The sequence below is a fragment of the Bacillus rossius genome, chromosome 2 (genome assembly GCF_032445375.1).
Source record: "Bacillus rossius redtenbacheri isolate Brsri chromosome 2, Brsri_v3, whole genome shotgun sequence".
NCBI classification, from domain to species: Eukaryota; Metazoa; Arthropoda; class Insecta; order Phasmatodea; family Bacillidae; genus Bacillus; species Bacillus rossius.
In genome coordinates this window covers 31,201,156-31,345,334 of record NC_086331.1, presented here as the reverse complement: position 1 = coordinate 31,345,334, position 144,179 = coordinate 31,201,156, and positions in this window count along the sequence as shown.

Genomic DNA, 144,179 nt, shown 5'->3' with positions numbered 1-144,179 from the left:
CTTGAGTTTCCATAAAATATTTTACATATAGGGCGGGTTCTAAAATATTCCGAATGTCGGGCAGAATCAGCTAATCACAATCGTGACTAGTGAAAACGGAAATGGCATTATTTTCCCTCACAAAGAATCTTAAAAATTCCAAAGAGCACATGGGTGATCAAAGCGGTTACAAAGGTAAAATAACTATAATAATGTTTATATAAATGTTTAATGAAAAATCTTTTAGTAAGTTAAAAGCAAATTATGTGTTTATTTCTTTAAAAAATCACAGATTTTTTTATGTCGTACCAAGTATTAATGTGAGTAAAATTTATAGCTGTTTTAAAAGTTAATAAATGCACAAAATTCATAACAAGTTCCAAATTTATATCGATCTCTATGCTGAGTTTTTAAATTTCAAAATAAAATAAAAATGAAAAAAGTTGAGGTATCTTAGTCTAAAAATAAACCTCAGATAGTGTGATTTCATATGAAACATATTCAAGGTTGTCTGTCCAACTTTATTTGGAGGAGAAAGTTGTAATCCGTTGTTCTTCCAATAATAATCTTCATTATCTCTTATCAACTATAGTTGGAGACGGAAGACTCGTTTTACAGTCACTGAAATAGTAAAAATTAAAATTGAACATAAAAAACCTTAATAAATAAAGAATTAAAACAAAAAAAAAAGTGTTAAGTGGTAGGACGACTAACTTTCCTACCAAAATCATCCGTGATCGATCCCCGGTGTTGTCGACGTTGACATATTCTCAAGTGGTTGTGTCCTTGAGTCGCTGTGATTACCGATTTAAGGCTGGATTATTGCGCCCAATCAAAATAAACACTAACGGTCTCCTTGGGTTCAAATTAACGCTATGAAACTATTGATCATTTTCTACTTACACCTAGATATGATGTAACTGGTTGGCCTCAAATATATTATTTACAAATTTAAGGACGTTTCAAGGATTTCAAGAACCAAAATTGTGTTTTCGAGTTTCACAAAACGAAAGAAAGCCAATGAAAATATTCCAGATCATTAACATAAACATAAACAAATAAAAAAAATACCAACCGTCACCAAATGTTTTGAAAGCGTGGATTAACCTTAAAACAGTTGTGAACACCGAGATATGCAGGCACATATATGTATTTATACTGAATTAAAGAAGCGCATATCACACACGTATCAATATCCCAATTATCGCTTATTACGGTGACGTGACTCAGACCAAAACTTAGATGAACTGTAATATTTTTCATTCTTTGAGACAAAATAACTTTATGAAACATTAAATTTCCATGACACATGCCGAAATTCAAACACATTTCCAGCTTTTCCAAGAACAGTTGAAATTCAAGGTCAACTCCCACTTTTCAAAGACTCGAGGACACGTGGCTACCATGGATGTAACCTTCCACCGGTGTACGATTATCTCATGACTTGTGCTCTGACTTTCAGCACACGGGTGCTCGTCAAAGTCAGAAACATGCATGTGCTACATTTACAACGGTTTCTTCATAATCCATCCAACAAACATGAAATACTTTTAAAACTCGCCTCACACCTGCGGGCTGGTCGTGAACACACATTCTGTGACGCGAGCCACGGAGAACACCGCCGGAAGAAGTCGCGCTACTTCGAACACAGCATTGGAATCTTGGCTGATGTGGGCGAGCAGGTTTTCTCCGGCTGCTCCCACTTCTTCCATCACCCATTCATTCCTGTAATGCTTCTATACGTCACATATATATTCATAAAATCATGATTTTTTTGACGTGACAACGTCTAATAAATCGATGAACGCCAGCTGCACGCACGAAAAAGTGTCCCGATACGCACATTGTCCCGTTACGCACATTGTCCCGTTACGCGGTGTCCCGTTATGCTCATTGTACGCTTGCGCCGCATCTATCTCTCTTCCACTTGATTGGAACAACCATCGATTTGACTTTTTCGAGGCACATTAAACACGAAACACTCCCATTCGTTTCCTACGTTTCCTATCATCGTCCTATCCTTAACAGAATAACACAGATTGGAAGAAGTTAAATAGCAAACATGTATAAAAGTTATAGTTAAAAATAATCTCTTCGTTAAAGTTATAAACATATTTGAATTAATGAGTGCAAATAAAAGTAAATTTATCAATTAAATTGTAGATTACATTTCACTCATTCTTTGTATCCATACAAAATAGTGATAATTCAATAAAAATTATTCAATTTTATTCATAAAAGTATGCAATCATTTCATTAATGTTTTGTTATGACGTTGTCACGTTAAACTATAGTCCGTAATACGACTTTACAGACAACCAATTTTATTTTTTTGCTTCTGATTTCTTCCGCTTTAAGCAGAAGTTACTGAACTAATGGTAAAATGTATCTTTTTTAAAAAAAAACTAAAATGTAGATATTTTTTTTAACAAGACAAGCGATGCGATAGAATGCTGCGTTCAGCAAGATTAAACGCTACCATACGACTTGCAACACACTATAATTATCAATGGAAATAACTTAGGTTTCATAATTTACTGTAAATAGTGAAGTGGATAACAGAATATTATACATTTAAATTTTAAATTGATATTCAAAAAATTACACTGTGTTTTTAAAACTCCAATATTATCACGTAGCCAGTTCATCACTGTCTACAGTAGAATACAAGTAGTCCTATTACAGATTACAAACACATTCTAGCCCTTAATGCAGGGCCAAATACATAATTTTGAGCAAACAAATCTAGCAACTACAAAGCTAACTTAGTATAATTCGTTAAATAAAAGACCCCACCTCTATCGCCCTTCAACTTAATAATAAATAAAACACATGGGTGCATGTTGACGCGCGCGTTAGTAGCGAAACTTCACAACATATAGAAATAAGAATGTGTGACAAGTGTGCATATTTTAATTATGCAAATATGCAAGTGGAAACATGGCATCGGACACCCCACTCTGGAGCCCCTCCCTTTCGTTAAATCTCTGATGATGTCATCAACTTGACTTACCCTAACGGCTGTAAAATAATATTCACTTAAAAAACTCATTTAAGTCTTATTTGGTCTTTAAATACTCTAATATTTGGTAATTTTATAGAGTAAGAGCTCTTCCGTGGAAAAACCAATATCAAAACATTGTATTTTTAAGTACTACTTGTCCCGAAAATCGCTTTTGAGTAGGTATTTTTAATTTAGTTTACCTTACCTTAACACATGTTCACAAATTTTTACAAAAATTAATTAATGAAGCTTACGTAACCTAACCAACCTTTCACACGATTTAACTGGGCCCATAACGTTTTAGATTTGGTTGAGCAAAATTGAGTCATTTTAAAATAAGTATTCAGCAAATTAAACATTCACACAGCCATGCATAATCATTTCTCCTGTCGTTCGTAGCTAACAGCAACCTCCCCATAGTAAATACAACTGCATGGTACACATTAAATGTAACATTACTGTCATCTGCATAGAAAAATAGTACTATTTTAAATTATTCAATAAGTAACTTTACGATAAAACTTAACAATAAAGTAAATACACAATGGAGGTTCATAATTATAACAAACATAGAGACGAAAACCCTGCAGAGTTTAACATATGTCTTACTCTCTCATTTATTCGTTCTTCCCTCCCCTCCTTTTCAACCCTTTCTCCACCCCTTAACAAGCTCGGAGTCTTGAACTATATCCGTTACCTTCAGCTGGAATCTGTATCATTTTACTCCAAACATTTTTTTATATTGTGATCCGAGCTTCATATGTTGCAAAATTTAATCAACGAAATGCTCACGTACTGTATGTACTAGATGGCGAAATTCTCCAAACGTTTGTTTCATGCTGTTCTTAGAACGGGGAACAATTGGCCTCCTTCTTAACAATGCTTACTTATTGTGGTCGTGATAAAGCAACAAGGAACAATGCCTCCTCAACACCGTTATGTGGACTGGCGAGAACAAATGTTACAGTTGTTTCCTATCGTGTCGCTCGCAGTGTTGCCACTGTCGCTCGCAGTGTTGCCACTGTGGCTCGCATTCGCTTTAGGCTTTTGGCTCGAGGGTGCGGCAGAGACTAGCGTGCACATTACACTTAGACTTCCGCCACAAACGCAAGAGTATGTTGAATTGAAAAACTGTCTTTATCCACTGTATGTAGGCTAAGTGTTGAGGAATTGGGAAAAAAAATCCATAACTTTTGTAATAAGTAATCTACGTATTCGATCATGTGTTCGTTTACATTAGTTATAATTGAAAATCCATTTTTGCAAACTATCTTACGAATAATATTAAGTGTAAACTATAAAAAGTTGCTGATAAAGAGGGTCTTGATAAAAATGAATAAAAATTTTTAATAAAGTTTTAAGCCAAAAAATCAAATAGATACATAACCTTATGTTTTAGTACTGCAGTAATTATAAACTACACTTTCATAATAAACAACTGCGAGAAATTGCATTTGTAGGGTATGGATAGTTCTCAAAACCCATTTTCTGGTTAGGATTTACAGATATGAGGGAAAAGAGAAGTTTTGCAAATTAATATTACTGTTGATATAGCCAGTTTTGTTGCTACCGTGAGCTAGGATAAAGATAGTTTTGAAGATGTTTACCAAATAATGGAAAGGAGAGATATTAACCAATACCATATCTAGTGACGTGTGAAAAAATGGCCTCCGAATCCAAATACACAAAAAACTCATTTATTTATTTCATTTTTTTTTTAATTTCTGACAAAGGAAAGTTTGGAAATTTGCTTACTTAATATTTCTTACGATAAACATTTACGTTTCACTAGATCCACTCAGCGAAAATAATCGGTGACTAAAGGAGAATCTATAACCAGATTATACCAGATTTAATGGCTTTTCTGAGCTGTGGTATATATCTTGCAGTGAAGTAATATTCTTAGAAGAAATGCGATTATCAGCGTTATTAGGATACCCGTTTTAGTGTTTACAGTAACATTTCAAACTTTTTTTTCCTTCAGTTATGTGTAGTTCTAAACACTGACGTTTGAATATAAATTATGATATTTAAAACATCCTTTAATATCGGCATGATATTCGTACAAAATTGTCCAATAAAAAAATATTCAACTAAATAAAATAATTTAGTTAACGAAATTAAATGATCAATAAATTTTCCAACAGGAAAACATGGCATTTAAAGGGAAAAGCTGTATAGTGTTGAACTTTTGCAATTTAAAAAACATTGTATTCGTTATTTCGAATTTAGTAACCCTGGGTGATTGTTATAAGCCGTTACAATAATAAACACAACAAATCCCGCACGCTAGCACGTCAACACTTCGCTACTTCAACCTTCGATTGCTTTTCATTTCTTAGTTTCATCAATACTCGGTAGGTAGCAGCACAACACACGCGACCAGCATTTGGTTCAAAATGTACCGCATAGAGCGCTCTGCACGTTGCTAATCCTAGATACAAGACGTCGCTGTTACATTTTTAGTACGTGGCGTAATAGAATAACGTTTTAATAACATATTGTTTGAAAAGTTAAACTCATTTTACAATCTAACCAAGTGCTCGTACTACTGTAAACTATTAGGTATATGTTTTAAATGTTTATAATAGTTTTTAATAGTAAACTTAAACCAGGTAATCATTATGACTTTTATGAGCAAACGATTTTGTTAAAATATTAATGAAAAACTTTTCTTTAAGAAATATTTCTCTATTTTGTATTATGTACATACGTTCGTTATTTTAAGCCCGTACAAGACCTCCGATTTTTGTGATTTTTTTATACCATCCCCTGTCATGACTTTTTATTGACATTCATTTGTTTGATTTGTCAGTTTTATGACTTCGACATATGTGTTACGAATTAAGACGATACGAAACTACGCCCACATGAATATATTTACTCGAATCAAAGGAAAATACCAATTTCAAAAATTAAAACCTTATATTAGCTTTATTCCTTTTAACGTTTATGCGATTTGTTCCAAAATTATTTTAGTTTTGGGATTTAGAGGCATAAAAGTCCTTGCTTTTTTTCACTCTGCAAAATTTGATTTATTAAAAATATATAAAAATGTTAATAACTTGAAAAATATTTTTTTTTCCAATCGGATATCAAACTGTTGTATTAAATTAAATTATTTTGATTCTTTAAATCATTAATAAAACTAATGTAATTTTGAAGTATAATTGATAACAGAACATTTTTGTATGACTTTACCAAATATCCAGACTGAGGATTTAACTTGACAATAGTCAGTTACTTGACTAGGCTCTTTTAATTTACTGAACTAAAAATTATTTCAACAAACGCAATCATTTCCCTCCAGAGATAAAAATTAAAATAATATTATTCAAAAAAGGACCATTTAACTTTGAAATGTTTATCTATAACTAAGTTTTTCAAACAAATTTTAACACATATATTATGCTGTTACTTAATAAATAACACATTAAATTTTTATTTAATACATACAGATTTTTTATATAAAAACCTCTAAAATTGTAAACGTATTAACTATTTTATTTATGTAACTATGAATCAATCATTTTGAAAATCGTTAAGTGTAAAATTAAAAAAAAAGAATACCTGATTTATAACTGCTTAGTAAAACATAATAAAGTTGAAAACAATATCGGAATTTGACTCTAATAAGAGCACATAATATGTGTAATATATATTATATACTAGCTGCCCGACCCGGCTTCGCACGGCTATACTAATGGAAAAAAATTAAGCCACATCACCCATTTACAGTAATGGTAAATAATAAAAAAACCAGTGAAAATTTATTACAATGCTGTATAATGTACCGGAGAGAAAATGAATAGCACCGATGTTTTCCCGACTCGTGCACGCAACGTACAACTGATGTACCCGTACTTCGCTACGGCAGTCTACAGGCAGATCACGCTTGCGCCGCTCATTATACTTGCCCCTCCTTGTGGGTACGCCACTGCCGCGCGATGCCCGTTGCCATGGAGACGCAGAAGGCATGAACAATGCAAAATCCTGTTGCCTTGTTTTAACCACCCATGGGATCTAATTTTCGGAAAATGTCATCCTGCGTAACATAAGGAACATTACTGTGAAGTTTCAAGTCTGTAAAATATAAATACTTGAAAAAAAAAGGGTAATTTTTGATATTTAGATACCAGCTAAATTTCAACGGTGATGAGGACTGCACTAACAATGAAATAGTCGTTGTCATAGAGACGAATGAAGCATCAACAAAGCAACAGCCGTTGCCATGGTGATTTCCTACCAAAAAATGGAAATTTTGATATATTACCCCCCCCCCCCCCCCTCCACCCTCCGAAACTCCCCTTGGGATCGGATTTCCGCAGAATCCGTTCTTAGTGAGCGTCTACATCACAAAATGAATAATTATGCTAAATTTCAAGTCAATTGGGTTTATAGTTTTAGAGATCTCGTGATGAGTGAGTCAGTGAGTGGTATTTCGCTTTTATAAATCGCAATAAATTAAAATTGCGACTATAATTTGAGATTTAAACTATCCTATCTCTCAATTTGGATCGAACTGCACATGGTGTGCGAATTTTATTATAATCGGTTAAGTGGTTTAGGAGTCCATTGAGGACAAACATTGTGACACGAGATTTATATATATTAAGATAAGATTACAAAAAAAAAGTTGAAAATCGCCCACTAAGCACACATGTCGGCACTGCTTCCTATGCTCTCCTCACTAACATTAAGACATATCTATGTACAAATAATATGTATCCTACATCATCTGAGCGTTTGTCAGGAAGTCTGTATCGGTATTCTTAGCTTAGAGGGGAGATGTCATTTCTGTTAAATAAGATTTTTAATTTAATATTCTTGATTGGCTTTAGTTTTAAAATGTTTACTATTCTTTAGGAGATAATTTAGATAAAATATTTGTATACCATGATTTAAATGTTATGAAATATTATACAAAGTTTTTCAGTTAGCAGTGGCACATTTAAGTTACATATTTGATAAATATTCTAGAAATAATAGATTTTATATAAGCATAATTTTGTTTGAATTTTTGACTAGTTATATCACTTTTATTTTAGGTAAAAACATAATTGATGGTCAACTGACAGTTGAGGAGTCAAACGTTTGCCTAAAGTATGTACTATTTTTGTAAAAATAGTTCTCTTAAGGATATGTCAGCAACTGAGGAAAGTTTGAATGCTTGAACAAATAAGTAAGAAATTTTCTTGAAGGAAGGCAATGTTTGCAAAAAAATTTGGAAGTTAAGACTGATTTGAATCATCGCGTGATCTTGTTCAAAAGTGGACCTTCTTGCTCTCTCTTCGATTTAATCATTAATTTTGGTGATGGAAATTATATATATATATATATATATATGTTGCTTGAGGTGGGGTCTTATACGCCATGTTGATTTTTTTTATTTTCTCGTCATTGCTAATAGCAAAGTTCTATTTCTGTAAATTTAATACTATATTTGTTGTGACACTACTTTTGTTCTATTATATTTTCCAAAGGTATTTCGTTAGTGTTAAATATTGGGCGTAAAAAGACGCGGAAGTGATAGCAAATACAAAAACTTGCGTGCCTTTTTGTACCCATGATATAAACTTAGGAAATATTTGGAAAAAATATTTGCAGACTAGGTAAAGTGTTAATTTATACAAACAGCCCTTAACTAGTAGGTAGTAGTAATGAAGAGAAAATGAAAAATATGTACATGGCGTGCGTGAGGTAAAATTTTGTTTGTCATACAAGCTCATTTTGCTCTGCACTCTACATCGTTTTGTAATTATTACAGATGAAATGTTGAAAAAATTGAAAAATTTATAAAATGGCAAATTTTATTCCATAGTCAATAACAGATACAAATTGAATAACATAAATTGATCAACAGACTGCCATAAACACAGCGGCAGATATAACAGTTGCGGAACCACAGCTTGAAGCAATCAATTCTTCTTATACAGGGAACGTTTGTAATAAAAAAAACCAAACGCCAGGATGTCATTCCTTACGAAATATAAGATGAGATATTAACCTTTTTATAGATAGTTGCTGGGCTTTTTTGTTTGTAAATCCGTGGTTTTTCAGGGAAGAAATCTATTTTGATAAACTTGAAAAGCAAAACTTTATCTAAATATACATTTTCATCCTAATCGTTAGAGCCGTTTCCAAGATACGAGAGATTTAGGTTTATACATTTATAAAAAAATGTATTTATTTATACGAGCAATTTAAAGTCTTATGTTTTATGCAGTGATTGTAATAGGTATATTTTACCTGTTATATTTTACCTATAACGCTACCTATTCTGATCACTGGATAGAAGATTAGATTGTAGATTACATAAATAGACAATATATACGGTGTAAACTCCATTTAACTACACTTGATTTAAAGACAAACTCCCCAAAAAGTCGAAATTACTTGATTTCGTTTGGTTTACATTGTTGTACATACAATGAAACATCACACTCACTCTAAATAACGACAACAATACGTCATTATTAAGAAATAAACAGTACTTTCTATGTTGCCCAAATTAATAATACCTTCAGCTTGTACGTTCTTATGTTTGTTATTTTGTTGATTTATTGTCTGGCACTTACCGAAGATTCTAAGAAATTCGTTCTTTTGTTTGTTGTCATTACCTTTCACGTGTTTACCTCGTCTGCTAGACTGTCGTTAGGTTGTTATGCATTGTCTATACGTTATCATATTCTTAGTCGCTCACAAACTTTCAAACTGTGAACATGGCGAGTAAGAGAAAATATTTGTGTATTGACGAAAAAGGTTTTATTAATATGTGCAATAGAGGCGGGAGAAAATATTAGTGATGTTGGAACACGGTTTGGGTTCAGTCGCTCTACCGTGTTTACAATATGGAAGAACAAAGAAAAAATTATACGAGCATAGGAGGATTAAAAACCTTCTGAAAAATCAAAGAAACCTAATTATGAAGATCTGGATCAAGCTACGCTTTTATGGTTGCACAGACAGCACCAGAATAATATGCCTGTTTCGGGGCCGTTCGTGAAAGCTAAGGCAGAGAAGTTTTCTGAAGAACTTAACTTAACCGCTTTCAAAACATCAGAAGGATGGCTCGAAAATACCATATCAACTATGATAAAATTAATGGAGAAGCACGAATTGTTGATATGAATTTTACTTACGACTGGATCAATAGAGTGTGACCAAAATTTAAAGAAAAGTACGCTCCAAGTGACATTTTTAATACTGATGAAGCCGGAATTATCTTTAAGTTGACCCCGATAAAACTTTGAAATTTAAAGGAGAAAAGTGTGTGCGAGGAAAATTCTCCAAAGAGCGTATCACAGTGCTTGTAGCTGCTAATATGAATGGCACAGAAAAAAGGTAGCTGGTGGTAATAAGCAAATTAAAAAATCCGCGCTGTTTTAAGAACATTAAACAATTGCCAGTAACCTATAAAGCTAATAAATCAGCCTGGATGACAAGTCAACTTTTTGAAGAAGAATTGCGAAGATGAGATGCAGAATTAATGGGACGGAAAATCTTGCTTCTTGTCGACAACTGCCATGCTCACCCACTTATATCTAACCTTCAGAACATAGAGTTGGCATTTTTTCCACCAAACACGATTAGCGTTTAACAACCAATGGATTAAAGCGTCACTACAGAAGGAAACTATTGACGGAGCTGGTCGAATCTGAGGGTAAAATGTCTATTCATATTCTGCATACAGTAAATTTTTCATCCAAAGCCTGGGAATAACAGCAACAACTATGCATCACTATTTTCGTCGACTTAGTACCAGTTCTGCGAGTGATGAAGTAGAAACGGGACCAGAGTTTAAAAGTGAAGTTGACCTTCCATTGAATGAGTGGGTTCAACAGTTCAAATTGCAACAAAATTTCACTGAAAATCTACAAACCTACATAGCCTTGCTACAACAGCTTCACTTACAGGATTCGGTGAGAAAAACCGAGGAACAACAAGATGAGACAGATGATTCTGAGCTTCCACCAAGCATTAGACAAGCACTCGATGCAGTGAAATTATTAGAAAAATACCTTTTGTATGACCAAGTTGATCCCACAGAATACCAAGATATGAATAAAATACATAAGAAAATACAAATAAAATACTCTAGCAGCAAAAAAGTCAGACGAAGATCACTGACTATACGCAAAAAGCATTGTTATTTGTATCAAAATTAATGTTTGTTGTTTGTAAATTTTATACATATTATAATAGTAATATAATATTGATTTTTCTTCTTTCCATTTAACGACAACTCGTAATAACGCCATAAAATGCGCAGTCACTTAAGTGTCGCTACATAGAATTTACACTATACGAATATTTTGCAATCATCACTATACTTCATACCTACCTACGTAAGAAATGCAGTCGGTTAAAAATAAAAAAATCACTAATGCTCATAGTTCAAAACTTTATTTTAAATAACCAGCTATATTATGGTTTTAATTCATTTTCACTTCATAGTTATCATTAATTATAAGTTTTTGAACTTAACCTTATACTTCCTTCCATACCATGTTGCGGGTAAGTCAAGTATTTTCATTTGGGAGGAGTACTTTTAATGTACTTTGGGTGCTATACTCGGGAAAATGCCACATATAACATGCAATGCATAAAAACTGATGAAGTTAAGTCCACTCCAACAAATTTAAAAATTTGATGTTTATATTTGTTTACTGTCATGGCAAATGCAGATCTTACTGGAAATTGGTGTCAATGCATGATAGCCTACATTTCAGTTGACCCTTTGATGAGTCAAGAGTGATCCTAGGTATATTAACTTCTTTGCCGGATTGATCACTAGTATCGAGTTTTTCCTTTATTGTGTTATTTCTCAGACTTGTCACAAGGAGTACTACACAGTTACATAGACCCTCTGATACATCCAAATGACGCAACAGCATTATTAGTGAATTATTATTTCAATTTCAATTCGTGTGGTGGAAAGTCTTAAATGTTGACATTATTAAGGAATTATGTTGTAAATGTGCCTCCAGGTTGGTCTTTCATCGAGTCGTTACTATAATAGATTTTGTACTCACCGGCAAGTTTGGCAACTATGTCTACTTTAGTTGTGTCAACATCTTTATTGAAGGGAGTGAGTATTACTCTGTTTTTCAGACCCTCTTAATTTTCAATGGTAAAGCAGTTACCAAACACTTAATCAGTTAAATTGTTCTTTTAAATCATATTTTGTGGCAATTCGATTTCGTCCAGTGTATTTAATGGCTGTTCGCCGTTGTCTAACTGTAGTAATCAGCAAATTGAAGTTTCTATATATCAACACGAAAGTTTTCTTCTAGTGTGAATGTCTTAAAAAGGGACCATAAGCAACCTGGCTTTATATAAATATATAATAACTCGGTTTTACTAGCTCGCGGCTGTACAGGCAGACATTGGCGAAAATATCCTTCAAGTACTAAACTTTTCAACTAAAAGGGAGATCAGCATTTTCAATGTATCGCATAAATTCATCAATGTTCTGCAATCCATATTTGGGAAGCACCGAAGCTTTATCCGTGAGAAAAATATATATTTATTCTAATTTTCTGGCTTTCGAAGAGACATATTTGATACTTGAGACTGAGTCTAGTGTTAATGGTACTTTCAGTCCGAAGGTTTTATGAAAAGTATGACCATTAGATAGCAATATGGAAGCAATACCTGTGAAAGCCATACATTTCAATTTACACTATCTTTCAGTGAGCATGTAGTATAAAGTTTTATAGATGAAGGTATTTCCAGTACCCCTAGACCATTAATGAAAATGCATTTTGTTTCACCATTTGTATCATTTACAGCTTGAAGATTAACATTAACGATTTCCACCGGTTTTCTTCTTAGTAGTTGACACATTTGCTCTCCTAAGACTGCTGATATTTCCGTGTTCAAAGTATTTTTTTTAACTTCAACATCGTAATCCTCAATGTCCTCAAAGCCAAAAGTTTGTACCCAGTATTGGAACATTCTGCCTTCTGTTGCTTCAATGTTTAATTTAGGGGAAATAATTCTGTAGGCGCGATTTATTTCATTTTCTAAAGACTGCCCATTCCGCCGGGCTGCGTGTATAAAATATTCAGTCAAATTTTCTTTCAATGTTTCCCATAATCGCTTTGGGTTTTCAACATTTTAGATATTGCAGATTCTCGTAACCCTTCTATCCATTGTTGAACGTCCTAGGTTAAACCACACGCTAAGCAGGCTTGCTTATATGTCTGATAACGGGTGACATTCACAATTCGAAGGTCTTCGAAACTTGTTACATCTTTTACAACAATCGCAAGTGGTATAGTTGCGGTTTGGCGATGTAATTGACATTGTGAATTCTATCAATGACTCGCAATTGATTTAGTCTTTGTTCTCATTGACTCTATTTCCCGACCCTCCGAAACGTTCAGGCATCTACCATTAATAATGATAATCTATATTATCAAATTGATCATTTAACTGATTAAGTGGTTTAATATGTTATTATGTCTAAAATGTGCCTCTAAAGTGGCCTCTTTGGCCAATATCAACCAAATCTTCCTGAATTTGATCTAAGATTGCGATCCGATAATGATTTGGTGAGTGAATATCCAATAGTTGAACACTGACGTTTATCAATTTCAAAAGAAAATAATCGCCAACATGCTTCTTGCGGCGTGACACAAAGAGTCCAACTGTGGGTTGTAGCGTCGTCGGTAATTTGGTTTTCCATAATCCATACTTCCTGGAAGTATTTAGGAAAGTCGGATCTACACTTTGCTCTTCCATTTTTTGATCCTTTCGAGTTAAGTTAGGATTTAACTCTCCACACGGATTGTGAATCACCCATTTGAGTACGAGTTCTCTTAGCTCTAAGTCATGACTTCCAGGTATTTCAGATAAAATCAAGTTGTTGCGGTGGCTTTTCCACACGCAACGGAAAGCTGTGTGTGTTGAAGTTCTCGGAAGGTTAACCTCTATTGTGCATGACATCCGCCGTACAGCAAGGCAGCGCGGGCTGCGTAACCTCCCGGCAAATTTCCTCAAGAGAAACTCGAAGCGCACGAGCAAAGTTGGGCAGTGGTGGGTGACATCGCGTGAAAGCTCAGCTGACCTACCCCCTCCCCTACCACCCCCTCACCACGCCACAATCTCCACCAGGGGGGGGGGAGTAGAAACAGAGTAACTCAACTATTCTAGAAGGTTATGGAGGGGCAGGCAACTGGTATAAATAGGCCTGCCCTGAGCACTATCAAGCATAACATAGAATATAGGCGTCCGACTATCCAGTCGTATTTTGGCCCAGCGCAGCTCTAAAATAATAGATTTTAGATTTAAGAATAGTCTGGCTGGCAGCCTGGTGGGAAACGACGAAAGTCACCCCCGAAACAACCAGTGCCATCCAAATCAATGCGGACAGCAATGTCCAAACCCCCAAACCCCGCATGGTAGACTCTTTTATACTCTGTCCAACTCTTCTTCCAGAACCATCCTTCTGTTTCCCGTTACCAACCTGCTTGCTATTAATGCATGCAATTTTGAATCCCGCATGTAAGTGCCCAGGGTTTTCCCTGTGTCTATGCAGGTTTTACCTGGGCCCAACTTATCTAGTTTTAGTCTAGAATAGTCAGTGAGGGGAGTTAGTCATGGCGCCAATCGCTGCCATGGCTGGCTAATCCCCCTCCTGTATGGCTTAACCCCTGCATGTTTAGAGCGTATGGGCTTCCGCCTGAGACGCACTTAGTCTTTCTCCCTAAACAGGAACACTCCCAAACACACTTAGTTTTTAGTTAGGTTAGTAAAAAAAAGTAAACTATCAAGCAAAGTCTTCGGAGGGATCAGGGGAAGCTGTCACCCACCGGACATCGATACCTGCCGTCACGCTGCCATATCTCGTCCAAACACCGTCACTCTGCCCGACTGCGCGTCGATTTGGACTTATCCTGAAACTTTGGTAAGCTGAACTCTAAACTTTTCAGCAATCAGTTCGGACTTAGTGCAATCGCTGTCAAGGAGCTCAACGGACTAAGCCCCACGAAGAAGGTAACAGGTATCGGTCAGCATACTCGCTGGTGCAACTCGTGGAGCGAGTTGCTACTCGCTGGGCGTGTCCTGCTTGGTAAAACTCGCTGAGAAGAATTGGACCCCATGGGTGTTGGCAAACATCGACTGATGGTGGAAAACTCTCCCCGACGATTGTAACATTTTTACTCGTCGGGCGAGTAAATGAGTTAGCGAGTTCAAGAAACGTACGAAAAACAAAGGATTATGTCACACTGTTGACAAGAGGGTATTGTGATTTGAGACTGAGCAGCGAGTAACAGGAAGGGCAGAGTTTAGGAACTGGACTTAGAAAAATTACCACAACATCGACTTAGCCTCGGAGTGAGACTGACTGTGCGACTCCGTCAACAGGTGTCGCCTATGATACGAGGAATTATGCAGTGTCTGGTGTAGACCAACTGCTAATACAAGCGTACGAGCGTGACGAGTACAACTGGGTTGTGGCCCTTCATCGCTGAGCTGTGCAGGCCTCCTGCGGGACTTCGTGTTCCTATCAGTGCATCGCCGTCGAAGACACGCGTGGACCGCCGATGACGAGTAGCGCGTGACACGGCTGGCGACGAGACTACTCGCCACAGCAACGCCCTGGAGTGGACACCTGGACTGCGGATTCGTGAGGCGAGTGCTCAACTTTGTATTACCTCAGCACCCGAGGGGTCTTTTATTCTAAACCTAAGTGAACAATACGCACTCACGAGTGTCAGTGCGCACAAAGGACTTACGAACTGTAGCTTCGAGTGTTGACATTTTATGGGGTTACTAGTAAGTTATAATTTTAATTGTGAGTATAAAATCATTTCGTGATTTATTTTTTTAGAAACTATACAAAAATTGTTACGTAAATATTGGAAGATTGATGAATGATGAGTTTTGGTTGTTTTAACCATTTAAAGTTAAACTATGCAGCCATTGTTTTCCTTTCAGTCTGCAGCCTAATTCTTTATTTGTGGTATATTTTTGAAGTGTAATAATTAATATTTCTATGAGCTGCAGTAGCATCTATTTTGTGATATGCTACAAAGTTTTTAATATTGGAAAAACGAGTAACCTGTATTTGTCTCTGTTAAAAGTTTTTCGTCGCGGTTCACTCGCTGTGGAGATTGCAAGAATCATAGAGTCTCAAGAACGCACGAGTGCACGTTTATTTGAATTCTTACAAAGTTTTATAAACATTGTTATCTTTTCTCCTACAACATTGTTTAATTGTTTCGTCCTAGCCTTTCCCAGCACATACTACCACTACAAAGTCTTCGAGCTCTTCTGGTTTATAAAACTTTTCATCAGATGTCATAATGACAAGCAAATGCATATGTGGCAATCCTCTTTTCTGAAATTCTATAGTATATACAAAAGCCGAAAACTTTCCAAAAAAAAAACTGTTTTCTATCCAAATATTCTTTCTATTTCTTCAGATTTACACTTAGAAAGTTGAGGCACGATATCAGGACGATTGTGTGGAAGCTGCTCCAAGTTTGTTCCGTTCTCCATTTTTTATTTTCAATGCCTGTTTTATTTCTGCCCAGTTATGATTCGATGTCATGGTGATAAAGAAATCAGGAGATCCAAGCCGTCAAACAATAGCTATTGCATTCTCAAAATTCTCCTTGTAATATCTTGTCGAACCAGGAAATGAGGAATAAAAAAATAATTTTTTCACCAACTGTCGCAATTTTTTTCGGCCATTGCTTTAATGAAACGAGTTACTCGCGTGTAGGTATTGTTCTGCGAGAATCTTGTTTTGATTAAGTTTTATTAATTGAATATGGCCACACGCTACACGAATGTACGTGTCCACTAAATATTGTTAAAATAACCTGCCACCGAAATGAAGTGCATTAAGTGAAATTCGTAGTACATCGTGTCCTTCTGTTGATGGTGCATCCACATTAAATTTAATGAACTCGGGTCGAAATGAAAGTCTGTATGGTGCCACTCCAAGCCGATATAATGACTGCGGCTAGCATATGGCGTTTGCAGCTGCAAATCTGTACTATAATCATCCGTGCCAGCTGGGTAAAATAACGGATAAGTAAATGGCTTGACTCGCTTATCGATATTCTTTACATGGACAATGTTTTTGTTGCGTTGATGAACAATCATTTCGTTATCTGGAAAGCTTTGATCAGCATCAAGTGTAAACACTGCATAAACCTCATTACATGCGGGTATATTAAACCTTCTGCGATCAGCCTGCTCTGGCAATCTAAATAAAAGATTTACGTATGGTGTAAGTATTCCTTGGGCAGAAGTCAGCAGATTAATTTCCCCCTCTACTTCTCACATCATTAGGTATCCCTGTACACAACCATTATGCGCTCGAATAACGTACTCCAACAACTCCATTACTGAGGTACTTATTTCGGAATTAAGCTGATGATTAACTCTTTCCGTCACAGTATCTTCAGGATCTTCAAAGACATATGCGTCGTTATGTGTCGGATGAGCTGTCATATTCATATTATTATATACCTGTCCGCAAACAATAAAACTATAAATTACATGGCTATATAAAGTTTTGTCATCTTTAAAAATGTTGGTGGCTCCATTTAAATTCGTCCATGCAAACAACAGTCACCAAAATAATTTATATAATATAATTAGAAACACGTTCCTCAGGAAAATTCAATGCACCACAATGGGTACACAAAACTTCAAATATTCCTAAAGTGTCATATGGTACATCTGCACTAATGGCGTATTCATATATTGATAAATAATTCATTTCTAAAGCTCTGAGCCGTTTTGTGTCTCTACGTCTTTGTTATTCTTACCGGTCATCATGTTGTTCGTTACTTTCAGTGGCAATATGTTGTGACGCTCGCCGTCGTAGATCTTCTAGATGTTATTTATATTTCTCGGGACTTTCACTGGCCACATGTTGTGACGCACGTTGTCGTGGGTCTTCTAGACGTTGCTCACGATGTTCAACACTTTCACTGGCCACACGTTGAGACAAGCGCAATCGATTACGATCTCGTAGAACATTTAAATCAGAGAATCTTTCTTCTCTTATAATGTTAGAAAAGTTTTGTAGGCATATTACTTTTGTAGCATGCATGGGTTGAGCTAATGGCAGCGTTTTTTTGAATATAAACCTGATTAGGTTGATTTCCATCAAGGAGTAATTACTACCTATATGAATCTGTCTTCTGGCCCGGCTTCCGCAGGAGGTGCCGGAGGTGCCAACTGCCATCTTGGATTGTGATGTCAGCGCGGCCATCTTGGACTCAAAATTCCTCTTAAATAACTCGATGACTCAACACTTCTAAAAAATTCCCTATTTCAAGAGAAAAATTCTCAATTTTAAGAAAAATTTCCCGTTCAATTCCTCAAAAATTAAAAAAAAAAAAAATTCAATTCGAAAATACTTTGGTCTTAGAAAGACGCCTTAAAGTAAGCCGCTATAAGCCGCAGATATCAGGGCCTTGACCTTGGCCAAAAAAATAAAATTCTTTAATTTTCGATCAAAAAATTATGAAAAAATGGCGAAAAAATTACAAAAAAATTGCTTACTTAAATTTTTTAGTTACCTACTTAATCAATTTTGGTCTTCGTTTCAATTGCCGGCGAGATTAAACATATAATTTATTAATAAAAACTGAAAAAAATTCTTAGTAAAAATTTAAAAAAAATGTTGTCACACCCGCCATCTTCAGTTATGTTTAACCGCTGCAATTATTGTTACAACCACAATCTTTGAAATTCTTAACTTTTATGCTAGAAAATTGGAGAAATTTTTAATTTTTTTTTAAACTAATTAATTAATAAAATTTAAATAAAAAAATCCACCATCTTGGATTGTTTCGTCAATACAGCCAATTTGAAAAACCGTAATTGATATAAGATCTTAATGGGAAAATATTTAAAATTTATAAAATCAATTAAACAAAAACTTTAATAGGTTATTAATTTTAAAAACGCACTAACGTCATGGAGTCTTCAATCGAAACCGGTGAGTGCAAAATAAAAAAAGATGACAGATCCTTCCTCCACGGCCGCCACCAACAGACTGACCAGGGGGGGGAAACTTCATAGGGCAAGGCAATCGCATTTTTCTAGTTGCTATACAGTTTTATCCAACATCTGAGCACGAAAATTATAATCAAAATACCAGGTTGATTAAATAAATATTACATTTGTTTTAACATTTTATCAAATTTATGGCATAAATTGGTATTGTTGAAATGAAAATAATATATTTACTTAACAGAAAATAAACAAATTTTCGTTGGCATGTTGAACCACTTGTTTATCCAACAACACCATAATTAATGGCGTCGGCGTTGAATTAAGCAATATTAGGTTTATTAAAAAACTTTCTAAGGAAATTTTGTTTCAATCATGTTGAAATAGTAATCTCGTAAAATAATATCAATGATTTCATGAACTACGTTATAAATCACTGTTGACTGTTATGAAACATGCCTGATTCGGCTACGTGTTGTGTTAACTACTGGTACAACAAGAGAAGAGATAATAATAATTAACTTTACTTTAAGTTTCCGCTTGACGAAACTAGGTATGTGTAAATTATTAAAACGAAACAAAATAAAAGTTTTGTGTAATTGAAATAGTGATGAGCATTTTGTTTTCATGCCCTTCAGAATTTCCTCTTTTTAGGCTGTGTGTAGTCGCACGTTGAGGACAAGCACACAATACATTAATACCTAGGTACTGTTCTAAATGTCAATGAGTCTCAAATTCTGCTCAAACGTGCTACTTATGTACTTTAATTAGTCTAAATGTTTTGTATGAATTTTATTTTTAGGTCGAGAGGGAGGTGTGGGTAAAAATTTTGTATTGCGTATCCAAGTCTATCCCTTGATACTAATGGCATTATCCTGTGGTAATGATTCTTGCTGTTTTAACATTAATTAAAACAGCAAGCATCATGTGCCACCGGATAAATCATACATGATCATGCCAACAGGATCAAGGGATAAACTTGGATACGTGATACGGAACAATTACCGAGGTGAGGGTTGCGATAAAATGAAGTGTCTTTTAAATTTTTATGTTGAAATTAAGGTTTTTTTTCCCTTAACAATTGCTATACACCTGTCTTCAAGAAGTGAAGATACGATAATTTGTACTTTCGCCTAATCCATAAAGAATTGATGCCATTGGTAACAGCTTCATTTCAGTTTTTGTGGGAAAATTGTACAACTTAAGCAATTAAATTTGCCAGAAATACACATTGCCTGTGTTAATGATTAAATACTTCTGCACGTTTTTTATGCATTAGTTTTGTTTGCGATTTGTAATGCAATTTGGTAGGTACCTACGAAAATCCTAACCTTAACTTCAATCAACGTGATTCTACTAGAACAGAAATTGTTTCTTGGACATAAAATAATGCAACAATTTAATATAATACAAAAATATGTTACATGTTATGCATTTTAACAAATGTTATGATACGTAAACAAAACATTTTTAACCGAAATGAGGTTAAAGCAAACACTGTCCCGAAGGTAAGCATTACTTATTGTTTTAAAAATATTGCTCTCCTAAATCATTTTATGTTACGTTTACCGACATTTAGTTAAATGATTTGCTTATAAGGGAAAAAAAAATCAATATTTTTATAAATATTAATGCATGCACGAAAAAAGTCACAAGCTCGCCAACATTCAGTTGAAGCTGCAAATTTCCCTACTATTCAAATTAGTGTTTTAAGCATATTAACTGCAAATTGTACTTTCTACGATCAATGTTGTATTTAAATTAAAATTTACTTATAATTTGAAACGTAAGTCTTACTCTAGAAGGTACTTTATCTCGGTTTTAAGCCATTGCAACTTCGTTTTAATGTTTGTCAAGTTTGCGTTTTTGTATAGCAACTAGAGCATTTCTGAATAAAAAAAACGTAGAACTGCAATAGCATTGAGTGTCCACTCTGTACTAGTACTTTATTTACTCTATGAGACTGACCTCCCACCATTACTGTCAAGATATATATCGCCAGCTAGTATGACGTCACGTCCGCCATCTTGTTTTCGTCTGCTGGAGGCCCTATCATGTTTTCGTCTGCTTGAGTGTGCTACCGACATGTTAGTTTAAATTTTACCTGCTAGAGTACAGATATATTTAATTATTACTGTGATGCCCGCCATCTTGACATTTGGACACCATCTTGGAAATCCGTAATTATTTAGATATAAATTCAGGAAAAATTCCATAATTCATAAAAAATATGTAATTGAAATACTGATTAATTCGATCGATGTCCGTCCTTGGTTCGATACTTGATCATTGCAAAAAAGTATTTTAAACAAAAAATAGTTATTTAATAAATCATGTTAAAAATTCTAAAATCAGCATTAAATCAAGTCGACTTGTAGGAAATGTTTCTCAGCCATCTCAAGGCATAGTAATCTACTAAGTAATAAATCTCTTTAGTTTGAATTTCGCATGATAAAAAATATTGTAAGTACTGATACCTATAACAGGAATTCACGAATTAAATGAAACTCTGTATTGAATCGCATGTCCAATTGTGTGTCTTTTTTGTGGAATGTTTGTCCATTGTGTGCCCTTTTTGTCAAATGTGTGTCCATTGTGGTTCCTTTTAGTTGACTTGTATCGTCAAGTCTGTAGTGAGCACACGATTTGCCTCGTCGTTCGGAGACGTCTCGTCTATACGCCTGGCATTGTACATGTTCTGGTTGAAAGTTAAGTCTAGTATCGACGAGAAATACCTCTTGGTTCGGAGACGCTTGGCCTATACGCCTGACACTGTACATGACCTATTTAAAATTTATCTTATCCAATGATCTGTACCTTAAAATTCAAACATCGTCTCTGCAATTTTAACTACTTTTTCTTTATAAAGTAATTTATGCCACATATAAACCATTGGCCTTTTTGTTAAAGTTAATCACACAAGTCTGCTTAATCACCTGATTTGTTAAGAAGCAAAATATTTATTTGGATGTCATCAAGGTTTGAAAAATGGGCTTGCACATCACAAGTGAGTTAACATTCAGGATTTATGATGGTTCCTTTCATGAAGAATCACCTCATTATGGATATTAAACTGAAATATGGAAATCCTCAGTAGTAATATATAATAATAAGTCCGGCTATAGGAGTAGGAGTGTGAATGGTGGATGAGGTCATTAACCTACCGCCATCTGACGTCACGGCAGTCATCTTGAATAACCTTGACCTTCAAAAATTCCAGAAATTTGTCAAAAGCTCTCCCAATTTTTCCAAAATTTTTATAATTTTGGAGAAAAACTGCACCAAAATATCTCATAAAATCATAAATTGAGGAAAAAATACAATTTTAGAGGGCAAATTCCCCGTTTTATTTCTCAAAAAATTTCAAAGGCTTGAAAATTCCTCAAAGTATCTTCAATTCCCCTTTTACAAGCCTCCAATAAATATCGAATTCTAACTTTATGTGCCAGAACACCAACTGGTCGGTTTAGCCAGACCAAGCGATTGAATGTGTCTGTCCAAACGACTGTTCGGGCCTGGTCATCCGACTGGACTTACCTGGCCCCAGACTGGACACGCCTGCCCAAAAATTGTACATGCCTGGCCAACATTTGGACATGCCCAGCCACAAAATGAATATGCCAGGCCACCGAATATGTGACCGGCCACTTGATAGATACGCCTGGTAGCCAAATGGACATGCGTGTCCAAAAACTTGGCTGTGCGTGGCCACTGATTGAATGCGCCTGGTTAATTGACTGGCATGTAGAACTGCCCTGAAAACATATATATAGGCCTGCAAAGAACTCTCTTCACCTTCTAAGAAGACTGCAGAAATCTAGAAACGCTAGTAATTTAGTTGTTTGTTCTTGTAGAATGTACGTAATCTATTTTTGACGTGACAACGTCTAATAAATCGATGAACGCCAGCTGCACGCACGAAAAAGCGTCCCGTTACGCTCATTGTACGCTTGCGCCGCATCTATCTCTCTTTCACTCGATTGGAACAACTATCGATTTGACTTTTTCGAGGCACATTAAACTTGAAACACTCCCATTCGTTTCCTACTTTTCCTATCATCGTCCTATCCTTAACAGAATAACACAGATTGGAAGAAGTTAGATAGCAAACATGTATAAAAGTTCTAGTTAAAATAATCTCTTCGTTAAAGTAATAAACATATTTGAATTAATGAGTGCAAATAAAAGTAAATTTATCAATTAAATTGTAGATTACATTTCACTCATTCTTTGTATCCATACAAAATAGTGATAATTCAATAAAAATTATTCAATTTTATTCATAAAAGTATGCAATCATTTCATCAATGTTTTGTTATGACGTTATCACGTTAGACTATCGTCCGTAAACCGACTTTACAGACAACCAAATTTTTATTTATAACTTTGTTTTTTTATTTCTCGAACATGTCACAATTTTTTGTAAATGAGTGTATTTTGTATAATTAAATTCATATTTTTTACATAAAATTATATTTTTGCATTTACAATGGATCGAGCCCAGGACAAGAATGGACTAAGTGAGTCAGTGTATTAATTGCTGATTTTTTTAATTAATTTTTTTAATTTTTCCCGAATTTCTAGCTCAATATTTACGGATTTTCAAGATGGCCAGAAATATGCTGGATACCACTACGGTAGACTATCATTTAATAAATACTTCTAATGCATCCAGCAGACGAAAACAATATGGTGGACCCAAGATGGTGGACATTATATAATACTGGCTAACATAATATATTCTTTAAAAATAGTGGTAGGGGTCAGTATACCACCTGCCATTACCGGGGAAGGATCCGTCGACCTTCTTTACTTTGATCCCGCCGGGTTCGAACCAAGGACCCCATGCTATAAATGATTTTTTTATTAAATTCGTATTTAATTAATATTTTTATGAATTATAACAATTTTCCCGATATTATAGCTTCATAATGCCGGATTTTCAAGTTTGCGGACATGACATCACTACTGTAAATGGTGGAATTAAAAATGGTGGCCGAGGTCAAGGTCAAAGGTCTCCAGAGGCTTATTGGAGGATTTTAAATGGGGATTTTAAGCCTCTTTGAGGAATTTTCAAGCCTTGGTAATTTTTGAAAAATAAAACGGGGAAATCTTCCTCGAAAAGGGAATTTTTTCCTCAACTTAAGGAATATTTTATGGTATGACCTCTTATTTTGGTGCCGTTTTTATCCAAAAATTAGTAATTATGGAATAATTTGGAGAGTTTTTAACAAATTTATGCAATTTTGGCAATTTTTTCAAATATCGGCAATTTTTTAAGGTCAAGGTTTTTCAAGATAACTGCCGTGACGTCAGATGGCAGTCGGTTAATGACCTCATCCACCATTCACACTCCTACTCCTGTAGCCTGACTTATTATTATATACCTATTACTATTGAGGATTTCCATATTTCAATTTAAGATTCATAATGAGGTGATTCTTCATGAAAGGGAACCATCATGAATCCTGTAGTGGATACATTGACTTCGGCCCTGAATATTTACTCACTTGTGATTAGCAAACCCATTTGACAAACCTAAATGACATCCAAATAAATATTTTACTTCTTAACAAATCAGTTGATGAAGTAGACTTGTGTGATTGACTTTAACCTAAAGGCCAATGATTATATGTGGCATACCTAATTTACTTTATGAAGGAAAAAGTGGTCAAAATTTGCAGAGGCGATGTTTTAATTTTAAATTACAATTGATTGGCTTAGATAAATCTATTTGGAATGCAATGATGTCCAAAAATAACCTATATGTCTGCAACAAAGTATTTAAATTATCAGACAATGCTATGAAAAAAAAAATGGAACAGGTTTTAATCTTGCAGTAAAATATATATATTTTTTAATTGAAAGTAAAATTAAAAATATTGATGCCATATATTTAGATTGTGGTAAATGGTTCATCGACAGTTGTGTAACGCATCATATAACCAAACGAAAAAACTAGTATGGCTCATTCATTCCTTTTAAAAAGCCAATAATGTTGACATGATGCGCATTAATGTAAATATGTTTAATTGTAGGAATTAGATAGATAAACATTTTAAGATGTTTGATATTGTCCTGATGAATTGTGTGATTCATTTATTGTATAGAAAGGCTGGGCAGAGTGAAAATACCAGTCAATACAAAATGATGAAGGTTCTTGAATCTTCTACAGAAAAGGAACTTTATCACCATAGCAACATCAAATAGGAACATTTTTAATGCTAAGCAATGAAATAGGCTCTTCCTTATAGGTATTACATAAACGTCTTAGACATAAAAGCAAATAGTTTTTAAAGCATTTTTAAAGTGTTTTTGTAATGAATAAAGTTAGTGAAATTAGTGAGAATTTTTCCCTTGCAAAAATACATCAAATAACATTCGGAGAGAGAGTTGAAAATATACTAGCTCAGGAGAAACCACTTTAGCGAGAAATATGCTGTTCTACACAAGTGGTGATCTTAAAATAGTGTTTTTCTTAGTGAAAAATAATCTAAAGTTATTTTAGCACTGGGTCACGAAGATATTTCTATCAACAGGGACCTAAATGATACAAGAATAGTTCAACACCGAGATGTAGATGAATATGATGCTGAAACTAATATCTATGTATGTGAAAAAAAAACTGCCAACCAAAATGTGTAAAATACTAACTTGTTTGGATTTTTTAATTCCAGAATTACTTTGTTTTTAATTCAGCATAAATTCATACCAACATACATACAAAGCTTGTTTGATCAAAAATATATATCAATGTTTCTTAAAACTTTACAAAACATATTGTAAGACATATATTAAGCTGATTAAAGAAATTATTATTTTATATCTTTCTTTTACTGCGCTAGCATAATTTTAAGTGGGATGAAAGCTACAAATGGTTGACAAAACAAAAACATTAATTTCCATGATGATATTGTTTATTACAACTGTACATTTTCTTGCTTTTGTTTAAGAATATTTTTATGACTTATATAATATACATACTCTTAAAACAATAATGTGCTTAAATCCAGTGGCAGGTAGTTATTTTGGTAACGTAATCTGTAAGACATGTGTATTTATACAATACATAACATAATTTTGGTTAAGGATTAAGTTGCAAATATCATTCTTCTATTAGGCATATAAGATTATAACTCAGCGGAATGTCACAATTAGCTGTCACAATATGATCGTGCTTAAAACCACATATTGAATTTATAAATATGAAAATATTACTTTTATGAGTCATATTATTACTCTTTGCACAGGGACGACTGTTAAATCAATTATTCTGCTCCAACTAAATGCTAAATATTAAAAATATCATAAACCTTTTTTTTTCTTTTTCGCAACATACAGTGTAAATATGATGCACAGTAGAGTAATTAACATGTTTTGCAAAAAAAAATCTTAACTAGTTGCCAAATAAATTTTTTGACCATAGAAAATATGTAGTATAAAATCTATAAACATTTGCTAAAGAATCCAAAAAAATTATGATTGTGAGTGATGTAACAATCTATGCAGTATCTTTGTTTATTGCATATACAGGAATAACATATTATTTAATAATTTTTAATTTTAAAAGTTGGTTTACTTTGAGAGCTACGTATAATTGGTTTGCAAAACCGTTTCTGAATCATTCTTTTTCAAATTATTTATTTCTTGTGCTGGTGGAACGTCACCAGGTATTATTCCTCGAGGAATTTAGGACCGTTTTCAACTCGAAGCCTTGTCTTTCAGTTAGTTTGCGGCAGGAAATTTCGCAGCGAAGGTAAAACTTGTCTTGTAGGATCTAGCGAGCCGGTAAAGGGAAAGGGTTGGGTTGGAGGGTTGTGTGAGAGGGAGGGTGGGGGGTAGTAGGGTGGCGTGTGGGTGGAGACGTTGGCAAAAGGGATATTTTCTGGAAGGAGAGAAAATGGCGTCTCCCCCGGTACACAAGTCTCTCCTCACGCCCGCTTTTCCTTGCTAACCCCCATTGCCAAGGCAGCCGCCTCCGAGGGCTGCTATGTAATTTAAGAGCTTCTCCAGTATTGGAGAGAGACGGTAGATAAGGTTACACTCCATATACATCAATTATTTGTACTGGGAGCGGGTTGTAGCGAAGCTGCGCCGTCTCCTGTGTGCGTGCGTGCGCGGCCTCCAAGGAGATGGGCCGGGTGGAGGGAGGGAGGGAGGCGAAGAAGGAGCTGGAGGACAGAGAAAAGTGAGGGGGGGGGGGAGGGAGACAGAAGAGACGGGCAAGGTGGAGAACCGCGCTAAAATAAACCCGAGGTATTTTGCCGGCCGGAATCCCAAAGTAGACGTGCCTTGGAAAATGGCGAAATTGAGGGGGTGTTCCCGCCGACCCCAAGGAAAGCGGGGGTGAAGTGGGCAATATTCTTCGCGAGATGGCCGGACCCGATTCCGCACGCACGCATTGTTCGGCGATGATTCAAGTGCATTCCAACTGGGTTGACGGTTAAAATTTCTGTTCGTGACTTCATTCCCCTCGGATCACACTTATTTTAAAATCCAACCATCCAAGTATGCGCAAAATTATATAAAAATATTAATTTTATGATTTGAAAATAAGTATTAAATAACTTTTTATTTTATTTTAGCATCCAAAATGGATGATTTTGATTGTATACGATTCTTACTTTCAAAAAAGTACATGGCATAGAATTGACGTAGATATAATTTTATTTTACTTTTTGGAAATTCCATTTTCACGTAACGGCACGTTTAGAGTCACAATTCGTAAGCCAAGTGACAATGGAAATATTAAGGAAAATAGCTAGCCGTGAGGTTTTAAGTGACATTTGCAAGGTTTTGAAAGTTAACATTTATTTAGAATTTTTATTCTTGCATGAATAAAGCAAGGAATAGTTAGAAAAAAAAATTTAAAAAAATTAAACATTTATTAATTTTTTTTATCTTTCGTGGTGTTACGTGTCAAACATGTGCATAGACATACATTCAGGCTCTATGGAAAAGTTGAATTGTGTAGCTAGTCCTGTGCTATGGCAAAACAAAGCTTCTATGTACATACCTCAGAAGCAACTTTTGCAAACAGACACCACGCATGTATATTACATTATTTGGCTTTTGATATTTCCTGTTTTTGCACATGATTTTAAATAAATTCATAATATAACCAGTGGAATTGTTTAACAAAGTTTTTTGTACTAAACAAGAATTTATTTAATGGATTTAATGTACTTAAAGGTCAATCCCAGAATGAACTGAAAAATGGGATTACGTGGTATACAGTTTTGTATTAACCATTTGTATGTGGCCATCTTCTTGAAACTTATTTTAAGTACCTATATAATTCATAAATAAATAAAAATGAGGTCTTCTCGAAACCACACATTTCGTTTTTTAGGGTTTTGAGAATGAGTGATTTACAAATGGTGTATTAAAAATGAAGAGTTTTAAGACGAAGGTTAATACAAATGTTTAATACAAAAATGTATACCACGTAATTTAATTTTTTCAGGACAGGCTAGGATGGTCATCAAAATTTTCCTTTAAGTTCACCAAAATCATTACTTAGAACTTGTTTTATAAAAAAAACATCTGAGCCAGTCTTTCAGTAGCCTACTCACCAGATTTGCAAAATTTAATTTCGCTAACGAGCAAATTCGTGTGTTTTCATTTTGCAAATTCATTCATTACACGAAGCTCGGACACGAACTTTAACGTTGAATTCTTTAAAATAATGACTATCGTGATAAATGAATACGCAAATTGTGTTTTTTTACTAATTTTCTTTGCGCGAATCACAGGTAGTTTATGCACACGCCGCTATAACTCGTTGATGGAGCAGCTACTTCGAATAACAAATCATTCGATCTGCAGAGAAAACATTTTAACTATGTACCTACTTATATAAATAAAAGGATCCGATAAAATCGAAAAGACTTGAAAAATCTCAGGCTTTAAACCTTATTTATGCCGAAGAATAATACTAAAATACTGCCATCTCTTTAAAATTCATTAGAGATTCGCTTTGTCTTTGTGATCTTTGGTTCGCGCCATCCGCCACGGATGGCAGCTCCGTGGTTACACATTTCCGTTTCATGCGACTTCCGTTCCATTCAAAAAATTACGCCTACCAAATTACCTTATACCGAGAGATAAGATGTTATACATTAAAAATATTTCATAAACAATCAATTACGTTTATTTTATGCATTTATTTAAAATCATGCGCGAAAACGAAACACAGGGTTCCCATTGAAGAATGTCATCGTTTAATTGGTATATTATAACAGTTAAATTTAGACTATTTGAAAAAATTCATACCTCAAGTTTAATGTAAACTAACATAGTTTTTCATAGAAATGTTCAATATATGCAACTTTAGTTATACGGCACACATCTAACCTAAAGTCCAATTCTTTCCACACTTTGGTTGACAAGTCCGGAGAAATGGAAGCAATAGCCTCTTCAATTCTGTGTCTCAACTCTGGAAAATCATTAGGTAGCGGCGGAACGTAGACACGATATTTTATAAAGCCCCGAAGGAAATAATTGCATCATCTGTCTTTAATGCATGTAGCAATTGTAACCGGTATGGACCATGTGTGTAAACATGTTGTTAAAACTTTCAACGCGCTCGTCTTTGGCAACTGAAGTGCTAGTTTTGCTGCCCGAACAGATTCCTTATGACTACGCAGGTCAGATACCTGGCACGGCCAACATCCTGTACAGACACTTTTGATAGTCCCTGCTTTTCCCTTTAAAAACACATCCGGTCGTTTCGAACTGCCTATACCATCGGCGGATGTTTTTTTTCCCCACATGGGCGGTGACAATAATTATACTTTAACCGAAACTAAAGATGAACTAAAATTAGATTCACTTCTTTAAAAACGCTTTGTGCTCAGGAGTCCATTTTGGGGAGGTGGCGCTGCAAGCGAGAAAACCTCATAGCAGTTCCCGCGAATACGCTTGTATAAAACTGTTCGAGTTACTGCTTGATTGTTACCTGGAACCAACATGGTGTCTCGGCATCCAGGGCACCACGCAGCCGCACCTGTCTGGCTGCATGCTCCGGTCTGCCGAGGAAAACAAGCAGACAGGTGAGCAACTGGAGCAGCACCGCAATAGCTTCACAAAGAGGCAGTCGTCGGGCTTCGGTTGTGGCGACCGAGTGACCTGCATAGCTGTGCAACAGCTATACGGCATCCGCAACACACCACACCGCTCTCCCTACGTTAGCAGTAGTGGGCAGTAACAAACTTTGGTACCTCGAGCGGTAGGTACCTTTCACCCACTCAGTGCAGAACAAACGCCATGCGCATGCGGAAGTCTTCTCTTATTGCGTTAGACTGCGGCACACAACTACGTTTCAAACATGTAATACGGTGTAAATTTACCCCTGTAGAGTACAACTAAATATGAAATTTTAAACCTTAATTACCTGTAAACGTATAATAATGGTTCAAACTTTCAAATGAGTTCAGGCAAATTTAAAATACAATAATAACAAATTGAAAAAATGTGTGATAGTTAACAAGCATTCATTAAAAATTATAAAGGAATTAAATATAAAATTTAATGACGAATGAAAATAACACAAAGCGTCTTGGCGCTACTTTATACATCAGGCTCGTGGCTTTAAAAGATACATTTTCAAATGAAGTTTGAATGTATTGATGTTTTTCCATGATGGGGAGACACTTTTGCATTTGTGAATGGGTTTAGCGGAATGTAATTTTTTGCATGAGCGTTGGGGGTGGTCATGATTCGTTTTAAGATTTTTAAGTCGATCTGTAAGGTGATTATGATTCGCGGATGTAAATCTTTTCTTTTGCATAAATATACTTTTCATCACGAGATTAGATTTTTTTAAGACAAGACGTAATAAATGGTTTTCGCATTTCATTGTGACTGGTGGGCATGGCACATAACTATACAAACATGTACGGGATATTCCGATGACCTTAGTTCCATAAAAACGAGACCTTCGAATGTCTTTATTTCACGATTACTAGATAAATTTTTTCTTCCGCATCACTGAAATATCTTAAAAATAAGATTATATTTCTGAAATCTATGCTTATGTGGATAAAAAAAATTAGCAGATGAGATTTTGATACCAAGGCTCAGTAAACATAATGTACTGTGACTTCTACATGGACAAAAGACAGTGTTATTTTGGTAAATTCACACTTATTTTGCGCATTTTTTTTAAGGTCATGCTAGACTTACGCGTGCTATACACATGATAAAGTCACTTTAGTGTGCTCATTGGCCGTTTCCATGGCGAGAGACTTTTTCATTCCATGAAATGGGTTGCATAAGATTGTAACAATGGTTCTTCACCTTGCTTATTTTGCTGGGCTACATGGTCGCCCAGGAAGTGTGTCGAGAAACAGTGAAGCAGATGTGCATATGTGTTGCAAGTCTACTTCGCTGCTGAAGGTATCCCGGAGTACTCGTGACAGTCTGCTGGCACTGAGGGTGTTCCGTGGGCATAGCGGCTGAAACGCAACGCTCTTATAACGAGGGCCAGCTAGTCAACACTATGGTTGTATAACTATCGCAACATTTCAGTGCACGTGGTCAGCTGTGCGCTATAATGCTAAATTATTTTTTTCTAATCGGCTATTTAGTTGTTTTTAACGTGATTTTGAACAATTTCATAATATAACCATATTCAGTTATTTATAAAAGTTATTTTACAAAACATGTCATTATTTATGACATTTATAAACTTAAAGGCAAATTATCATGTCGGGCCCAGCGTGTACCGAAAGCGTTAAATCATGTGGTAGTTCGTATGTAGTGTTTTCCTTGAAAAAAAATAATTTAATATTGCATGAATTTAATTTTAAAAAGTAAGTTTTTACAAAGCCTAGAAAAATCAGGTGTCTATGGTTTTGGAAAAACACATAATATTTATTTTATTAATGAATGGTATACTAAAAATGTCTGCCCGCTTGGTCCAGTGGCTAGCGTGAGTGGCTGGTGGGCCTGACAGACCTTCTGCCTGGGCTCAGGACTGGGTGTTTGCGATGTCCTATGGACCACCATCCCGCGGAAGGCAGTGGCAGACCATTGCGGAATCATCCTGCCCTGGCAAACACAGGGACGTCACGCCTGTGCTCACGTCACAAAGTGACAGGTAAATCGACCCATCTTCATCATCATACAAAAATAAGAGTGTTAAGACGAAGGCTACATACGCAACGGTTAATCAAAAATTGTATGCAATTTAATTTCATGCTTTAAAATTGACATAACAACTTGCTTTAAGTTAATAACGTCCATTATTTAAGGAAATTTTTGCATAAAAAATTTATATTAATTTAAGTGTTGTTACATTATGAATTCATTAAAAATACTAAGCTAATAAGTGTACTATTAGAAAAAATTATTTTGGATACGAGATACCAAAGCCTGTGTGCATATTCAAGCGAAGTGAAACTGAATGCTCGACATTTTTTCACCGACATTGCCACCATATATATGGGAACCGGGGGTAAAGCCAAACAGCAAGAAATGCCGATCACCCTTTTTTTTAGGCACGTCTGTATCTGTCGGTTTATAACAAGTGCTGTTCTCTGCCATCTCGCATTCCAACCCAGTCAGTACCTTGGAGTGACAGTACGCCCACAGCTGCTTGTCAATAGTTGTACTCCGTAAACATGTTTCGTGTTGTTTCCTTGCAGTTTTGGTTTCAGGCACACATCAGTGTAAGTTTTCACTTCAGTGAAATCTATTGTCAAAGTGTTAAGATCTACATGGTGGAACCGTATACCATTACATTTTTTTTTTCATCTTGCGCATAGCCTTTTTAGTGGCGGATGCGTTTCTGGGTTAATGCCCATCACAGTTAACATTAATCCCAACTACTGATCGGCATTACCCACATAACTGTTGGTATTTTAAAAAAAGTACTCTTTATCGTTTGCTTATCTTATTTATGTAGAATGATTACTGTAAAATTACTAGTGGATGGTAATATTTATGTAAAAAAAATTTTGAGCTTCTATTTAACACATTTGTCATGGTACTCGCTAGGTTACATGTAGGCATATGTAGCTTAACTTGTAACAAATTATGTCTGTACGTATTTTTTGTGACCATACAATCACACAGGCTAATGGGTAGGGTATGCTGATATGCTGAGTTTTATATGAACACTTCGACAAAATGTGTTTAAGAATGCAGAGTTAGCGGCAGTTTCCTTATTTTAGTTACTCGTCAAGTCACATCACAATAATTAAAATATAACTTCTTCGAAATTGAATAATGTTAATTGCATTAATAGACTTTAACTTAACTTGCTTTATTTTCTTTAATTTTTAGTATTACTACTGTAAACAATCCTAAGGGGTTTCCATGTAGTATTGAAACACAATATCACTCTTTTAATTTTAAACAATATTCTGTCGCTTGATAATTTCTTTATGCCTTTTTTTAACACTAATTGTTGATGTTCGATATAGTCCGAAACTATAAACGTGTTACAAAAAAGGGACTTGAACACAGGCAATATTATCTGAGTGTGTTACGAATGGACACTCAAATAAGGAGCGTATCCATTGAGTTTGTAATACCTTTTGCAAAGCTTCATGATCGCGTCAAACATGGGCAGGAAGAAAGACCAACAATTGGCAGAAAAACTGTGATTACAGCTGATCAGGAATCTAAAATTGCAATCTATGTGGGGATGTCAGCAAACACGTTTTATGGATTAAGTTCTATTGATTTGCCGCTTGCTGAATTTGAATAACAAAAATAATTGAAGCCATAGCTTTAATGAGTCTTCCCGAATGGCTGGAAGGGAGTGGAAAATTAAAAAAAAGAAAAAGAAACCCGTGAAAAACCAGAAGCAAATGCGTATATAGGATTAGAATCTTCTACAAATTGGAAGTATCACTTTTCTTCACTAATCTGCAAGTCGTAATGTAAAAACACAAAATTTCCTCTACGGAAATGTTTAATGTTGACGATACTGTGACAGTAACTGTGGAGGAACCAGGCAACATTCTTGACCTTAAAGGTCAGAAGAGAGTAGGCTCTGTGACAAGTTGGAAACGAGGTAAAAGCATCACTATAATCTGTGCCACGAGTGCTGCAGGAGGCATTGTTCCACCTGTGATCACATTTCCTCACCAAATAATGAGCCCTGTTCTTCAGAATGGTGGTCCATTTGCTAAAAAAAAAAGTGTGGTCAAATTAAGAGTTATTTTTGGACTGGCTGAAATACTTAAATGAACACAGAATACCACATCCAAAGAAACCAGCACTTCTAATACCTGATAACTATTACAGTCACAACACATTCTGCAAGAAGAATGGTCTTATGATAGTATCTATTCCATACCATAAATCAAATCGTCTGCAACCACTGGATGGTACCTTTTTTTGGACTCTAAAGAAGGTTTACAACAGAGAGTGTGATGTATTTGTGAAAGCAACTCACTTGAAAATAATCCGACCTGATGACTTTGCTACCCTGTTTTGGAAATAAAATTGTGTATGACTACAGTTCAAAGATAAATTTTGCTTTTAAATCAACAGGAATATTTTCTTTCGTTGCTGGAGTATTTACAGATGAAGAATTCCTTAACCAGGAGATAATGTAGAGTGATTTCATTTCAAAATTGCCCACTAAACAAACACAAAATTATCCAGTTTCTTATGATGTTCCTGTTTTGCATACAGCAGGTCCATTTAGTAGACTTATCGATGAGATTCCTTTAGAAACAGTTTCACCAGTGCCTCATCCAAGGTGGTTTTCTTACAATAATTGGTGTGTAAATACAAGAGAACAACATTCTACAATTTCGACTCACTCCTTTAAATGCTGTTTTGATTGAAAAACTGAAACAATGGGATATAAAGTGGAAAACAATCAAAGGTGTTTTTAATGGTCACTGCAAATAACAAGAAAGCTCGTATGATAATTTTGGAAGAAAAATAAGTAGAAGACAAAAATTATTCTGATAAAATATATGTGACGAAAATAATAGTGATAACATTGTCGATGATGGAAAAATATATTTTATGTGTATAAAGTTACGTACTTATTTCTTCCGGATTACAGCTATGTTTTAAAATCTTACGTCTCAAAAAGGATAGCCAGACATATTTTCATAATGAAAGGTAATGATTTCGCAAATCATGTTTTTACAGGTGTGATATCATTCTTAGTTGACACTAATTTCTGACATTAATATATTTTTAATCTAAAATTTGAAAGGCGCATACTCCCTTTTAAAGAAAACTGGTAAACCGGTATTGGAACTTTTTCTAATATAAGGTACCTATAACCTGCGGGGCGTTGTTAGTGTTACTGGACTTCATGTATATATTCATATATTTATAACTCCGAGATGTAAATATTTAAGCACAAAAGACCTAAAACAAGATGCAAAATATATATTTTGACAATGGTCACGAAGATTTCGATATTATTATTGTTTGCTGTTGCTGATGACGAACTTCCTAATGAGTTGCAAACGAATATTTTCCATTAAAAGTGTTCCATAACGATTAGAAGCATAAAAAAATATGTTCAAACAATTTTCAGGAAACGAAAATTATAAGCATGGTTATCTGCCTTACATACATATGCCAATGTATGTTGAACTCAAAAATGCACACAAGTTATTAATCGTATAATATGAAAAACCGTTGTTAAAGAATGCTTGAAATATTTTCAACTTCATCCTACAGCTCATGTCTGCCGCATACTCCTGTTGCTGTAATGAGTTTTAGAGCCAATAAAGTTAAGTTACCTCAATAAACTTGTTCTCGCATTACATGATGAACACGTCCAAGCTACAAACTGGCCATATTACTTCCAGCAACGCAGATGATCAGTTACTGGCCAGAATTTGCTAGCTTTTCTCCCCCTAGTTCAAGTTTCTTCGGAAGTCGCTGCTACTCTGCGAGTAAATCAAGCACTAAAATTGGTTAATATTGTCACGGTTAAATTCTACTCGACTGCCACGCATGGATTTCAACCGCCGTTATGATTCACTTCGCCCCTCCCAGGTTTGTTTTACACTCCCTTTCCCCTTTGGCGCGCCATTTTATTTATGGCCGGGTGGGAAACGTGACCCTCCTTGCAGTCCGGGAGAACATGGAATCTGCAAATAAGCCAAGCAATGCTATAAATGGTTTCCTCGTTAGTTCTGAAAACGTATGATTTTTTTATATGTGTGAAGTAACTGATCTTAACCGTTTTGCTCTATTGAAAAAATGTTTCACTAAAAAGCTTTGTAATTTACATATTATAACTAATCTATCCTTAGATCCTTGTGCAGCGTGATTATTTTGAATCATTACTTTGAATATTATTTGTTATGCTCATAATCTTTAACATTTGGTTTATTGTGTGATGACAGGCTAGAAAACAAAGGATTGTACACCTAAATGACCTTTTCATTGGATCACAAGTTTTTTGAGACGCCCTGAAGCACTATGAGCCAGTGAAAATTTCCTAAAAAAAATATGACCAAATAATAAGCGATGAGGAGACAAGGTAAAATGTGGTTGCAGCCAATGATTACATGAAATTTGACTTGATTCTTCACATGTTTGTGTATTTTAAACTGAGGCCAGGACATAGCGCGAATTTTTCTGGTCTCTAGGTATAATAAAACTTAAAAGGAATATATAAACGATGTTCTGTTGGAAACAGGATTTGGAGCGTGTTGTGTAGTGTCGCGGAATTCTGCCATCTGGTTGATGTCACGGCCACCATGATAGATGACGTTAATACCGCCATGTTGGATGACCATGCACTCTGATGACCTTGACCTTGACTTTTACTGTCATCTTGGATGATCCTATCCTTTTCCGATATCTTAGAGTTCAGAAAATTCTTATATTTATATTTTGAGGAAACTGCGTCAACTTGATCACCATCTAGTCATTGTTTGCTGGAGGCTGTCATCTGTTTTCATCTGCTGCAAGTCACTATCTGGTTTCTGTCTGCTACTAATTGACACATTATTTTCTGGTGTTTGTTTCTAGAGTGCGCCAGTGACACTGTCTAAGGCACGCAAGTCGATGTTCCATAACCTACTAGTGTTTCAAACTCATAGGTTCATTGCATTTAGTATTATTTTTTTACAATATATAAGTATTAGAAGCGTGGTGATTGGAACTATAAAAGGTTGGACGTCTGGAATGGTAAAATTAAATCTTTAACCACTCGGTTATCGAGACACATACGTGTTAAATAGGATAGATATCAGATATCGGTCCATGATGGAATCTGCCATATCTTTATTTCAATGTCTATACTAGGAATTATATTGTGTTGCATATTGAATATGTCATCTGCTAGGGCATACCTGTTACCATTTTTGTTTTTAATGCTTGCTGATTAGAACTCTAATCGTCTGCTAGAGTTTGCTAGTGTTGATAATTATATTTCTTCGCTAGAACGCACTCATATCTATCATTAGATCTTAGTATTTAAAAGCTACTCTAGTCTAGCTCTATTCATTTCACTTGTATTCTAATTTATACACGGTATTTGTACAACATACACAAAACTGTTTTAAATTAGTCTACTATTAGAGAAAAGTGTTTTTTACAAAGTTTTTATTTAAGTATTAACAAAATTTTTAAACTTTTCAAAAAAAATAATAATAGGGGGCTTCTTTTCATAATTACATTTTTTTGTAATCTTTTATTGATATTTTTTTAGATAAATGACCTAATTTCCAAAATCACCCTATTGTTTGAACTGACAATCACACATCGCTCCCGCATGGATATTTTTGAGTGGCAACGGTTCGAGGCATGCGAGCAGAGGCGAGCTCAGTGAGTGAGTGTTCAAGGAGGGGATAAGCACACCGCCATGCTGTCGCTAGGAACAAACAGACAACACAGCACATGCGTTGTTCTTGTATCTCTCGTTCACTTGTTGCACACGAGGAGTCACGCGGTTGCTGGTACACTTGGCAAATACAGCCCGCTGCTCGCTCCTAAACACACGCGCGAAGTCAGCCAACACCAACTGCCGCGGTGAGCTCCGCTTGCAGCTGACGTGAGCAGTCGCCGGATACCGGTAGTTCAACACGTGAGCGCACCAAGTTACCTCTCTTCCCTGGCGTTGTATGATTGCCGCGGGGTCGCAAAACAACTGCCTAATATATACCTACATTGAAGATACAGAGGCATTTTTGTACATTAGATAGAAAAAACTCAAAATTTCGTGTCATTACATATTTAGAGAAATTCGATTATTGGACTTGAAAATTTCCGCAAGTTGTTACACCCCGACAAATTTAATTTAAGAATTTGGATCGTGCTGTATATTCTAGGAAAAAATAAGAATAAAATAATGGTTTATCAGAATGAGCAAGTGTTAACTAATATGTAAGTTTCACGGCAGTGTTAAAAAATATTGCACAATTTTTTTTGTTGTTTTAAGGTTACAAAAAATATTTTACCAACAAATGTCTACATAAATACTAGCTAATGCCCGGCATGCGTTGCAATGCCTAAATTTTTTTGTAAGTAATTTTAAGTAGGTAGGTACCTACACATATAAAAAGCATCATTTTCAAAATTCTATATCTCTCTATCTCTATATATATCCTGTATATCTCTCTAAAACTTTCATCTATATACATAATATACAGAATGAATCAAAATTCATGTTACAACGCTTGAGGGTAGAAAGCTCTTATTATTTGCAACAATTTTTGCCAGTAAACATGCTGCCGGAAACGCGTAGTTAAGCCCCTGTGGACCCAGAAAGAGTCAGCGTAGGCAACCCGTTGGGCTTTGTGCGAGACAGACGATACTGTGGTGAATTACGTGTTTACGACGCCGGGCAGCGCTCGAAAGGACTGTACGATATCGAATGCTGACCCCCGCCCCTTTTTACTTCCGTTGGTGGCGCCCTCACCTCTTTTCTTCCGTTCGTGCCGTGCCATAGCACTGCGCAGCGTGACATCGCAGTGTCGCAGTGTGTTTTGATATCACTGGTGGTCTGTTGTTGACTGTTCTGTCGTACAAGCAAACTCGTGGTGTCATTTCTTTCGCTGTGGTTCTGAAAAGGGCGACGTTTTAGTGGAGCTCAATGGAGTACACGTTTAGTGAGTACACGGACATGCTGCTTGTTTACGGGGAAGCTAGACAAAATGGACGAGCCACCCGTCGTCTGTACGAAGAACGATATCCGGGTCGTAGGATTCCAGCTCACACCATGTTTGCAAGACTTACTCAGCGAATGCGTGATACTGGTACATGTGCCGTCACAAGACCAAATTCTGGTGCTCCACGCAGGGTTCGTACTCCCAGTTTTGAAGAAGATGTACTTCAGAGATTTGAGGAGAGTCCGGATACAAGCACAAGGGCATAGAAGGTTCCGATATGGACGCTGACAAAATGGCTTTTTGGCGAGTTCTTCATGAGCAACTCTTGTACCCGTACCACCTTCAAAAAGTGCAACACATGGGTCCGGCGGACTATCCTCTTCGCATGACCTTTTCTCGTTGGTACATTCGAAGAGTATTGAGGGACCCCGAGTTAGCGGTTTTATTCAGCGATGAAGCCAAGTTCACTCAAGACGCTATTCTCAATTCGCACAACAGTCATGTTTGGAATGATGTCAATCCGCATGCAACGTGTGTTACAGCTCGCCAGGAACGTTTTTCAGTTAATGTGTGGGCCGGTATTGTTGACGGCGTACTCATCGGGCCTTTTTTTTTCTTCCGCCACGACTTACCGGCGCCGGATAACTCCACTTCCTTCAGAACGAACTACCAGGTCTTCTTGAAGAGGTTCCATTGCATGTCCGACGTGTGATGTGGTACCATCATGACGGGGCACCACCTCATTTTTCCCTGCAAGTGCGAGAGTATTTAAACCAAACATTTCCAAACCGATGGATTGGACGAGCGGGCCCTGTCGCATGGCCGCCAAGGTCACCGGACCTAACCCCGTTAGATTTCTTTCTGTGGGGTTACGTAAAAGGGCTTATCTACGCTACGCCAGTAGAAACGGTAGAAGAGCTTACACAGCGAATCATTGAAGTGTTCGAAATCATAAGGTCGACTCCACACATGCTCCAGCGTATCCGTGAAAACATGATTCGCCGTTGCCACCTCTGTGTCGCTCAAGGTGGGCCTGTTTTTGAGCCGTTTCTTTAGGCTGTCACGTTGTTAAAGCGTATGCAACAATTTCAATGTTGTGAATCAAAGCCGAAGCTGTGATTGATTTCAGAGTGAAATTAAAATCTGTGCCACGATTAAAAAGGTTATTTCTCTACTCGAACGCCCGCACATCCACAACATAACACTCTACAACGGGTTGCCTACGCTGACCCTTTCTGGGGCTACAGGGGCTTAACTACGCGTTTCCGGTAACATGTTTATCGGCAAAAATGGTTGCAAATAATAAGAGCTTTCTACCCTCAAGCGTTTTAACATGAATTTTGATACACTCTGTATATATAAATATATATCTCTCTACCTACAAATCTCTCTCATCTCTATAACTACATATGTATACTTATGTCACTCTATAGCAATGAAATATTAATCATATTTTTTACCCGTCTATATTTTTATATATTTATTTACCTGTCACGGGTGTGACATAGTTATATAAAAAAACACGCGCGTATTCGAATGCAACTTTTTTTCTTTTTTTTTCAAAAATTTCAGGTGAAGAACTTTCAGAGATTTAAGATTTCGGATTAACATTCACATTTTTATTTTTATGGATGCAAGATATGCATTTGTAAAAATCACAGTGATTCGTCACAGTGTGTGGAACATTCTTTCACCCCCATGTTACGGGGACGGTTAGTTTTGAAAAGTGCGCGCTCGGAGGCACACAGCGCGCCCTGCAGGCCGCGCGCTCGGGGAAAGACGGACGGCGTCGTTTGAACGCGCTGGCCCCTCGCTGTCCCTGGAGGTGCTTCCCTGGGTCGCCTTGACCACCCCCTTAGCGCCGTGGCGCAACAACCGCGCAACCACCGGCCTCAACGGCTCCGAGCACCAAGGGGGGGAAAAGTGAGTGTGCGCTTATGTACACGCGCTATACGTAGTGACCTGATTCATTTCGCGATGGGATAGAGTCCAAATACTTTTGACATTATTTTGTTTCAGTGATTGGGCCACAGTTTATCTGAAGGACTCTGGGCCAATGAAAAATCTTTAACAGAAGAATTAGCGAATCACGATCATTCCAGTCAACAGGTGTTACGAGTCGGTAACCAATCAGCAGATGTAATTTGCACGAGTGCATAGAGAATCATGGAGTCTATCCTTTAGGGATTTGAAATCGCAAATTTTACAGGTCTCTAGCTATACGTTATAATTCTAGGGAATTACTTATAAAAAATAAACCCCTGCGTTAATGTTTTTTAATTAGCTTTTTGCCTAAACGACTTAAATGCGTCCTACAAACAAACCTTAACCTTATTGAGATTTGAGCTGATTCGACATTTAAGATTTAACAGTAAAACTTTCATCACGTAAATCTCTCGTTCAATATGGCGTCGAATCAATGAAACAATTATTTTCTTAAGTCTGTACGGCGAAATTGAGTGCTGAGTTATCTCTTGCTTTAGATGTTAATGCAGCATTCAATCGTATTATTTATGTTACAGTTTTTTCTTGTTATGGCTATAAATTATAACAAAAAGTATTACATGTTAGTTTAACTATTATGAGGTTTTATTTATTAATACCTACAGGCTGTGTATGTTTTTAATGTTCACGAAATCAATATATACAGATGAATAGCGCCGATCCACCATATTTTCGAGATTTCTGCCCCTAAAGAAGTATAACTTCATATTTTTTTATGCTTATATAAATATATTTCTTTGGAAACCAGTTACCAAGGAATAGTTTGTAATACTAAAATAAATGTATTGTGAATTTGTACAACACATTGCTATTGTTATTTTTTCACGTGTGAAACACGTTTTTCACAACAATACGTACTGGATACTCCTCGTGGCGCTTACGAAAATTGGCGCATGATTTTTTAATTTTGATTGATGTTTTATACAACAAATAGTTTTTTATAAATCATCGAAAAATAGTTGGTTTTTAAAACATTCGGCTTTATTTTGTTTTACTGTGCTTAATTTGGACCATTAAAAGTGCCGGAAATATATTCAGGGAAGGGTTTACAAATAATTTTGACTAATGAAGGTACTGGAAAAACACAAAGCATAGATTTACGAGCAAGAATCTGAACCCAGTATTACTGAGAACATATTTTTTTTAGCGATACAGTTACTCTAATGTATTTTTAAAAATTTCAAATAGCTGTAACTTTTACATGATTAACTTATTTCAGTTATAGGTATATGTACAAATTTTAAAAGAGTTTTTAAATTTTTATCTAAAAATTTAAGAATAAGCTGGTTATCAATTATCCAGAGATCTTATTAAATTTACCGTTATTTATACGAGTGGGAAAAACAGGCCTGGAAAGGATAGCCCATTTAATTAACTAGAGTTTTTATTAATTAACTAATACCTATAAATACGCTCATCACTTACGCACTGACTCACTCACTGACTCTGTAACGCTGTATGAACTCTGTTTTCATGCTCTTTCAATGTAACACTTTCATTGCTCGTTGCTAACCTGCCCCTCCTGGCATTGCTGCCGAGTCAGTGGCGCAAAGACAACATGCATGGAGGCATAGCGTCGTATTCTGACGAGGCCGACAGTTCCAGCATTTTTGTGATAAAGTAGAGAGCCGCGGCTTAGTTTGCCACGTTTTCGCCACGCACATATTCTTAATATATTTCAAGATGTTGGCCTCCACTTGCATTTTATAATCTGCCAACCACTCTTGTGTCAAGTTCGCAGCGCTAATGATAGCATTTAATTGATCGCGAATATATTTTAAGGTACATTTGAATTGTAGCATGCTAATGTTGATGCGAACTCTATTCAATTGAGCACCTACATAATCACACTGCCAATATGGTTGCTTTCCTGGTGTATATTGAATCGCATCCACATCAGGGAAGGTTATTGAATGCCCACAGACAATTAACGTGGAATTTAGTTTTTCAAGAAGTTCTTTATTAAAAACCATTTTTGTGAAGTATTTTTTTAATCATATATAAGAAATAATTTTACTTGGCAAAATATTTAAAAAAATCATTTTAATACAAATTTCGTGTATATAAAATCAAATTGTTTGTTATATTCATAATTATTTCCTTACAATTATTTAAATAAATACAGAATCCGGCGTCGTCTAAAATACGTGCGAAGCTCCTCTATCATCCTCGTTACATTATCTTCGTAAATTTGCGATACAAAGTACATTCTTTAAACATGACCCCACTATAATAATCTTGGTATACAACAAAAACTTTAAAAACTGATTAATACTCATGCAGTAACAATCTTATTCCTTATTCGTGTGCGTTTACCCTCTTTATACAAAAAAAAAATCGGAAGTTGAAAAACGGCGTAGTTCCTACAAACATCCAGCTATCTGAAATTACTAAGAGCTCTGCATTCATTTGAGGTGCATACATTATTCGTAGTAAAGTACGTAAATTAACTGTAATTTCTAAGTGTTTTTGGACAGAATACCGGTTCCTTCAACTTGCAAGGGTGATATGGATCGCACACTTTCGCGTCAATAGTCCGTCTTTGCTTGGCCTGCGGGTGCTAAACACGTTTAAGCGTTCTGCGTTCTGCATTTCGACCGCGATTTGTAAATACGTCATCTTCGTAATAGCAATCTCCCTACTCAGCTTCTCTGAAGATGGCGACTGCAATTCATGACTGAAACCTCGGTATAAGTTTTCGCTTTCAACGCAGCTAAAACGCACAAGCGAAGCAACCTGCTAAGAGAGTAATTTCCGAAATTATTATCTTATAGTTGTGTATTTATGCGGGTTATTTAAATTTAATTAATTATATTACTAAACTGGTCAATGAATGTTCTATAAAACCAAAATGTGTAGTTTTAATTGTATTTAGAAAATTAAACGCAATTTTATTTAAATCCTAATATGAATTTAAAGCGCTGAAACTTTTGATATACACTTTTTAACTAAACATTTGGTTTATTCTTAGTCAAAAAACTCTTTATATCTTAGGATGTCTTTCATAAATACATAGTAATTTAGAATCATTATTTACCTTAAAACTTTTGCAGGCTATTTGTAGTAATTTGGGGAAACATGTTTTTATTTAACATTAAATAACATATTTAAAATAGAAATCTTATAACGAATCTGCGTAAGAAAAGTTTATCAAAACTATATGCCACGCCACTGCATACTTTTATTTTAATTTTGAATTGAAATATAATTTAGCCTTTGTGTTTCTTGACAGTTAAATAATAATTTATGAAAGTTCTAGAACTATTTACACATAAATAGAAATGTTATATAATAATTCATTTAAATTCATCAATATAAACACTAAATTTAAAAAAAGGTAACTTACCCTTTAAGGAGGGTCACCTTTCTGACTCACGAGGACTAATCGTGTGGGTGTGTTAAGGGTGACTTTAAACGCGCCGTGACATAGATGAAGCGCAATGATTAATGGGAACTCCAAGGCTGCAGTAGCCTCCAGGGCAGAAAGCACAAACAATATATATGCTCGTGAGATAAAATCACCCTGATAACAGACTAAGCTTGGACCAGGACTGCCACGACTAGCCTGCCGCACGATTGACAACACAGGCCTGAATCAAGCTTGAAGCTTCGACTAAAGACCCAGCTTGAATCTAGGTCAAATGTGGTTGAGTGGTCAGGTCACTCAGCCTCGCACTAAGGTTGTCCGGGTTCGATTCTATGCCGAAATTTCCTCAAGTGGAAAACGTGGTGGGTGTTTCCGTGATATGTTAGGTTTTATCAGGGTACTCCCGTTTCCCTCGCATATTCATTCCACCAATTCTCCATTCTCACATAATCACCCCTCATCGTCTCTAGCGACCTCCATGTTGGCAGAGGTCAAGCCCATTCATTTGTTCAATCAATTATTAAAGTCGCCGTGACAACATAAAATTGAAAATTTTATTCAAGCTTGTCGTAACAATCAATTTTAAGCGTTAGAAACACAATAAATCGTATTGATGCGCAGCAGTAGTTTGGTTAACTGTAATTAAATGCAGCAAACTTTGAGTCCCGGACCAAACACCCTGATATCAGATGTTTTCGGTTTACCGAAATAACTCCAAGTGAATTCTGGGAAGGTTTTTTACTGCAACGAGAAGTTGGGAAAAATGAAATCTAATTTGGACCAGACTGAGTCAAGTGTGTGATTAAAATTTAGTCCAAGTCACTGTGGAAGATTGGCACAAGATGGAATGACGTACGGGAAGGCATGCCACGGATCCAAACCGCACCATCGAGGCCTCGCCTCGCTTCATTAGCGGGGCGCCCCAGCAGCCATGGCGACGGAGGTGTTCGCTCAAACAAGAGGAACCTGCCGGTGGGAGCCACGTGGCAAGGCCTGACCACCCTCCCCCCGCCCCAAGAGTCAAGAAAGCGACGTAAGCCTTTCTTCCCCGCGACGCCCGGCAAATCCCGAAATGTTCTTGGGCTCGTATGAGCGCGAGGCGTCTTTTCCAGCGCCCCTTTCAACCCAACCAACGACTCCCTCCCTACCTTTACCGCCCTTCCTTCCTCTTGGTCTTCCTTCTTCCGCCCCTCGGTGGCGCGGGCCTACCCCTTTTGACTGCGTCGCTCGAGTCCGCTCGTCTGCGATTGGCCGCGCGCCACGGGACGCCAAGGAGGGGGGGAATAGCGACGAAGCCGCGAAGAAAGGGAGCGAGGAAGAGGCGCAAGGGAGAAGAAGAAGAGGGCGAAAGAAGAAGAGAAGGATGGAGGAAAGGAATGGCTCCGGACCAGGGAGCAGAGAGGCCGCGTCTCAGCGATCCGTCTCGTAGACACCAGTCGATTCCACGAACTCATTTGCCGGCGAGTCGGGCCGTGGCAGACACCGCGACTCGCGTTGGTCGCTCCTTTGGAACACCCGACTGAACAGAACCGGAGAACGCTGGTTACATAGAAACCTTTCCGAACACTTGCAACAAGACACCTGAAAAACACGCGGTAATTCCTGGTACGGGGATCAAATCCACACCCATGCACACACATGAGTCTGAGTCCGTTGTCCACTGGCTGCTTTTCACAGTTAACCTTCCAGCCATTAATGCATCATTGCAACTTTTAGAAGTTTTAATGTATTTTATAACAAACATATATTACAATAAGAACGCCGTTCACGTGTATAATGATGTGCATTCCAGCCTCTCTCCAAATAACAGCACGATTTTCGAAGGTCTGTACTTGAAGAGAAAAAAAAGTTTTATGTTTCGAATTAAAAAAAATTCCCTGTTTCAGTGACCTCTACAGTCATAGGACACGTGGTGATGCACTGGGAAGAGACTGGACTTTCATTGTAGATGACCTGGCTTTGAATTTTGGATTGGGCAACCTGATTTCGACTACCAATGCTTTTCCGAAAATCGTCCAGGAAAATGCTGGGTTCATTTTTTTACCACAGGACTTGGCCTACTTCAGTCCCATCACTATAAACTGGGGAAATTCGCGCTAGCTAGCTTCCATAAACCTCTGCTTATTCGGAAAAATGCCATCTTTTCATTCGCTGCTGACATGCGAGCTGTCTCGACTGGCTATCCTGTGATTCGATGCATTTTTTGTTGATGGCCTCTCACTGGCCCAGAATCGTACAGGTAATTTGTGAGCCAATAGTAGTGTCAGCGCAAAAGTACAAGTTTTTGAATTTTAGTGTATTGTGAAATGAATCCGCGAATTTTTCCGGTCTCTACCAATCACCCTTGGTAGATGGGGTTGTGTGTTAACGTCTCTAATAACCTCACTTTAAATACCACCAAAAGAAGAAGAAGAAGACACATCTTCAACGTTAGGCTGACATGGAGAATGTCTCTACTGTGTTGCCCTCTATTAGGCATTTACATATAATGTTGCGATTTGGTTATCGACGAAAAGTGCTTCACTTAATCTTTCGAATATTTGCTCAAGTAGCACGAAGGGACGCCTATCTGAGATTTGTCATGTTTTAAAATAAACATGAACGTTATTCACGTCTCTTATCATGTATTTAATGATGAATTTTGGCAGATTGATCCTAAAATCCATGAAACGTTTGATAAAACTTACACTTATTTGTCATGTTTTAAAATAAACATGGACGTTATTCACGTCTCTTATCATGTCTTTAATGATGAATTTTGGCAGATTGATCCTAAAATCCATGAAACGTTTGATAAAACTTACACTTCCATAATTACACAAACAAAATGTTAATCAATGGAAATTATATAAAAAAATTAATTGATCCATACACAATCAAAATGGAGCAGCTTTAACAGGTTTTTTTACAGTGAAATTCCACTGATTCGCAGTCTCCTTTTTTGCATTAATAATCAAAGTATATAGATAGAGAAATAATAATTTTCAAGATTACACTATATGACACGGAAAGCTTAAAAAAAATATAAAAAAAAGTTTGGGGTTGTAATCACTTTATGACTGTTGGCCATTCCTTTTGAAATGCTGAGTATAACTCTAGACCAATTACCAGTTCAAAGAAACAGAAGGTACGAATCGTGGCAAGCTCAATCGATCTTTTCGAAGAGGAAAAAGCCCATTGTCCTCAAGTGGCTCAAACTTTATTATCACCGAGTCAAGGTAAACACCGAGCAAGCGGCGAAGTTGAGTGCGCTCTAGCGGACCATCTGTGAGTCATTAGTAGGAATGTGCAAAATTAACATAATTTCCTGGGACCAGGATGAACTTCAGACACTCGTACATAAATAATTATGTGTTTATTGTCCATTTGCTACCATAACATTTTACCTTTTGGCCGATTTGCATATTATTTTGGTAATGTTGTTTCCATGTTTCCATGTCGTTCGGGTCCAGTGAAGAACTTAATTCAAGTGTATAGTGGTATGAGTAGTTATAAATAGTATATTTGGCGCCAGGCAGTGGAGCGTGGATCTATTATGAAGTTGAAAATTTCCCTTTTCACCTGTTGAAACACCTCAAAAGTCCTCATTATGCCTCAAAATTTCCTTATTTTAAAAGAATAATTAAATTATCGACGAAAAAGTCCTATTTTATTCCCCAAGTATGGCGAAAGACTAAATAATTCCTTGAAGTGGCTTTATATGCCTCCCGCCAGCCACCAACAGCATCGCCGCCATATTGGAGGCTTGAAGGCAGGTGATGCCAGTGCCTCCAAAGAATTCAATTTGGTACAAAAGCGTGGTCACCCATCCAAGGTCCAACCACACTCAATATAGAATAACATTTACAAAAATCCACTTTCAAAACATACACCTTTAACCGCCAGGCTAGCAGACCAGTTAGGTAATAAATAAATAAATAAGGTAAATATATAACTGGGATGGGTTACCTACTGGATTTTACCGATGTTTTGCTCAACCTCAAAGTAACAATCTTCAGGGTAGCGGTTACCTACTGGTTTTCAAAGACATTTTGCTCAACCTCAATGTAAATATCTTCAGGGTAGCGGTTACCAACTCTTTTTCAAAGATGTTTCGCTTAACCTCACAATAACCATCTTCAAGTTAGCAGTTACCTATTGGTTTCGCCGACCTTTCCATCAACTTCTTAGTAACACTATTTAGGGTAGCAGTTACTTCCCGAATTTCACTGTTCCTGTCAAAATCAGGGTAGCTTTTACCTACTGGTTTATAAAATGTTTCCTTCAACCATCTTCAGGTCAGAAGTTACCTACAAGAGTTTACCATTGTTTCGCTCAACCTCACAGTAACAATATTCAAAGTAGCATTTACCTACTGGATTTAATCAATTTTTCGTTTAATCTCAGTTTATCCATCTTCTGTGTAGCAGTTATGCACTTGATTTTGATTGCACCGACTTTTGGGTTATACCTCACAGTAGCCATTTTCAGGGTAGCAGTTACCTACTGGATTTCACCGATTTTTCACTTAACATTTTACCGCAGTATGGTCAGACATGTGAATAGTCGTTCAGTTTGCAGGGATTTCACAAAATTTAGTGCATAAACAGAGTAGGGAAACTCCTACTCTAGGATGCAGCTAGATGGTGGATTAGCTATAAGTGAATATATGACGCTTGAGAAGATTTCACAATGGATTTCATGAACCACATTGGTATCTAAGGTTGGCAGACTTAACAGCCCAGTTATTTGGCACCAGATATAAGGGATTTGGGAGATGTGCACAGTTTTCTACTCCAGAAAAGTAAACCCTTTGAAAGACTACAGCCAGAAAGAAATGGCATCATGTTTCTGCCCATTTTATTGGAACTAAAACTGACTAACCTAGAGCCATTTTTTAAGATACTATCCTTCAACGGGAATCATCAGAGTAGTATGTAAATGGGGCTCCGAGATCAGGGTTCAGGGTGTGGATTGAAGATTGTCGGTCAGCCATCTTGAATTGTGACGTCACGGCGGCCATCTTGGATTGTGACGTCACGGCGGCCATCTTGGATAAGCGTAACGGGACACATCGTAACGGGACATAATGTAACGGGACATAATGTAACGGGACAAGTAAATCACGGCGGCCATTTTGGATCCGCCATATTGGATCCGCCATTTTGGATGACGTAATTGTGTGTTCTCGAAAATTCCGGTGATGTGTTTTCCGCCATTTTGAATGATGACGTCACCGTTGCAATTTTCGTTACGGCCGCCATCTTTAACTTTTTTATTTATTATCCGATTTTAACGAATTTTTTTTAAAATTTATAAAAAAATTCACTTAATAAAAATTTAATAAATTATTATTAAAAACATACATTTACGACACGGAGCTCGGAGTCCTCGGTTCGAACCCGACGAGGGCAAAAAAAATAAAAATGGCGACTGATCCTTCTCCCTAGGTGGGTGCTAGCAGACTGCCCCCCACCACCAATAACAAGGTCAACTAGTATGATGTCATGTCCGCCATCTTGAAATTTGGACGCCATCTTTAACTTTTTTATTTATTATCCGATTTTAATGAAAAAAATTCCAAAATTCATCAAAAAATTAACGTATTTGAATTCTGTTTGATTATATCGATGTATGTCCTCGGTTCGATTCCCGGCGAGAGTAAACGGTCGATCCTTCCTCCATGAAAGCTACCTAGACTGATCTACCACCAATACCAAGGTATATATCGTCAACTGGTATGACATCATGTCCGCCATCTTGTCTTCATCCACTGGAGACCACCATCTTATTTTCGTCTGCTAGAGTGTGCCGATACCATGTAGTATAATTATCTGGTCACCATACCTTTGTCCTCAACTGTTGACCTTGAAATTTGACCTTGGCATTTGACCTTGACCTTAAACTTTGACCTTGACCTTGAACTTTGACCTTGACCTTGAACTTTGACCTTGACCTTGAAATTTGACCTTGACCTTGAAATTTGACCTTGACCTTGAAATTTGACCTTGACCTTGAAAGTTGACCTTGACCTTGAAATTTGACCTTGACCTTGAAATTTGACCTTGACATTGAAATTTGACCTTGACCTTGAAATTTGACCTTGACCTTGAAATTTGACCTTGACTTTGAAATTTGACTTTGTCCTTGTCGACCATCATGGATACGACATTTTATGTTCAGTACATGCTACCAGGAGCGACCACATGCTGGAGTACACCATCTTGTGCGTGTACTTGTATTATAGAGTACATTTCCATCTGGTTCATTTTATTCTAACCCGCTACAGTGCAGTAATCATTTATTATGGAGGTGCCCCTCGCCATCTTGAAATTCGGCCGCCATCTTGAAATCATGTAATAATGTAGCTAGAAAAGCGGGAAAAAATCCAAAATTCATCAAAAAAATCACTCATTAACTTACATATTGATTCAATCCGCTCCAGTCCTTGGTTCGATACTCGAACGATGCAATAATGTTTAATTTTATGGAAAAAAATAATAACTTCAATAAACCATGTTCAACATTCTTAAAGAGACTTTAAATCCTCTACTACCATCATCCTATCAGCCATCACGACCACCATATTGGAAATTCATAAAATTAATGCTAGAGATCCGGAAAAAGTTAAAAATTCATTAAATAAATTTGCAAACAATATACTGATTAATTAGGTCGTCTAAGGTCCTTGGCACGATCCTGGAAGAAGCTAAAATAAATTTAATTTAAATACCAGAAAAGCGTAAGGTTCGAGAAATAAAACACCACAAAGTCTTTTACAAACATAATATTTATTACACAATTTCTATCCTACTACAGGATCACTTGCGAAAGCCAGCAATCGTATAAACATTTAGCCCTGCATAGACGTGCAACGACTACTTCCTAGCTCCAAATGGCTCCAAATGCTCCAAATGGCTCCAACAGCTCCAAATGCTCCAACTACCTTTTCTTTCAACAGCTCCAATGATATTGGGCCACAATGCTACGAGTCTAAGAGACTACGAGGCTACAAGGCTACAAGTCTAAAAGGATCTAGCTGGTTCCGAGTTATACATGGCTGAGAGACTGCATGACTAAAAGACCGCATGGCTACGAAACTACATGTCTATGAAGCTACATGGATACAAGTCTACTCGGCTCCAACACGCAACGTACACACAGTACACACAGGAAAACGTAATGTACACACAGGAAAACGGAATTTACACACAGGAAACGGAACGTACACACAGGAAAACGAAATGTACAAACAGGAAAATCGAAATGTACACACAGGAAAACGAAATGTACAAACAGGAAAACGAAATGTACAAACAGGAAAACGAAATGTACAAACAGGAAAACGAAATGTACAAACAGGAAAACGAAATGTACAAACAGGAAAACGAAATGTACACACAGGAAAACGGAACGTACACACAGGAAATCGGAACGTACACACAGTACACACAGGAAACGGAATGATCACACATACAGTAGCGGAAACACAGGCTTATTTGGAAATCAGGATACAAGAAATAAATCATACTTTTTTAAAATATAAATAATTCATTTTATTTTTCATTCGTACACACATGACAGTTAATCAAATGATTATTGTATGTAGCCAGCGTTCCGAAGTTCTTACAGTATGGTCGATACTTCCACGATATGCGAGTAGTTCCCTCTACGAACAGATGCCACCATCAGTCTTAGCCGGTCAACCAATATTTTTGGATATTTCCATGATGTGGAATCAATCTCTTCTGCCACCATCTTCATTGCTTGTTTATTATAAATATTATGATCTCTGGTGTCTTCCGTTTTAACACCATCCTCAGGGTTACTTTCATCATCTAGCCAGCGATCATCACAAGCTTGATCAGATTTATTTATTATATCACGACGTTTCCATCGCTTCGGTCTCAGGACACCACCACATTCTTCGGTCTTGTCAGCTTTAGGTTCTGCATCACAGTCTTCGATCACGTCGCGTCGCCAGCTTCAGAGTCACTGTAGCAATCACCGTAGAAGGCATCGTCTTCAGCCAGATTACCGTATAAGAACTCGTAATCGTCGATGTCGAAGTGTCTGCATCACCTTCATGCTTCCTTTTTAGGAGTCCATTATTTTTACAAAGTATGGAGGATCTGCTAAATATAGGCTTGAGTGTATTTTCACTTTTCAAGGTGTTGATACTCCCATTAGTTTCAGTCTTCCCGAAACCATCAGCATCCTTCAATATTTGTTTCTCGTCACGATCGGCGTCCTACGGCTTCCATCTTTTCTATATTAATAATATTATTTGTCTTAAAATCTCCACGTCCGTGTCACTATCACAGACGTAAAGTCATCAACACCGTAGCTACCAGTTATAATACCAGGAGCTGCATCAATATCACTCATTTTATGATATCGTCTCCACATTTCAGTTGTCAGTGATTTACCACAATCTATGATCTTGTGAGCTTTACAATAGTCTCTATTGTTTTCTAGACATGGTTAGCTCCATTCTCATTTTCTGTAAAAGCCTATGAGTCCAGTTTTATTATTTAATCCTTCAACCCATCATCACAAACTCAATTAAATAATTGTAGTATATAGAAAAAAAAATCATCAAAGTTCCTTTCATTTAATCTTAGGAACCGCATCATCCTTTCCACCTATAGTTTAGTTTCTTGAACCCAAGAGTCTTTCATTATATACCATGCAGTGTTCTTCAAGAGATGTGGTATACTGCCAGTTCTACATACAAATCCATCATATCATTAATTTGTTTACACATTAGAAAAAACCACGTTTTTTTTACGTGTTTTATTAAATTACCACTTCGACTAAAATAATTACCACACCTTGTAATTTCTACAAAGGACTCTTTACCCAAGACATTTTAACCATAATCTGTCTGAAAACAACCATGTCCCATCTATATCACAAAGTAAACGAGGGTTAGTGGAGATAGGTCAAACAAGTGCTAATCACCCATAGGACAATAGCCATGTGTTCGATACCTATCTCAGTCAATGTAGCAGCTATGTATTTTTTCCTACCTCATGTAGAAAAATATCTTCCAATGCATACGAGTTTAAACTTATTCACGTGCGACTAGTCAAAAGTACATAAATTCAAGCACGTCAATCGCAAAAAAAAAATTCTCAAGGATAGAGGCAGAGACTTCTCGATCGAGACACGCCTACCATCACCTGCAAATGAACATTGACCCCTCGCGCGGGAATTGCAAGCTTGCAGAATGCTGCGACACTCATATGTTTTGTTCAAGACATGCATACATCACATCACTAGCCTTCCATCACATTACACGTAAAACTCCTGTGAAATCGTAATCAAGCTCATGTAAAGTACTTGCTGGAACCACTTCAAAGTATACATCACTGAACCAGAGCAGAAAATCAGCCTACGAATGTATATCTTGCTACCTGCAAAAATAAATGTGTAGCACATATACGAGAGGAGTCGATTCCTACATACCATACTCAATACTCTGATAATCATAAGCAGCAAAATATTTTAAATCAAGACCTTAGCCAGTATACATTCATTTTCCCATGTTAGTAATCAGCAACGAAGGAGTGAGTAACTTGGACGAAGAACCGCTTACCAAGTATCCGGAATCTTACTGATACAGCCCATCCAGTGCACCAGCATACCCCGAAGTGTGGTCAATTGATAAACATTCTTTAATTTTTTAATATCACCTCCGTAGTGTACACCAATATATGACAGGTTACGATTTAAGACCAGAAATTTCCCACAAGTCTGTTAGTTTTATTTCGGGAAGTAATAAATTATTTCTCAGAAATAATAAATCAAGTTCCTAGTCAGATTTGCTCTAATGTTACGGTATTACCTGTACCAGCACTTTACCAAAACATCTCCCATAAAAAATCTTAAGAATGCAGATGACATACACAGTCAAAAATAATTTTAGCAAAAAAAAACTGTCTTCATCATTATTGGTAAAACAAAATAATACACACAAACAAGACAAAACGGACATTACAAACCCGACCTAAATTACGTGTCACATGTAATTTATTACATTAAGATAAACGATGTAGGTAAGGGAAAAATAAATAAAAAATTCTTTAATTCTATAATTTATTTAAAATTGTACATTTATACACAATAAAATCTGACACTGTATATATTTTTTACATTTCTCAGTCCATACGACATTCAATATTATTAAAATAAATTATTATAGTTCGTATTAAGAGTGACAAAATACAAATAATTCATACAGATCACGATACATCAGTTCAGGAGTGTAACACCTTAGAGGGCCAGAAATTATGCTGGAGACCTTCCTTTACAAAATTTATAATGTATTTTCAAGTAAAATTTTCGTGTAACCTGTATACCGCACTTCTCACACAGAAATTTTACACGGTCAAGATTTCTTCTGCAGCCATGCTTTTCATGGATGCGTGTACTTCGTAGTCGTTCAAATCGTTTACCACAGTAGCAGCACTGATACAGATACTCATCGCAAATACCATCGTTTTCCCGATGTACAACCTGCAAATTAACTTTGCTTTTACAATGCCTAATCAAATTACTTTTGTTTGTGAAATGTACACCACACGGGTCACACGGAAATGTCACACGATTAGCGTTTCTTCTACAGATATGATTTTCATGTCTTCTTGCATGTTGACGGTATTTAAAACTTTTGTCACAGTACGTACACAGATGTCTCGTCGTTAGACCTTGAGTCACCGACGGCTCGGAAAGTATTTTACTTTCAATGTGCACTGCTGTTGTAGGCGACGAAGTCCCGTATGTTGCATGAGCTGGAGATTTCCCAGTCGACAATGACAGATCATCTGTACTGGATGCCAAAGAATCTGATGTATACACGACTGATGCAGAAGCTGGGAATTGCTCACAAAATGTTTTATTTACCAAATGCGATGTAGTTGCAGGTATTGTAGTCTCCTCTGCGTTCGATAATGCACACATTGAAGTCTCTTGGAGTGAAGAGACAGTAGATACAGCCATCATCGGGATCTCTGGAGATGGTAGCCTCGTTACCATCGGAATCTCTGGAGCTGCCCTCATCGTTGTCATAGGGAACTGCTTCGTCATCATCACCTCCGTCGTCAGGGACCCCGGTGAAGACGCGAGACCCTCCGTCAAGATCTATGAAGTCGTTGACCCCGTCACCATTGGGATTTGTACCGATGTCGACGTTGCTACCATTGAGTTCGGATACACATCAATATTCATGTATCGGACTTATATGCAGACGAGCAAATTCATCAGATCTGCACTGTACCACTACAAGAGGTGGACTGAGGGACCTGCTGTCTAAGACTCGCTTAAATAACAGTGTCCGCTTGTATAATACGCAAGTCAATACATCATCCATTGTTATTACTTAAAAAAATTAGGAATTTCAAGGAATGAGAATTTAAATTATATATACAATCAACTAATCACACATCCTACATACACGGTTAATTTAGACTTAATAGAGGAGCAAGAGTCTGTAATCAATGGAACTTTCACAACCCAAACAAAATTTAAAGTAGGTACCCAAATTTAAATATTATTATGTAGAGCTACACATAACATCCAACTGACTCCAAATGACTACAACACATGACTAAAATAATTTATACGATACCAGGCTAGGTCCAAAGTCAATTTTTTTTGTACCTCTCATCTACAGTTCAGAGTACCTTCAGTGTTGATATAGCTACAGCCAAGACATGTCCAGTACCATACATTCTCAAAGCCTTCAAAGTCGATCCTTGTTAAGCCTTATGACAAAAGTCTCCGAAACAAGAGACCTACTCTACAAGATGACTAGACATTTTAAGATTGTCATAGCACACATCGAGAAAAATCTTCGTAAATAACCCTAAATATTATCAGACCACTAGCATTCGATTTATGCACATACAGTAGGTCACCAACATATTCGTCAACACATGACCATTCTACATTAAGCTCCTCACTTACTTATATCAGCCTACCCGACTACACCCAGCACACATAAACTAAAAGAAGTCAAATAACATCCTATTATTTATTTACATTCGAATATTTAACAGCATGCCGACTGCTAATTAAATAAGCCTGACAGTGAACATGTTAGCAAAGTTTACTTTTATATAGGACCAGGAATCCATTGAACCTTCAGAACCTAGCTACACATACACAGTGCTGGATGCAAGGAATTCTACACTCATTTGTCATCACTGACACTCACATTCCATAATCTAATCTCAATTCGGCACTCATTTTCCATCATTAATATGCACACAAATGCAAATTAAACACCATCGACACTCAATTCAACACTCACTTTCCATAATCTAAACTCAATTCGGCACTCATTTTCCATAGTCGACACTCAATTCAACACTCATTTTCCATCATCGACACTCAATTCCTCACTCATTTTCCATCATCGACACTCAATTCGACACTCAATTTCCATCGATGACACTCAATTCAACACTCATTTTCCATCATCTACATACAGTAAAATGGAAACTTTCCATCATCCACACACACACACACAGATACATATATAAATATATTCATACACAACTCAATTCTTTAAAGTAGCAAACACATGAACTTTATTAGGGCATGAATAACGACACATTTTAATAACAATTTTAAAATTATATTTATATCAAAAATACAAAAGTATAAAATTTCATCAGTCAATACACATTACTAACTTATTATATATACCCTGAAATTCTAAGTTCATCAAATATAGCCCACGTTTCTTTGATAACTGATAAAATTTCGTCATCTTGCGAAACAAGTAAAAGTCGCAACCTGTTCACCAACACGTTCGGGTCTTTCCACGATATATAATCAATTTCACTTGATGACACCATCTTCTTCGATTGTTTGCTGAACATATTCTGAAAATCGTTGTAATAATGATTATGATAATTTTTATCATCATCATCGCTGCTGTCCACATCTTTATTAAACACACTGACATCTTCATCTTGCATATCCCAGTATTTTGAATTTTTTGACATTGGAGTACCGTCATTGGCATCAAGCTTACTTGCTAATTTTCCAAAAAAATATTCCAAAGTCCGTAGAAGTCTACTATAAGACGTCTTGTCACTTTTTCTGGAGATGTTACTTTCATTATCTTCTACCTTACTTATATCTCCAACACCATTTAAGCTATATCCTTTCTCAAGACTTGGAGAGATTTTAACACAATCGCTTTTAAGACTAGGTCGATCAATTTCATTGTAAGACATACTGTCCCCGAGCATATCGTCTCCATCTATGTACTTTATCTCCTGAACGAGCTTGGCTTTACAAGTTTTATAGTATCTTTTTAAATTCTCTCTTCGTGTCATCCGCCTACCACACTTGCCAAAACTTAGTATTTGACGGAATGGACTTTTAACACAATCGTTCTTTTCATGTCTACGAGCATTATAGCTTTTATCAAAGTATTTGCTACAGTATGTACAATGTCCTTCAGATCGAGATCGATATTTGAGTATCGTACCTTCACTAGACTGTACGTACTCCATAATGGTTGAATAGCCACTAAAAGTATTATTTAGGTACTTCGTATTTTTATGTATGAACATTCATCAATTATTTACGAAAAAAGATTTTTTTCTCATTTTGACTAAAAAACTCATGTTCCACGTAGTTTTACTACCCACCTTCATATTTCCTCATATGTTATGTTGTAAAAGCATCCAAAAATGGTTGTAGGTTACGGAATGCTCACTCACGATCTGTTGAAAAAGGTGTGCTTCCCTAGATCTCAAGAGGAAGAACATTGACCTTATTTAAAAATTTGCGAATAATATCATGGCCTAGCAAGAATCACAAGATAATCTATTCTCATATTGGCAACCATCATGTATCAGTTGTCTGTATATGCAGTGTCTGTTGTCTGTATAAGTAGTCAATGTTTTGTGTGGGATGCGGGATGCTCCCTAACGATCGCAACAGAAGGAGGGCTTCGCTAGAACTCAAGGGGAAGGGAAATCTTCGTGTGTGATAGCGTTTCTCAGTTGTTTCATGACGTAGTAATCGTCTGATTAATGAACTTTTGTTTTTGCCTGATTTCCACCTGTTAAAATTCTTTTTTAAGTGTTGATTTGATAATATGACTTCGGAAATTTATACGAAACTCTGAATAAAATTACCTGTCTTAGACACCAAGGACAGTACAGTTTGTCTTTCATGTTAATGCTTTTTAGCTGTCTCAAAGCATATTATTTGTCTGAGTAAGGTTATTATTTTTTAAATCCACCTGATAACAATATTGTAAGTGCTGATTTATTGACAGAATTTCACTAATTAAATGTAACTCTGAATAGAAATGACACGACTCAGTAAGTAAATATCCTTCATGCAGAGATAGATCTCTCACAAATAATCAGGAGCACTCGGAGAAAACCATCAGATGTCTAGCCAGAAATAATCAGAAACACTTGGAGAAAGCCATCAATATAATAACAAGAATAATCAGAAGCACCCGGAGAAAACCTTCATAATATTGTCAAGAATAAACAGGAACACACGGAGAAAACCACCATAATATTGACAAGAATAATCAGGAGCACACGGAGAAAACCACCATAATATTAACAATAATAATCGGAAGCACACGGAGAAAACCACCATAATATTGACAAGAATAATCGGAAGCACACAGAGAAAACCACCACAAGTTTTCTTTGATATCATAAAAATACAGAAAAAAAATATTTAAAAATAAAAAAAAATTAATAAAAATTAAAAAAATACAAAAAATACAAAAATTTCCGGCTTGTACTAGAACTATATTTTTTTTCTCAACAATGAGAAGTTCACAAGCTAGCAGAATCTGTTTATGTATTTTTTGTATTTTTTTAATTTTTATTAATTTTTTTTATTTTTAAATATTTTTTTTCTGTATTTTTATGATATCAAAGAAAACTTGTGGTGGTTTTCTCTGTGTGCTTCCGATTATTCTTGTCAATATTATGGTGGTTTTCTCCGTGTGCTTCCGATTATTATTGTTAATATTATGGTGGTTTTCTCCGTGTGCTCCTGATTATTCTTGTCAATATTATGGTGGTTTTCTCCGTGTGTTCCTGTTTATTCTTGACAATATTATGAAGGTTTTCTCCGGGTGCTTCTGATTATTCTTGTTATTATATTGATGGCTTTCTCCAAGTGTTTCTGATTATTTCTGGCTAGACATCTGATGGTTTTCTCCGAGTGCTCCTGATTATTTGTGAGAGATCTATCTCTGCATGAAGGATATTTACTTACTGAGTCGTGTCATTTCTATTCAGAGTTACATTTAATTAGTGAAATTCTGTCAATAAATCAGCACTTACAATATTGTTATCAGGTGGATTTAAAAAATAATAACCTTACTCAGACAAATAATATGCTTTGAGACAGCTAAAAAGCATTAACATGAAAGACAAACTGTACTGTCCTTGGTGTCTAAGACAGGTAATTTTATTCAGAGTTTCGTATAAATTTCCGAAGTCATATTATCAAATCAACACTTAAAAAAGAATTTTAACAGGTGGAAATCAGGCAAAAACAAAAGTTCATTAATCAGACGATTACTACGTCATGAAACAACTGAGAAACGCTATCACACACGAAGATTTCCCTTCCCCTTGAGTTCTAGCGAAGCCCTCCTTCTGTTGCGATCGTTAGGGAGCATCCCGCATCCCACACAAAACATTGACTACTTATACAGACAACAGACACTGCATATACAGACAACTGATACATGATGGTTGCCAATATGAGAATAGATTATCTTGTGATTCTTGCTAGGCCATGATATTATTCGCAAATTTTTAAATAAGGTCAATGTTCTTCCTCTTGAGATCTAGGGAAGCACACCTTTTTCAACAGATCGTGAGTGAGCATTCCGTAACCTACAACCATTTTTGGATGCTTTTACAACATAACATATGAGGAAATATGAAGGTGGGTAGTAAAACTACGTGGAACATGAGTTTTTTAGTCAAAATGAGAAAAAAATCTTTTTTCGTAAATAATTGATGAATGTTCATACATAAAAATACGAAGTACCTAAATAATACTTTTAGTGGCTATTCAACCATTATGGAGTACGTACAGTCTAGTGAAAGTACGATACTCAAATATCGATCTCGATCTGAAGGACATTGTACATACTGTAGCAAATACTTTGATAAAAGCTATAATGCTCGTAGACATGAAAAGAACGATTGTGTTAAAAGTCCATTCCGTCAAATACTAAGTTTTGGCAAGTGTGGTAGGCGGATGACACGAAGAGAGAATTTAAAAAGATACTATAAAACTTGTAAAGCCAAGCTCGTTCAGGAGATAAAGTACATAGATGGAGACGATATGCTCGGGGACAGTATGTCTTACAATGAAATTGATCGACCTAGTCTTAAAAGTGATTGTGTTAAAATCTCTCCAGGTCTTGAGAAAGGATATAGCTTAAATGGTGTTGGAGATATAAGTAAGGTAGAAGATAATGAAAGTAACATCTCCAGAAAAAGTGACAAGATATCATATGCAAGATGAAGATGTCAGTGTGTTTGATAAAGATGTGGACAGCAGCGATGATGATGATAAAAATTATCATAATCATTATTACAACGATTTTCAGAATATGTTCAGCAAACAATCGAAGAAGATGGTGTCATCAAGTGAAATTGATTATATATCGTGGAAAGACCCGAACGTGTTGGTGAACAGGTTGCGACTTTTACTTGTTTCGCAAGATGACGAAATTTTATCAGTTATCAAAGAAACGTGGGCTATATTTGATGAACTTAGAATTTCAGGGTATATATAATAAGTTAGTAATGTGTATTGACTGATGAAATTTTATACTTTTGTATTTTTGATATAAATATAATTTTAAAATTGTTATTAAAATGTGTCGTTATTCATGCCCTAATAAAGTTCATGTGTTTGCTACTTTAAAGAATTGAGTTGTGTATGAATATATTTATATATGTATCTGTGTGTGTGTGTGTGGATGATGGAAAGTTTCCATTTTACTGTATGTAGATGATGGAAAATGAGTGTTGAATTGAGTGTCATCGATGGAAATTGAGTGTCGAATTGAGTGTCGATGATGGAAAATGAGTGAGGAATTGAGTGTCGATGATGGAAAATGAGTGTTGAATTGAGTGTCGACTATGGAAAATGAGTGCCGAATTGAGTTTAGATTATGGAAAGTGAGTGTTGAATTGAGTGTCGATGGTGTTTAATTTGCATTTGTGTGAATATTAATGATGGAAAATGAGTGCCGAATTGAGATTAGATTATGGAATGTGAGTGTCAGTGATGACAAATGAGTGTAGAATTCCTTGCATCCAGCACTGTGTATGTGTAGCTAGGTTCTGAAGGTTCAATGGATTCCTGGTCCTATATAAAAGTAAACTTTGCTAACATGTTCACTGTCAGGCTTATTTAATTAGCAGTCGGCATGCTGTTAAATATTCGAATGTAAATAAATAATAGGATGTTATTTGACTTCTTTTAGTTTATGTGTGCTGGGTGTAGTCGGGTAGGCTGATATAAGTAAGTGAGGAGCTTAATGTAGAATGGTCATGTGTTGACGAATATGTTGGTGACCTACTGTATGTGCATAAATCGAATGCTAGTGGTCTGATAATATTTAGGGTTATTTACGAAGATTTTTCTCGATGTGTGCTATGACAATCTTAAAATGTCTAGTCATCTTGTAGAGTAGGTCTCTTGTTTCGGAGACTTTTGTCATAAGGCTTAACAAGGATCGACTTTGAAGGCTTTGAAAATGTATGGTACTGGACATGTCTTGGCTGTAGCTATATCAACACTGAAGGTACTCTGAACTGTATATGAGAGGTACAAAAAAAATTGATTTTGGACCTAGCCTGGTATCGTATAAATTATTTTAGTCATGTGTTGTAGTCATTTGGAGTCAGTTGGATGTTATGTGTAGCTCTACATAATAATATTTAAATTTGGGTACCTACTTTAAATTTTGTTTGGGTTGTGAAAGTTCCATTGATTACAGACTCTTGCTCCTCTATTAAGTCTAAATTAACCGTGTATGTAGGATGTGTGATTAGTTGATTGTATATATAATTTAAATTCTCATTCCTTGAAATTCCTAATTTTTTAAAGTAATAACAATGGATGATGTATTGACTTGCGTATTATACAAGCGGACACTGTTATTTAAGAGAGTCTTAGACAGCAGGTCCCTCAGTCCACCTCTTGTAGTGGTACAGTGCAGATCTGATGAATGTGCTCGTCTGCATATAAGTCCGATACATGAATATTGATGTGTATCCGAACTCAATGGTAGCAACGTCGACATCGGTACAAATCCCAATGGTGACGGGGTCAACGACTGCATAGATCTTGACGGAGGGTCTCGCGTCTTCACCGGGGTCCCTGACGACGGAGGTGATGATGACGAAGCAGTTCCCTATGACAACGATGAGGGCAGCTCCAGAGATTCCGATGGTAACGAGGCTACCATCTCCAGAGATCCCGATGATGGCTGTATCTACTGTCTCTTCACTCCAAAAGACTTCAATGTGTGCATTATCGAACGCAGAGGAGACTACAATACCTGCAACTACATCGCATTTGGTAAATAAAACATTTTGTGAGCAATTCCCAGCTTCTGCATCAGTCGTGTATACATCAGATTCTTTGGCATCCAGTACAGATGATCTGTCATTGTCGACTGGGAAATCTCCAGCTCATGCAACATACGGGACTTCGTCGCCTACAACAGCAGTGCACATTGAAAGTAAAATACTTTCCGAGCCGTCCGTGACTCAAGGTCTAACGACGAGACATCTGTGTACGTACTGTGACAAAAGTTTTAAATACCGTCAACATGCAAGAAGACATGAAAATCATGTCTGTAGAAGAAACGCTAATCGTGTGACATTTCCGTGTGACCCGTGTGGTGTACATTTCACAAACAAAAGTAATTTGATTAGGCATTGTAAAAGCAAAGTTAAATTGCAGGTTGTACATCGGGGAAGCGATGGTATTTGCGATGAGTATCTGTATCAGTGCTGCTACTGTGGTAAACGATTTGAACGACTACGAAGTACACGCATCCATGAAAAGCATGGCTGCAGAAGAAATCTTGACCGTGTAAAATTTCTGTGTGAGAAGTGCGGTATACAGGTTACACGAAAATTTTACTTGAAAAGACATTATAAATTTTGTAAAGGAAGGTCTCCAGCATAATTTCTGGCCCTCTAAGGTGTTACACTCCTGAACTGATGTATCGTGATCTGTATGAATTATTTGTATTTTGTCACTCTTAATACGAACTATAATAATTTATTTTAATAATATTGAATGTCGTATGGACTGAGAAATGTAAAAAATATATACAGTGTCAGATTTTATTGTGTATAAATGTACAATTTTAAATAAATTATAGAATTAAAGAATTTTTTATTTATTTTTCCCTAACCTACATCGTTTATCTTAATGTAATAAACTACATGTGACACGTAATTTAGGTCGGGTTTGTAATGTCCGTTTTGTCTTGTTTGTGTGTATTATTTTGTTTTACCAATAATGATGAAGACAGTTTTTTTTTTGCTAAAATTATTTTTGACTGTGTATGTCATCTGCATTCTTAAGATTTTTTATGGGAGATGTTTTGGTAAAGTGCTGGTACAGGTAATACCGTAACATTAGAGCAAATCTGACTAGGAACTTGATTTATTATTTCTGAGAAATAATTTATTACTTCCCGAAATAAAACTAACAGACTTGTGGGAAATTTCTGGTCTTAAATCGTAACCTGTCATATATTGGTGTACACTACGGAGGTGATATTAAAAAATTAAAGAATGTTTATCAATTGACCACACTTCGGGGTATGCTGGTGCACTGGATGGGCTGTATCAGTAAGATTCCGGATACTTGGTAAGCGGTTCTTCGTCCAAGTTACTCACTCCTTCGTTGCTGATTACTAACATGGGAAAATGAATGTATACTGGCTAAGGTCTTGATTTAAAATATTTTGCTGCTTATGATTATCAGAGTATTGAGTATGGTATGTAGGAATCGACTCCTCTCGTATATGTGCTACACATTTATTTTTGCAGGTAGCAAGATATACATTCGTAGGCTGATTTTCTGCTCTGGTTCAGTGATGTATACTTTGAAGTGGTTCCAGCAAGTACTTTACATGAGCTTGATTACGATTTCACTGGAGTTATACGTGTAATGTGATGGAAGGCTAGTGATGTGATGTATGCATGTCTTGAACAAAACATATGAGTGTCGCAGCATTCTGCAAGCTTGCAATTCCCGCGCGAGGGGTCAATGTTCATTTGCAGGTGATGGTAGGCGTGTCTCGATCGAGAAGTCTCTGCCTCTATCATTGAGAATTTTTTTTTTGCGATTGACGTGCTTGAATTTATGTACTTTTGACTAGTCGCACGTGAATAAGTTTAAACTCGTATGCATTGGAAGATATTTTTCTACATGAGGTAGGAAAAAATACATAGCTGCTACATTGACTGAGATAGGTATCGAACACATGGCTATTGTCCTATGGGTGATTAGCACTTGTTTGACCTATCTCCACTAACCCTCGTTTACTTTGTGATATAGATGGGACATGGTTGTTTTCAGACAGATTATGGTTAAAATGTCTTGGGTAAAGAGTCCTTTGTAGAAATTACAAGGTGTGGTAATTATTTTAGTCGAAGTGGTAATTTAATAAAAACGTAAAAAAACGTGGTTTTTTCTAATGTGTAAACAAATTAATGATAGGATGGATTTGTATGTAGAACTGGCAGTATACCACATCTCTTGAAGAACACTGCATGGTATATAATGAAAGACTCTTGGGTTCAAGAAACTAAACTATAGGTGGAAAGGATGATGCGGTTCCTAAGATTAAATGAAAGAAACTTTGATGATTTTTTTTTCTATATACTACAATTATTTAATTGAGTTTGTGATGATGAGTTGAAGGATTAAATAATAAAACTGGACTCATAGGCTTTTACAGAAAATGAGAATGGAGCTAACCATGTCTAGAAAACAATAGAGACTATTGTAAAGCTCACAAGATCATAGATTGTGGTAAATCACTGACAACTGAAATGTGGAGACGATATCATAAAATGAGTGATATTGATGCAGCTCCTGGTATTATAACTGGTAGCTACGGTGTTGATGACTTTACGTCTGTGATAGTGACACGGACGTGGAGATTTTAAGACAAATAATATTATTAATATAGAAAAGATGGAAGCCGTAGGACGCCGATCGTGACGAGAAACAAATATTGAAGGATGCTGATGGTTTCGGGAAGACTGAAACTAATGGGAGTATCAACACCTTGAAAAGTGAAAATACACTCAAGCATATATTTAGCAGATCCTCCATACTTTGTAAAAATAATGGACTCCTAAAAAGGAAGCATGAAGGTGATGCAGACACTTCGACATCGACGATTACGAGTTCTTATACGGTAATCTGGGTGAAGACGATGCCTTCTACGGTGATTGCTACAGTGACTCTGAAGCTGGCGACGTGATCGAAGACTGTGATGCAGAACCTAAAGCTGACAAGACCGAAGAATGTGGTGGTGTCCTGAGACCGAAGCGATGGAAACGTCGTGATATAATAAATAAATCTGATCAAGCTTGTGATGATCGCTGGCTAGATGATGAAAGTAACCCTGAGGATGGTGTTAAAACGGAAGACACCAGAGATCATAATATTTATAATAAACAAGCAATGAAGATGGTGGCAGAAGAGATTGATTCCACATCATGGAAAGATCCAAAAATATTGGTTGACCGGCTAAGACTGATGGTGGCATCTGTTCGTAGAGGGAACTACTCGCATATCGTGGAAGTATCGACCATACTGTAAGAACTTCGGAACGCTGGCTACATACAATAATCATTTGATTAACTGTCATGTGTGTACGAATGAAAAATAAAATGAATTATTTATATTTTAAAAAAGTATGATTTATTTCTTGTATCCTGATTTCCAAATAAGCCTGTGTTTCCGCTACTGTATGTGTGATCATTCCGTTTCCTGTGTGTACTGTGTGTACGTTCCGATTTCCTGTGTGTACATTCCGTTTTCCTGTGTGTACATTTCGTTTTCCTGTTTGTACATTTCGTTTTCCTGTTTGTACATTTCGTTTTCCTGTTTGTACATTTCGTTTTCCTGTTTGTACATTTCGTTTTCCTGTGTGTACATTTCGTTTTCCTGTTTGTACATTTCGTTTTCCTGTGTGTACGTTCCGTTTCCTGTGTGTAAATTCCGTTTTCCTGTGTGTACATTACGTTTTCCTGTGTGTACTGTGTGTACGTTGCGTGTTGGAGCCGAGTAGACTTGTATCCATGTAGCTTCATAGACATGTAGTTTCGTAGCCATGCGGTCTTTTAGTCATGCAGTCTCTCAGCCATGTATAACTCGGAACCAGCTAGATCCTTTTAGACTTGTAGCCTTGTAGCCTCGTAGTCTCTTAGACTCGTAGCATTGTGGCCCAATATCATTGGAGCTGTTGAAAGAAAAGGTAGTTGGAGCATTTGGAGCTGTTGGAGCCATTTGGAGCATTTGGAGCCATTTGGAGCTAGGAAGTAGTCGTTGCACGTCCATGCAGGGCTAAATGTTTATACGATTGCTGGCTTTCGCAAGTGATCCTGTAGTAGGATAGAAATTGTGTAATAAATATTATGTTTGTAAAAGACTTTGTGGTGTTTTATTTCTCGAACCTTACGCTTTTCTGGTATTTAAATTAAATTTATTTTAGCTTCTTCCAGGATCGTGCCAAGGACCTTAGACGACCTAATTAATCAGTATATTGTATGCAAATTTATTTAATGAATTTTTAACTTTTTCCGAATCTCTAGCATTAATTTTATGAATTTCCAATATGGTGGTCGTGATGGCTGATAGGATGATGGTAGTAGAGGATTTAAAGTCTCTTTAAGAATGTTGAACATGGTTTATTGAAGTTATTATTTTTTTCCATAAAATTAAACATTATTGCATCGTTCGAGTATCGAACCAAGGACTGGAGCGGATCGAATCAATATGTAAGTTAATGAGTGATTTTTTTGATGAATTTTGGATTTTTTCCCGCTTTTCTAGCTACATTATTACATGATTTCAAGATGGCGGCCGAATTTCAAGATGGCGGGGGGCACCTCCATAATAAATGATTACTGCACTGTAGCGGGTTAGAATAAAATGAACCAGATGGAAATGTACTCTATAATACAAGTACACGCACAAGATGGTGTACTCCAGCATGTGGTCGCTCCTGGTAGCATGTACTGAACATAAAATGTCGTATCCATGATGGTCGACAAGGACAAAGTCAAATTTCAAAGTCAAGGTCAAATTTCAAGGTCAAGGTCAAATTTCAAGGTCAAGGTCAAATTTCAATGTCAAGGTCAAATTTCAAGGTCAAGGTCAAATTTCAAGGTCAAGGTCAACTTTAAAGGTCAAGGTCAACTTTAAAGGTCAAGGTCAAATTTCAAGGTCAAGGTCAAATTTCAAGGTCAAGGTCAAAGTTCAAGGTCAAGGTCAAATTTCAAGGTCAAGGTCAAATTTCAAGGTCAAGGTCAAATTTCAAGGTCAAGGTCAAAGTTTAAGGTCAAGGTCAAAGGCCAAGGTCAAATTTCAAGGTAAACAGTTGAGGACAAAGGTATGGTGACCAGATAATTATACTACATGGTATCGGCACACTCTAGCAGACGAAAACAAGATGGTGGTCTCCAGTGGATGAAGACAAGATGGCGGACATGATGTCATACCAGTTGACGATATATACCTTGGTATTGGTGGTAGATCAGTCTAGGTAGCTTTCATGGAGGAAGGATCGACCGTTTACTCTCGCCGGGAATCGAACCGAGGACATACATCGATATAATCAAACAGAATTCAAATACGTTAATTTTTTGATGAATTTTGTAATTTTTTTCATTAAAATCGGATAATAAATAAAAAAGTTAAAGATGGCGGCCGTAACGAAAATTGCAACGGTGACGTCATCATTCAAAATGGCGGAAAACACATCACCGGAATTTTCGAGAACACACAATTACGTCATCCAAAATGGCGGATCCAATATGGCGGATCCAAAATGGCCGCCGTGATTTACTTGTCCCGTTACATTATGTCCCGTTACGATGTGTCCTGTTACGCTTATCCAAGATGGCCGCCGTGACATCACAATCCAAGATGGCCGCCGTGACGGCACAATTCAAGATGGCTGACCGACAATCTTAAATCCACACCCTGAACCCTGATCTCGGAGCCCCATTTACATACTACTCATCAGAACTCCTTAGCCGAGCCATCACTATGCAGCGAGATTGCCTTGAAACTTGGGGCTCCACGACAATTAAAATGGGCTTATGCAGGCAAACTTAATGAGAACGCAGTCCTAAACAGAAGTTTACCAAATTGTTGGCACTGTCCAAATTAACACTTCCACCCAAAACAGTCTGGTGCTCCAAATAAAACATTCTGCAATAAACCCTTATCAGGAAGGATCTGAGAGAGAAATCAGTGGCATCAATGCTACCACTGAATTCAAGGGAAATTATTCCTATACCCAGGCTTCGCCATATGAACCCGCAGTTCATTGATGCCCGTAAAACTTCGCAGTCACCACCTGTTTTGTGAGCAAGTATGTAATTTTTGCAATGGGGACACCTTTGAAATCCCAATACTAAACTGTGCAACTGGCTCAAATAGTAACCACGCTGGCAGTACAAGAACAAGCTATGATAAATGCCGCATCCCCGACAAAGAGAAGTAGATCCCCTGTATAGTTGCAGAGGACCTCCAAAAACAAATTGCATTGGACCATGATTAGCTCACGAAGCATCAGACGAATCAAGACTTCTAAGGGAAAACAGTTCACTTTTTACAAACCTGTCCTCGAGCTCTTAAATCTAACACTAAAGAAGAAGTCCATCAAAAGATATCGGCGATGAGGATTCAATCTGGAAAACCCAGAAGGACCAGCAAAAGGATTGAACTTTGTTCGCATGTGATCCAGGAGGCCAAAAACCCAAGGAAATTTCTCCACGATGTACAGTCACAACCACACTGACTCAAAGAAAATCAAGCAGTGAGTTACAGTGGCACAATAAAGTGAGAACACCCAAGGTAAATTCACCTATGCAGCTGTGGTGACAGATTCTGAGCGGGACATCCCATTACCCAATGTTCAACTGGAGCCAAGAGCCCTACCAGTCCCAATGAACATGGTCTACTAAAATTAATACCTCTCCTTCAACCCCGAAGTCAGGAATGGGTTCATCCAAATAGCTCCAACCATAAGAGCACCTCAAGCGACCTGCGAGAAGACAGTAGTGTGCAGTGGCCTGTACAGGGGTCAACTCTGGTACTGAAGCCCTGCATGCTGACCTCTGGCACATGTGACGATCTAATTGCTCTGGCTAATGTCACAGTCGGAGGGGACGAATTGATACATCTACTATTTTGGTCTAGGCCATAACCACAGCTTACACCATGTGCTCGGCTCACCAAAGACGCCCACCAAGCGATATTGTTTAAGGATTTGAGAGATTTTTGTAATAAGCTGATAGATCGCACTTATGGTTAGGTGCACTCAAGACATTGAAAGCTAAGATTTTGTTTTTGTCACTTGCATGACACACATAACCTCATTCACAAGTAGTGACCTTCATGGACACACTCCTGCCTCCTCCCTTACCACACACTCCTGATGGACATATTCGTACATATCAGTTTTTAAAAAAGGATTTTCTCTTGTAATTTATTCTTCTTGCCGGTTCTTAGTTACTCAATCTTAAACTCGACTTTCCATTGACAAAATAATAATTTTAAAATCGTGTGACCATTTGGTACAGTTGTGTTGGCTTTATTTAAAATATGGTAAAATATTTCTGAATGACTGGTCTGTGTAGGTTATGTTATCTTTATAAAAAAAATACTATAAATTTAAGTGAATTTTTGGTTAGGTTAGATAAGTTCAGTTAAAAAAATTATAACTGGAAAACTATTTAATGAAATAGCATAATATAATGTCACATTAAAACTAGCTCACTCACAAAATCTCGCTGGTTGAAAATGTGTTATTGAAAAAAACTTTTTTTTGTTGTCACCTGCCTCTTCATAACTTTTTTTCTTGTATTAGATACATTATTTTATATCAATGGAAATTTACAGGCTTATGTATTAAAAAATATAATTAATATATAACATGTGCCACAATTGTGCATAATTAACCGAATACTTATATATTACAAAATAACCATAATTATAATCGAATAACCAAACCAGTTATGTTCTATAGAGATAACAGCAAACACATTGGTATATACTTATTACTCTGCTGCCGACCATTAGTGCTCGTCTGTCACACCCTCTGTCGCACATGCCCTTATGCCACATTGATGCCTGCCCTGTAGCATGTGAGTGCCAAAAACAGGTAGTAGGGCAGTCTGGTGCAACAAAGTGAAGTAAGGAGAACGGCCCAGTGGTCGATGTGTCGATGGCCACCCACACATCTATCAAGTGTCCATGTGTTCTTTCACTGTGCCAGATGGATAATGAATCTGCTAAATGTAGTTATCAAAATTTGTTATGTTTTCTTTAAGTGTTAATTATTGAATAAAATCTCATTATCACTTGTCTTTCTTCATTAATTGAGTTTTATTCACTGTACTATCAGGCCACAAAACTCGGCCCTAATAATTCCAGCACTCTGCAGGATGCACTCCAATCGTCGTTTGCCCAGCTTAGAGGCTAGATGCGTCCGCGCGCGAACCTTTGAATCATTACCACAATAGTGTAAGAAAATGCTATTTCTCTTTCATCAGCCCTGTGGCCGGCATCACCTCGGTGCTGCTTTAGAGAGCTGACCGCTTAACATATACTTATACTTTTTCTTTCGTAATCGCACATTCGAGAATTTTAGCTTCACTACTCTTAAAGTCGAAGGTCTGTGTGCAAGCTGCTGTGTAATCATATGAGGAACATGAAATTAGGAGCCTTGACCATGCATAACTATCGATACGCTTAGTGTCATATGCAGCGTCATCGATGTGTTAATTTATATGTAAACGAACTGAAAACTATTCCCTACGAGATGTAGCAGACTTCTGTTGTCCATGCACCTTCTTTGTGACTCTGTCCATATGCTCTTTTAGCATTTTGTTATGTAACATAATCTGTGTTTTGTCATCATTAAGTGCTCTGCAGTGTAAAAGTATTCATCGTGTACTATGTCACGAACTTCACGTGTAATTTAATATGTAACCATGTGCTGTCTCTCGCAAACCTCTACTCCGCGACATCTTAAAACTGCTAATTTCGAGTACTAATTCCTAACCTTTATGCTCATGTTCTATAAGTAAGCAGAGCCATGCTCCAGAACCAAAACACAGTGGGCTTATTGCTACGATAGCACAATGTAAATTAACTTTTCTGCATTAAAACCACTTTGTTCTGTATATTTTTTCTTCATTTTGTAATTGCTGTTTCTTGCAACATTGCCAGGAACCTTTCTTGAGAACTTATCGGGTATAAACTTTACTAACTTCACCCACAGGACAGCCCGGTATATGACAAATGGCACCCAACTAGTCTGGCTAAAAACCTCGTAATAACAATCTTTCAAAATTCTTAAAAAAATTTAAGTCCTAAAAACCTCGCAAGGACAGGTGCTGTTAAGAGCAGAAGTTGGCGCACTAGGACAGCATGGGATCACTTTGCCACGCGAGATAAGATCGCATCTAGTTATGAGTAATTGCGCACAAATCAGCTTTCATCTCCGCACTGTGGGAACAGCATTTTTTCCACCCTTTGCAACTATAACAGCCCAGCTTGAATTTAGACAGCATCGGCCGAGCAGAGCCGAACACAGCCGAACTAGCCGAACAATGCCAGTCCACAACACCATGCGTATGTGTGAACTTCTGCAGGGCAAGAGGCTAGGAGATAAGCGCCCTTCAACTGGAAACGAGGGGAGGCCGTTCTCCCTACCTGTCTGTGCCTTGCCATCGATGTCCCGACCAGCTGCTCGGGCAGTATGCTTGAGGAATGTGCGGGAGATGCTGCAGCTGTCAGCCAGGCAATGGAGCCCCGCCATGGAATGACAGCATGAGGTGCGAGGTGGCTGTCATGTGTTAGGTGTTGAACTGCTGCGACCAGCTAGGGTATGTAGCCATGTGTCATGAGTGCACAATTATCAAACACCGCACATGCACCGAGGCATGAGAATTCCTTCACTTTTATGACAATGTTTATGTGCAACTAATGTGAACTAACAGCTGACACAACCCGATCATGAGCCATCGTGGCAAGTTCATCACACGGTGGGTGGGCTGGTCTCACTACTGAAAAGTGCACGACAAACCCATGAGTGCCCGTGAACATTCACCTGAATGTGCTGTGACCACTTAGTGCAGAACTATGTGCTGGGAGATAAATTCACCGAACGAGTAAGTGGACAGCTGCGCGGTGCCGCGCGGACCTGGTGGGCCAGCTGGGATGAGTTTGCGATGCGACAGGAGGCGCATTTTGAAAGACCACGTGTACGTACGGCCAATCAAGAAGAACTGTTTTGTCAGGCGCAAGCTGAGGGAGGGAACATAGTCATTCATATACGGAATTGTCAGGCTGCATTGGAACCTGGCGATGGGCTGGGAGGTGTGCGACATCCTCTCAGTCATCGTGGAACTATTCGTGCCTGAGATATGGTTATTCCTCCGAGGCGCAGTCGGCGGGACCCTGCAGGAGTTCGTTGCTGTTGCAAGGAATATAGAACAGGACTTCTGCGAAGCCAGGTCATCCCAAACACTGTATTCGCCATGGTACACTACTTTGACCCATGCACCACCGAGTCTGGAAGACACCCTCGCAGTTGTACCTTATGTGGGTCCGCCGACCCAACAGACGGCGACCATGTCAGAAAACTGCGGGAAGGGCATGTCACAGACTGGTGCGAACAGCCTGGATGGCCTGTAAACAATGACGAGTGCCGGAAGGGCCAGCATGAAGTTGGAGAGAAGTGGCCACCATGATACTACTACTGCCTGACAGTGTAGTACCACTGGCATATGGTGATCCCGACCAGGGTAGGGCTGTGACGATGCTGAAGAAGGGGCCAACTCCGCCAGGAAACTTCCAGTAAGGTACGGCAGACCTGCTGGTCACCACCCCTGCACCATTCACCCATCCAAAACATGCAGTCCACCACCTGTCAGTAGGGGCAGGCATGCCATGCACCTACATTTGACGAAACTGGTAGCACCTGTGAGGCTGACCAGAAGAACGTTCTGGCTGGTATGAGTGAGTGATGATGCAGGAGCATTAATACGAGTGCCAGTCCAGTTGAATGAACATGCTGCCAGTCTATGCCCTGATGTACACCACGGCGAACCACCTACATTGCATCCCACCTGGTGCCAGAAGCAAACCTGGAGCTCGGGGAGGAAGGCATCCAGCTGACCACCAAGGGAAGGTGCGTTCTTACAACTGGGTGCACCATCACCATTCGTGACCAGTTTAGTTAAACCCAGCCTTAGTGATATGGGACCTGTGGTACGACCTCATCTTGGGTCTACCCTGTCTCATACAGGAGGATGAGACCATAGATGTTTGAAAGGGTAAGCTGCATGAGGGCCATAAGAGCAGGGAGATTCTGTACAGTGGGCTGAGAGCCCATTCTACCACCCACACACACCATCATGCTGGCTGAACTCAGAAACGAGGTTCCTCAAGAGCACACAACACATTTCAACAATGTTTTGGCCTAGCAGCCACAGGTGTTCGCAGCAACGAACCTGTTGTCTCGCACCACATTAACTGAACACAATATCCCTACCCGACCACATCAGCTCCAATTTGTGAAGCCATTAGGTTTTGTACCTAGGGAATGAGATGCCATCCAAACCAATATTTCAGAGATGCTGAGGGGTGTAGTAGTGTAGATGAGCTAGTCCCCGTACAACTGTCTGGTTATAGTGGTCAAAAATAAGGATGGGTAGCTCCAATTTGGTATAAATTTAAGCCTGTCAACTCAGTCACCATCCTAACAACCCTACCAATCATCAGCATCACCTACACCCTGGCAGGGTTGGACGATACATGAATCTTGTCATCCCTCGACCTAAAATCTGGCTACTCGCAAGTGCCCATCCATCCAGAGGACAGACCAAAGGCCACATTCACCAACCCTGAAAGCTGCAGATTCCTGTTCTGTACCATGCTGTTCCAGCTGATTGACGCCCTCGCCAACTTCTGGGACATGATGGTCCACATCCTAGACAGGTTTATGGGCAAGTTTGTCACAGCTTATCTGGACGACATGATCATCTGGTCACTTATGTGGGAATACCATGTGCAACACCTTGTCATGGTCCTCGAGCAGCTGGCTAGACAGGTTTATATGCATGCACCACAAATGTCAATTTGGGGTGGTGGAGCAGAAGTTCCTGGGCCATGTGGTCAGCATGGTTGGCTGGACGTGATTAATTCCAAACCTGCTCCTCACACTTGCAAGCAGCTTCAGTGGCTGCTGGGACTACTAAATTGGCTCCTGAACTTTATTACAAATTTCGCCAGAGTGACAGCACCAATGATGCACCTGTTATCCCCGAAATCTAAGTTAAAATAGACAAGCGAGGCAGACCACACACTCAGTTATGTTAAATTCCTGTTCCGAGAGTGCCACACCATAGCTCAGTTGAAACCCTAAGCATTCCATCTACCTCCAGACCAATACCAACAAGGCAGGCATGGCAGTGGTCCTGTACCAGCTTTGGGAAGGGGGCGAGCGATATGTCGTCGAGTACTCCAGTGCAAAGCTTGGGCCTGCTGATCAGAGGTACCATGTGAATAAGCAGGTGTATTTGCAGAGGTACCGTCACCACCTCGAAGGTAAGGCCTTCGCTTTGAGGATGGACAACCAGTTCCTGAACTGATGGACTCCATGCAAGGGAACAAGTTGAAGTTCATGGGGTGGGCCCTAATGCTCCAGAACTTCGACTTTCATGTGGAACATGTACCTGGGTGGGAGAATGTTTTGGCAGATGAGTTATAGCATCACCCTGACCTCGAAATGTCCTACCAGGATGATGGTAGCTGGGAAAACTTGCTGCCACCACCTGGAAATCCCCCGACCCTACTGGGGCAGAACACTACAGCAACCCTATACACCACCACCCAGTCAGCCATAATACCTGACCCTGGCTGTCCCAACAACCTGGTCGACCTCCTCCAGGTCATTATCCAGGCCCAGCAGAAAGATGCTACCATACAAACCAGAGTGGCTGCATGCTGGGAACTACTACAGGCATATCAGAGGTGCCTGGAAGGGGTACTACAGACTGAGGCCCCAGGGGACATGAATGCCTGGCGGACATAAGTGCTTGAGCCCTCATGTTCGGACATGTTACAGTTATTCCACAACCATGAACTTGCAGGCCACCCAGGGGCAGAGCATACATGGGAAGAACTCCACCAGAATTTTCACTGGCCCAGCATCACCTGAGACATGAAGGAATATGTAAGGGGCTGCCAGAAGTGCCAAAAGAGGAAAGTGTGCGTGTCAGATGGTGTGGAGCAGCAGCGACTCTGGTGGCTGCACGGGTTTTCCATACAGTGGCTCTGAACATAATGGGTCCATATCAGTGCACACCAAGAGGAAAGCACTTTCTACTTGTTATCACAGACATCTTCACCCGATGGGAGGAGGCATTCCATGTGTCAAATGTTCAGGCTTGTACAATTTGGGCTCTACAAGAAGGTAAAATCTTTTCCTATTATGGCTTTACCTGCATTTCAAAAATAGACAATAAGTTCCAGTTCGGGGGAAGGCACCAACATGCCGAATGCTACCGATGGAGCATAATCAACCACACCCTGCCCACTTATAACCCACAAGCCAACCCCACAGAATGGAGAAATTAGGACATTAAAATGCAGCTCCATCTCCACCTGGGAGAGAACCACTCTAAATAGGACATCCATATACCAAAACTGCTGTACTGTTTGCGAAGATGCACGAATGGTATCACCGGCCACACCCTGACAGAGTAATTACCGGGAGAGTGCCGGGTAGCATCGGCTGCCACCGAAGATGCATGGGGGGAGGTAGTACAACCTGAACTCGAGGCAATACTAGAGAAAGCCAGAGAACAGCAGGAGCAGTTTCTCAAATATAATACTCCCGAGACTACCCATCCACCCGACCCTTTAGAGCCTGGCCAATGGGTATATGTGAGACAGCGCCACCTTTCAACAGGTACCTGCATTTTTTCCACTGGGCTACCTCTTAAGTGGTCGAAGCCCCCTACAAGTCCTATGGAAAACTGGCCCCTCTTTGTACACAGTTCGCACTGACAGTGGACGACACGCAAAGGTACATGAGGACGACTTGCACATAGTGACTGCCAGAGGATAACAGCTGGCCAACATGTACAAAACCCTACACTTAAAATTCGGAGCCCTGGGAGAACACCACCAGGGAAGCCCCAAAAACCGACCATACCAGTCTAACCGACCAGACCTGGCTGTCTTGCCCCCACTGTGAATGCAAAAATGTGTGCCGGAAATTAGGCATTTCGTCACCTTTTTAATTTTTTTCTATAATTTTAAAATGTTTTGGGGTTTCATATTTTTTTTAATTTATCTGGTTGTTAATGGGGGTGATTACTTTTTGTTAGGCCGGTGTACGCCACGGATTTAAACTTTGTGCCAGTGGACCGAAGCCCCTTCCCAGGGGGCCAATCTGATATTTTGCTGTCTAATGTGGACATGGTCAGCCCGGTTGAAATTTCTCTCGCCTGCAGTCACGTCCCGAGTTTGTAATTTTAATTCCCTGCATGACCAAAACTGCATAGAGCAGCTCCTGGGCTGCAAGCTGCTACCTTGTAGAGACCTGCTGAGAATAGCATGTCTCGGCACGAAGGGGGATCCAGTGGAGCTGTGTAACAAGCGGAGTGGCGTTTTCTGTACCCCCCCCCCCTTCTCTCTCTCCACATCACTTTAGTTCAGAGAAATCAAGCTAGGAGCAGTGACCGGATGGGACGATGGCCTAATTCAAATACCTTCTCCCTGGTCCGACAGAAACATCCCCGACATCTAGCAGAGGAAAAAGTAACCGCGGGCCTGGTCGCCAGCGTGCAGAGCTCACCCTCATGACACCTGGTGGCAAGTCAGCTCACCGCCTCAAGTAGTTCCCTCTTACGCCGCTAGAAAGCAGCATCGCGGTGCCATAAGGCACTATGCTTTCTTCTCGCGGCCTGTAGAAGTCGATTGTTCGTTGCCTTCGTTTCTGTCCGGTAGAGAGCGCGCATGTCGTGTTCTTGTCAGGCCCGCCTCGGACTCCTTCGGAAATTTTCGGCTTAGAACCGAACCTTCCCCCCTCCTTCCTAGGGCTTTAGCGCCTGTTTTAATTAGAAGCCTTGTCCGCCATCGTGGCACTAAGTTCTCTGAGCTCGGCTGCTGACCACGTGTTCTCGGCGTGATCTGCACTAAGAGGCTTTTCGCGGGAACGGCGATTTTCGGTTGCACAAAAGATGTAGTCAGTTGCTTAAGGGATGTGATCCCATTTGTACAGTAGCCAGGCAGAGGTAGTTTTTAGAAAAGTCATGCGTAGTTAAATTTTTTTATTTATATTTTATTCTAAAAATTCTGGTTTCCTTCGCGCATCCACGAATACTTGGTGCGCGTCATCGTGATGTCGGCGCGAGACACCTCGCGAGCCCTGTTTCCACAACCTGTTTGGTGAGTGATCTGTTTTTTTTTTCTCCTCCCCAAATTCTTGTTGTTTGCTTTCGCGCCAACTGTGTATGACTGTCTGGACGCAGGTCTAATTCGTTTTGAATTTGGGCTGTGTTTCAGACAGGGTCGAAGTTACGGAGGAGAGAAATTGCTCCCCGCATGATCTTCTGGACCTCCAGCTGATCCCCCCTTTTAGAAGAGTTTTCCTCGTAGTCCGATGTCATCCTGGAAAGACCCGGGTGATATGAGATATATATTTTTTCCACTTGCATAGAAGGAACTAAATTTATAAAACCAAGATACCAGCGAGCAGTGCTTTAAGGACGTCATCCTCAAGAATCTGTAAAATCGAGGAAACTCATATATATATGTAATCGTTGGGAGCTATATTTGAAATTTTGTTAATGTAATCATTTGTTTGTTAAGGTGTAATATGTATTGTTTTAAATAATGCCGGGGTGCCCCCCTTTAACTTTGTTGATTACTAAGATTTTTATTGTCAGGTTTAAATAATGCGAACACAAAATTCCTTAATAATAAACTAGGAAAACCTATAGACCAAGCTACCGATGTTGTGTATTTATTTATCAAATACCTTCTTCATTGTAACGATCCACGAACTCCCAAGTTACTAGTGTGCAGGGAGTGTAAATTTTGTCTTTTTCACCGTCTCGTGCCCCCTCTGGTAATTAACTTTAAATTTTATTAATATTTTGCCCAGCAGTTTCCAAGGACTTTTTGATTAATTTAAAATAATATAAAAATTGGGCACGAGGGGCGTTTCAATTGGTAGCAGAGCATGGTTTGGTCTATAGGCATACATAAATTAAGTAGGCATACCTAAAATAAAGCATAAAAAAAATTAAAAAAAATTAATTAAATTTTTGTGAAACCAATTTTGTACTTTTAACATTGTAAACTGATCGCTGGTATACCCTGTAGTTATAGTGCATTTCTAATTTAAAATTATGATTGAGTTTTAAAGTCCAGTGCGGACTTAGTCTGCGCTCAGCGCGAGAGTTCTCTGCGCCCAGATGTGCGGCAGGCCGGCTGGTCTTCACGTGCCTTATCTCTTCCCCCCCCCCCCCTACACCGCTCTGGTCAGCGACACTACCCGTAATCTGAGGGCGAAGACACGTCCCTGTTCCTCCCGCACACCCTTCTCCCTCTGTCCGTCGTGGCAGACGACTTTGCGAGCGGCAGGTCAATCCCATTGTGGACGTATACAGGTTGGGAAGTCAAGCTGACGGTGGAAGTTCGCGCAGTTGTTTGAGTAGCACGGCGGAATTATACGCAAATAAGTTTGGGCACATACCCCCCCCCCCCCCACAATCTTGAAGGTGTTTTTTTATTCCCCGCGCATTGGGGCTAGTTGGTATTTTATATTAATATAGGAAGCCTTATGAGGTATTTAGAATTAAGATAGTTGTTAAGAGAGGAGTATTTATGGTGTACGTTTGATTCTTACATATGTGTTAAATTTGTGTGTTAATTAGCAGTAAATTACGTCCGAGCAGTATGTTTAAGCCGGAGTTATTGCTGTCAGATGAGCTGACCTATGAGTTACAGTTACGCAATTTGCCCTCCAGTGGCAATGTCCAAGTCCTCAGGAAGAGGCTCAGGGCCGCCCTTCATGATGGCGTGCCCACTAGTGTATCGAATTTGGATTTAGATGTAACTGAAGAATTCAACCTTGCTTGCGCCAAGTTTTATGATATATCGGCTTTCATAAGCTATCTAGATGTGGAGGAAAATTTACCCAATGTCGAGCGACATATAGTCAGGCTAAAACATGTTACCCGACGTTTGCAAAACCTGAAACAGCTTTCGGCAGACCTTCTCCATGAAATTCATATAAAAGAGATAGAACGATGTTTGCAACAGACGGCAGGTTTCCACATAAAATTGGCGGCGAGAGCAGCCTTTTTGGAAGACACACGACGCAGTCAGCATTATGTGGCTGAGGCACAGGCTTTAGGCATCGATTGTCCCACCTTCCCGGAAGGGGACTCTACTAACTTGTCCCTGGGGGTAGAGCAACACGACACGCGACCATCAGGAGTACGGGCGACGGTAAACAGACAGGAGAGGGAAACAAGCCGATCGCCAGATGCAGCCCCTGACTCACAGCCACTAACGTCGCTTCCAAACCAACCGATACCCGTATCTACCACTCATTCTGAGCCGCTTGTGCAGTTGACGACAGCGGCGACAAACATTACAACGGGTCACGTGACAACCCACCCCGTCACTAGCGTGACATTTTCACAGGGATTACCAACCTTGGCACACCACATGACGCAACCATACCCACCAAACATGTTTTTCCCGTATCTGACCGCTCAGGGCTATTTTAACCCTTATGCTCAATTTCAGCCACAGTTTCCTTCGTGGCAAACCACCCCACTTCCGAGTGCTAGTATTCTGCAGCCGCCACTCACAACGCCCCAGCTCACTCCACCACGAATCAGCCCCTCGGGTGCGACTCGGGAACAGACTCAGTCGCACCCGGTGTCACACCAGCCTTCACCTCAGCGGGCAGGAGCCGCGGCTCAGCCCCACGTCTCAGTATTAAGGAGCACGACAGCCCCAGAAACTGGCTACAGTTTCTACGGAAAAATCACCCATCCTCTTGAAAGGCTACTCAAGAATTTGCCAGAGGCGTCGGGTCTGGACGCACACAAACTGATTGATTTCCTTCGAGTCTTGTTAAAGCTACGGCAAAAGAAAGGGATTCCCGACAAACAAATTTTTGAAATTGTTTACCCATACACCCAAGCTCTCTTAAGTGAGCGGATCATGGCAGCCATTGAGAATGACCTCACTTTCGACGAGTTTCATGAAGACGTGTTAAATTTTTGTATACCGAGTAAGCTACTCACAAACATCCGGTTGGAGTGGTTTAACCGCTTGCAGCAGCGTAATGAAGCCTTGCCGAATTATGTTGCTGACATACGGGAAGCCAACCAGGTACTCAGGCTAAAGGTTTCAGAGAGAGAGGTCGTGAGTACGATCCTAGACGGTTTGAACCCAGCGGAGCGCTCGCGCTCAGTGTTCCAGGCACGCCCCCAAAATTATGCTGAGCTAGATAAACTTTGCGTACACGCCACAAACATAGGATATGCTGATTTTCAGCCAAATAAACAAGCCCCATTCGCTAGTCAACAAGGTAGCAGCGCGGGAACGGAGCGCAGTAATTCGCAACATAAGAATGCAGCACAGAAACATCAGGGCAATACATTTTTCTCTTCAAGGCCAGAAGGGAGATATCAACAAAATGCACATTGTAATTTCTGTAAAAGAGACGGACATTCCCTGTCCCAGTGTTACCACAAAAACAACAAACAAAATGGCGACACTCCAAAAAACGCATAACGCGGTGGCCCGAACAACCTTATTTAGGGTCACCAAAAAATTCTAGTGTTAAAAATCTTTCTTATAATTGGGAAGTTCAACTTGCGCCAAGTAATGGCAGTACACAAGAAACACCATTACACAAAAACAATAATCCTAACAACAAGGAGTCCAGGAATAAAAGTAACAAGCGAGGTCACAAACATAAACAAAGAAAGCACAATAGCAGGAGAAATAACAAAAATAAGGGAAATGGTAATTCAACGCACACGTACTCATGTAAAATGTGTGTTGATCCTACAAATAAGGGCAAGAGAAAGTGCCACCAAATTTTTGGCAATATTCCTACAGTAATTCCGTATGCAGTAACAACGATTGGCGAACACATTGTACCGGGACTAATTGATACGGGATCAGCGGACAGCCTAATTTCTGGGCAGTTGTTTGACAAGTTAAAACAGAGCAAATTAATTCTAAGGACTGAGACCAGTAAGTTACAATGTTTTACAGCTTCAGAGCAGCCATTAAATATTACGTTAGCAGTTGTGATCAAGGTGAAGATTGATTTATATTCATGGAATTTCCCATTTTTGGTGTCTGATCAACTTGCCACAGACCTAATCTACGGGTCTGATTTCATTGCCAAGACAGGTCTAATCATTAATCTTCAGGCAAAGAATTTCGTTTTCAAATTCAACATGGGTAATCCTATTCCTTGTGGGACCCCTGAACAAATAGTTTCAGTTCCAGCCGAGCCAACGGCAGCCATCTTGGATCAGGGTAACACCACTTCACACGAGCACCTTAATACACAGCAGCGGGCCGCCATTGATAAATTATGCAGTAGTTTTCCAGATGTCTTGACTAGTAAACTAGGTCGCACAAATTTAGTCGAGTACCAAATTGAGTTAGCAGATAAAATACCAGTGAGATCTCACCCTTATCAATTTTTAGGCCCTAAGATGCAGACGATGCGCAATCATGTTCAGGAGCTTTTGGAAAAAGGGGTAATCGAACCCTCGACCTCCGCCTACAGTTCCCCAGCTTTTCTGGTGCCTAAGGGCAAGGATCAACAACGATGTGTAATTGATTACAGAAAAGTTAATGAGAAAATAGTCATACAAAACATACCTTTGCCAGACCTAAACACTGCTTTTCATTGGTTCAGTAAGGCCAAATATGTTAGTGTGTTTGATCTAAATTCTGCTTACCACCAAATTCCCCTTACTGCGGATTCAAAACCCATCACAGCCTTCTGTGTCCCTTGGAACTTGTACCAATACACAGTAGTACCTTTCGGACTTGCCACGGGAGCCCAAGTACTAACTTGACTCCTGGATCAGATACTAGGAGATCTAAAATTCAAAACAGTGTACAACTATCTAGACGATGTCGTCGTATATTCAGAAACATTTGAAGAACACATCAAACATTTAGAGGAAGTCCTAAGTATATTTCGTAAGGCGGGGTTAACTGTCAACACAAAAAAGGTTAAGTTTGCAGTCCAAGAACTGTCTTTTCTAGGACACCTGGTTTCTAGCAAGGGAGTCACCATTGATCCTTCACGTACACAAGCTATTCGTGATTTTCCGCCTCCCACAAACCCTAAGGGTATTTCACGTTTTATTGGTATGGCAAATTTTTACTCAAAATATATTCCCAATTTCGCTGAGCACGCAGCACCACTAAATACTTTGCGCAAGAAAAACACACCTTTCACATGGGGTTCGGAACAAGAAAAAGCTTTTAATTTCCTGAAACAGGCGATTTCTTCCCCGCCTGTACTCCGCATGGCAGACTTCACCAAACCTTTCATTTTACAGACTGATGCGTCCAGTGTTGCTATTGGCGCAGTACTGTCACAGGAAGTCGAAGGCTGCAGACAGCCTATTGCGTTTGCATCGCGGACACTTACACACGCCGAGAGGAAAGCCTCCTCGATCTACGAATTAGAATGCCTCGCCGTGGTATTTGGCATTGACAAATTCCGCAAATTTATAGAACACAGGGAATTCCTGTTAGAGACAGATAATCAGGCATTAGCCTGGCTTTTGGCACACCCGAAACAATTAGGGAAACTCGGGCGATGGATTGCAAAAATTTCCTCTTTGAAGTTCAAAATCCAACACATTCGTGGCACACAGAATATAGTAGCGGACACACTGTCTCGCATGTTCGAAAACCCAACTCAGACTCCGCCCGAAGGAACACCACTCTTATGTCAAGCCCTATTGACAGATTTTCCGTTGGCATTTCAGGATTTACAGAGCCAGCAGGAAGCTGATCCCCACATTTCCAGTATTATTAACCTTTTTAGTTCATGAACTGCGCCAAAATACTTTAGGATGTCTAAGGGGCTGTTACAAAAATGCACCCCCCAATGAAAGACATACATAATTGTGCTCCCACAAAATCTGCGTAATATGATTTTCCATTATTATCACACCTCGCCGGTGGGCGCACACCTCGGTATATATAAGACCATTCAGGCTATCCGACGTCATTTCGTGTAGGACGGCATGCACAAGGACATCACCGAGCAGGTGAAACTATGCAAAATCTGTGCGCTGAGTAAGCCAGCGCAGAACACTCGTTTCGGTTATTTAACTTCAGATGGGGCCGAGCGCCCCATGCAAAAGATGTTTATCGACTTTGTCGGGCCTTTCCCGCGCTCAAAGACAGGAAACGCTATGCTGCTGGTGTGTATCGACGCCTTCACAAAAATTGTCTGGCTGATACCCATGCGAAAAGCCACCGCAGAAAACACTGTATCTGCGCTACGTAATCAGATCTTCAAGACGTCGGGAGTCTTTTCTATAGTAGTTTCAAACAATGCAACCCAGTTCACGGCTAGGATTTTTAAGAACATGTGCTTCTCACATGGCATTCTGCACGTAACAACCTCGCCTTATTATCCACAGCCCTCGCATGCTGAGAAATTCAACCGCAATCCCCGGTCGGCTCTAATGGCTTACCATGCGCAGGAGCAGGATAAATGGGATTTGAATTTGGTGTGGCTGCAAATGGCCTTTAATTATGCACATCATGAAGGACACAAAAGTACTCCTTTCGAACTCATGTTCACTTACCGACCTGATACCCCTCTTTAAAATCTTTGGTCTTTGAATGACCTATTGCCCGATGATCCGAGAGACATCAGGGAGAAATCTCAATCTGGCTCATGAGAGCAGAAAAAAGAAATACAACGAATACCGATCTCCTAACCCTTACAGGGTAGGCGATTTTGTGCTTTGTAAGGCACATCCACTCAGCGCGTCATCGTGATGTCGGCGCGAGACACCTAGCGAGCCCTGTTTCCACACCCTGTTTGGTGAGTAACCCGTTTTTTTTCTCCTCCCCAAATTCCTGTTGTTGGCTTTCGCGCCAACTGTGTATGACTGTCTGGACGCAGGTCTAATTCGTTTTGAATTTGGGCTGTGTTTCAGACAGGTTCGAAGTTACGGAGGAGGGAAATTGCTCCCCGCATGATCTTCGGGACCTCCAGCTGATCCCTACTTTTAGAAGAGTTTTCCTCGCAGTCCGATGTCATCTTGGAAAGACCCGGGTGATATGAGATATATATTTTTTCCACTTGCATAGAAGGAACTAAATTCATAAAACCAAGATACCAGCGAGCAGTGCTTTAAGGACGTCATCCTCAAGAATCTGTAAAATCGAGGAAACTCATATATATATGTAATCGTTGGGAGCTATATTTGAAATTTTGTTAATGTAATCATTTGTTTGTTAAGGTGTAATATGTATTGTTTTAAATAATGCCGGGGCGCCCCCCTTTAACTTTGTTGATTACTAAGATTTTTATTGTCAGGTTTAAATAATGCGAACACAAAATTCCTTAATAATAAACTAGGAAAACCTATAGACCAAGCTACCGATGTTGTGTATTTATTTATCAAATACCTTCTTCATTGTAACGATCCACGAACTCCCATGTTACTAGTGTGCAGGGAGTGTAAATTTTGTCTTGTTCACGGTCTCGTGCCCCCTCTGGTAATAACTTTAAATTTTCTTAATATTTTGCCCAGCAGTTTCCAAGGACTTTTTGATTAATTTAAAATAATATAAAAATTGGGCACGAGGGGCGTTTCAGATGGAAGAGTGTGCCGCCGAACTTCCAGAGTCTGCTCTGTCAAGTCCAAGGAACACCATTCTCTCTCCACCTGCCCCAGCAGAGCTGGATAAGAGTGGACATAGCACCCCCGAATCACCACCACCGAATCCACTTATCATCCCTACCAGCCTATTCTAGGAGATGCCAGAAAGGAAACCACTTATTTGGTAGCCAGGGGAAGAGGACCTAGTACCCGAGCCATAAGAACCAGAGGAACCATGGTGGCCACTGGACATTAGTTTAAGCAATACCACATTTTCTGTGTCAGTAGAGGAGTTGGACTCGGCAGGAGAGTAACAAGAGACTGAGGGGAGGTACTCCGACCACAATAGTACGGTCCCGACCCGGATGAGTTGCCAGAGCCACCAGTAATCAGGGACGGGGAAGAGATGTGAGTCATTATAAGACGACTGGCCTGGGGAACTTATAGTGAATTGGACCTGAAATGCTGCTGGTACACCTATACCACCACACAATGACACAGCCCTAGAGAGCACAGCCACTTCCACAACAGCCCATTCGAATCAGATGTGCAGAGCCCCAACAACCTGCATGATTATCAGTGGGACAACCCCATGTTGTCACCTGACGACCTGCCGGCCGTGGTTGCCATACACAAGCCCGGAGCACACGATCCTAATTAGCGACCCTGGGTCACCACCTAGTGCTCCGCTCCATTGCGTGTGAGGTAGGCGTCGATGCACATAACAGCATTGTTGGAGGGGGCATTTAATGCCACCCGTCAGTGCTTCTCTGTCGCACACCTCATTACTATCAAGTGTCCATGTGTTGCTCCGCCATACCAGGTGGATATTAATCCACTAAATGTAGTTACCAAACTTTATATGTTTTTTAAGTGATAATTTTTCATTAAAATATCATCATCACTTGTCTTTATTAATTAATTAAAGCCTATTCCTAGTGCGCTCAGACCAAAAAAACTCAGCCTTAATCATTCCGGCGCTCTGCGTACTTCACGTGGAAAATGTGGCCTCCTGCGACGACAGCTGCAGGAGGCGCGTCAGTCGTCACTTGCCTGGCTCAAAGGCTGGATACGTTCCCGCACGCACCACTGGGTACTCACTGCTTTTTTCGTCTGACTTAGTTGCAATAGTGTAAGTAAAACCTAATCGTCTTTCATCGGTCCTTTGGCCAGCTTCACCTCGGTGCATCTTTAGAGAGATGACCGCTTAACATATATTTTTTCTTTCGTAACCGCGCATTCGCGAATTTCAGCTTCACTATTATTGTAGTCGAAGGTCTGCTTGCAAGCCTATCCTCGGGCAGAAAGCTGCATTTGTAAACTGTTGACTTTCGCCCGCACTGGGCCATCCAAGGTCGAAAAGTGTAGATGGTTACCTAACATAATGTAATTCATATTAATTATTTTGTTGGACTATTTGCTTCAGGCCGCATAACCACGTGAGGAACATGAACATAGGAGCCTTAGCCCTATGCAACTTCGTCGTTGTGTTAAATTCATATGTAAACAAACTGAACACTATTCCCCATGAGATGCAGCAGACAATCGTTGTCCATGCACCCACCTTGTAAATCGATCCATATACTCTTCTAGCATTTTGTAATGTTACTAAGTGTGTTTTTTGTCATCCTAAAGTACTCTGCAGTGTAAAAGTATTCATCATGTAGCATACTAAATCACGAACTTTGCGTGTCAATTAATATGTAACCACGTACTGTCTCTCGCATACATCCACTCCGCAACATTTCAAACTGGTAATTTCCAGTACCGATTCTTAACCATAATGCTTATGTTCTATAAGTACGCAGGGCCGTGCTCTGGCACCAAAATACAATGGGCTGAGTGCTGCGGTAGCACCATATAAATTCTTTTTGCATTAAAATAACATCATTCTGTATTTTTTGTTCTTCATTTCGTAATTGCTCTTAAGAACTGACCAGGCATAAACTTTCCTAACTTCACCCACGGGACAGCCAGCAGATGAAAAATCTTACTTTCTTATTTTTATGTATCATGAGATCCACAGAGATTTACACTTTTGACAAGATGGCTATTACGCATCATAAAATCCGTTCACGTGCACATCCATTTGCGCATACGTGCCAGCAGCAGAAAGCTAAAATGGCACTACCAAGATCGGTTCTAATGCATAGAAGATGAATTAACCATAAGCATAAAAAACACATATAGGTTATTCGTTTAACTGTTTCAACATATCTTCAATAATGCACTGTATAAATGCAAGGACTGAAATTTTTGAAAACTTTTGGGGTCACCTGTCTTGTGCATACGAGATGTGATAAAAAAATAATGTCAATATTTTCATTACGATAAACGTAAGTAGTAAGCTAACGTGAAATATGAATTAAACTCCTTCAACATACTCTCCTTGGCTGGCGATGCACACTCATTCAAATTTAGATTTTATGATTGGAAGCATTCCTGGAAGTTTTATCTGAAGGGTCTTCATTTTCTCCGTCGTGGCTCTCTCAATGTCGGGAATGTTGTCAAAATGTTTTCCTTTCAGCAGGACCCATTTTTCTGGTATAAGTTTCACAAACAATAATTTAATGTTGTTTGGAATCCATAATTAGTAATACGTAGGGGCATGCATATTTCGCGAAAAGATTTCGAGACTAGATGAAAGTTAAAACACTTTAGCACCGTCTGTGTTTCGTGATTGGGTGAGTTTCTCCCAGGTACATATCGATTGTAACAACACCAATCACAGTGATTCAGTGTGGAAGTAAACGCGTCCTGAGTGGCTCGGTCAAATAAGGCAACGACTTCTCTCGCAGACGGCTGCCAATCACAAGGAAGAAACCAAAGGTGCGGGTATACCTTGTTGCAGTCTAATAAGTGTTCAGATCTTTTCGGAAAAATGCTTGTCCCTAGTGATACGGAATTTCGAGCATTCATTTAGTAGCAAATTAGAATGCAAACTTTCACACTCTCACACTGTGTTCATGATTGGACCGCAGTTACTTAGCCACGCCCCTCTACGACTGCGACCCAAAAATGCCCTTCTAGGAGAGAAGTAAGCGAATCAGGTAGTGCCAATTAACAAGGACAAAAATGTTTCCGCTAAGAAATCAACCAATGGGAAAGCAATCATGGGTTAAGCACCTATGACTTTGCATTTTACCTTAAGGCGAGACGAACCCGCGAAATTCCCGGGTCTCTGTCCAAGATGTGCGACAGACACAGTAAACACGACCTCACTTTTCTCGCTCTGTAAGCCGACTGGCAGTTCACAACTTGTTCAAACTTGACACTGGCTATCTCAAAGGTTCAGGCTATCGGCCTTATTACTTCAAATAGATGTAGCTTCAGCAGTTCCTGCTATAATTATTCATTCGCCGTATTTTTTGATCACATCTCGTATAAAACCAGGTGTTTAACTGGCCGTGTAAAGCGTTACGTTCGGCGGCAAATACCTCAGCGCAACTCAGGCGATGACTTCTACATCCACAACCAGGTGTCGCTACTGTTCAACGCTCTAACGACTATATTTTAAACCATTTTATGATCGACTTCGTTCAATTAGTGTCATGAAGACAGATTGCAAAAGAAATAAAATGAGAGCGCCGGATGTGCTGTGCAATGCAAAAAGTATAAAATAGCTTCTCAGCCTAATCTTGTCACACAATCGCACAGTAATATAAAATAGGATGTGCAAGTAAAATAATTGTATTTATAGCACTATTTCTCGAAAAATTTATACATTTTTGTTCGTAGTTTGATAACAGTTTGGCGGAAGATATATGGAAAAATGATTTTAAATAAAAATCATTTAATCTTTAACTCAGTAGAGAATTATTTTTGATGGTGGTCGTAACATAACTAGCATTCATCCCTACATTTTGTATAAATAAATATCATTTTTACTCTCCAAAATATATTTAATCATTTACATACATAGTATAATTATAAAAAAATGAAAATCGGTTTCACATTTATCTCTGTTTTCCATTAATATTTAAAACGTATATTTTACCTGAAATTTTAAACAGTAAATAGTTGGTAGACAAGTGGTAAAAAAATTCACATTTTCATTGTTATTGTAAATTTACTCAACTGTGCATTATAATAAACTGGTTGTTTTGGTAAATATATACATCCTTGCATACTTATATTTACACATAAAAAAGTAAAAATAAACAAGAGCTACGACATATTTACCTAACCATAGAAATTGTACTTTAACCCTTTTGATTTTTTTTTTACTTGAGCACAAAAGTAAAAAAATTACATATAAGCGTATTATTACACTACCATCGACAGAGAATCCTCTGCATCATACATTTGGTGTGAAATTAAATACTTTTCCACAGTGGCAGTCTTGAACTCCGGAAGGGAGGGAATGGAAACCGGCAGCCTTGACACTCAGCTCACAAGCCGAAAGTTCTGGCCACTCAGCCAATAGGCACGAAGTTTGAAAGGCGGCGCATTTGACGCTGACGCAGAGACCAGTAGTTTGGTCTGGTGAGGAAGACATCAGCCCAGCGGCCAGTGCTGCGGGAGTCAACCAGGTCAACCAGCTGGGATGGTTTCTGCGACAGAGAATTGCAAGAAAAACATTAGTAACCACATATCATTACTAGAGACTGGAAAAATTCGCGCTTGCGATAACCTCTAGGATAGACTCCACAACCCCCTACATACTCAGGCAAATGCCACTTGTTCATTGGCTATTGACTCGTGACACCCGTCAACTGGGGACGCTTGCGATTCGATACTTTTTTGGTTGAAGGTTTTCCATTGGCTCAAAGTCCTTCAGATAAACTGTAAGCCAATCACAGAAGCAATATAAAGGTACAGTTGTTTGGATTCTAGCATATCGTGGAATTAATCCGCGAATTTTTCCGGTCTCTAATCATTACTATAAATAATCCGTAGGGGCATGCAGCTTTCGCGAAAGATTTAGAGATTGGATGAAAGTTAATACACTATAGCATCGTCTGTGTTTCGTGATTGTGTAAGTTTCTCTCAGGTACATATCGATTGTAACAACACCAATCACTAGAGACCTGCAAAATTCGCGGTTTCGATGGCCTTCAGGATAGACTGCACATACCCCTGTACACTCGGGAAAATAACTTAAGTTCATTGGATGCCGACTTGTAAGTCGTCTCAGCTGGTTTGTCTGTGATTCGATCCTTCTTTGGTTGAGGGTTTATAACTGGTTGAGATTCGTCCAGATGAACAGTAAGCCAATAGCAAAATTATCTAAGAGGTATATGTGTTTGAATTCTAGCCTATCACCGAATGAATCCACGAATTTTGCAGGTTTCTACCAATCACACTGATTCAGTGTGGAAGTAAACGCATCCTGAGTAGCTCGGTCAAAAAAGGCAACGATTTCTCTCGCAGACGGCCGCCAACTACAGGGAAGAAACCGCAGGCGCGGGTATAACTTGTTGCAGTCTAGTAGACGTTCAGGTTTTTTTTTTTCGCGAGAATTGCTTGTCACTTCATATAAGTGTGAATTTTCTTCCCAATATAAACTGAGTTATTCGAAAAATTAAACAATTATGAATACAATAAATACCCATTCAAAGGTTAATACAGAAAAGTTTAAGTTTGAGCATCAAAAATGCGTGTAACAAGTTTACGAGAGATGTCCGAAAAAGATTCCACGCCCTTGGCCACGCTCTTCTTATACACATGAGTTTCTCTAAACGGCTTTTACGTCTTTAGCGGCATGTAATTCATCAAGTGCTTGTGCAGCCCTTTGGTGAACAATGTCCTTCATCCTTGCCCCGTATGCAACAGGCTGTTCATTGTGAGACATTCCAATTGTTGTACCACTCAGTTAATACAGTATGTTCTTAAAAAGAATGTCATAGGTATAATAGTTAATAGTAACAACTATAGGCATTGTCGAGTGTTGGTTCAAGGTCACGATTAAAGAGTAACTTAAACCGTTTTAGATAAGCTCATGCACGAATACTGCTTTGTTGTTTTCTCGCTTAAAACGCGAAATAATGTCTATTTCCCTAATTAGTAGAGGTTGAAACTGTAATCTTTATTTGGCAACAGGATGGAGCCCCTCCCCATTGGAATCTCTTTGTACGAGAGTAGTTGAACGTCAAAGTCCCTGACCGTTGGATTGGTCGTAATGGTCGAGACGACAGAGCTCTTTTTCGCTCGCCTCCACGTTCACCTAACATAACGCCATGCGATTTTTTTTCCTTTGGGGCTTTACAAAAGGTCGTGTCTACGTTACGCCGCTACATGATGATTTGTCAGAGTTGAGACACAGAATTGAAGAGGCTTGTTAGCCAAAGTGTGGTAGAAATGTACTTTAGATTGGATGTGTGTGTGTCGTCTAACTAGATGTGCACATAATGAACATTTGTAAAAAAAAATAGGTTAGGTTACCTTCAATGTTATGTATTTTTTATTTATAACTAATTAAAAAATTAAACTGTTATAATATACCACTGAATCTGGTACATTCTGTTATAGACAACCTGTATTTCAAATAAAGCAAAAAATTAAAAGTCATATTTTTCTCCAGATAAAAGGAGTAATCGCCGTAAATACCTAAATGCCATTAAATTTGACTTGGTTCTCAGCGTTTAGAAAGTCGTTTATTTCTACTGAAACAAAAACTGACAAGTGCTAAGCGAATCAAAATTCTGGGCATGTAGGACCGTTAGTTGGGCAGGAACTGGCGTGTACTGTCGTCCAAAAGTTTTCGTGGACGACCAATGGATGTGCAAAGAATGTAAAAAAAAAAAACCTTTTTGATAATCACGTCTTTACAGATGTGATTTACGAATTCGTGATGCATGGTGAGTCCTGATCGTCCAACTCCTACTCAGCTACCGCATTGGACGATGTGACGCATCATGAGATTATCGTAGCCAGGGGATTCTATGAGGGTTTCAAAATGCCTTCCGCGGGCAATTTTTCATAACTTATATTTTTACATATTTGGTTGGCTTCATTAAATTTTTTAGTGATATAATTCTTTAAGCGCATTGAGGGTGAAATTTTTGTTGGCAACGAAAATATGATGTACGCGTGCAACTTGGATGGAAGTTTAAGATGAACGTGTAAATCGCATGCGCATTTTCGCTTATACCCACGAGCCGAAATATTCGAGACAACTGACCGCATGTGGTGCAACATACCTGTGTCTGTCGGTGAAAGCGAAACTATTTTCATTTCATAAAAATAAATATCATCAAATTTAAACATTAATTATAATACTGAAATGTAACTTTGATAAATCACTGTTTTCTATCTATTTTCATCGTCTCTCTTTAGCTCAGTTCTTAAAAGCGTGATGTCGAAACACAAATTTCTGAATTAAAGTCCCATATTTTTGTATACTATTTATTTTCATACACTATATATACTTATTTATGTATACAACTTGTTATACTACTATACTACTGATTATTACATTATAAACACTTACATTTAAGGAAATTTTATAAATACTTGTAAGTTCTTTTTCGAATTGGTATAATAACTTTCAATACATAGCTTATTACGTTGGTTCGATTATTTTACACATGTTAAAGTTATTAACTCTTTTTTTGCCTCTTCCCCTTTTCCCAACTTTTAAACTGGAACATTGGTACTTCTGAATTAAATGTGTAGCTAATTGTTTTCATTCAAAATAAACATTATACAAGTAGTTTAAATTTCTGAAATAAAATCTTACATATTTGTAATCGTGTTACTCTGAAATAAAAAAAATAGATACCTCTATACTTTGTGTTAAGCGAGGTAAATTCCGGGTAATTTATCATATATATACATATAATGAATTATGTATGCATATATACCTGCTATATAGTTAATTATGTACCCATTGTGCTACAAAATATTTTTCATGTAATTTTTCCGTGACTATTAATCTCAGAAAATGTATTAGTATAACTACTAAGCCGCGTTAATAAGTACAGGCGCCTATTCCTAGGTCCCGAGAAACATGTAGATGGGCCTTAACTAACGAGTTACTCCACGTGCTTGCGTAAGATGGACTTGTAAGAGTTCACCATCTCCTGCCATAGTTTATTTCTTTTGGGTTTAGCGCGTCGACGATAGTGAGGTCATCGGGCACGAGACCACGTACAACACAGAGATAAAACTCTGTGGGAGCAGTCGGCTATGGCACTATCGTAAGTAACCGTTCCAGAATTTGCCAGGCACGATTTCGGGAAAAAGGTGACAAACAGTGCCTAAGAAAAGTTTAAGACCACAGGCTAATTTAAAATAACATTACCCTAGCTTTTTTATTTTTCTAGTTATCATTTCATGAATATTATGTGAATAGTACAGATCATGAGACATCTAGCTATCGAAAAAAATTTTAATACGACATTCAGTTTTTAAGATAACTTTTTTAAATTTTTGATAAATTTCATAAAAATATGCATTTTTAAGTATCAACAATGTTGTACAAAGTAAACCATTTGGTTGATATCAGTATAAATTTTTTCCAAGTATTTGAAGATGTGTAAAATTATTTTGCAACAATAAAAACGTTCAAAAAATTAGTTCACGTAAGAATTTTTTTTAAAGTTGGAAAAATATTGGTAAAAAACTTGAAGGTCCAATGTTCAGCAATATTCACAAAATATTCATGAAAGGATGACTAAAAAAATAAAAGACTAAGGTAATTATATTTTGAATAAGACTGTTGTGTTAAACTTTTTTAGACACTGTACTTGAACCTAGGATGGTCATACCGGGAATATAGGTTAACTCGCGTAGTCTCGAACGAAATTCCAAAATTTTACAATTTCACCACCTCAATTGGTGGCCATACATTTACTCTTGGAAAGTGTTTAAGGAAAATGATTTTTTTAAAATTGTTCTTTTAATCCAGTTTAAGTGGCGTCTTCCCAAGTCACTCCAAGCAATTGTGGTTTTTTTGCAGTAAACATTTGGCACGTTAAGGAAAAATGTGTTACTGTGTCATTCCAAAAATAAAAATGAGATAAGATTATTTACATGATTATAAACCCATTAAAACTTTTAACAAAAGTATTTTAAAAAAGCAAAAGTAATAATTATTAAACCTCTAGTTATGTGTGAAATACATCAAGCACCATGTTTTGTGAACGGCTATTTCTGACAAAATGATCTTGCAGCAGTTTCAAGCTGTGCTTCGTATAATTACAAGCTGGAGCACATGTTTGTAATAAATATAGACGCTGTGAAGATTTCCATCCGCAGGTTGTAAGTTAGCGATGTGCAACCTGGAGGATCAGGAGAAGAGAATATATATGCATATATTTAGGGTTTCATAACGGGGAATTGTGCGAGGGAGAACAGAACGTAAAATATAAAACTTCCGAGTCAGCTGTTTTCTGTTTCGTGGTGATTTAAGTGTACCTAGGCTGAAATGTGGGTGGGGCTGGTGAATCGGTAGGTAGATGATCTACGCAGAAACGTAGGCTTAAGGTCAAAGCGGAATCCCTTCAGCCAGATAATTTACACGCCAAACACGGGAGGCAAAACTGTATCATTTGCATGAGTCGAAGGCCGAAATTTTGCCATTCACGAAGATTTTATGTCTATCAATAGGATGTATAGACATTGTGAGAACAAACCTTTATTTTTTTTGGTACCTGGCCTCTATGCGTCACGTACATTTATAGGTATAGCCAAATATAAACAGTACCTTCCATCTATAATAGTTCACTTTAAAACTCGGGTATTGGAGGGAAATATATAAACATATGTCCAGGAGTGTTTAGGGCACAGGATAGACTTAGTAAGTTTAAATGTGCATAAAAATGTTCTTATTCATATAAGAACTATAATACCATGTTTTCTTTATTATTATATATCATTGTTACTAAAATTTTTACTGATTTTTTTATTCTTTAAAACATAAACTCATTTCAAAAATTTCCTTACTTCGATAAGAAAAGCTAAGCTAAATATTTCATGAATTAATATAAATTTTAAAGAAATTATTATTGTGATAACTTTTTAAAAGCAAAAAAAAATCAATCATGAGAACTAACTTTTAAAATAAAATTTAAAATGTAGAATAAAAATCAAACAAATCGCGCCTATTCTCGTGATTAAATGTGACGCTAAAATAAGTTTACAGGAATCTACAAAACCTTTTTGTATTTTCTTTATAATATTTTCCTTTTTTTCTCTTACTAACAAACTATTTTGTTGACTGATACAAAAAATATTGTTTTTTAACACAAAAGACCATAATTATTTTTACAATTTTTCATGATACGCTTGTTAAATTTCGAACAGTGTAGCCAAATTCTGGCGGTGTGGGAAAAAAATAGTTTGTAGCAGTTCACTTAAAAGTAAAAATGAATCAAACAAAACGTATCATGAGAAGGCTAATTATGTCAAACGAATGTACTGTTTAAAGGAAGAATTTTGGGAGTGGCAATTTCGAGGGATCGAATGAGCTCTGGTATTCGTTTGGTACGATCGCAGATCTTCGGTCCCCGTTTTTCAAAGTTTTAGTTTAGATAGCGGGATTTTTTTTTTCGTTGTGTTGGCAACGTTTTCCGTCGGCACCGTTCAAACAGCCCCGGAGCGACGGTGGTTCTGAGTCGCGCCGACCCCCGCCTCGCACCAGAAATGAGAGATGGCTCAGTTGATCAATAGTGTGTTCGCGGCAGCTCTTGCGCGGCTGTGCGCTGTAGCGTTATTGTGAAGATGGCGTGCAGCGGTGAGGGGGGCGAAGGGGTTGCAGGAGCCGGTGATGAAAATAGCAGAACCTGTGGGAGTCGAGATGACATTCTCCTTATTGCCTGGAGAGAGGAACCTTCCTCGCAGCCTCGCTCCAGCCTCCCCCCCCCCCCCTGCCAACCCGCCCAGGAAACTCCACGACGCCGCAGCAGCAGCGCCTCACCTCCTTGCGAGGGCTTCTAATTTATTCCCGGGGCCCAGGGGCTGCCGGAGCAGACGAGAGACGAGCCTTGGAGAAGGACGCTCCACCCCCAACCTTCCCCCCACCCACCCCCGCAAACCTCACCCAACCACTCTTTACCAACCCTCGCTGGTAATTCCGGCAAATGAACACGGCCCCGAGATAAAGCAACATGTCTGCCGATCCATCTTGCCTGGGCTTTTCTTCTCCTCCCAGCGGCAGACTTCCTTCGGCAGGTTCCGGCCGCCGCTCCGGGTCAGACCGGGCCAAAGCGCGCTCTGACGCCACTCGTCAAAAGAAAACTCCCGGTTGGCGGTAGCTCCAGCCCCAGGAACAAGTCCTGAAAACTGCTCCGGTATTCATGAATTGACTTGTTGGTGAAAACTACATTTTCCTGGTGACCCCGTAACGGTGTAATATTTCTACTCTATTCACAACAAATTTGTCTCGACTTAAGAATTTTTTTTCCAAGCGTCTGAAGAGTTACATGTAAACATTCAGTGAGCATAAACTATTTAAAAACAATTTTGGTTTTTTTTTATATACTTTACGATGTGTTACATACGTTTCACAAACGTTATGAGACTATAATTAGATATTTTAAAAATATATATTTAAAAAATTCCCAGCAATAAAAATTCTAAAAATAATCCTAAAGTTATATTTGGATTATTTTGCTTTATAACGCTTATAGTTGAAGTTTCTGTAAATAAGTTTAGATAATTACTAAGAAAAATAACATCATGATAACAAATACTTGTTTATCTGTTTAGAGTTTTAATTCTACAAGCATGTGTAAACACAGTTCGTTTAGTTTAGCCGTTTGCTTATATTTATTCTCACTACTATTTTTTTATGTAAGCAGGTATGTTTTCCTGATTAAAACATTATTTTGCCAAAAAAAAAAAAAGCTGCCTGTTCAGTGAATCACAACGTAGATCAATTTTAAATAAAACTAAGCACAAGACAGCGATTAGTAAGAGAACGCTTTTGTTTAGAGCGTATTTCGTACTCAATTAATGTAAGTAAAACATATATCAACAAATAAAATTTTAATGATATATTTATCTAGAATTTAATAATATATATTCTGTAAGCCTGAAAAAAAGGAGTAAAATAAAGCAATACGTAGTTCGGACTGGCACGGGAAACGTGCCAACGCGACAGTAGATAGCTGAACTGGAGTTAAGGGGACCCGGGTTCTCGTGGCCGTGTCACTTACGCCCAACTCGCAGTCAGCCTGAGATCTCATATCAGGATTCCGTCGGCTCATACGACATTTCGAGCACCTACCGCGTCTTTAATCAATGCCTTCAAACCCCACAGAAGCTCTGTTTCGTGTGCCGCGCCTTCTACTTCAAACATGGCGTTATTAGCTTCCACGAATACTCTGCCGGGAAATGTTATGTAACACGTATAGGTATATTTGATAACCTGCCGCTTTCTTCATCGTGTTTCTCTTACTTCTGATACGTCTACCCTAAATATATCGTCGTTTATAAAAGAATAACATATTTTAATTGTACGCAATATATCAGTTCTTCTTAGTGGCCAAACTCTTTGGAAGCAATTGTACAGTTCAAAGGTATCAAAATAACTTTGAAAAATGTTTTCGAAATTTCCTTCGTTCAGGAAATATTTCACAGTTTATGTTTTCCAAATTTTCACTAACATGCCGTATTTGAACGGCTAATAATTACAGATTTATTGATGCAACAACAAATTTTTATGTATTGAACCATTTCAAAGAACATTCGGTTTTCAGTTTTGTTTTCGTTTTTCAGATTCAGTCAAAAAATTCCCCCAATATCAGTTAAATAGTGAGAAATTAAAAAAAAATTAAAACTTTTGTACATTTAAGTTTTAAAAATATACCTAAGCACTGGAAAATTTCGCGGATTAAATGACATTCAGAATATATACTCAACCATTCTCTGCATACTTGGGCAAACGTCATTCATTGACTGCTGTCTTGTGAGGTGTCTCAACTGCGTAACTAGAGATTCGATACTTCTTTGATTGAGGGTATCTAATTCGCTCAGAGTCCTCCTGATCATTAGTAAACCAATAGCAGAAGCAGCACAAACGTATAATCGTTAAAATTTTAGCATATCACGAAATGCATCACACGAAATTTTCCTTTTTCTAAACATATCTTGTTTTATTGAATAACTAGTTGTAGTTCATTCCCTTCCTTTCATAAACAAATTTATTTGATTCTTGTTTTCTAACATTCAATTTACATTATCTAATACTACTATTACTTTACTTTCATATCCTATGGGCATATTTATGCAAATTCTATTCAATAAATAATTTGTTTTAATTTCAAAAGTTGTAGGTTTTTTAATCCAGAAAATGTACAAATATTTTCAAAACTTCAATATTTTAAATTTTAAATGTTTGAACTGATACTAAACAGTTTATAAATTTTTTTTAATTTATTCCAAAGATGGAAGACAAGGTTTTTTTTTGTCAGGTTAGGTATCTACAGCTCAATAAAATGGTGCAAATGTATTTTTGTGTAATTAGTATATCACTATTAGATTTTTTATTCATTTAAAAAGATTTTTGTTGCTATTAAATTACATAATTATTTTACAGATTTTAGCTATTAATAAGTATATGAAATAAATTATTTTTACATATTAAGAAAATTTACAAATAAGAATTCTCGATTTGAAAAAACTCAGGCCCATCGTGAAGTAAGTAGATATTACACGTTAAAATATCTTTTTTTTGTAGAACCATTTTTTTAATTAACATAAAAATTATTGTCTGAACTTCAAACATGTTTATAGATCTTCTACTACTCCAAATAACAAGCTATTTCTTGATCTGTTATATTTTAGAAGGCAATAAACAATGGGAAGAATTTGATTTCTTAATTCTGTATTTACAAACGGAACAATGAAAGAAAAATATATGAAATTAAGTACATTAAAATATGTAGAAAAACGATTCTTAAGTATATATAAGACTTTCAATATAGAGTATTTGTAAAACTATGTAACGAAAGAAAAATAAATCGCCGTAAGACATATGAGTAGAGCGTTGTTTTTTTATTTCCTTAAAGTAAATTCGAATTCCAGTTATTAGTATTAATACTGTGTTAATGTAATCCATATTCATTAGCTAATTATAATTTTTCCATATATTCCGAATGGTATTAGAAATAAAGCTGTGATATCTTAAATTTATCCAGAAAAAATCTTTGCCACTTGCCATGTAAAAGAATTAAGATGATTTGTTTGCAATACAAACTGCACCATAAACATGTATATTTTTAATAAAAGGATTTAAATATTTATCACTTGTCTAATTTTATTTATTATGTACTGCAGCTGTTTTTATAAAGGTTTATTTTGATTTCAAATATACCTACTCTAATAAATTTAAGTAAATTTACCTACTTTTAGGCGATGAATGAACCTAAAATAAAACAAGGAAGTTTGAAGTTCCAAATACCTCTATCTTAGCAGATATTTCACCGGATTCAACTTTGAAGTTATGTATTCTGTTGCCAATAAGGTAAACATGCAAATGGGAGGGAAAAAAATAGTGTTTTTTACGGTGGACATAACCAGTTTTTAAAGTACCCTTTAACTTATCATTAGAGTCCCGGAAATTTCGCGGATTCCTCTGGCTTCAGGATAGAATTCAAAGTTATAGGTGTGCTCGACCCATGTTTACTTTCCCATTGGTTGATTTCTTAGCGAGAACATTTTTATCCTTGTTATTTAGCACTGCCTGATTCGCTTACTTCTCTCCTAGCTGGACATCGTTGGCTCACGGTCGTAGAGGGGCGTGTCCAAGTAACTGCGGACCAATCATGAACACAGTCCGAGAGTGTGAAGGTTTGCATTCTAGCTTGCGACTAAATGAATCCGCGAAAAATCCGTGGCTCTACTTATCATCTAATCTCGTGAGTTCATTTTAAAGTAAGGGCAATCGGTAGCAAATTCCAACAAATTGTAACTTTTCTGCCAGCCAGTTGAGTAGTTGTGATTTTAATACATTGAAGGCTTCAAAATCTCGCGAGTAACTAAACATCTAGGTTTCAATATTAAGTTTGCAACTATATGATTAAGTGCGGAGCCATTTAATAGATGTTAACCTATAAATTATTTAATCGCTACAAGAAAATTGAATACTCCATTAAAGTTATTCTTTATCTAAGTAATAATCTTCTTGTTTTTCTATTTGTTATTTATAACAGATTGAGCTTTATTAGTAATTTTATACATAGCTGAGAATTTTCGCTCGTATGACTGTCACTTTACATAGCAAGTATTAAAGCACAAATCATGCCTATTCGTCCGTCTCTTTTTTCGAATAAATTTCACAGTAAAGTTTGACAAAAATATTTTCTTAGATAAGTCTTTCAAACTATGTTTCATCAATTAATTTTAACACAAAAACTGAAAAACAAGTTTCAAAGACTGTAAAATTGACTTATTCTTTTAGTTAACTGAACAATAACAAACTTTAAAATTAAAATTTTGAGCAAAGATTTATCCCACCAGAAAACAATTAAACATTAAACATAAATTATAATATGTTGTTGACATATAAATACTTAAATAAATATAAAAAATACCAAAATCTCGCTAAGCAAAAAATTTATATTCAGAGATCATTCTAATTTATTCTGATATCTGACCGTAGACAACTTTTCATACGATATTTTAGTTAAAGTAAAGAATTGGTTATGTTTTAGAGCTATATATTTTTATTTTTTTATTTTATTTAAATTGCCACCCTTCTGAGGACTCACAGATCAGTTTACCTGGTAGCAATACCATAATTCAAAAAAAATATTTTTTGTATGCACGGGAAGTGTATTTTACTTACATTTTTTTACCTAATTGACTGACTATAACTGTCCGAATTATAATGTACACAAATTGAACAGTGTTTGGCAAAAGTGATGGAAAAAATTAGAGGAAAAATTAAACGTAATTTGGCAAGGATTAAAAAATAAAGGATTTTGTAAATAGGGAAATAGAATTCACAAGTATTTAAAATATTAACATTTAGCTGCATAGTTAAACTAAAAGATTTATAGCCTATAATTAAATTCGTAAGATTGAAAGGAGAGTTTTCAGAATAAAGTTAGGAAGTTTTTACAGATGCTGAAGGCTGTATCGACGTGGTACAGGTAAGTTTTCAGAGGCTACACGTATACATAAGGAGTATGAAAAATCAAGAGACCGCTGTGTTAATATGGATTTATTGTTCGTCTTACAGAAAAAAATTAACAGAATAGGTGTTTATTTTAGTTAGGGCATACAGTACTTACATATTAGTAGGGACACCTGTATTTCGCGAATACTTTTCGTGTCAAGGTATTTCACAAAATACCATAGCTATTCTCCTGTTGTTATTGGCTGAGGTCGGGGAGAGGTGTCGTCCCGCTCTTGACGGGGCCAATGAGAATGTGGTCACCGTACTGCTGCACCCTCACAATTTGCCATGACTCTTAGAAAAAGCTACAGTGTTTTGTGAAATACCTTGACATGAAATGAAATCGCGAAATACAGGTGTCTCTACATATTAGATAATGTAGTAAAATAAAAAAAATGCTGATGAACCTTATAAGATGGTTTAAATGGTACATTTGTTTCTTTAAAAAAAATCATATTTCTTGCATAGATTTAGGGATTTATAAAATAAATTGCTTCGGGTGAAAAATTTTTTTATTGATTGACTCTTGATTAGCAGAAATGAGAAGACAGTGTCTGGTTAAGGCCGTGCAGGCCAGGTTGAACTCTCACTTAAAAAAGCATTTCAAATAGTTAATTTTAAAGTCAAAATTCCTTGCAGGGAGAAACATTTGCAACTCTCCAGTAACAAAAAGCTGGGATCTTCTCCGGAAGTAATCTTTTCTTAAAGCGCGCTAGGTAAACAAATGACAATGGAGCTGGAGGAATGAAATTAGTTCGTAACGGCTGCTACTTTTCCGTGGACGGTGGGTGGCCGTCGGCTGGCATTTAAATGACCTGACCCTCGCATTCTGCCACCAGTTTGCATACCGTCGCTCTCCGAGCAACAGTGGACCACGTACACTTCCCAGGTGTACAATGTTCGCAAGTTGAACCAAAACTTTCACCATCATAAACACGTGTAACATTTATGGACAATTAAACATGATACATTTATTAATCTTATATTTACTTTAAATTGCTGGCCGTCTTGTCTTACACTTTACCACAGAAAAGAAATTAATTGATTTTACAAATGAAATCCAAAAAAATAACTATAAAAATAACATCTACTTATTTATTTCAAATTTACAAAATTAAGAGATGCTCACATTATTGTTACTATTTTTTAAGCTCATAAATAAAATTCTGTGCTGTTACTCATAATATTTGTCATTTTCAACAGAATCTGATCTCATAGTTGCAATATAAGTACTTCACCAAAACCGCCTTGATTAAATAAAATATTTTTTAAAAAATTTATTTCTAATGCAGTTTTGGTCCAAACAAAATTAATAAATTGTTATTTACTGGAAAAATATTTGGGTAGTATGATGGTATTCATGACATCAATTCTTGCCGTTCTATGCAACCAATAAAATTTTATTTTTCTTGTACCTCAGCTTTTAATATTGACCAGGGGAAAAAATTGTACCAGGCAAAAGTGATCAGACAACGTTGGCTGCGGTAGTAATTACTAACTTCATAGTTTATAAGTGAACCATTTTCTTAGACACTGGTACCGCTAACGTTTCTCCTCTAAGAAGGTTTATATTTATACTCCTCATAGGCCTATGACTACATCTGAAAGTTAGTTTATAAAAATTTGGTAAGAATTACACTTATAATTATTATACGTAAACTAATTCACACGAATATGTTGGACTCCATAGAGTACATCATACAATGAAGTAGTCAATTGAATAAAAGGCGTTAGAGCCATTAATTCCAACCGATGACCCCAAATGCTTCACGCGGGCTTTACTTGCCCGCTTTATTACTTTCTATTGTTTCCACACATACCATCCGATCACTGTAGTCATAGGCTGGTCGATGTAGCAATGCGACACAGACGCAGGAACCAAGAGCAATACTGACGTCTTGTCAAAGGATGAGACAGTCATGTTTAGAGACCCGGAAATTTCGCGGATTCCTCTGGCCTCAGGATAGAATTCAAAGTTATAGGTGTGCTCGACCCATGTTTACTTTCCCATTGGTTGATTTCTTAGCAAGCACATTTTTATCCTTGTTATTTGGCACTACCTGATTCGCTTACTTCTCTCCTAGCTGGACATCGTTGGCTCACGGTCGTAGAGGGGCGTGTCCAGATAACTGCGGTCCAATCATGAAAACAGTGCGACAGTGTGGAGGTTTGCATTCTAGCTTGCGACTAAATGAATGCGCGAAAATTCCGTGGCTCTACTTATAAGTGTTAAGATCTATTCGCGAAAAATGCCTGCCCCTATTAATACATAACACTGCAACACAGACGCAGATCATACGCAGCAAACTCAATGGAACTGAAACGTTTACTGGGGAGGATAAAACAGGAAGTGCACATGTGTACAGTGTCGCAATAAGACACGCAACACGAGATGTGAAATGTAGCGGGACCTACAGACAAGCCCGTCAAAAACCACTGACCTGGCTATCCTTTGTCTTACTTCAAAAATTAATTTCAAAACCAGCTGTTCTTCCACTATACAATTGTTGTGTTGCTATCAAAATTGGGTAAACGCGTTAGACAAATTCTGCAGAAATTTTTTGTTAGCTGTTACAACAGGTTAATTAACTAACTGGCAAGTGATGGGGCTTTTGAATTGGAACAAGAACACAGTAAAATAATTTGTAAATTTAACTGAAGCATATTTTATAACATTATTAATATTTGTTAAGCTACACAAATATTTATTTTAACCCGTGCCTTCCTTACAATAATTACCAGAATAGTGAGAGTATTTATTATTATAAAAAAATTGCATTTATAATAATAATAACTTCTATTAACGCTCATATAATGTGTGAATTATTTCTTGACGTTGACTTCACTGCCGATAGATGACACTACACGATTTAGACAATTGTATTGTAATTTATTTTTTGCTTGTCGCCAGCCAAAACTTGCGTTGTAACAATACTTCAGTTCTGTGGACTTACTTAGTACGTGAAGTTACCAAGTGATGTTTTATTCGCTGGGTTATGTAATTACAGCTTACCCTTTTTTAAGTGTTTTATTACATCAAAGAATATGGCAATAGAATAAATCTTTTATTAAACATCATGGATACAAATGATTGAAATCGGAAGAGGGTCTCACCCACAATTACTCCTGGAAGCGAACCTCTTGTTGAAATTTCAAATCATATATCGTTTTATTACAATACATCGACTGCAGATCTCACAAACTAGCTGTGGGCTGAACAGAAATTTCGAATAACACGTCTCACTGTTCCATTTCTTGAATGATAACAGGTAGCCTACAGAACTTATTGGTACTTCTACAAAATACACATATTAGCAACTCGTTTGAAAAAAAAATGTAACGTTGGAAATATGTTTTTACTGTGAAGTTGTCCATCCATGATGATGACATGTAATGAGTAGAGACCTGCAAAATTCGCGGAGTCATTCGGTGATAAGCTAGAATTCAAACACATATACCTCTTAGATAATTTTGCTATTGGCTTACTGTTCATCTGGACGAATCTCAACCAGTTATAAACCCTCAACCAAAAAAGGATCGAATCACAGACAAACCAGCTGTGACGACTTACAAGTCGGCAGCCAATGAACTTGCGTTATTTGCCAGAGTGTACAGGGGTATGTGCAGTCTATCCTGAAGGCCATCGAAACCGCGAATTTTACAGGTCTCTAGTAGAGCCACGGAATTTTCACGGATTCATTTAGTCGCAAGCTAGAATGCAAACCTTCACACTCTCGCACTGTGTTCATGATTGGACCGCAGTTATCTGGACACGCCCATCCACGACCGTGAGCCAATGATGACCAGCTAGGAGAGAAGTAAGCGAATCAGTTAGTGCCAAATAACAAGGATAAAAATGTTCTTGCTAAGAAATCAACCAATGGGAAAGTAAACATGGGTCGAGCACACCTATAACTTTGAATTCTATCCTGAGGCCAGAGGAATCCGCGAAATTTCCGGGTCTCTAAACATGACTGTCTCATCCTTTGACAAGGCGTCAGTATTGCTCTTGGTTCCTGCTGCTGTGTTGCATTGCTACATCGACCAGCCTATGACTACAGTAATCGGATGGTATGTGTGGAAACAATAGAAAGTAATAAAGCGGGCAAGTAAAGCCCGCGTGAAGCATTTGGGGTCATCGGTTGGAATTAATGGCTCTAACGCCTTTTATTCAATTGACTACCAATGATGTCTAGCTAGGAGAGAAGTAAGCGAATCAGTTAGTGCCAAATAACAAGGATAAAAATTTTCTCGCTAAGAAATCAACCAATGGGAAAGTAAACATGGGTCGAGCACACCTATAACTTTGAATTCTATCCGGAGGCCAGAGGAATCCGCGAAATTTCCGGGTCTCTAGTCTCTAGTAATGAGGCGAGACAAACCCAAGTTGCATTAGTGACTTAAAATGTGTGTGGTTGAAACCCGCCTGTTTGTATCATCAAATGTCAACTATTACTACGTTATCTAAATTGCAAGAAAACCTCGGTTCGACACTACAATGATCGAAACCAACGTTCGTCTTAGTGGAAAGAAAATTTTTCTAAAGACTACGCTAGTTTAGTACTTCATGTACTGGGTAAATTAAAAGTTTACAGAATCATTTGTTTATTTGATAAAAACGAATTGAATAATTGTGCCTAAATTTTCCAAAAAAAAAAATAGAAGGTTTTGTTGTTGGGAACAACGCAACTACTTGGCTAAATTGACAACCGTTGTTTTGCCTTGTGCTATAATGTCACTTAAAAGGAGACTGATCTCACAAAACGGAGTATTTACAATGGCACGCATGCGGATATACGGCCCATACGCATTTGCACGGCAATTTTCAGTTTTCTGTATTCGTAAATCAGTGTGACCAATAAATATGGACTGGAAATATTCGCACATTCGAATAGCTCTGGGATGGACTCCACTACTACTCGGGCAAATGCAACGTGCTCATTGGCTACTGAATCGTGAGACCTCTCAAATGGGATGCTTCCAATTCGATAGCTATTTGGTTGGCTGTTTTTAACAGGCCAAAGTCCTTCTGATAAACTGTGAGCCAATCACAGAAGCAATATAAAGGTACATGTGTATACAATCTTGCATAACGCGAAATTAATACGCGAATTTTGCTGTCTATACCAAAATAAGTCGAGTATTTAGTCGTGGTGTTGCCCCAATTTTATTTTTACGTTTTAAATACGTTAACATATTATTCAAGTACGAGAATATAAGGTGTTCTAAGTAGTATGTAAATGTCTAACCGGGGATTGGCTTCTGGCTGATAAGCCTGAGCGAAATAACCGACATTTTGGATTGTTACGTCACGGCAAACATATTGGATAACCTTGACCTGTGAACTTGAACTTCAAAATTTGCCAAAAATTACTCAAAAATGCCAACATGTACACAAATTTCGCCAGAATCCACCAAAATTTCCAGTTTTTTGGTAAACAAAATCCACCAAATAATCTCTAAACAATTAATAAATTTTAAAACTTCCCTATTACGAAAGAAAAATTCACATTTTGAGGGAAGATTTCCTTTTTTATTTTTTTTTTGTCCTCGAACATTCATAAATTCGAGTTTCGAAAAAAAATAATCAAAAGGCTGCCTTAGAAGAAACCAAAATTGCGCAAAGAGTCTTCAAGCCTGCATATACAAGCTTTCATCTGGCGGCTCTAATGGATGACCTTGACCTTGACCATAAATTTTAAATTCTTTAGTTTTCAAACAAAATATTCCGAAAAAAAATTACCATAAATATACTTCTTCAATTTTTTTGTTACTTAATCGATTTCAGTACTGGGTTTGATTCCCGGCGAGAGTAAACATGTATTTTATTAATAAAAAATTAAAAACCATAATTACAATTATTAAAATTTTAATAAAAATCAGTTACTTTATAACCGTCATCCTATATTCTTGAAAAGTTGTACTATACGTGACGCCCACCATCTTGAAAATATTTATTTATTATGCTAAAAAAATCGTGAATAACTTATACGAAATTATTGTCCAAATAGGTCGAAAAATTTTAAAATTAATAATTAATCAATTTTGATTAAAACTTTGAATTAAAAACACACTAACGTCATGGAGTGTTCAGTTCGAACCTGGTGAGGACAAAATAAAAATGGGGACATCTTTCCTCAATGGAAGCCACCGGCAGACTGACCTCCCCCCACTAATGCAAGTGTATATATATCGCCAGCTAGTTGACACCACGTTAAACATCTTAATATCGTCTGCTGGAGGCCGCCGTCTTGTTTTCGTCAGCTGGGGGACGCTACCGCCATGTTATTTTAATTTTTACTCGATAAATTAAAGTAATAATTTATTTTCAGCTTGTCCACTTTTGTTGGCCGTCTTGGGCGCCATATTGGAAATCTGTAATTATTAAGCTATAATTTCGGGAAAAATCTGAAATTCATCATAAAAGGAAGCAATTAAATAATTGATTGATTCGATTGATTACAGTGATGGCTTAGTCATCGCTGGATTCAAAGAGGTAATTTTGAGTAAAAAAATATTTATTAAATAAAATATGACTCTATTATTTTGGCTCCAACAGAATTTAGCTCCAGCTGTCTGTAGCTCCAACAGTAATTGATTCCAAAAGACATTGCCTCTTACAGTGCTTGGGTCCTTCTTTTGCTACAACAGCTCCAAGTGCTCTAAAGCGGCAAATTCTCTAATTGCTCGAATACTCCAATGCTACAATTGTTCCATCAACTCCAAGTACTCCAGTGCACCAAATGCTCTAATTGACCAACAGCCCCAAGTGCTCCAAAGCTTAAATTGCTCCAAGATCTCTAATGCTGGAATATATCCAATTGCGCCAAAGGTTCGAACATCTCCAACAGCTGCAAGTTCTTCAAACGTGCCAAAGGCTCTAAATTCTCCAAAGCCACATTTGCTCCAATTTTTCCTACATATCCAAGTGCTTCAACTGATCAAATGCTTCCATCAGTCTTTGGCTCCTACGACTTTGGTTCCAACTGCCCAAGAACTTCAATTGCTCCAACAGCTAAAAGTGCTCTAAATGCTCCAATGCTTCTGAAGCTCCAGTTGCTCCAAGTGCTTTAATTCTTTAATAGCATCAATTGCTCCAATTGCTCCATTCAGCAGCGAGACTTATTTTACTTCATACAAAATATTGTCACATGTAGTTCTCCTTTTGAACGACAGATGACACCACGTGTTGCGTAGTGGTAAATATTATTGTTTATTAAGGTGGGTTGCGGGATGCTCTTTCTTGATCGCAAAGAAGGAGGGCTACGCTAGATATCAGGGAGAAGGAAGTTCGTCTTACATGATAGTGTTTCTCAGATTTTTAAAAACATTATATTCTACTGATTAATTAATTTTTTGATTGTTTGAATTCCAGCATATTAAAATTTTGACAGTGCTGTTTAGTGACAGCACTTGAACAATTTTAAGAAACTCTGAATAAAATTGCAAGCCTCATTGAGTAAAAATAAATCTATGCAGAGATTAATTTCTCATAAATAACAAGAAGCACTCGGAGAACATCAGCAGAAGTCTCACCAGGAATAACCAGGAGCACACGGAGAAAATCCAACACATGTATTATTATGAATGACTAGAAGAACTTGGAGAAACAATTAAAATATCGACAGGAATAATCAGGAGCACATTGAGAAAACCAACCAAATAATGATATCAATAATAAAGAAAACACGGAGGAAACTAACCCCAGATTTACTTAATCATGGTGACAAAAATAATAAAAATAATAATAAAATGATAAGAATAATATGAGGGCTTCTCGTTATTTCTGAGAAATCAATCTCTACAATAAATTTTGTTTACTTAATGTGAATGCAATTTTATAACTAGTTTCATATAAATTTCTGAATTCCTGTTATTAATCAGCACTGTCAAAATTTAAAAGACCTGAAATTTAAACAAAAATATATTATTACTCAGTAGAAAACTATGCCTTTAAAAAGCTGAGAAAAACTATCATGCAAGACTAACTTCCTTATACTTGATGTTTAGCATAGCTTTCCTTCTCTTACGATCGAGAGAGAGCATCCTCCATCCCACATAAAAAAGAATAATATTTACAAATACGCAAAACGTGGTGCCACCTGATATTAAAAAGCAGAACTAATTGCCACAAGTTTTTTATATGAGCTAAAATAACTCTCGTCTCTGAATGGATATATTGGAGCAATTGATAAAATTAAAGCATTTAAGCACTTGGAGCATTTGGAGCTTTGGAGGCATAGGAACACTTAGAGCACTTGGAGTACTTTGAGGTGTTGGAGCAATTGGAGCTCTTGGGCATTTGAAGCCAAAGACTGATGAAGGAATTCGATCGATTTGAGCACTTGGGGCTGTAGAAAAAATTGGAGCAATTGTGACTTTGAAGTATTTGAAGCTTCGGAACTTTGGAGCTTAGGAACTTTTGGAGCACTTGGAGCTGTTGGATCTTTTGGAACCTTTGAAGCTATTGGAGCTATTGGCTTATTGGAGCTCTTGGAGTAATTTGAGCTTTGGAGCACTTGGAACTGTTGGCCAATTGAACCATTGGAGCATCGGAGCCCTTGGAGCAATTAGAGCTTTCGGAGCTGTTAGAGCGATTGAAGCATTTGGAGCTTTGGAGCACTTGGAGCTCTTGGACCATTGAAGCAATTGGAGCGTTGGAGCACTTGGAGCTGTTGGATCAATTGTAGCATTGGAACATTGAAGTGATTAGAGAAGTTCAGTCTTTGAAGCACTTTAAGCTTTTGGAACAGTTGAAGCCTTTTAAGCAATTGAAGCATTGGAGCACCTGGAGCTGTTGAAGAAATTGTAGCATTGGAGCATTGAAACTTTTAGAGCAGTTGGGTCTTTGAAGCACTTGGAGCTGTTAGAGCTCTTAGAGCCTTTGGATCAATTGGAGCGATTGGAGCATTGGAGGTCTTGGAGCAATTGGAGATTTGGAGCACTTGGAGCTTTGGAGCACTTGGAGCTGTTGGCCAATTAGAGAAATTGGAGCATTGGAGTACTTGGAGTTGATGGAACAATTGTAGCATTGGAGTATTCCAGCAATTAGAGAATTTGCCGCTTTGGAGCACTTGGAGCTGTTGTAGCAAAAGAAGGACCCAAGCACTATAAGAGGAAATGTCTTTTGGAATCAATTACTGTTAGAGCTACAGACAGCTGGAGCTAAAGACTGTTGGAGCAAAAAAAACTGGAGCTATATTTTAATAAATAAATATTTTTTTACTCAAAATTAACTCTTTGTATCCAGCGATGACTAAGCCATCACTGTAATCGATCGAATCAGTCAATTATTTAATTGCTTCCTTTTATGATGAATTTCAGATTTTCCCCAAAATTATAGCTTAATAATTACAGATTTCCAATATGGCGCCCAAGACGGCCAACAAAAGCGGACAAGCTGAAAAAAATTATTACTTTAATTTATCGAGTAAATATTAAAATAAAATGGCGGTAGCGTCCTCCAGTAGATGAAAACAAGACGGCGGCCTCCAGCAGACGAAAAAAAGATGTCGAACGTGACGTCAACTAGCTGGTGATATAGGATATTTACACTTGCATTATTGGGGGGAGGTCAGTCTGCCGGTGGCTTCCATTGAGGAAAGATCTGTAGTCTACCCATTTTTATTTTGTCCTCACCAGGTTCGAACTGAACACTCCATGACGTTAGTGTGTTTTTAATTAAAAGTTTTAATCAAAAATGATTAATTATTATTTTATTAATTTTAAAATTTGCCTACCTATTTGGAAAATAATTACGGATAAGTTTTTCACGATTTTTTAGCATAATAAATACAAATTTTCAAGATGGTGGGCGACACGTATAATACTTACAACGTTTCAAGAATATAGGATAGCGGTTGTAACGTAACCGATTTTTATTAATAATTGTAATTATGGTTTTTAATTTTTTTATTAATAAAATACATGTTTACTCTCGCCGGGAACTAAACCCAGTACTGAAATCGATTAAGTAACAAAAAAATTGAAGAAGGATATTTATGGTAATTTTTTGACGTGACACCGTCTAATAAATCTATGAACGCCGGCTGCACGCACGAAAAAGTGTCCTGTAACGCACATTGTCCCACTACGGATGTCCCACTACGGATGTGTCCTTTTATGCTCATTGTACGCATGCGTGGCATCTCTCTTCCACTCGATTGAAACAACCATCGATTTGACTATTCAATCATATTTTTGTCGTTTGAATTATTAATATTATGTATTTTAACGATCGTCCGCCGATTTTCAGCACAATCGGTACGGTTATTTAAAAGTAATGTTGAATATTAAAATACGTTTTTTAACGAACAATGGTGTTTTACAGTTACACATAATTAGGTACCGGAAAAATTCGCGGGTTCAATGACCTGTAGGATGAACTCCATAGTTCTACGTACACTCGGTCAAATGCCACCTACTCATTGGCTGCTGTCTTGTGAGACGTTCCAGCGTAGCAGCCTGTGATTCGATAAAGCTTTGGTTGGGTGTTTCTCATTGGCCCAGAGTCATCCAGGTGAGTTGTGAACCAATAGCAGAGGCAGCACTGAGGTATAACGATTTGTATTTTAGCCTATCGCGAAATGAATTCGCGAATTTTTCCGGTCTCTACACATAATTCAAATTACATCCGGGATCTTTTGCACAATGTTTTAAAAAATATTGTAACACATTATAAATAAGTTTGGTGTATTTGGGATGCGTATTTGTTATAAAATCGTGTTATAAAAACGGGTGGACTACATACGTTTTTAAAACTTTCACAACACAAAACAACATTTTTATAAATATATAATATATAACATCTGAAACAATTGTTTTCAATATGGCCTCGTGGCCGTACGGGTACATCGCTGACTGCGCGCGACACTACAAAAGTAATAAATATATTTGAATTAATGAATGCAAATAAAAGTAAATTTATCAATTAAATTGTAGTTTTCATTTCACTCCTTTGTATCCATACAAAGTAGTGATAATTCAATATAAATTCTTCAATTTTATTCATAAAAGTATGCAGAGGTAGATTTTATCATACAAAAGATAAAAAAAATTAAAAAAAAAATTCTTCCTCAAAGAATATAATATTTTAAATGCCTAAATTGTTTGGTTGCAAAAACCTATTTCGGCTCAGTCTCAGGCCGAATGATATTTCATTTTCTTCTGGATCAATCATTTCATCAATGTTTTGTTATGACTTTGTCACTTAAAACTATCGTCCGTAAACCGACTTTACAGACAACCAATTTTTTTCGGAATATTTTGTTTGGAAACTAAAGAATTTAAATTTTATGGTCAAGGTCAAGACCATCAATTATAGCTGCCCGAGACTTATTGGAAGCTTGTATATGCAGGCTTGAAGACTCTTTGCGTAATTTTGGTTTCTTCTAAGGCAAAAGCCTTTCCATTTATTTTTCAAAATTCGAATTTATGTATTTTGAGGACAAAAAAGGGAAATATTCCCTCAAAACGTTAATTTTTCCTTCAAGATAGGGAAGTTTTTAATTTATAAAATTTTAGAGATTTTTCCAAAAAAAAATTTGATGGATTTTGGTGAATTTTGTGTACTTTTTGGCATTTTAGAGTTATTCTTGGCAAATTTTGAAGTTCAAACTTAAAGGTCAAGGTCATCGAATATGTTTGCCGTGACGTCACAATCCAAAATGGCGTTTATTTAGTTCAGCTTCCTCAGCCAGAAGACAGTCCCTGGACCGACATTTACATACTACTGTTGTATTATTTTTTTGAATTTTAGTTATAATTTCTATGTATATTTTAACCGTGATATGTTCTCGTAACAATATTTTTATTTCTTCAGTTTAGATCACTCTACGTAAATGTGATATTCCAGTTCATTGTTTGCAACGGCTTAAGGAATACACGGCGCCGAAAAAACGAATAAAAATTGCATCCTAAGTATGAGGAATGATAAAAAATTCGTTAAATGAATTTTATAGTAGCAATTACTGAATCTACAACAACTTGAATCAATAGGTAAGGCTAATAGCATGATCCTCTGAGAGCGTCAGTGTCAAGTTTGAACAAGCTGAGACTGGTCAGTCCGCTTCCAGAGCCGAAAGAATAAGGTCCTGTTTACCGTGTATGTCGCGCATCATGGATAGAGACCCGGAAATTTCGCTGATTAGTCTGGACTCAGGGTAGAATTAATAGTCATAAGTGTGCTCAACCCATGTTTTCTTTCCCTTTGGTTGATTTCTTAGCGAGATCATTTTTATTTTGGCACTTCCTGTTTCGCTTAATTCTCGCCAAACAACTTGCGGTCCAACCATGAACACAGTGCGAGATGTGAAGGTTTGTATTCTTACTTGCGAATTAATAAGGGCGCGAAATTTTCGTGTTTCTAATCCCAACTGTCGAACAAAGTGACAATTTGTGAAATAGAGACCAGAAATATTGGTCCTTGGCTTCCTTCTTTATCACGACAACGCGCCGTTCCCCACTTCGCATCTGAGCACCGAGTTTTTGGCCGAACGAAAGGTTCCTGTCTGTCCACATTCAGAAATGCTTACAATTATGGAATCAACTTTGGGATAAGTGTGCATCACTAGCCAAGGAAAGTATTTGAAGGACATTATTTCAAATTTGATATAAGCTTATTACTCTGTTCGCAACAAAATTATTCACCGTATATTTGATCACACCTCGTATAAGTATTCCAATCTTCGTGGCAATTCATAGTTGCCTGAATGTATGCTATTTTAACTAATCCGTAATCCTCAGTTCAAAAAAATTTGCTCCCCCTAAAATCACACAAACGTTATACATAGGTAGGTACCTTATACAGGAAAATATCGCGGATACATTTAACGATAGGTTAAAATTAAAATACATTTACTATTGAGCCGGGTCTGCTATTGGCTCACAGTTTATGTGGAGCACTGTGGGCCAGTGAGAAACCCTTGACCAGAGAAGTGTCGAATCAGAGACTAACCTGTAAAGAAGTCTCACAAAACACCAGCCAATGAACGGGTTGAAATTTCCCTGGTAATCAGAGGACTGTGGAGTCAATCCTGGAGGTCAATGAACCACCGAAATGATCTAGTCCCTAGTAATTGATAGGGGCAGGCTTTATTCGCGAAAAGATCTGAACACTTATTAGACTGAAACAATGCATACCCGCGCCTGTGGTTTCTTCCTTGTTATTGGTGGCCGTCTGCGAGAGAAGTCGTCGCCTTATTTGATCGAGCCACTCAGGACGCGTTTACTTCCGCACTGAATCACTGTGATTGGTGTTGTTACAATCGATATGTACCTGGGAGAAACTCGCCCAATCACGAAACGCAAGTGGTGCTAAAGTGTTTTAACTTTCATCTAGTCTCAAAATTTTTTCGCGAAATCTGCATGCCCCTAGTAATTAATTGACAATAAAGAGTAATTTCCCCAAATTAAACCTCAAATCATTTTATGTTATATTTAGGGGCATCCATATTTCGCGAAAATATTCCGAGACTAGCTGAAAGTTAAGACACTGTTGCACCATCTGTGTTTCGTGATTGGTTGAATTTCTCCCAGGTACATATCGATTGTAACAACACCAATCACAGTGATTCAGTGCGGAAGTAAACGCGTCCTGAGTGGCTCGGTCAAATAAGGCGACGAATTCTCTCACAGACGGCCACCAATCACAAGGAAGACACCGCTGGTGCGGGTATGCATTGTTGCAGTCTAATAAGTGTTCAGATCATTTCGCGAAAAATGCCTGCCTCTAGTTATATTTCATCTCATACTGTGCTAAAGGTTCTGATTTCGATTTAAGATTTTTACATAGGGACACCTGTATTTCGCGAATATATTTCGTGTCTAGGTACATTGCAAAACACCGTAGTTTTTTTCTTGTAGCTATTGGCTGTGGTCGGCGAGAGGTGTTTTCCCGCACTTGACGGGGCCAATGGGATTGTGGATACCGTACTGCTGCACGCACACGATTCGCCATTACTCTAAGAAAAAGCTACAGTGTTTTGTGACATACCTTGACACAAAATGTATTCGCGAAATACAGGTGTCCCTATTTTTATTGCATTTTTTTTCCGGGCACGTGATGTGTTGCTGTGCTCTGTCCCTTAACCCCATGCCGCGGAAGGCAATGAATTCCCCATTGCTGTATCATCTCGTCGGTTCTGCTGTGGTCACTTCCGCGCAGCAAATGCTGGAGTGCATTTAAGCATGCATGGCAAACCAACCAACAATAATCGCGATCGTCTACTAAGAGTTTTAACCGGGGTGCTGTCATATCTTAGAAAAACCCAAGATAACATTTTCTACGTTATGCCTGTTCTATGTTGTATGTTTCTAGCTTGTGATAGTTCTAAGTTATTTGGTTTGACGTTGTGTGTTTATGAGAGTTGATGGATCTTAGGTGTGTGTTTCTAAGTCGTAATCGTTCTAACTTATGACAGTTCCTAGTGCTATGAAATGTTTTTCGAGAATTATAATTAGAGACCCGGAAAATTCGCGTATTCAATGACCTCCAGGATAGACTCCAATATCCTCTACACACTCGGGCAAATGCCAACTGTTCATTGGCTGCTGACTTGTGAGTCGTCTCGACTGGGTGGCCTGTGATTCGACAATTCTATGAGTGAGGGTCTCTAATTGGCTCTCAGTCCTCCAGATTAACAGTGAACCAATGACAGCAGCAGCACTAAGGTATAATTATTTGAATTTTAGCATAACACGAAATAAACCCGCGAATTTTTCGGGTCTCTAATTATAAGAAGAGACCCGTGAATTTCGCGATTCATTTCGTGTTATGCTAAAATTCAAATAATTATACCTTAGTGCTGCTTCTGCCATTGGTTCACTGTTAATCTGGAGGGCTGAGGGCCACTAGAGACCCTCACTCATAGGAGTGTCGAATCACAGGCCACCCAGTCGAGACGACTCACAAGTCAACAGCCAATGAACAGTTGGCATTTGCCCGAGTGTGTAGAGGATATTGGAGTCTATCCTGGAGGTCATTGAATCCGCGAAATTCACGGGTTTCTAATTATAAGCTATGAATAGGGGCAGGCATTTTTCGCGAAAAAATATATGAACGCCGTTAGACTGCAACAAGTTATACCCGCACAGAGGTTACTTCCTTGTGACTGGCGGCCGTACCAGACGTTGCCTTATTTGACCGAGCCACTCAGGACTAGTTTGCTGCCCCATTGAGTTACTGTGATTGGTGTTGTAACATTAAGTTGAAAGACTCATTCAATCACAAAACACAGACGATGCTACAGTGATTTAACTGTAAGCTATTCTCGGAATCCTTTCGCGAACTATGCATGCCTCTCTAGTTATGACTAGAGACCTGCAAAATTCGCGAATCCATCCGGTGATAGATAAGCTAGAATTCAAACACATGTACCTCTTAGATAATTTTGCTATTGGCTTACTGTTCATCTGGACGAATCTCAACCAGTTATAAACCCTCAACCAAAGAAGGATCGAATCACAGACAAACCAGCTGTGACGACTTACAACTTGGCAGCCAATGAACTTGCGTTATTTTCCCGAGTGTACAGGGGTATGTGCAGTCTATCCTGAAAGCCATTGAAACCGCGAATTTTGCAAGTCTCTAGTTATGACTAGAGACTAAAAATTCGCGGTTTCATATAACTCTAGGATAGACTTCATGATCCTTTATGTATTCGGTAAAATTACACCTGCTAATTGGTCAAATGACTCGTGACGCCTGTTAACTTGAATCGTTGTGATTCGACTCTTATTGCGGTGAGGGTTATTCATTGGCTCGGAGTCCTTCAGATCAACTGTGGTCCAATAACTAGGGCCATGAACATTTCGCGAAAAAATCCCGAGAGTAGCTGGAAGTTAAAACACTGTAGCATCGTATGTGTTTCGTGATTGGGTGAGTTACTTTGAGATGCATGTCGATTGTTACAACAACCAATCACACTAATTCATTGTGGAAGCAAACTCTTCCTTAGTGGCTCGTGCAAACAAGGCAACAACTTCTCTCGCAGACGGCCGCCAATCACAAAGAAGAAACCGCTGGTGTGGGTATACCTTGTTGCAGTCTAGTAGGCGTTCAGAATTTTTTTGCGAAAATTTCCTGCCCCTACCAATAACTGAAGCAGAAAAAGCTATACGCATTTGGATTCTAGCGTATCGCGAAATGAAACCGCAAATGTTAACGGTCTCTAGTTGTGACTGCTCAAAGTTGTGAGTGGATCTCGGTTGAAGCTGACGCCGGGCAGCGGGTTGTGGAACACGCTGTATAAACTCGTATCGTGCGCCGCTGAGAAGCGCTACTAACCCAGATAGGGGGCGATGCCATGCCGTCAGTGGGAAGCAGGGGGAGTATTTGTCAGGGGGAGGGGGTTGCCGGACGTGGTCGTCATTGGGCTGAGCGGACCTAGGGTGGGGGAGAAGCACAATTTTTTTTCTTTGCCTCTACAAGGGGGGTGGTGCGACCAGAGGCGAGCGACTGAATGGCGCGCATTTTGGATTGTAGAGGAAGGGGGTAGTGTGTAATGGAGGGGAGGGAGATGGCGCCAGGGGAGGGGGAAACCTCACATGTTCACTCGTTCACGCGCTGGGAAGCTGATGGACCTCCGGCAATGTGAGTCAGTAGCTCAAATCAATGGACTGAACGTGGCTAAGAAGAAAACACCACTGATATGAAGAAAAAAAATATATTTTTTTAAATTCAAAATATAAGAATATAACGCCGCACAGTTCTGCAAAACAAAACTGTAGGTAAATGATCTGCAAAGGTTACGATAGTCTCCGAAACACACGTGCTGTGTAACTTGATTTTCATCTAATACTTTTTTTAAAAACTAGAACGTTTTAGTGAGAGACTGAAACACACAACGTTAAAAAAATCAGGAACACTAGGAAATGAATAATTGGTAGCTACTGGGAAACTTCGCGGTTTCACTGACCTCTAGGATAGACTCCACAATCTCCTACAAATTCGGGCAAATGCCACATGCTTATTGGTAGCGACCCGAAAAATTCGCGGGTTCATTTCGTGTTATGCTAAAATTCAAATAATTATACCTTAGTGCTGCTTCTGTCATTGGTTCACTGTTAATCTGGAGGACTGCGGGCCAATTAGAGACCCTCACTCATATAAGTGTCAAATCACAGGCCACCCAGTCGAGACGACTCACAAGTCAGCAGCCAATGAACAGTTGGCATTTGCCCGCGTGTGTACAGGATATTGGAGTTTATCCTGGAGGTCATTGAACCCGCGAATTTGTCGGGTCTCTACTCATTGGCAACTGAATACCTGTCGACTGAGGTGCTTCCGATTCGATACGTCTGTGGTGAAAGGTTTTTCATTGACTCAAAGTCCTTCAGATAAACTTTGAGCCAATCAGAGAAGCAACATAAAAGTACATATGTTTGGATTCTATCAAAACGCGAAATGATCTCGCGAATTTTTTCGGTCTCTAATAATTGGCCATGGCCTATAGTTATGAAAAAAAAAAATGTTTGCCTAGTGTGATTTCAAGATCTACTATCGATATCATGTGTACACGGAAACTCCAAAATTCAGGGCTGGTGTCTTATCAGTTTTAGTCAGGTGCGCGACACTTAGCCTACTGCTATAAAAAATGCAGTTACCAAGTAAGCGCGCTTGGAGTAACTTATATAATTATTTGGCACGATAAATAATGCATATAGGCATAACTTTCTCATGTTAAAACGAAGAGATAGCTCAGCGTTCGTCGTATTGAAAGTAACAACAAAAGGATAAAAGAATCAACGCGAAGTTTGTCTTATCAGTTTATCACAAATTTTTGGAGCAAATAGTTAATGAGTAAACCTTAAATGGAACCAACTTTCAGAAACTCTGTACGCTGGTTTCAACACTATAAGAAAACGCTAGTAGTAGTTTTCAACTATTAGTTTAATATCATAAATGTTTGCTAGTGTTTGCTACGCATTTTGATTGTTACATTCGTGAAATATATTTCATTTTCTAAAAAACCAAAGTTGTAAAATAAATGGAAAAAGCTTGAATGCGCACTGTACCTAATCCATCCTATTAAACTTCCGTGGCATTGTGCGCGTGCATTTCGTTAGATGCTATAATATCCACCCTGAATGCCCCTAATAAAATATAACTTCAAAAATTGTAAAACGTCCACAGATAAAGAACCACATTTTCTAGAAGGGAGTCCAAACAACTTTCATGGACCATGTTAATTTACACCCGTGCAAAAAGTGACAAGCAGTCTAAACACGATTCATCTACTTGATCCATCCACATGTTGGGAAGTATAGTTTCAACGACAGAATTTCAATGTGACATTATAATTGGCCTGTTATTTCTAGATACCTACTAGTTTGTTTTTTAAGTAAAGAAATAACATACCCCTGTTTGTAACTTTGAACTGAAATAATATATTTTATTGGCCAGGTTTGCATATTAATATTAATATTTTTGGGCTCCTTAGGCATAATTAATTACAAACAACTTCACTGTGATTGGCGTGAATACGTATTGTGCTATTTTTAAATATTGCATTGAAAAAAGTAAAATAATTGTTTAGATTGCTGTGTAACCTTGCAAACTATTTTAAGCTCATAGCTGTGTAATAGCCTACTATTTTATTTGGCTTAAAGTTTAAAGTGAAATAAGTAAAATAACGGAGAATTGGTTAATAAGTCCATATGAATAAATATGATTACATGTTCTACATAGCAATTAAATTTATTTTTTCACTAATAGACGATGGCATTTGCTGTAAATTTCACAGAAATTTTTTTAGCTATTTGTTTTCCATTTATATTTGCATGTATATAATTTCGTAGTAAGATCTTACGTTCCTAAAATAATGACCTATTTTAAAATCATCTCATTTGAACTAGTTTATATCATTGCATAGCCAGTCATCGTTATAAATGTCCGCGAATATAAGAAATATCTCATGCAAATCCTCGGAAACCTGATCCACAATGTCGTAAAATGTATTTGACTCCTAATTTGTTTTAACAAGTTCACTTTCAGTCTTGCTTTGAGCTTCGGTTGTTGAGTACGACTATTGTAGATTCTTCCTTAAGCGGATTTCACCGGCGATCACTAAATGCCTCATTTCTTTGGAAATTTTGAGTGTACTGACGCTCGAACATTTAGTTTGAATCATTGATATGTGACGCAAATCCCCACAAGACAGGAAACTGCCAGCTGTCACATTTAAACGTACATGTAATTCAGATGCAACGATTTGTGATTTACTTGTAGAATTTTACTTAGAGCTAAAATGTAAAACATAAAAAAAAATGCTTTACTCATTAAGGTTTATTCACGATAGTGACAAAAATAAAACTTGTATACATTGATATTTTTTAAAAATTGAATTTTTTTATTGCATCGAACATTGCAAGGCCAATTACTTTAAATAGCCTATAACATTGTGTTGTTAGGGTGATTGGAAAAGTAGGAGGTACTTTGACAGAAAATCAAGTTCTGACAAATTCGCGATCAACTGTCATAGTTTTAGCGGTTTCGTGTTATGCATTCAAATTAATCCTTAGAAAAACATTCTGATTTTAATAAATTCGAATTTGTATAAAGCTTATAAAATTTTATACGTGGCCATTTGAACTCAAGGCGTAACATGATGCTAACTGAAAGGCTCAAACTTTTCGTTATCTCACTCAGCTTTCACGGTAGTTTTTACGGTTTACCCACTTCTAAAATAAAGGTTTTGCTATGTTTCATTACGTTGCAATATTGATGTGTACGATCTACAGATTTCTGGCTTGGTTTTGGATCAATTTGTACATTTAGGTGTGTGTTTATGTGACAAATAATGGGTACTTATTTCCTTATTATCAGTGCAATGTTGTTGATATGCATACGCAGAAGTCCAGGAGACGTCAACTATTTTTCAGGGTAAAACACTATATCTCTACATGGGCAAATAAAAAAATTTCAATATTTTTAAATTATGACAAAGAAAAATAATAAATATATAGAAAGTACGTGCTATAATTGAAAATATTCGCTGTGATAATATTTATAGAACGCATTCACAATAAGTAGAGTATTAGTAAAACCAAAACAAAAAAAGGCATCATGCAGTAGTAACATAAAAGTGATGATTCTATTAAAATCTACCTCTTCGCAGCGTATACAATTTTAATATTTTTTTTGTCATAAGAAAATTTATAAAGGTAAAAGCTCAAATTTTTTTTTAGCAAATACTGCACTTTTATTAATTTTCTTCTTGTGACTTAAATAAAATGCATTATGTGTTTTGTAGCCGTAAGACTATTTGCCATTGAAAATGTGGCATATTATCAGTGTTGCATTTTAAAGTATTTTTTTTAATAACTTGTCAGAAGCAGGTTAGTTTGTTTTCTAATTATAATCAGGATTTATCAGGGGCTACTTTAATAATGAAATAGTTTAAAACCACGAAAACCTGTTTTGAATTCTTTATAAATTATCATTAAACTTATGGTACATATATACCAAAAATTTTCCTTCAATGACTCAGCCTGGGGAAGAGGGGAATTGTGAATACACAAATTTGTACAAAAAAAATTTGAAGGTTTTCGTCGTACGATTATACTCAATTTACTTTCTAAATATAGGTCTATATATGTGTGTGCGTTTGTATGTATATATGTTGCTTATGAAAACTCCACTGTTAATCCTGTAGGTTGTTTAATAGGTAGTTTTTGGCAAAAACCTTTTTTAATTCAACATACATGAACGCCACACATGTCTGTACCTTGCCCAGGATCCATACGTACAAGCCGTTAGACCATAGTGCTCCATCCAAACGCAGTTTACAAGTCGGCCACAGTGTTGACAATGTATTATCATTACAGCTGTACAATAAATCGACATTCAGACAGTTTGTATTGTAAGCTTATTGTATAAGAGAGGTTGACACTATAATTAGTGCATGAAACTTAAAAAGAGAAAAAAATTCTAATAAGTAATATAAAATACAGTCAAAAAAATTTAATCACTCGAACTTAGTAAAATTGTATGTGAACCTTTTTTATTATTTAGAAACTGAAGAGTTATTACCAGATGAAAAAACTGTAGAGTTGTAATATTGTTTGAAAATTGCAGTGTTGTTACAAAACATGATGAACAACAAAATCGATTTTATTGTTACCACCTAGATCAATTTTCAATCGAAAAACTACTTTCGTACGCATGCAATATTGCCAGCGTTGAAACAATTTATGTAGTTCTTTTAAACCATTTTTTTTTTGGCACTGTGAAAACAAGTATTCGTTCCGCCAATCAGTCCTTTCCCACGGTGTGAAGAAAGTTATTCTGAAAGTCTTACGATGACCAGTTTTATCGGTAACACGATGGTCAACTTCACGAATAGAATGTTCCCACATAAACGAGATACATCCCCCTCCTTTCTTCACAACAGGTACTGGCGCGTGAAACCAGAATAACGTTTCGAATCAAGTACACGAGCGGCAGGTAATACCTGTCGCCGACTTGTCGCCGACTTGTCGCTACTTGCCGCGCGACGCATCGGGATTGCCCCTCGCTGCGACAGTCTCACCGCGCCACTGAGACAGGTTTCCCTTGGACGGGTTGGCCCTGACTTTCCTCCAGAATGCTTGCTGCTGGCGACAGCACACTGTGAAACAACGCTCGCAAAGTTACGTCTGCAAATGTTGTGTTTTTTTTTACAGAGATTATTATTTATCTCGAAAACATTTTGCGATGAGATGGACTCCAATACACTGTGACTGTAGCAAATTTCTACCCCGAAAGGTAGAGCCAGGAAAAATTCGCAGATTCAACGACTTCTAGGATAGACTCCACGGCCCCCTACGCACTCGAGCAAATGCCACATGCCCATTGGCTACTGGCTTGTGAGACCTGTCATCTGGGACGCTTCCGATTGGATACTTCTTTCGTTGAAGGTTTTCAATTGGCTCAAAGTCCTTGAGATAAGCTGTGAGCCAATCACAGAAGAAATATGGAGGTACATGTGTTTGGATTCTAGCATAACATGAAACGAATCCGCGGATTTTTCCGATCTCTGCTTACAGGTGTAAGAAATATTTATATTTTACATAGCATAGTTATATTAAGGGATATTCACAGACAATCTGTAGTATAAAATATGTTTCTGAGCCAATAGAATGATTTCGTCAACTCAACTGTATATTTTGTCGGCTGTACAAAATAAATGTTATACATGTTAAATTTGGTCAGGCGAACAAAATATTTATTTTCGCCATTTACAAACTTTTTCTCTGTGCGTGTTAAAATGCCATTTTTTAAATATTATTTTTGATTTGTCATATTTTTGGTGAAATTTTCACTCTGCGTTACGTAAATTTTCTCATTCGATGCGTATGCTTATGTAATGCATTTCAAATCCACACACGCTCTTAAAAGTGTAACATTAATTATGTTCGTTTTTTAAATTTTTACTTAAGTACTTTTATGCAATACGTGTAAACAAACATTTTAATTTATATTTACGCTCTGCATTGTAGTTGGGACGTATGTGTTTCTTCATTGGCTGATATTAGGAGCGGAACGATCTTCATGGACGATCTAAGCCAACAAGAAATAACTCTTGAATACATGGACAAAGTGTTTCGAAACCCATGAAAAGCCACATTTTTCCGCCATAAATCACCATACCTGGCAATTTTTTCCATTACAGTAAATAATTAGTCTAATGACTCTGGAGCCATACTCTTTGGATGTATGTGTGAACATAGACATACTATAATCAACAAAACTTCCAACGTATTATATTTATCATTACACTGAGTTTTTTACACACATAAATGTCTGGAAAAAATACATGCACAGTAACAAAACATTATTAAATATATATAGGCCTATTCTTAGAGAGCAATAAATTTAGCGGATTCGTTTCACAATAGGCTGAAACTCAAATAGTTATAGCTTACTGATTCTGGAGGAATCTGGGTCTACGAGGAACATTCTACCAAAGCTGTATCGAATCACAGGCTACTACTTTGGGAACTTCTCACAAGACAGCAGCCAATGAATGGGTGACATTTGGCCGAGTACACGCGGAACTGTCGAGTCTACCCTGGAGGTCAATAAACCCTCGAATTTTTCCGTCCCTGACTATGCTTTCTGTTGTAACGTCACTAGTTGAACACATCATTGCACTAGGGCCGTTTCTTTCAATTTATTAGCCATCTGTGTGCGGGATGGTCGAGAGTTGATACCATTAACTGTCAATCACAAGGTCGTGGGTTCGATGCTCTGCAAGTTCAGTTACTTTAAAATAAGTGTTTGTTTGATCAATAAATAGGGACACCTGTAATTCTCGAATAGATTTCGTGCGAAGGTATTTCACAAAATACTGTAGCTTTTCTCCTGTGGTTAGTTGGCTGAGGTCGGGGAGAGGTGTCGTCCCGCTCTTGACGGGGCCAATGAGTATGTGGTCACCGTACTGCTGCACCCTCACAATTTACCATGACTCTTAGAAAAAGCTACAGTGTTTTGTGAAATACCTTGACATGAAATGAAATCGCGAAATACAGGTGTCCCTATCAATAAATATAAAATAATTAAAAACTGCGCAAATTACACGTCATATAAGAACAAACTTAAAATTCAAAATTTTGAAATTTTTTAAAAAGTGTAATTTTACTCGTTCATAGCTTGTATTAATTTAAAAAGCAAAGCATATGCATCGCATGTGTAAATATACATACCACGAAGTGAAAATACGCCAAAAACTATGGTAAACCAACCAAATAACAGATATTATTTTTTATTATTTTTTTAACACCCGCATAGAGAAAGGTTTGATTGTACAAACAAATAATCTTTTGTATACGGCAACACAATATATTTATTTCCTGTAACAAAATATTTTGTTGGCCTATCTAAATTTTACATGTAACACAATTGATTTTGTAGACCCGACAAAATGTATACTTAGTTGAACAGACGAAATCATTTTGCACGATCAAAAAAATCTTTTCTACAACAAAATATTCATTTAAATCAATTGCTTGTGTTTGTTTCGCTAATATACAAACTAAAACAATTTTTCAGGCAAACAAACTGTTCTCTTGGTGAATCTGGAAGAATTCTTACTTTAAAAAAATTTAAAAAGAAACACAAAACACTGTAGGTGTAAAAATGGTTTACGTTGGTAGCAACACTGCTGCCGCATACATTAGGTAAACAATTGCACAATCATTTTTTTATAGTTTGAATTAGTTATTTGGGCAGGTTATAAAATCAATAGTCTTCCATATTCTGAAAATTTTTATGACTTTAGTTTAAATCAATTAGAGGCCTGAAGATTTAATCTTCTATTTTGGATTTTACAGACTGCAAGGTATGTTGGGAAAATATTTAATCCGTTTACTAACAGGGTAACCTCTTTAAGTTACCATGCAGTAAAATAAAAATATTTCTTTCTTATACTTAACAAATATTCCATATAAAATTAGTTTTAGCTATGACATAAACAATTTTTAATGATCCCAGGAAATTATTAAAATATTTTTAAAAATTAAATTATGTTTGCATTATTTTGAAATAAATTTTTTATTGAATTTAAAGTCAAATACCCTCTAACTATAGCAAAAAAATTTGTTTTGTGGCTTCAAGAAACATTGCAGCTCAATTCAAAATTCCTTTAATTAGGTATACGTCTGATTTGCTCCAAAATAATATAATTTAGAAAAATGTTAAATCTATGGAGGTTTAAGTTTAGGCCTGCATTTTAATCAGCTTTGTTAAAGCTCAGTTTAACGATTTTTTTTTACAAAACACACACACGTGTATATATAGGTATACCTATGCTTTATAATGTAATTTCGTTAGAAAGGTAGGCTATATCCTCACAATGATTAAACATTCTTAAAAACTTTTTATAAAAACAAAATTTTACTTAAATAAATTTAAAACTCATCGCCAAGTTACCAATATCATTGCCCTTAAACATTAAAAGTTTGAAAAATTTATTACATTTTATTCTCCTTCTAGAAACGACATAAAACCTTAAAAATGCGACTTTGAAAGCTTATTGCAACTTAAATTATACAATATATGTATATATATTTACGTTTTTATTTTGTTACATTTCAGGCACTAAAAAGTTCAACAAGTTTAACCGTGTTAAGCATAAATATAAAATAACGAATGGTTGCTTTGTTGACCGCGTGACTCTTTTAGACCACGATTTCAACCCGCTTGAAGTCTCCACAGTTTTACCTACTGTATTTGCATTACATACATAATATTTGTTTACAGGCTATTCCTACGGATTATTGACCATATAAACGTTGTGTTTTATGTTTTGTTGCAAAAATTGACATTGACGGTCTCGCCTTAAAATAACAAATATTTTTTAACATACATAATTTAACAATACTAATTTCGGACTTATCAGTTGGAATAGAACCGTCAGACTTTCGTGTGCGGGAACAACGTCTTGCCAGTCCAAACAGTTAGTCCAAAAAAACCAGCCCATCATATTAGTGTTATTAGAGACAGTTACAGATATATTTGTCTGTTCTATTTCGTTACTTTCTTTCTTTTTCTTTTTTCTAACTAAAAGTGCAAGTGCACAATGAAACGTTACATCCAACACCAACACCAGTGTGGGAAGGCTTCAGTTAAATTAAAACTGTAAGTTCGTACTGCTTGATCCGAACTGAGCAACTGTACTGATCGTCTGTGGGTGCCTTAACCGCGTGTTGCGTTGTCGCTTTGTCGCTGCTTCGGGTGTCGTGATGTCGCGGTTTCACCGCGTCGTGTTTTAGCCTCGTCTCAGTGACGTGAGTCTCAGTGTCATGATGTCACCACGTCGCAATGTCGCAGTGTCACCGTATCCGTTTCGTGATGTCGCGGTGACACGATTTCTCTCTGTTTTGTGTTGTCTATACTACGTCGCTATATGGTCATACGGCTGTATCGGGTTGTCGTAATGTCACGCGTCTGGGTGTCATGATGTCGTGGTGTCGTGATGTCACGGTGCCAAAATGTCACGGTCTCGCCGCGTCTTAGTTTCGTGCAGTAGCGATGTCGCCGCGTCGTGCTTTAGCCGCATCTCGGTGTCGTAATATCTCGGTTTCGTGATATCGTGGCGTTATGATGTCGCCACGGTACGGTGTCATAATTTCGAGGTGTTGTGATGTCATGGTTTCGCTGCGTCTCGATGTCGTGATGTCTCGATGTCGTGATGTCTCGGTGTCGTGACGTCCCGGTTTCGTCATGTATCGGTGTCGTGATGTCCCGGTGTCGTGAGGTATCGGTGGTGTGAAGTCGCGATGTCTTTTTGTTTCGGGGGTATGATGTCGCGGTGTCGTAATGTATCGGTGTCATGATGTCATGTGTTATGATGTCTCGGTGTCGTAATGTATCAGTGTCATGATGTCTCGGTGTCGTGATGTATCAGTGTCGTGAGGTATCGGTGTCGTGAAGTCGCCGCGCCGCGGTGCCGCGGGCTGGCGGGCGACCGAGGCGCCGACCCCCGGGCCAGGGCCGCCCTAGCGCGCGCCCTCCCTATGCACGGCTTACGGCACCTTCCTTGCGGCTCAGCAACCCACCGATACAGCTGTTACATGCCTTGCAGGGATTCAAGTGTTTCAAGCCTATTTTCTATTTATACATAATTCATAATTCTTACTTTGACATGAGACATTTAAAGTCAATTTGATAAATAGAGTAGTTTAGCTACAGTTATCTGGATATTGCTGTATTCTGAAAATTATTTTTAAAATATTCCTTAAAATATATTGAATGTTATGTCTGTAAGTTCAATTACTTTAAAAAAAACAATGAAAAATAATTTTTGTAACTGCGTAAAATAAAATAATTTGTCAGTATAAACAACTCCAAATATTTAATGGCTGCAGCCAAAAGTTGTGTAACTTAAACTAAATAATTTATTAGTGTCAACAAAATCTTAACACTACTATGCAAACCAATATGCCACGGAAGTCTTTAAGAATGTGTGGTTCATTATTTATGAAATAAAATAATATAATATTATTAGAATTATAATTCTTAAAATGTAGTTTTTGATTGTAAAAAAATATTAGAAGTAAATGCAATTATAGTAGTAAATTGATATTGAAAATTATTAATTAACTGCGGATTACTAAAAATATGTTTATGATATTTTATCAAATTATATGTATTAATTAAATTTAACGACACAAAAATATGTTTATTATTATTTTTTACATAAAGTAAGCAATTGAAAATTTCACAGTTTATGTTGCTCTAAATGATAACCAATAAAATAATTTATTACCTAAATACCTGAATATTTTCATTTCTATTTGACAATTTTATTCCAGTAGCGCGTAATCAACTACAAGATTCGTCATCCCCTAATTAAGTAACCTAGTTCCATAATTAAATGTCTTTAAAATTTAGGCTATATTAATTCTTTTTTTACTGAAGTTCTCAAGGTTATGGAAAGTTAGTGTGAAAACGTCCAGCCACTATTTGATATACTAAGATCTAAAAATAGGGATATTAAATGTGTTCACTCTAGGGACATATAGGTTATATAAATATGAGCGAATAAAACACATACTAAGCAAAATAATCGTTCAAGTGTAAAAGAACAACACAATAAATGTTTTATTTTATTTTATCATTTTGTAATTTTCGTTATATCATTAATTTTAAGCTAAAATTATCAAATGATATGTTTATAATGGTTTATAACCGTGTTTCGAAAATAATTTGTTATTCTGTTACTTCTTACATTAATTGGTTCATTCCAAATAAATATTTTGGTTTTGTTCAGCAAAGATCGTAATTTATAGCATCAAAATTATATATAATTTAAGACAAAAAATATTCACGCCTTTTATTTGAACTGCAAATCATAAGCAGTGTCACATGAAACAGAAATTACATATGCTATGATAAAATATCCTCTAAAATATTTCAGTAAAATTATTCACTTTACGTTTTTAAAATCATACTTATATTATTTTTTAAAGTAAAATAATACAAGTCAAGCCATCTTATAAACAGTGAAAGCCTAATGTAAAGTATTTTGTCAATTAAATTTTTAAAAGTGTCTTCAGTAAGGTTCTGAAACAATCGTTTAATAAGACTAAAAGTTTTCACTCTGAATAGTAATAAAAGATATTTTAAACACTGGTTTTATTATTATATATACTCTGAACTAATATAACATATTTTATCTTTTAAATCTACAGGCGCTAAATCAGTGACAGTACATTTTCTAATAGAATGGGCATAAAAACCAAACCTATATTTTGTGATGATTTGTTTACTAATGTTTCCGGTGTATTAAACACTCCGTAGAAGCGGATTGTTCGTAAGTAAATGTACATTAAGCAGGACCTGGAAAACTTCACGATTTATGTGACATATGAAATATACTCCATAATCCTCTACATGCTCAGGAAAATTACCTGTGTGGTCATTGGTCACTCAATTTAGAGCTGCATAAACTGTAATATTTGTAGTTCAGTAATATTTCTCTGAGGGAATCTCATTGGCTTAGAGTCATTCAGTCAACCACAGAGTTGAGGGTATGTTCGAAATTGTCAGAATTTTAGGCTTTATCGAAAAATATCCGCCATCGCCGATTAGTTCAGTCTTTTAAAAATTAAATCTTTTGAACGTCAACAAAAAATATATTGAAGGTGACTAGTTAAATTGTTAGATATTCTTGCAAATACATTATCAGTAGGGACAGAGCAATTTCAAGGGCTCATTGACGTACAGGATAGACTGTACACATAGGATAATGTCACATGTTTCATTGGCTCATGACTTTTGAGACGTCTCTACTATATTGTCGTAATGGGTTACTTGTTATGTATAGAGACCCGTGAATTTCGCGGATTCAATGACCTCCAGGATAGACTCCAATATCCTTTACACACTCGGGCAAATGCCAACAGCTCATTGGCTGTTGACTTGTGAGTCGTCTCGACTGGGTGGCCTGTGATTCGACATTTCTATGAGTGAGGATCTCTAATTGGCCCTCAGTCCTCCAGATTAACAGAGGACAAATGACAGAAGCAGCAATAAGGTATAATTATTTGAATTTTAGCATAACACGAAATAAATCCGCGAAATTCACGGGTCTCTAGTTATGTACATTGTTTGTTATTGTTTCATAGGTATAAAAGAATGTGGGCCAATCGTAGAAGCAGCAAAAGATAAAATGATTTTAAGTTTAACCTAGCGCTTAATCTACTGTAAGACCATTCATGGCTAGTAACCCATAAAACTCGCGGGTAAATTTCGTGTTATGCTAAAATTCAAATAATTATACCCTAGTGCTGCTTCTGTCATTGGTAGAGGCACGGAAATTTCGCGGATTCATTTAGTCGCAAGCTAGAATGCAAACCTCCACACTCTCGCACTGTGTTCATGATTGGATCGCAGTTATCTGGACACGCCCCTCTACGACCGTGAGCCAACGATGACCAGCTAGGAGAGAACTAAGCGAACCAGGTAGTGCCAAATAACAAGGATAAATATTTTCTCGCTAAGAAATCAACCAATGGGAAAGTAAACATGGGTCGAGCACACCTATAACGTTGAATTCTATCATGAGGCCAGAGGAATCCGCGTAATTTCCGGGACTCTAGTCATTGGTTCACTGTTAATCTGGAGGACTGAGGGCCAATTAGAGACCCTCACTCATAGGATTGTCGAATCACAGGCCACCCAGTCGAGAAGACTCACAAGTCAGCAGCCAATGAACAGTTGGAATTTGCTCGAGTGTGTAGAGGATATTGGAGTCTATCCTGGAGGTCATTGAACCCAAGAATTTGTCGGGTCTCTATTCATGGCCTAAAATTTTAACACTACCATAAGATATATAATTTTATCTCTTAACTGCAAAACTGGTTTGGCTACTTACATGCAAACATTTTTACAGCTTAAAATAATGGTTTGGTAACTTTTCAAATAAATATCATCATACAATAACATCTACCCTCCATTTATTTTAATTTTTGTTGTAAAAACTGTCCCTGTTTTTGAGTTAATTACTGCTTTAACATTTATTACTGGCACTTGTTGGTCTTTACATGTGCGAATGTGTTGGCATTCAAACTTAAATGTACAAAAATAAAATTCTTGCTGCACATCCATTTTCATGTTAAACAGTTACAAAGTCACGACATAAGACAACTTTAGAAGGCTTGAAAACGTTAAATTTCTAGTCGTGTGAGTCTAAGCAATCTCTCTTTCCGCTGAGAATCCCGCCTTCTCACAGCAAGTTTTCTCGTTTGTGGTCGAAAAGCGAAAGAATCACAAGGTCGACTAAAACGCGCTCTTCATATACCCCATCGCTAGAGACCGGAAAAATTCGCGATTTCAAATACCTATAGGATAGACTCCATGATCCTCTATGCACTCGTGCAAATTACACCTGTTCGTTGGTTACCAACTCGTAACACCTGTTGACTGGGATGATCGTGATTCTCTAATTCTTCTGTTAAAGATTTTTCATTGGCCCAGAGTCCTTCAGATAAACTGTAGCCCAATCACTGAAGCAAAATAATGTCAAAAGTATTTAGACTCTATCATATCGCGAAATTAATCCGCAAATTTTTCAGGTCTCTACCCATCGCCCATTAACATAGCGTTAATGAGCTTGCGTGTAATTAGGTATTTAGTCGCGTTGCGGAGGGAAAAAAAAAAGGTATTTTAAGTGGTGAGTAAATAAATAACTCTATGATAAACTTTTGCTCTGACGTTATGAACTGGAAAAATTCGCGTTTTAGATTACCCTCAGGATATACTACACAGTCCTCTGTAAACTCAGGAAAATAAAGCCAGTTCATTGGTTGCTGACTTGTGAGTCGTCTTAACTTGGTTCCTTATAGCCTAGTTCGATAATTCGTTTACGAGGGATTCTCATTGACCTAGAGTCGTCTAGGTAAACAGATAGACATTAGTGAAAGTAACTTAAAGTTATGTATTTTTGGATTTCATTATATCACGAAATGAATACGCGAATTTTTCCAGTTTCCACCTATGTACAGAGACCGGAAAATTTTGGGGATTCATTTCGCGATAGGCTAAAACTTAAACAGTTATAACTTACTACTGCCTCTGCTATTAGTAGAGACCCGGAAAATTCGTGGGTTCAATGACCTCCAGGATAGACTCCAATATCCTCTACACACTCGGGCAAATGCCAACTGTTCATTGGCTGCTGACTTATGAGTCGTCTCAACTGGTTGGCCTGTGATTTGACACTTCTATGAATGAGGGTCTGTAATTGGTCCTCAGTCCTCCAAATTAACAGTGAACCAATGACAGAAGCAGCACTAAGGTATAATTATTTGAATTTTAGCATAACACGAAATGAACCCGCGAATTTTCCGGGTCTCTAGATATTAGCTCACAACTCATCTGGAAGATAGAACAACACATATGACTAGGGACACCTGTATTTCGCGAATATATTTCGTGTCTAGGTACATCGCAAAACACCGTAGTTTTTTTCTTGTAGTTATTGGCTGTGGTCGGCGAGAGGTGTTTTCCCGCACTTGACGGGGCCAATGGGAATGTGTATACCGTACTGCTGCACGCACACGATTCGCCATTACTCTAAGAAAAAGCTACAGTGTTTTGTGACATATCTTGACACGAAATGTATTCGCGAAATACAGGTGTCCCTACATATGACTCATATGAGAAACACTCAACCGAAGCTGTATCGAATCACCGGCAACTACGTAGGGACATCTCACAAGACAGCATCCAATGAGTGGGTGACATTTGCCTGAGTAGGTACATGCAGAACTGTTGAGTCCATCCTGGAGGTCATTGAACAAGCAAATTTTTCTTGTCCTTACCGATATGAATGTTAATAAATCATCATATCCTCTGCCTAAAAATTATTTCAAAACACGTTTGTTGGCAAATATAGAACTAATGCAAATATACCCTACACTTTAGGAATCATTAGCGAAACACACGCTCATATTTATGTGTGTTTGTGTGTATGTGTGTAAAACTAAAGATATTATTAGGAATTAAACGCAAACGCAGAATTTTTAACTATTTTTTTCTAAACATGAAATATTATTACGGCTTTGCATGATCATTAATTTACAGGTAACAATTAGAGAGGATTTTAGTTGTTATTTTAATTTTTCTGGTGGGTATTTTTATTTCGCGTTTCGCGTTTTAATACTTTAATTGAAAATCTTTAAATAATATCTTACAATACAGTTGAACGACTACTTTTATCAAAGGAAAATATAACTGTATTATTAGGGGCAGGCCTTTTTCGCGAAAATATCTGAACACTTATTAGACTGCAACAAGGTATACCCGCACCCGTGGTTTCTTCCTTGTGATTGGCGGCCGTCTGCGAGAGAAGTCGTTGCCTTATTTGACCGAGCCACTCAGGACGCGTTTACTTCCTCACTGAATCAGTGTGATTGGTGTTGGTTACAATCAATGTTTTAACTTTCATTTAGTCCCGAAATCTTTTCGCGAAATCTGCATGCCCCTATGTATTATGGATTTCTAAATTAAACTCTAATACATGATTAGAAACCCGTAAATTTCGCGGATTCATTTAGTCGCAAGCTAGAATGCAAACCTCCACACTCTCGCACTGTGTTCATGATTGGCCCGCATTTGTTTGGACATGCCCCTCCCCGACCGTGAGCCAATGATGCCCAGCTAGGAGAGAAGTAAGCGAATCAGGTAGTGCCGAATAACAAGGATAAAAATGTTCTCGCTCTGAAATTAACCAATGGGAAAGTAAACAAGGGTCGAGCACACCTATAACTTTGAATTCTATCCTGAGGCCAGAAGAATATGCGAAATTTCCGGGTCTCTATACATGATACAGAAATATGTTAAATAAGTAGACGAAACGATGAGCTGTGTATCAACTATAGCATAAACGACTCGTGGGTGGAGGACTCAACCCCGTTACCGACGCCCTCCCCTGCGTCGCTGGACTGGGCTCCGCCCGACTTCTGACGCTGTCGTAAGTCGCTCCATCTCGGGTCGTGACACCTGATGTTCACAGAGTCGGCAGCCTGCTTGGCGACCTTACAAACTGCTCCGGCGGTCTTGGTTGGAACGACCCAGAACATTCTAACACACTCCAGCCGGTTCCAGACCTCACTGAGCTCGGGTCTGTTGCGCTGTGTCATACATCATACTCGCTCCCGCGGCTTTGTGACATGATTCCGTGAGAACTGGTTAGATGTTCCTTTACTTAAAATAATAGGCTAATATTTAAATGTGATTTTGTTTTACTGAAGCAAGCAACAACACTACTAGTATATTTTAAAATAGTAACTAAATTAATATTCAAGAATATAAACAGGCAAGTAATTTTCACTTTAATTCTTTCATAATTTTTTAATATCATTTAAAATATAAACTGATGTTTAGTGTTTTCCCCCCTAAAATAACAGCTTTTGGATTATTAACAGATTAGTAAATTTTCATTTTTAATGGTTCCTTAAAATTACAGTCCCCAAATTCATCTGGATTTAATTATATTGACATGACTATTTTTTCCATATTTAACTCGATGTGTATTTTATGAGAAAATATTAGATTATTATTAAAGATGGGTTAAATATGTCTAAACTCTATTTAAATAAGAACTCCATGAATAGCATTTAAACTAAGAATTCTAAATGTAAGAACTTGTTTCTATAGTTTGGTTTTATTCGTGGCAATAAGCACAAAAAATGGGTGATGTATGCTTGAAATAAAAGAATTCTAATTAAATAATAAAAAACCTTTAAGAAACAACATACAATGTTGAAGTAAGGGCATATACACACATTTTATTCCACGGTTACATTGTTGAAAATAATTTGAATGTAAATTATATCTGCTTGTGGGACCACAAAGGACAATAAAAACAATACCAATTTTAACTTTTTACAGCAATTAAAAAATTATTGAATAGCAACATTAATTTATGTATAATATATATGGGAGGCCTATTTAATTTAGCTTTAAATGTTATGTTCTTAAAAGTTATTTTATTTAATTAGAATACTTTTATGTCTACAAGTATTACCATAATTAAGACACTTACTTTCGCGGAAATAATTCATATTCATATTGAATAAAGAAGCTGATGAAACGCCAGTATTTAAAAATATCAAAATTTTTGTATTATATCAGTTTTTTATATTATTTAATATTAAACTAAAAGATAAAAACAATAATGTTTTAAACTGTTCTTATTTTTAAGTGTCAATGTTAGATTTAACTTTAGGTGTTTTATTTTCACTTCCGAAAATAGGTTTCCACACTCTACCTATACTATGTAAAATCTTATACAACAAAAAGGATCGTAATTGGTCTGTAAACATGAAAATTGTTAACTAACTTATTTATAATATTCTGTAAGAATTGCTATTCTTAGTAAATACCCAAATAATAACATTTGAGAATAAAATTTCAAACTGCCATAAAAATGTCATTTTTTCTCTTACAACTAAATAATTTTGTTAGAATTTCTTACAGCTGATGCTGTGTTATATTTGAATATATTTATTTAAAAAGAAAACCTTTTATTGAAGTTTTTAAATTAAAATGAGCTATCTCAATAGCTTCACTTCAATTTCAAAAACGTTTTCGAAATGACCATTTGTAAAAAAATTATTAATGTTTCTGTTTTGGACTTTACTTTAAATGTTATTCTATGTTCATTATCATATTAACTGATGGATAACGATGAAAACGTGTCCTTATATTTATGCATTACTAAACCGCTTTCTTTTCCATAAAAATTAAAAATTTTTAAATTAAAGCAATTGATAAATAATATTACTGTGAGCAAAATTTTTTGTCATGTGTATTTACAGTAAAGGAACCCTGCATTATCAATAAAAGAGTGCAGAACCTTTCCTAGTGTTGGAGTTAATACTGTTGTTTCAATTTATTGTTTATTTTGCAAACTAAATTATTATAACCTGAAAGAAATAACAATATCCGAAGAAACCAAACTTTCAAACACCTTTTTTCAAATAATATTTTTTTTTAATTTGAACTAAAAAATATCCTAAAGGCATCAGCAAACATGTAGTTATTGTCGAGAAGAATTTTTGCAAAAATGTTTTTGGTGGTAGCTAAAATCTTATTTTTATTTACCAGTGCTCAAATATTTTACTTCCGAAAACATATTAGTGCTTTGTAATGGATACTACAATTCAAAGACTTTAAAAACAACGATTTGCTAACCAAAATAAATTATATTGCACAAAAAAAGTTTTGGAAAAATTTATGTTCTAGTTTCCTCTGAGTTCATGTATATTGCAATATAAAAGCATTGCTTCTATTACCCATGTAACCTATCATGCGTTCCTATTTCCAAATATATATATATACTTATATATACTTATATATATACTTATATATACTTATATATATACTTATATATACTTATATATATACTTATATATATACTTATATATATATATTTATTTGTATACTTAATCTATCTGTGCGTATTTTCAGTACTTATAAATTAGTTTAAAATTTACAATATGTTGTAGGGCTACTTTATATATGTAGTGTCTTCATTTTTCTTCAGATATTTGGCAGTCAATTCTAAAATATTTAATTGGCACAGAGTTGGAAAACAGTTTATTTTAGTGCGTCATGTCATGGGCAACGTGCGTAAAATGTAAAACCATGCATCGTCATCTAGTTTTCAACTGTAGATGACGTTTACTTTAAAGTCATGTTTTGGAAGAAATATTAATATTCCGTATTCCCAACCTTGGATCCAAATCGGGAAATCCTCGTATTTATGTCCATGCAGTGTGTAATTACCGGTCGTCATGCTTCAGGAATTTTTCTTCCAGCTGCCCCTGGCGAGATAGCGGTGTTATTCAGTTGCCCCCGCTAAGCTCGGAGGATTAAATCAAGAAGCGTCTACGAAGAAAAAAAACAATTTGCACGGTGGAAGCTAAAGCCTGGCTGGTTTCAGGGAGGTTGAAAGGCGACGGGCGTCGGCAAACAGGGGTGGTCGTCGGGGCTTATAGACGGGGGGCGGGGGGGGACGTGTAAGAAAGGGGGGAATGGCAGGGGGTATTAGAAGTTGAGAAAATGAGAAGGGCGAAAGCTCCCTAGGTCCGTACCTTCATCTAGAACTCGGGACGTGCCTTCCAACGTTACCCGCAAAAATCTCCCTTCCCCTTTTCCTCTGCGGAGGGTGGGTTGGGAAAATTTTTTTTTCTCTTTCCCTCCCTTGGCGAGGAATTGAAATTTCCTTTCCCGCTCGGCGCCCCGCCTCCACCCCTTACCGTTCTTTTTTCGTAAACCGCTGAGCCCCCCCGTAACATCCCCCCCCCCCTCAGCAGTCCCGCTGTTGCTTCAACCCCTCCTAGACTCCACCCACATTATCGCAGGGGTCTCTTCGACTTGAGCAAAACTGGAGACGCCATGATTCGCCCGCGCAGACGGCGCAGGCGATCCTGCGTCGTACGTCAGCGAGCGCCGCGACGCCTTCCACCCCTTCCGTCTCCTTCCTTCCCTCCCGCTTCGTCGCTCCTTCTCCCACTTCCTCCTTGCCTCCGTTCCTTCGCGTGCCCTGCCGCGTCTCTCTCGCGCCAAGACAGCGGCGCTCAAGGAGACGCCATTTCCTGAGCCGTGAGCGTCCCGGCTCGCGCCGTCTGCAACCACATTTACTTATTCATTGTAAATCAAACTCAAATATTCATGTCAAATCACAGATATTTGTAAATGTTTTACATGTACGTGACAGCAACTTTATCACTACAAAAAAAAATGTTCACAGTAATCCTTGGTTCAGTTTCTTGTCCGGGTATATATGCTTTGTATCGTCCTAGTCACTACTTTAGTTAAGGTTAATTGTAAGCCGTTCCCTGAGTAGCTTTCCAGTACTAATTGCGCACATAAATTATAATAGTAAAACAAAATAAACTCTAATTTTTGAATGTTCGATTATCTTATTCCAGGTTATAAAAATATTATGCTTTAATAAAACATCAATAAAATAAAAAAATAGAGCTTCGATTTTCGTAGGAAATACTCAGTGTTATTTAAAAAAATGTATTTCATGTATGCAAAAATAACCATAGCTGTGTTGTACAAAGTTACAATATCTTTCTTGTAGTATTATAAAATATTTCTTCGCAACTGGTTTCGAAAGTAAACTTTTATGAAAGTACAAAAATTGTCTTCTGTGTGCACGGATGATTTTTGATTTAGATAGTTGAATCTACAATCTTTTTTTTTTTACCGGCCGACTGTACAAAAACAAACAGCCAAACATTTTATTTGCGAACAGTAGTTGTAGAGAGGCTGAGCACTTTACTCTGCATTTCTGCATAATAAACATAATTTTTTTCTGCGCCAAATTTCAAAAATAAAAGTAATAAAACATTAATGTTTGCTGTTTACCAATATCACTTTAAAAAATTCGCACTACCAACTATTTCCGTAGTGACAGGTAAATAATTTTTAAGCTTTCATGAAACATTTTTTAGTAGTGATAAAATTTAATAGCCACTAAAGAAATAATATAACTCATTACAAAATAAGTAAACTTTCACCATAAAACATTTAGCTGTGCGATTTCCACAATTTGCAAGCTGTGATAATACTGCTCTTTTTTAAACTGTAGGTATATAGGCGTAAGTAATCGCTTGTGAAAACACTTTTTTTTACAACCAATGCCTATCCACAACAAAAATAAATAAATGTTATACTTATAGCTAGGGACACCTGTATTTCGCGAATACATATCGTGTCAAGGTATTTCACAAAATACTGTAGCTTTTCTCCTGTTGTTACTGGCTGAGGTCGGGGAGAGGTGTCGTCCCGCTCTTGACGGGGCCAATGAGAATGTGGTCACCGTACTGCTGCACCCTCACAATTTGCCATGACTCTTAGAAAAAGCTACATTGTTTTGTGAAATACCTTGAAATGAAATCGCGAAATACATGTGTCCCTACTTATAGCCTTACAAAATCTGTGATAAGGATTTATTGAGTGATTCTTGATAAAATTAATAATAATTTTAAATTCTAAACTTGTATATTATTAATTTTATGCGGTCGTTTAAAAAGAAATAATTTTTTTAGACATGTATTACTAATAACAATTTTTTATTTCTTTAATACTAAAATATTTATTTGAAAGTGTTACTTTTTACTTTTGCGATTGTGGTTGAATTTCAAGGATATGCGCATGTAATATATTAATGTACCCAATTCAGTTATATTTACACACTTCTTGGGTACTGTTATAACTTCATACTAAACAAAAAAATACAAAATGTTATAACAATTAACAAAAATAAATTCTGGCACAAATTTTGATGCAGCACTGTCTTCATACGAGTGTTGTAAAGTGGAAGGAATTTAGAATATTTCAACAAAGAAAATTGTAAACGAAAACAACGTTTTATGTCGGAATCATTATTAACGCAAACGTATTCATATTCGATTTTCTTTTTGCAACAACTCACTCGGTAATATAAATTTAAATGGTCACCTTTAAGGCGGAGACATTCGCTCCACCTTGGTTATTTGTGTGTGATAGGATATCTTAAACAGATTAAAAAATAATAATTTTAAAAAGTCAATTTTTTATGCCATATGGAGCCGCCTATGTTTTCTAATATTGGTACATATCAAATGTGTAATTTGTAAGTTATCTTGTAAGCTATGAAGATAATAAATAATTAATTTCATTTTTAGAATAATTACAGAGATGAAAAAATTACAGCATCTAGACATGATAAATTTCGAAATAACTTAAAGAACTTATGTGTGCATGAACAGGTAGGTACTGTTTGTGTAAATATTTAATATAATGTTTACAAGACATATTTACTTTATTTTTCAACTCTGAGAAACCCTGTTCATTTTATTACTATGCGCTATTTTGTATGAAAAAATATAAGTAAAAAAGCTGCTTTAATTTTTATTTTATAATTTTATCTAGAGATTACCATAAAAAAGATAAGGACACATAACAACATGCAATGCATGATTGATGATGATTGCAATAAAATACCAATAATCATTTGAAACTTATAAGTATAAGGAACAAAAGAAAAAAAGAACTATTTTAGGAACAATTTGTGAAAATAACTATAATCCTTATAACTATAAATAACAAAATATATTCTTTACTTGAGTGATTATTACTTAATTGTGTGTACCAAACACAAATTTTTTTTTAAAGTCTACTGTCAAATTATTTTTTAATCACCATTTATTTGGTATTTAATAATATTTCTTGATTGTTTCTTAACTTAGCTAACCCGTTAAGGTGAAAATGTCTGAAATTACATAAAAGTAGTAATAAAATATTGTTTAGAGGCGTCAGTGTAATACAGGCTGTAATTTTTCTCGGTTAAAATGAGAGTGTTGATTCCACAAATGTTTCTGTAAATTTCATTTCTCCAAAATCCATATTTTTTTACTGTTGAAGTTCTATAAATAAATATTTTTGCAGAAAATAGAAATATATTTAACGAAGTGGAAGCTACTTTCGGTACGTTAAACAAAATCAAATTTTAAGCCTATAGTTTTAGGCTTGGTGTTTTAACAAGAACCAGCTGTAAGTATGCTATGTGTAGAGACCTGTAAAATTCGCGGATTCATTTCGCGATAGGATAGAGTCCAAATACTCTTGACATTATTTTGCTTCAGTGATTGGGCCACAGTTTATCTGAAGGACTCTGGGCCAATGAAAAATCTTTAACAGAAGAATTAGCGAATCACGATCATTCCAGTCAACAGGTGTTACGAGTCGGTAACCAATCAGCAGATGTAATTTGCACGAGTGCGTAGAGGATCATGGAGTCTATCCTTTAGGGATTTGAAATCGCAAATTTTACAGGTCTCTAGCTATGTGTTAACCACTCTTCCAAAAGGACCTGACCAGTGCAGACCTTTTAACAGTTTCGATTTAAAACAAAGTGTCCGCACATAAGTAGGTATACAGTTTAAATTTTTTACTGGTGGTTTGTGATTTGTGCTCTCGTAAGTAATTTTAATGTGGAGATGTAAGTTATTGATTTACGAATAATTTATATTTCAATCATTTTATTACTAGATCAGTTATTTTATATTATATTCCGCTTTTCATTTCATACAACGTTTAGCTTAAAATCTTGCAATTCAATGCAATATCAAATTTTTGTCTAAACTAATCAAATTTTACAGAAAACTATCGCCTATAGAATTTTTTTTTTATTTTATTTAACAGATATTGGTGCAAGTTAAAAGTTACAATCCTTTAGCAGTTATGAACTAACATTCCACGTACTGAATCAGATTCAAACTGAAGTTAACAATAGATTTTGACGTTTCGTTTACGGCTTATTTTGTTGCTTTAAAACTTAATGGTTTAGAAGTAAAAATTAATTGGATTTATAATATCCGACATTAATTTAATTTTTTATTAAATAAAATAACATGATAAAAACGTTACGCAGGAATATTATTTTCATACATTTTAATGAAAGCTACAACCTCAAAACGATAATTAAATAAAAAATTTAATATGTAGTAAGGTACACTCTGATTTTTGAAATAGGATTCTTGTAAAAAAATGGAATCAAAACATTCCATATAATATCTGCATGCAATATAATTCCACGATAAACAACTCCTGCACGTTTTACAAAACAGTTTTGAATATTTTAAATTACGTAAAAATTTTGGTATTATAAAAAAAATTACGATTAACACATATGTATGGAAAATACCAATTTTATGCTATCTCGTCATTTTTATTATAAAAATTTATAATACTCTGGTTTCTTGTTTTACTGCGTAATTATGCATATTTGTTATGTGTGTAAAATCTATTAAAAGTTTACTTAAATTTACTTTCATGGTAAACAAAACTTAAAAATAAGTTTTTATGGGATTATTAACGAAATACTAACATTTGTTTTTGTATTGCATTTTGAATATTTGTGTTTATGCACAGTCCTGGCATAATGCGTCTATTATCCGCACTTGCGCACACGTCAGTTAAATAACGCTTATAGTCATTGACACATATCGGGTAGGAAAACACATGTCAAATCCATTCCTTCAGATAAAAAAATTGTATATAAATTTTTGCAATAAGTTTAATTTCTCGGAAGTACCTTTACACGGCTAAAGATTTTAGAAATTTTATTGCTTAAATTTACAAGAGAATAACAATAAAATAAACCCCCCAGTAAGTAATTTCAAGTTCAAGCAGAGCTATAAATAATGAGGACATTATGTTCTAGAGTAAACAACGAGCAAATTTATAAACGAAAAACGAATAAAAAACTTTTTGTAATAAATGTGGCACAAAAAAAATCTTATCAGGGTAGCGAGGGTTTGAAAATGGTTCGCGGATTCATGGGTTTAATACAGAATAGGTTAGCGACAATTTTGAGCTCTACAAAATAAAAATGTTTTATTTGGTTTTACATTTCGACCGACAATAACTAGTTCCATGCATGTTTCGCGAAAATAATCCGAGACCAGCTGAAAGTTAAAACACTGTAGCATCATCTGTGTTTCGTGATTGGCTGGGTTTCTTTCAGGTATATGTTGTATGTTACGACACCAATCACAGTTAGTCTGTGTGGAAGCAAACGCGTCCTGAGTGGTTCGGTCAAATAAGGGAACGATATATCTCGCAGACGGCCGCCAATCACAAGGAAGAAATCGCTGGTGCCGGTATACCTTGCTGCACTTTAATAGGAATTCAGAATTTTTTTCTCACAAAATAATGCCCGCCCCCAACAATAACCCAAGTATTATTTGTAACGAGAGTATAATATAATTCACTTTATCATTGCTACAAATCATTTTCTCACCGTCTATAAATCTCAAGGTCACGACGCTGTAGTGCCCCTGGTGACTGATCGTGCGCTGTTTGAGTAATTGTATCTGTTCCCTGCTTTAGCCAATCGCTCAGCAACAAAATGTGTATTGTTCCGCTGATATATTTCAGAAGATACCCTAAATACCTCATGTTTTACACTGACTACACAATACGTGATCATTATAGACCTCACAAAATGTTTCTGGAATGTTAAAAGTTATATGTATTGTTAACAACAATAAATTGTTCTTGGAATGATGAAATAAAATATTAATTTTCTTACAAACAAATAATTTTTTTACGTAACTGTAATTATCATCTGGTGTACACAGCTCGTGAGTAAAAAAAAAATTAGCCCTTCTTTCTATTTGGAAAATTTAAATAACTTTATTTTTGTGAGTAAAATTATAGCCTACATATACTTCAGCCGTTTAGTTAAAGTGATCGAAACACACTACCAATGTTTTTTATTTATACTAAAGTATTTTAATTATGATGCTTTTTCCAATAATCTTACTCAGACGATAGCCGGTACTAAATTAAAGTATGTTATTGGGAAATCTAACAAACTAATATCCTTCGCAATAAATTATTATTATTATTAATTCAAATTGAAAAAAAGTAGTATTTTGTCACCCCTATTAATTATGAAAATACTTAAACAAACAAATATTTGGTTGTAAGAGAGGATTATTTTGTATTAGC